This window comes from Podarcis bocagei (assembly GCF_964188305.1).
Source record: "Podarcis bocagei genome assembly, chromosome: 3".
NCBI lineage: Eukaryota > Metazoa > Chordata > Lepidosauria > Squamata > Lacertidae > Podarcis > Podarcis bocagei.
In genome coordinates, this window is record NC_138127.1 from 48,457,336 (window position 1) to 48,601,514 (window position 144,179).

General features: G+C 42.1%; 1 long non-coding RNA gene across 10 annotated transcripts; it reads left to right on the top strand.

The window, feature by feature from the left end:
* Positions 1-5,236: 5,236 nt before the first annotated feature.
* Positions 5,237-112,231, top strand: LOC308582827. 10 transcript variants are annotated; one of them, XR_014005868.1, is made up of 7 exons: positions 5,237-5,533; positions 45,286-45,396; positions 56,860-57,037; positions 69,576-69,664; positions 105,283-105,384; positions 108,956-109,122; positions 111,043-112,231. It is a non-coding gene; the product is annotated as an uncharacterized lncRNA (long non-coding RNA). The 10 variants fall into 10 exon arrangements; XR_014005869.1 differs by having other exon boundaries at positions 56,959-57,037; XR_014005874.1 differs by lacking the exon at positions 5,237-5,533 and adding an exon at positions 16,179-16,273.
* Positions 112,232-144,179: the final 31,948 nt, after the last annotated feature.

The window sequence follows — 144,179 nt, forward strand, 5'->3', positions numbered from 1 at the left end:
TCATGCACTTTTCCCAGAGCTCTTCTTGGGAGCCTTGTATTTTGAATAAAAAAAATTAAGAGACAGTAACAGTTATTATTTGTATGGACATACATATAATTAAAAAGATTCTTACTTTGAGGAATTTAGCTGAGGATTACATTTTCTTTCCTAAATTAATTGCGTGGCATGGATACATACGCTCCCTTCAGACCAGGAGTTGGCATACGATTACCCAACCCATGTTGTGCAATGTGAATGCTTACAATAAATATTTATTTAGCATATTTGGAATAAACTATTTTTCACAGCCGCTGAAACTGGTTCACCTCGGTGTATCCCATGCCTCCCTGCACCCCATGACCTTCTCCTTTTTGTCAATTGAAATTTGCCTCTTTAAGAGATGTGCTCTCAGGAATTAAGGAGTATGTCTTCTTTAGCATTTTGATGATAACACATAAACTACTGCAGTCCAAAATTGGTACCGTGCACCAACAGAAAAACTAGCAGAATGGTCAGATTTCTCGCACTCGAGGCTATAGGTTGGTCATAAAATCTTTAGAACAACACATAAAACAATAGAAATGCTTTATTTGGCTGTCAAGATTCTCCATCCAGCTTCTCCATCCTCAACAAAGCTGCTGCCCCATCATTTTTATAAGTATTGCTTGACTTGGCATCTCCAGAAGTGAGCCTGGGATTCAGATGAAACCAAAGACCAGCGAGGAGCCAGTCTAGGTTGGTGGCCACAGACTCTCAATTTTTATATAGTCTATGGTACAATACTTGCTTATGCTAGTGTGCCTGGGTAAATTGCTTTTTCTATGACCACCATAATGACATTGAATTCTTTTTTTGCTAGTTTTTTTTTACAATGGCTGTATCAGCTTTCTTCTTGTATCTACCTGAAGACAAGGGATTTTATCAAAAGAGCCTTTTAAAAAAAGTGCTTTGAAATAATCATTCCATATATGTTGGCACAATATTATGCTTATTAACCATAATGTTAAATAAGTGAGAAAAGAGACCAAAAAAGCATCAGGAAATCTTCAGCACTTTGGAAATTAATTTAAACAAAACATCCAGTTGAATGTTAACTTGAAATTTCAAATTCTAATAATTTATAAGCAAACTACACCTTCCAATAAATTTACTAACTGCTTCTCCTTCTTTACATTTTTTATAATATGTTAACTTATTCAAAAAGACTATCTTCCAGATTTTCAGTCACTATTGCACTATATTGGGTCAAATGGGAAATGACCACTGACCTACTGTTACAATTCTTGTCACTATTAATAATGCCATTGTAAGTTCTAAATTCATTTCATTAACTATTCCTTTAAGCAACAGAACCATCTGTGTCAGCCTGTGGGCCTAATTAGGCCTTGCTGGGGTCCTCATTTTCCCCAAGCTACACCCGCCCCACACCTGACATCATATGCTGTGTGCTTAAATGGTTCTCTCCATTGTTCCTTGGCAAACCAGGCTCACTGATAATGTTGGTCAGCTGATTGATGCTGCCTGGAAGCCCCACTGTGATTGTCTGCCCTGGGGAGTTCCTTATTCCAAAGATGTGATGAGTGAGATAAGGTTCTGGCCTGGTGGATGGATCCTTAAAATTACATTGCAAAGAGTATATATCATGGCAAATGATCAGCATTCACACTGAATTCACTCTCCATGGTGAATATTCTCCATGGTGCTACTTTATATCGCTGCAGTCTGTTTGTGTATACTGTAGTTACAACGGTGAGGATAAAGGGAGAAAATTTAGCCCCACCTCCATGGTTGAAATGCCACAATGTCCTGTGGTAGCACCATGGAGAAGTGGCTTCCATAGAATGGTAGGCATGCATGCAAGAAGGGGACCAGCACTGACCAATAAATAAGATTATTATTATTATTATTGCATTAAAAAGAAAGAAAACAAAACAAACAAAGCTTTAGCACCACATTTGAAAGAGATGGGGAAAGGGAAGGACTGCCCTTAAACTTGAAGTAAGAAATAAATATTTCAACAATTGCACAAGGAATTAAAGAGTCTAGTGATAGTGCTTGGTGCCTAAAAATAAACTGCCAGCTAAATGAACAGGGTGCCATTGCCGAATCCTATTCCAGCTGAAAAGTGCAGAGTGATCTGGGAGATTCTGCAGGAAATCTACATTACAGTAGGAGACTATTTCTATTCACACAATGGCCAGTAAGGAGGAGAAGCGGGGTGGGGAGGGTCTTACATTGCCTTTCTTAGCTTGTCATTTTAATGGGCAATTCTGCCAGCCTTAAATTTGGACAGAACCTCTTATTCCATGAACATTTTGAATTAAAATAATAGATGTACTGGAAAAGACGAGTGTGTTAACAATGTCCCCTGAATAACATAGCCATATAATAATGTTGATTTTTCTTTCTTTCTGGACATGTTTCCTTGCTGCAATGTAATATCCTTAAAATAAAAAACTCTGAGCTGTACAGACTTCGATCCCATTTCATATTTATTTACATATTTAGAAAAAAAAAATCATACATGGCTTAGTAAAAAAACCACACCACAGTTCTAAGAGTGTACATAAAATAGTATAACAATTCTCAATATAATACACCTGAAATCAGCAAGTGCTAAAAATATGGATAGAAAATTAAATCTTGTGTCTGGATAAGGTTTCTAAAGGGTTTTGGCATGTGCCAAACATGGTATAGCAAGGGTGTCTTCCAAATGTTAATCGATGTTTCAGATGTTGTGTGAATTTACATGTTTCAGGAGACAAGGTATCTTCCACCTTTTCAGATGCAGGAAGTACCTTTAACACAAACATGCATTTGGGGACCCACTTGCTAATCTTCTGTCATAGATTTGCATGGTGGCAGTGCTCTTGTTGTATTCTACCTTGGGGCAGGCCATGACACACCAGTGGGTCCCAATCCACCAGTTGAAGACCTGTCTATCTGGCAGCAGCTCTCCAGGGTTTCAGCTCTAACTGGTGATGCCATGACTTGAACCTGGAATATTCTGAATGCAAAGGACATGCTCTACTACAGAGCTACGCTGTGCCAATAATCTCATCAAGGTTTATTTTATTTTTTTTATGTGGGGAGGCATTTGCTGCTCGGCCATAGTGGTGAAAAGAAATTCCCCCACTATTTCAGCCCAGCCAACATAGCCAAAAATCAGGGATGACTGAAGCTGGCATACAAGACATGGAGAAGTCTTGAGGAAGGCTGAGGGTTTGAGGAAGGCTGTCCTGAAATTCAGGAATCTACATTTTTGAGGAACTATTATGATGAAAAAAATATAAATATAAAATGGAATTAAATGATAAATAATAATAATCTTGATGCTCTACCCCAGAACTATGGCTCCTTCCCACAAAAAGTCTCCTTCTTCTGAATTTTGGCTCAGTTTTCAAATAAACCTAGCTCATTCTGAGCAATGCCAGTATTAAAATGATGCCAGGAATCAGGTCTGTTCTTAGTATTCTGCTTGCATTGGAGCTTATCTGCATACACCAACCCTATTGTAATGCAACTGTGTTCAGAAGTGTGAAAATTCAGTGGTGAGTCTACTGAGGATTGCACTCATCTCAGTCACAACAAGATGTGAGGACTAGCTGGCCTGTGTGCCAATGACAAAGCAAATTCTCTCACTTCCTGAGCTGATTAGAAAATTCAAGGGGGAGAATTAATGAAAAAACATTTTTCTAAAATAAAGTCAGAAACTTTTAATTAGGTAGTCATGGGAAGAACTTGAGAAACAACTCCACCCATCTCAATATGAGGAGACCACTTTTTTCTCTAGCTTCCACTCTAGTGTCAGTACTAGGGACGGGCAAATCTGTCAATTTCAGTTTCAGTCAGTTTCTCATTTTTTCAGTCTCACATTCAGTCTACACCAGTTTGTATTTTTTTTTTTTTAAAGACCCTCATGAAAATTAATTAGCATTTTGGTGCAAATTTCTTCTAACATACACATGCTTGTATGAAATTTCGCTGAATTGAAACATTTTTTACACAGCAGTTTCCAGTAAAACAATGCATTTTTAATATTTTTTTTCATGAAGTGCATTTGTTTGGACACTTTACCCCAGCATATATATATACTTGTCTGAACTACTTTGCACCATTCAGAGAAGGATGGGTGTGTTTGGGTTTGTGCATTGTTTTGGAAAGTGCAAGTTATGTAGGTTCACCTTTAAGCATGAAGTGATTCAAATTCCACCACTATCCTTACAGTACAGAGGAGAAGAGGAGAAGCAGGGCTCACTTTGTAGACAATCTCCTGAACCCACTTTTGTTTCTATGAATGTCTATATACCACCTGCAAGTCTCTGAATATCCATGTGGGCTTTGGAGTTTCCTGAAGTTTTGTTCATGGTCAGTAAATCAGCTCTTCATTAAAAAAATAAAAATACTTCGGGGACAATCACTTTGGGAGTTTTTCTTTCTTTCTTAGAAGCTGGGGTGTCTTCATTTCAGATCTTGTTCCATATTAAACAGCAACCCTAGCTCCGAAATCCGATTTCAGTCAAACTAGTAACCGAATATAAACAAGAAAAACAAGTCTTTGCACTGGTTTATTTACTGCAGCTAACAAACCACATCTGATGAGCTGTATAATTTGCTCCAGCAACTGCTGCCAAAAATAAAAAGCTGGGTCCTGCAATGCAGCACGTTTCTGAGGAATACAGAACTCCGCCTTTTCCCATTGTGTAGCATCCTCGGTGTCTTTGACTCTGCGGGGTGGGAAATGATACAGTGGGACAGTTGATTGGTGCCGTAAGCCCTAAGGGGCAACCTGAAAGGATAGGTGCCACCCCAAATCCCCTTCTGTCATTAAACTAAATTTTAAGTTTTTTTAAAAAATGCTGTCGTTTAGGATGTTCTACCGAAAAGCTGACAACACAAGCAGCAGTAGAGCAATAAAAATATATTGGTCTGGGTGGCTCCACTGAGAGATAAACTGAGCACCCTCAAAATCCTCTCTTTTAATGAGTGATCTAGCTCTTCCAGTAAACTCTGCCTTTTCTGTTACCATTTGTTTGGCGGAGTTATTTGATACTTCTAAGAAACGGATCCCTTTTTAGTTCAGTGACCAGAACAGGAACTATTCTGTTGTGTGTGTTTATGTATTAGACTGCCCCCCTCCCCATGGAGAAAGACATTCCTGTGTAGCTGTTTCTTCTCCCCCGCCCTCCCCGCATGCTGGTTACAAAAGGCTTAGAAAACAAAACCACCCTCAAACAAGCTCAACAAGCAGAAATACAGGCAATAGAAAGTCCTGATATAATTCGCAGATTAAGTCCGAATGCTTGCAATAAGTTCTCCGGTGCTGATTTGGCTGGCGTCTCTCACAAACATGGGGTTGCTTTCTGCACTACTGACAGCAGGGCATTAGAGAGAGAGAGAGAGAGATGTGGGGTTTTTTTTTGTTATTAAAAGCAAAGTCTGTAGAAGGGAGTGGATTAGGGAAGAATGAAAGGTCAATGATTTTAATTCTACTTCGCTGAATTCAAATGTTTGAAAGGATATATTCGGCGGAAAGGTCATGTCATGGAAGGTAAGCAGCTTGTCCTAAGGTTTGCAGTGGGATAAACAAAACGGTAGCTTGCCTGGGATGTTTGTGTGTCAAAGGTAACAAAGAACCTGCTCTTTTTCTTAAAGCCTTTTAACCCTCTGCATACTCCCTGGGATCATAGCTGGAGTTTAATGGCAACAGGCTGGTGTTTGCTTTCGGTCCCTCCAAGATTCAGAGGCATTAGCTCTGACAGTCACCACAGGGCCTGGCCAATATTACATTTCTCACTCCAAAGCTTCAACCACCAGCTGTACATCTTTTGGAAATTCTTTGCTCTCTCAAGTCTTCTTACTCTGACAGAAAATGATATGTTTTTAAAAAATCAAAAATGTATGGAATGCAAAGAGAGAGGAAAACATGAACTCAGGGCAGGGGGGACCCAATGGGAGAACCATTTTGTTATTTGTTCATCTAGCCCAGTACAGTGGACGCTTGATCCGTGCGGGATGCATGTTTGCAACCCGCAGCGTCCACAACCCGCAGCAGCGTGTCTGCAAACGTGCGGGTTGTGATTCTGTGCTTCTGCACATGCGCAAAGCGTGATTTAGCACTTCTGCACATGCACGACCGCCGAAACCCAGAAGTAACCCATTCCAGTACTTCTGGGTTTCGGCGGTCCGTTACCTGAAAAAACGCAACCTGAAGCATCTGTAACCCAAGGTGTGACTGTATTGTCAACCTTGACTGGCAGCAGCTTTCCAGGGTATCATACAGAACTCCCTCCTAGATCTACCAGGAGATGCACAGGATTGAACCTGGGGCCTTTCTTTGCCTGCAAAGTTTGTGAGTGATCACTGAGCCATGGCCCTTCTCTCAGGTGGCACAAACTGACGACCAAGTTGGCACTCCTTTTGTGCCACCTACATTACTTTCTCTGTGCATGAGAACATAAGGACAACCCTGCTGGACAACAACAATAACAATAACAACTTATTACATATACCCCACCAATCTGGCTGGGCCTCCCCAGCCACTCTGGGCGGCTCCCCACAGAATATTAAAAACATGATAAAACAACAAACATTAAAAACTTCTCTAAACAGAGCTGCCTTCAGATGTCTTCTAAAAGTCAGATAGTTGTTTATTTCCTGGACATCTGGTGGGAGGGCGTTCCACGGGGTGGGTGCCACTACCGAGAAGGCCTTCTGCGTGGTTCCCTGTAACTTCACTTCTCACAGTGAAGGAACCACCAGAAGGCCCTCAGAGCTGGACCTCAGTGTCCGGGCTGAATGATGGGGGTGGAGACTCTCTTTTAGGTATACTGGGCCGAGGCTGTTTAGGGATCAGCGCAAAGACCTACCAAGCATTTTGTTTTGACAGTGGCCAACCAGTTGCCTACAGGAAGCCATCTCCTACTCTTCTGCCCTGAGAGCCCCAACATCACTAGAGTAACAGTGTGTACCACAGTTTTCAAAATATACACTATATGGAGATAAATCAAATTTTACAGAGCTGCTCAGTGCTTTCCCAAGTGGTTTAGCAACCAATCGCTCTTCCCAAGGAGCTCTGGAAACTGTAGCACTGCAAGGGGAATGCAGTTTTCCTAACTAACTGGAAGATGCTAAAGTGGCAAAACAGTGCTTTCCATGTATGGTATGAATATGGCCATACATTAACTTGCGAAAGCAGTGAACTCCATAGATGAGTGGGAATTTGAACCTGACTTTTATACATCCAGATTCAGGACATAGGATGCTTCTAGACAGAGCCTTAATTTGCAAACGGGCCTTTGACATATTGCAATGGGCCCTTCACAAAAATTAAATTTCCCAGATTTGCCCAAGAAAGGAAAAACAAAACAAAACACAGGCTGGCATTTTGAGGCTAACAACAACACGTGAATGTTGCAAAAACAAAAACGAAACCCCAGCAAAAACATTGCATGCCTGGGGAGCACTGATTCCACAATAAACAATTGTCTGGAAGCATCCCTAGCCAGAGCCTCTATTTTTATGAACTGTATTCTTATCAGATGAGTAAGCTGTACATTGTATGCACTTGGAAAGATTGTTGATAATTTTAATACATATTTAATGTAAACTGCTTACAGATATATATATATATTCAATTCAGGGGTTTACAAATTCTGTAAAATAAAAATAAATACTAAATTAGAAAAAACAACCCTACACTACAAGCCTGTCTATTCAGAAGTAAATCCCATATAAGGTCTGTGTACATGTTACCAGCTTAAAATGAAGCTACGTCATTCTTTTTCTCAGTGTGGATTGGAGCTGGTGGGGGGCAGGGAGGGATACATTGAAGTGCAGTATTTCCTAAGAAACGACAGAGTAAATGCAGGATATATATGGATTGTGCCTAATGTTGTGTCTATACATACAAAGACCGATTGATGCACGTCCAATTATGCGCAACTGCAGATGTGTGCATGGTGGTGACCCAGAAGTGGCTGGTAAAGGGGGTGGAACGGGGTGAGATCAGGGAGGAATGGGAGCATGGCAGGGCAGAGCAGGGCTGTGATGGGGCAAAACGGGGCATAGTGGATTTTGCACACTCTGTTTTTGCACATGATGACCTGGAATAAAACCCCCGCACCAATTGGAGATTGTCTGTACTGCTTCCCAAACCAGCCATGGGGGTGCACTTGAGTCAGAGGAAATAGGAGTGTGTACATAGCCTAAGACCGCTGCCTAACTCTAGACATGATATGAGCAAATAATTGTTATGAAGATGGACAAGAAAACGATTATTTAAACCACACCTGTCCCACACAATGAAAGTCAGATCTACAGAAAGCAGAATCAGTTTCCACAGTACATTTTACAGAAAGAATTACTCAATCGCTATGTTTTGGAAATACAGCTGTATGTTTTTTCTACAGTGTGCCAAAAAATGGGATTTTTTTTAAAAAAATAAAAAAATAAAAACTGCCAGCTAGGAAACATTATTCTGTTTGTTCAAGAAGGAAAAGCAGCAAGCGTAGCCAAGAATTTCTGAGTAAGTTACAGGATGGTTCATTCTCCTTAAGAATTGTTTTTCTCGATATCTAGTAAGGGTAGATAAAAATGAATCTGGCAGAGGTTTTGTTGTCCACCCCCCTGGAGGGCCATTTGACTCTATACACTTTTGGTTCCTAAATGTAATGTGTGTTTACCCAGGAAAGACAAAGGGAGACAAGTATCCCAACAAATGGTACAATAAAACTTCAAATTCCACTTCTGTCATGACTCAAGTGATGAAAATTTTAGCAAAAGCCTAGACATGCAATAAAGTATCATCAATCACACACCATTATTTCCCATCTGGGAACCCAGGATACAGACAAATCTTGGAAATCTCTCAACAAACATACAGATTACAGAAATGCTAAGTATTTCATCAGAACCTCTTATGCTTAATGTTTCTGGTAACTGCCTTGTATAGTAATGTGAGTAGAGACCCCCACTGTACTGAAAAGCACTGCGTGATTCTGTCTCTCTCCTCTCTCTAAGTTCCCATTCCACTTTTCCCTTCCCCCAGCTTGGCTGTTATGCAGCGTCAGTTTCTACATGCATGATCCGTTGTCTACAATCTTAAGCAAAACCACGCCTTGCTCCAACTCCCGAATCCTTGTGTAAAACCCTTCTTAGCCAATCCCTCCGTGTGAATTTCTCCTTGGATTATTCTATCTCTGATCATCAATGTTTCTATACCAAGGACCTTTCTCACAGTTATCATCAAACAAGGAAAGAAAACATGCTCTCAAATAGCCACAGGGTCTTTTAGAGCAGTCCCTAAGAGATAACCATTTTCTCTCTCTTTGTTAATATGACCCTGAAACATGCTGACTAAGACATGGTAAATGGGGAGTGTGTGTGATTAGATTTTAATGCTCTTGGGCTGAATCCAGCTAAGTCTACCAGGGATGGGGGTGTGTTTGAATTTGGTTCAGTTTGCATTTTAATATGAACCGATTTGATTCCTTTTTTCCTGAAACAATAAGTGAACTGAAGCACAGCTACCTTTGGAATTCACACTTCTCTGAATTTTGCAATGCAATTCTCCAAAAGATTAGTACAAAGGTGTGTATATATTAGGGGCACTATAGATAAAAATGCATACATTTGCAAGGACACCATACAAAGATTGCATTGTAAAAATTGTCTGTAAAAAATGTGTATATTGGCAAAAAGGAACACTAAAATGCTGAAGTTTTTCGAGGATGACTTAAAAAACAACAACAAATTGTTGTGGAAATGTGGCAAACTGAAATCAATAATGAAAATAAAAAAGAAACTAAGGGAAATTGAAATTGACAGATGTGTGCATTCTAGATGTGTGTCAATCCACCGAAATGAATGAATGTGATTACAAATGAATGAATGGACACGACAATAGATCTACTTTGAGTATGGTTTTGTTGGATACAACCCAATGCAACTTCATGCCATGTTATACTGCACGATATAATACTGTTCAAATGTAACTCACAATTTCCCATGTTAAACTTTGGAGGGGGGGGTGATACAGAGTGGGAATTAGAGTAAACTCATGACTGTTTCAGGATTCAAGTAAACCTACTGACATTCTGTGGTAGGCACAATTATATGCCCTAACATGAGTTCGGTTGGGTTTGGAATGAAATTTCTATCAGCTGTCCTCTATTTTTCATCCAGCCCACTGCATCAACTTCAGCTCATCAGAATACCAGAGAGTAATGCAATCTCCAGTGTTGGAGAAGACTATTGGGAGCAATTTTGTCAATAGTCCTACTCATCTTATTCTTCCACAGTGAAAAAAGAGCCTTGACCTGTCTTGCTCTATTCACTGGGAAGTTCACCAGGGCTATCTGAAATCCATCCCAGAAGATCAACCCATCAGAAATCCATCGCAGTCCATCAACTAAGATGAAAGTCTAACAGGCTTTTATTTTGAGCACGCTGCTTTATGGAAGGAGTAACAGGCACCTTACAACCATCAGAAGCAATGCCTAAACACCTTACACACGCACTGCATCATTAAGATTTTGGGCATGACATGGCAGGACAGAGTCTAAACAAAGATGTTCCCTCCCAAGCCCACAGTCCCAGCATGTTCACACTTCTGCCTCAACGACGTCTACACTGCCTCAGTCATGTACACAGGACAGAAGATGGCAGGATCCTCCAGGGCATGCTCTGTGGGGAGCTGACTTCAGGCACTAGGCCTGTTGTCAGACTAACTCTGCATTACAAATACAGTGGCACCTCTAGCTACAAACGTAATTCGTTCTGGAGGTCCGTTCTTAACCTGCAACTGTTCTTAACTAGAGGCGTGCTTTCGCTCATGGGGCCTCTTGCTGCCACCGCGCTGTTGGCACATGATTTCTGTTCTCATTCTGGAGCAAAGTTCTCAACTCGAGGTAACTCTTTCAGGTTAGCAGAGTTTGTAACCTGAAACGTTTGTAACCTGAGGCATTTGTAACTTGAGGTACCACTGCAAATGTGACATGAAGACTGGCAAACCATATGGGAATCCCTTGCAGATGGTCACAGTGCCTGGAGACAGACAGTTGCGTAGCCGCAGTAGTGACCAGAGGAGGAATGACCGCTGGTAGGAGCACAGAGAGAAGAAATACTATGGTGCACTTGTAGCAGCAAAACCAAACACCTTTATCTGCCCCAGCTGCAATAAAACATGTCTCTCCCCTATTTGTCTCTACTGCCACAGCGGACGCTGTAACTCTAAAATGGTTTGACTTTACCCCTGAAGGTGCACTCTTCCATTGTCTCTTGAAACAGAGTGGATCATTCAAATTGGTCTCCCACACCTGCAGGAGTGAATAGTTGCTGCAAGACTAGTTTAAGGGCCATAAACATTAATAACAGCACTTTGAATTGTGTCCAGAAGCACCCTGGTTGCCTGTTCAATCGGCACAGATATGGTCCCACATCTTCAGACCTTCTGATCCTTCTTGGCAGTTTGATGGTGAAGCACTGTATCTCCAATTTGCTGCAATGCAAGGTCATTTGCTAGTGATCTGCCACTTCTGTGCTGCAAAGATCCAGGTTCAGAAACACCAGAGTGCTACAACATCTATTGCTGTGGCTTTCCTTGTGGCGACCAATCTGAAATTTTGATCTTGAAGTCCTGACCCTTGTTGTTGTTTAGTCGTGTCCAACTCTTCGTGACCCCATGGACCAGAGCACGCCAGGCACTCCTGTCTTCCACTGCCTCCCGCAGTTTGGTCAGACTCATGTTTGTAGCTTCGAGAACACTGTCCAACCATCTCATCCTCTGTTGTCCGCTTCTCCTTGTGCCCTCAATCTTTCCCAACACCAGGGTCTTTTCCAGGGAGTCTTCTCTTCTCATGAGGTGGCCAAAGTATCGGAGCCTCAGCTTCACAATCTGTCCTTCCAGTGAGAACTCAGGGCTGATTTCCTTAAGAATGGATAGGTTTGATCTTCTTGCAGTCCATGGGACTCTCAAGAGTCTCCTCCAGCACCATAATTAAAAAGTGATCAGCTTTATGGTCCAGCTCTCACTTCCATACATCACTACAGTACTGGGAAAACCATAGCTTTAACTATACAGACCTTTGTCGGCAAGGTGATGTCTCTGCTTTTTAAGATGCTGTCTAGGTTTGTCATTGCTTTTCTCCCAAGAAGCAGGCGACTTTTAATTTCGTGACTGCTGTCACCATCTGCAATGATCATGGAGCCCAAGAAAGTAAAATCACTCACTGCCTCCATTTCTTCCCCTTCTATTTGCCAGGAGGTGATGGGACCAGTGGCCATGATCTTCGTTTTTTTGATATTGAGCTTCAGACCATATTTTGCGCTCTCCTCTTTCACCCTCATTAAAAGGTTCTTTAATTCCTCCTCACTTTCTGCCATCAAGGTTGTGTCATCTGCATATCTGAGGTTAGAATCATAGAATCATAGAATCATAGAGTTGGAAGAGACCACAAGGGCCATCAAGTCCAACCCCCTGCCAAGCAGGAAACACCATCAGAGCACTCCTGACATATGGTTGTCAAGCCTCTGCTTAAAGACCTCCAAAGAAGGAGACTCCACCACACTCCTTGGCAGCAAATTCCACTGTCGAACAGCTCTTACTGTCAGGAAGTTCTTCCTAATGTTTAGGTGGAATCTTCTTTCTTGTAGTTTGGATCCATTGCTCCGTGTCCGCTTCTCTGGAGCAGCAGAAAACAACCTTTCTCCCTCCTCTATGTGACATCCTTTTATATATTTGAACATGGCTATCATATCACCCCTTAACCTCCTCTTCTCCAGGTTGTTGATATATCTTCCAGCAATCTTAATTCTGGCTTGGGATTCATCCAGCCCAGCCTTTCTCATGATGAATTCTGCATATAAGTTAAATAAACAGGGAGACAATATACAACCTTGTTGTACTCCTTTCCCAATTTTGAACTAATCAGTTGTTCCATATCCAGTTCTAACTGTAGCTTCTTGTCCCATATAGAGATTTCTCAGGAGACAGATGAGGTGATCAGGCACTCCCATTTCTTTAAGAACTTGCCATACTTTGCTGTTGTCGACACAGTCAAAGGCTTTTGCATAGTCAATGAAGCAGAAGTAGATGTCTTTCTGGAACTTTGTAGCTTTCTCCATAATCCAGCACATGTTTGCAATTTGGTCTCTGGTTCCTCTGCCCCTTCGAAAACCAGCTTGCACTTCTGGGAGTTCTCGGTCCACATACTGCTGAAGCCTGCCTTGTAGAATTTTAAGCATAACCTTGCTAGCGTGTGAAATGAGTGCAATTGTGTGGTAGTTGGAGCATTATTTGGCACTTCCTTTCTTTGGGATTGGGATGTAGACTGATCTTCTCCAATCCTCTGGCCACTGCTGAGTTTTCCAAACTTGCTGGCATATTGAGTGTAGCACCTTAACAGCATCATCTTTTAAAATTTTAAATAGTTTAGCTGGAATATCATCACTGACCTCAATAATTGTGAATGTGAAGGCAGCATTTGACAAAATAGCCCCTGAGAAGTTATGTAGGCTCTTATTTTTTTGCTCTCACTAGCAACAACAAAAGAGTTTGTGTTTCTACCAAAACATGAAGAGAACCAGTGTGTGGTACATTTGCTAAATTGCTTCAGTTGGCTGTTGATGGGCTGGGCTGAAATTGCTGTTTAGCTATTAACTTGCTGGAGCACCTCTGGCAGTTACTGGTTTAAAGTCCCTCAAGTGTAAAATGTAAGAGTTGGTAGGATGACCGGCAGAAAGGCCATTGGAAGTAGGCATAAGTGTTGCAAGATCAGTGGGGCAGATCTTTTGTTTTTGTGTCTTGCAGCCACTTCTGCCTAAGGGGATATCAAGCTGAGAGCCCCAACAAGCCCTGAGGTTAATTCAATCACTCGGGAACAATAAGACATAACCTGATTATAATATAGGTTGGGTCCACAATGTTAGGCAAGCTCTGGGTCAGACTGGGAGAGCGTTGTGTGAAGTGACTTGAAGTTTCCTATGAAATTTGATCAAAACAATCACGAGATTCCAACAAGCCAAATTAGACATCACATGGAAAATGCATGTTTCAGTCCCCCAGTTTATTAAAGGCAACCTCAGGAGTAGAAGAGTAGCAAAGGGAGGGGGGCTGCATAACCCCTTCCCTTACAGTTATTTTTTCCCTATTCAAAATGATTACTCAAACTCATTTTCTTCCCCTGGGGTAAAGATAGGGGGTACCAACCAACCTTCTATCCATGAAAGGCAAGCGTTGACTGGACCTTTCTGAGAGTCTTGCCCTTATCCTCACGCCACAGCAAATGGAACCAGTTCCATACAACCCGACTCAACAAATTCACTGGATTTGTAACAATGCAACATCATGAATGCAAACAATATTGCATTTTAAATGTATTCAAATGTGTCATAGAATCCCTTGAGGACTCCTTTCTTGGGTCTGAATTCAACAGCACTTTCATCACCTGGAACAGCTCTGCTGATGGCTACTTGAGGATACAATTGTGGCAATACAGCCAGCTTTTGTTGTTGTTGCCATCACTGCCATGTAGTATGCATGATAACACACTCTTACTTATGTTTGGTTACAGTCGTTATGATTCTTGCATCACTTACATTCCAACTGCCATCCTGCCTGCTTTATTGCTCACAGATCACTGCAATACCAGGCAGCTGAATGGGATCCACACGGCGGGAGAGGGCACGTGGGAGCGATTGTGTCGATAGCCCTTGCCACTTCACCATTCATAATGAGACCAGGGTCTCACTATGGATACTCCCCAAACACATTCAGGATTCAAACTCCGTAGATGCGCGGGGAAACAATTGGTGGCAAATTAGGTACACACCTTTGACAAAAGGCTAAATGTCAGGCAATAGAGGCAGTTGCTTTGCCTTCACTTTATCATATGAGCATGTGCGAGTTAAAATAGCAGCACGACAGGGATGGGGAACGTCTGGTCCTACAGATGTTGGACTACAACTGCCATCATCTCTGAACACCAGCCAAGGTGGCTGAGGCTGATGGGAGTTGCAGCTAAACAACACGCAGAAGCATGTTCCAATATAAGTAGCATGTAGACATTCCACAGCTTGTAGAAAAAAATCAATGTAAGGGAATAGTGGATATGAGATGGAACAATGATAAATTAGGAATGGTGTTTGGGAGACACTGAGGGAGGTGAGAACAGATGTGGGGATAGAAGCTGGAAGTCTGAAAAACAAAGCAAAGGTTGTGGGAAGCTCCAAGGATGGAGTTTCAACCTTCAAGTTGACCAGCCAGTTATATAAGAGCCAATTTCCAGGCACCCAGGCTCACAACACAGAGAATGGCTTGAAGGCCAATGACACAGTTCTGGCACTGAAATTAAGAAACTCTGCATAGCCTGGATAGGAGACTATCTGAGAATCAAAGGAAAGCTGCACTGAGCTCTTTGGAGGATTGACAAAAATATATGATTGTAGTAAATATTATTGCTCTGGCAGGAAAGAGCACGGAGTACAGACTCAGGCCTGACACAAGCTTGAGTAGCCAAGAGTAGCAGGGGCCAATGATGGCTGGAGTATGGATGACAGCCGTGAATGCCTGAAAGCTGGAAAAGGGAATGAGATGTTCTGTCTGTCTGTCAGGTGCTGCAATTGCTATGATCCTCAGAGGAGTGAGGATGGGAAACTTCTTTAGGAATTCAGGAAGCTGATTTGAGAATGTGTTTTCTGGAATCCTCCTGCAGCCCAGAGACCTCTCCTTAACAGCTTCCAGAAAAGGGCTAGATAGCCTTCAGCACATTTAATGGGGGCTTTTCAGAATATCTTTCCCTGGACATCCTGTGATATTTATTTATTTTAGCTTTAAGCTGCTAAACAACAGCAGGATAATGGAAAACACTTCAAGGGGGAAAATTATTGTTCTTGTAGTGTATCAGTACAAACAATGGTGAGTCAATAGATAATATTTTAATGTTAAAAGTACTTGATGGCATTCTTTGAAGCGAGGCACATTCTGATAGTGAACAGTATGTGACTTGCGGTGTTTTGCACCAGGCTCTGTTGGATTGCTGCTGAGCACATCAAATGAGTTGTTAAGTGATTTGTGGAAATGTTGTTGGAAAGCAGTCTGTTGCCTAATAAACACATTAATAAGTGAAGGATGGCCTCTGTTTTTTCCAATACTTGTTATGCTTGCGGGTTGCTGGAGGGGACTGGCAAAACAAACAGGCATTTGGCTATGAAGGGATGACCTTCCTTGCAAAGAATTTCAATCTTCTATCTCTGCTGTGGAATGAGGAAGGAATGCTGTTGTATCAGAATGGTAAGATGGGGGAAGGGGGCAGTCTCTCTCTCTCTCTCTCTCTCTCTCTCTCTCTCTCTCTCACACACACACACACACACACACACACACACACACACACACACATCATTCTTGGGGCTTCCATTGCTTTCTGGAGAGCTTTTTTTCCTAGAAAGGAAACTCTAATTACTAACCCTAATTTTGATGACTGGGAGCAGCTATCAAGGAGGTGACATAGAACTGCTCCCAAATTCAGCACACTGCAGAATTACACAGTGATTTCAGGACTGCAGTCTAGGATTCAGGCTGCCAGATCCTGATTTTGGTGTGGGATATTAATACCCCTGGGAAGGAGTTCCTAAGTTCTCTTGCCCCTGCCTTTATGAGGTCAATCCTAAACCAAGGCTTTACAAGTAGGGATTGACAAATCAGCCCAGAGGTGCCAACTTGAATAAAATATGGGGGGGGGGCATGTAAGATCACAAGACCTGAGGCACACACACCATTTGAATGGCAATGCCCATCAACTTGAGGGAGGGCAGCCCCCTCAAATATTTTATGGGGGTCAAAGGGATCTCGGCTGCTAGGAGTTGGCTCCTATGGATCAGCCTAAGACTATTTTGTTTTATTTTTGCAGGCACTCAATCATAGGTCCATCTTGTCCTCTGTGGATTTTTTTTTAATTACACATATTAAGACACACACTGACACACATTACTGTACACATTTTCCTACGCATTTCCCTCAAAATATGTGCTTTTCAGTGCATTTTTCGATAAAACACAGATTTGGTACAAATTGTAACCATAAAATGCTTACTTTTGCACACCAAAACTGCATTGCAAAATCTGGGGGTATCATTTGACTGGGGGTTGTGATCAGATCTGCAAAGCAAGTTTTGGGGTGACAAATGGGGTTAGTTTGCTGAGAAAAGTGGACTGAATTCATTCCTGTTCCATCTCTACCTATATGTGGGCAAATATTGACACAGCCAAATGCTTAATTCAATACAAGTTACAATGTTAATTAAGTGCTGACTTGTATGATATAGGCACAATTTATGATTAATATTGTACTCCGTATGAAATAAATCTAACCGTGAACACAAAACACTACCACCAACAGATGTGTTGCTGAAAGAGATAGCCAAAACAGCCAGGCCAACTCCACTAAGAAATCAAGAGCTCTGTTGGATCTCCAAAGGTCCATCTAGTCTACTATCTGGTTCCTAATAGTGAACACCTGAATGCCTCCAAGGAGCCCTCACGCAGAACAGGATCACAACAGTTCTCACACATGTTGATTCCAAGAGACTTGTTTTCACAGGCATACTGATTCTGTAGAGCATGGATGGTAAAACTGGTAGCTATGCTGGTTGGAGATAAAAGGCCTCTCCTTCTGCTTGCTTCCTTTCATCCTTTGTCAACTGTTTATTTTTTTAAAATATAGAAATAGTGATTCAATAAAAAAGCAACTTTCCCAATGTCAAAAACGAGTCAACATATTGGGTAGGATCCAGTGAATAGTTCATTTTGTGCAATGCTTTAGATTTGTGCAACAGAACTTCCCTCCCTCTCCTCCCTCTGTGTGCCTTCCCTAAATTTGCTCAAGGGTTTGAGGAAGAGATTAAGGGGAGAGAGAGTAGAGGAGGGGGGGCAGGTTCTGTTGCTGTTTTGTGTCAGGCGGCAAAATGTCTTGGGCCCCATTTCCATCCTGCAACTCTGTGATTTATCTCTTCCTGGGAGAGCTCATGGTTCTAAAAGTCATATACATGTCTTCGACAGCATCCGATTCCTCTAAAGATCATGTACTTTATTGTCTCTTGTCTCCACCATCCACAAAGTGCACAAATGGCACACTGATACATAGCTGGCATGAATCCTTGCCGCTCACTGGCTGACGCATGGAAACAGGTTGTTCACAGGCTCTGAAGTTGATAATGGAGAAGATGTCACAGCCACACTATACATTTAAAGTGTATGACTTTCCCCAAAGAATTTTGGGCACTGTAATTTGCTTCTCACAGAACTGTAATTCCCAGCACACTGAACAAACCACAGCTCCTAGGACTTTTTGGGAGGAAGCTATGTGCTTTGGATGTATGGTGTGGATGTGATGAAGTCTTCCAGTGTCTCTGTAGCATTCTGAAATGCAGAGCACAGAGTGTAGCAAGCTCCCATGTAGCTGTGCCTTGAAATGAGCTCAGCCTACAATCCTTTATTGTGCAATTTTGAGGAATTCTGAGCTAAGCTGATCACAAGATTCCGTTTTCTCCCAACCCTTCTGCTCATAATGATGGGCAGTCTTGTTACCATGAACTTCTTCCTTTGTATCCCAGTCTTGCCTGCCAGGCAGCGCAATGTATGCCACATACATTTCCTTCTTGACCCTTCTTGTCCTTTCCTTAAGTACTTCTTATGTTGGCAAGATAAAAGGTAGCACTGTTCGAAAACCCAAGCGCTGCAGCTTTGCTATGTAAAAGGACATTCATTTGAAAGGGGAGTTAGAAAATAATGATCTCATTAGAAGAGAGTTTAGCTACATAGGGCTTCTCCTCTGTAGTGAAGATTAAACAGAAGCTAGGAACAAACAATAGTCATTGACACATAGAACTCACAGCAATATTATTCTCTCTTTTTCTGCCCTTTAAGAACACCGTCAGAAATTGATCCTCTCAACACTGAATGTGTTCAACAAAGAAACACCAGGAATGTTAACATTTGGGGGGAATTTTAAGCTTGAAAGATTAATTGTATCTTGATCTTCCAACACATTCCCCGGGCTGCTGTTTTTAGCTAATTATTCATGACAACATTTCTATAACATTTTCAGTGTCTAAAGTGCTTTGCGATCATCTCCTTTGTCCTTACAAGCCTGTAAGGTAGAGCACTAATAATCCCATTTTATCGGCCAGAGAATACAGAAGGCTGTATTAAAGTTTCTCTACATGATTTTATTTCTCGAAGCACTAAATCTGTACGACGTATTAGAGATTAATTCTGGAGCCCCTTGTTTCCTGTTTACATAGGGAGATCTAATCCACATTCAATGAAAACTTTAATACTGCTAGTGATACAGAGCATAGCTACTGTACCTTGACTTTCAATTACATTAAATCCCATTATAATCACTTTCTTTATAACAAATCCTCTTTTACACCTGAAATGCTCCTCTCCCATGAGAGCATTGCTATATTCTCCCCAATCAAAAACAGTATGATTCTAATGGAAATGCACTAACTGCACATAGGACTGGCATGAAAGGACTTCAGCATGTTCTCTACAATGAAATTCAATGATGTATGGAAAAAAAGAAAAATACTCTGGACACAGCTAGCTTCACGTTAGATGTCTTAACAGAGACCATCTACATCGCTCTGTATTATCTCTCAAAATCATCTTGCATGGATAATCATTGCTGTCCAAAGACAGGTCAAGTACAGGTTATCTAAGCACTGTTATTACAGAGTTGAATGTTTTTTGTGTGAAAACTGAGGTGGGAATTTGAAGACAGTTGTAAAGATGACCTGTGGCGTGAATAAACTGTCTGAAGTATGGGAAGAGATGATGTTATGGGAGAATGCAAACATGCCTGATGGATATTCAGATATAAGCCATCATAGATTCACACTCATACATAGAAATTTCAACTCACCTGAGGAAACAACTGGAACCAGTTCACATATTTACCTAAAAGTCACTCATTGTTGATTAATCAAGTGATTTTCATGCATGTGTGAGCTGATGCTTAGGAATCTTTACAGGGGCATTGTAATGCCAATATCATTATCCACATATCATAGATTGAGAAGAGCTGAGACGGTGAAAATAGTTGCTTGTCTAGTGGCTGAGGTGCTATGCCACTATTCTGTGCCTAAATCAGGGCTAGCCAAAATTGTGCTATCCAGATATTGTTGGATGCTGTTGAGTCGCAACTCTCACCAACAGTGACCATTGTCCATGCTGGCTCAGGCTGATGGGAGATGGAGTCCAATGACATTTGGAAGGCTACATGTTCTCTATCTCTGATGTAATGTGTTGTAGAATCACAAGGAGATTCTGGGTCTTATTACTTCTTTTTTTTTTGTCTTGAGTTAAGGAGAAAAATGTAGAGGGACTTCTACAAGGTTCCCCACCTGATTCCCCCCATTTTAGCCACATGGTGTCCTCCTCATAGCCTCCTAGAACTGGTGGCCTTCAACTGGTGGGTTGGGACCCACTTGTGGGTTGTGGTCTGATCCAAGATGGGTCACAACAGGTGCACTATCACAATAGTAAACAATTAATAAAGGAGTCCCCAAATGCATATTTGGGTTAAAAGTGGGTTCTGGGTCTGAAAAGACGGAAGATAACCATTCTATAACAGCAGCTATGGGGGACCTTCAGGAAAGGTAAGAGAAACACTAAGTGGTTACTCTATAAATAAATCATCTCACCTTGTAAAATCCAATTTCCTAATCTGCTATTTGGGTAATTAACAAGGAACAGAACCACAGGCAGGAAAAGAATATATGGCACTAGGGAGATAGTTCTAGTAAAAGGTTGAACAAACACATATACACATGCAATATGTCATCTGAATGGGTTCTTTAAAAATGCATTAATTTGGAAGATGTCCACTGGATGACCAATGTTAAACTGTTATAAGAGGACACATCTAAATTAGTGAAGACCTAGGTCGAATTGATGACATCAGGACTGTGACATTTCAACATTTTTTTTCTTTTTGCATGAAAATAATGGCTACATGAAACATCAAAGTTTTTAAACAAAATCTTAAAATTGCCCCGGTTCTGCAACACTCTACTCAACAATTGTGTGGTATCTCCCAGTTTGTAGGGCTAAATCTGTACCCATGCACCAAACATTTTAGAAAGGAAAATGAAAAGAGAAATGAAGCAGTGAATGTTCTGCTGGTGTCCCCTCAAAGCAAAGTCCTCCACAAATTTCAGTATCACTCATTTCTGACATTCTTTTCTGTCAAATTCCCACAGATAATGATCTTGGAATAAAAATAAAAAGGGCAAAGGAAGAAGGGATGTCCTGTAAAGAACCAAGTGTTCTCTTCACATAAAGTAAATAATTTGGGGACTATAAATAGAGATAAATTTAAAAGGCTTGTGTAAATAAGCTCAGCGTGCTTGGAAGAACATTAGTGAAAGCTGTTTGATAAATGTTTAATTTAAGTGGAGTCAAAGTTAAAATCCCAGAAACTACAGTTTTCTGGGTTCATTAAATACCTGGTCTGCAATTTTGTAGCCTGCATGGGCACAGCAGATCTCTTAGAGCTGGGTGGGAACCTGTGGCCCTTGAGACTCAAAACCATGGTTGGCCTCTTGTGCATCTGGAAGCTCAAGATGCATGGCCATGCCTTTACCCTAAGAACAGAGACTATTCTTTGGGGGTTGTATCCAATGCCATTCCTTGCTACTCCAATGCTCCTCTTGTAGGAGTAGCTCCTAAGCTAGTTGTGTACATTAACTTCAATGAGCCTACTCTGAGTAGGACTAGCATTAGTGACAACTCTGGGTGTCCACCTTTGGATGTTTGATGGGGGGGGGCTACGTGGTAAAGGGTCTTCTCTGTAGCGGTGCCCTGACTGTGGAGCCTGGCACCTACTGTGATGTTATTTTGGTGCCAAGTGGAGACTTTCCTCCCCCAGTTTTAAAATGTGACCTTTCTCAGTCTTGCAAAGGGTCCACCTCCAAATTGTGTCTGGGTACTGTTGCTCTCCATGGTGCTGCAACCACTGCACCCCAACACAACCTGGAGATGGACCCTTTCCAAGCCTCCCCGATTGCCTTCTACATGGAGAGCAACATTTCATTCAAACAGTGTGAGAATCTCAAGGCGCTTCCAGACTGCTGCTATTTTGGGGCGGGAGTCAATCACATACCAGCAAATTCAGGTTGTGCAATTACAGTTGACTGGGAGGTATTGAGCGACAAACCCGCTTTCTCTGAACATCTGACTTTTTGCAATAGGAAAAATGTTGGGGAAATGCAATGGAAATGTCACCTAACATCCTCCACAAAATGAATTACTCAGCAGATAGACAATGATGTCTAACACCCCTGGAACCAATGAGTGCTCAATAAACAGGTAATTTAAAGGCACCCCCTATGACTATGGAGAAATGTTTCCTTTTATAGAAGACGGTAGGATGTTACTGCATATGTGTTCCTTAGGTTGTGTGCCAAAGTTATAGCTTGCAACTGACAAATGGAGAATCAGAATTCTTCAAACATCATATTATATTTAAATATGAGAGGTGGGATATGGGAAACACAAACTTGTTCTTTTAGCATGGGCATCAGTTACATTTTAATTCCATGCTTTGGTTTGAGGTTGGTGACTTGTCACTGTGCTCCACTCTGCCCAAGAGAGATCATAGAATCATAGAATCATAGAATCATAGAGTTGGAAGAGACCACAAGGGCCATCGAGTCCAACCCCCTGCCAAGCAGGAAACACTATCAGAGCACTCCTGACATATGGTTGTCAAGCCTCTGCTTAAAGACCTCCAAAGAAGGAGACTCCACCACACTCCTTGGCAGCAAATTCCACTGTCGAACAGCTCTTACTGTCAGGAAGTTCTTCCTAATGTTTAGGTGGAATCTTCTTTCTTGTAGTTTGGCTCCATTGCTCCGTGTCCGCTTCTCTGGAGCAGCAGAAAACAACCTTTCTCCCTCCTCTATGTGACATCCTTTTATATATTTGAACATGGCTATCATATCACCCCTTAACCTCCTCTTCTCTAGGCTAAACGTGTCCAGCTCCCTTAGCCGTTCCTCATAAGGCATCGTTTCCAGGCCTTTGACCATTTTGGTTGCCCTCCTCTGGACACGTTCCAGTTTGTCAGTGTCCTTCTTGAATTGTGGTGCCCAGAACTGGACACAGTACTCCAGGTGAGGTCTGACCAGAGCAGAATACAGTGGCACTATTACTTCCCTTGATCTAGATGCTATACTCCTATTGATGAGGCCCAGAATTGCATTGGCTTTTTTAGCTGCCGTGTCACACTGTTGGCTCATGTCAAGTTTGTGGTCAACCAAGACTCCTAGATCCTTTTCACATGTACTGCTCTCAAGCCAGGTGTCACCCATCTTGTATTTGTGCCTCTCATTTTTTTTGCCCAAGTGCAATACTTTACATTTCTCCCTGTTAAAATTCATCTTGTTTGTTTTGGCCCAGTTTTCTAATCTGTCAAGGTCGTTTTGAAGTGTGATCCTGTCCTCTGGGGTGTTAGCCACCCCTCCCAGTTTGGTGTCATCTGCAAATTTGATCAGGATGCCCTTGAGTCCATCATCCAAGTCGTTGATAAAGATGTTGAATAAGACCGGGCCCAAGACAGAACCCTGTGGCACCCCACTAGTCACTCTTCTCCAGGATGAAGAGGAACCATTGATGAGCACCCTTTGGGTTTGGTCAGTCAGCCAGTTACAAATCCACTGAGTGGTAGCATAGTCAAGACCGCATTTTACCAGCTTCTTTACAAGAATATCATGGGGCACCTTGTCAAATGCCTTACTGAAATCAAGGTAGGCTATATCCACTGAGTTCCCTTCATCTACCAGGCTTGTAATTCTGTCAAAAAACGAGATCAGGTTAGTCTGACATGACTTATTTTTCAGAAATCCATGCTGACTATTGGTGATCACAGCATTCCTTTCTAGGTGCTCACAGACTGTTTTCTTAATGATCTGCTCCAGAATCTTCCCTGGTATTGATGTCAGACTGACTGGGCGGTAATTATTTGGGTCCTCTCTTTCCCCCTTTTTGAAAATAGGGACAACATTTGCCCTCCTCCAGTCTGCCGGGACTTCGCCTGTTCTCCAGGAATTCTCAAAGATGACTGCCAGTGGTTCTGAGATCACATCTGCCAGTTCTTTTAATACTCTTGAATGCAGTTCATCTGGCCCTGGAGACTTGAATACATCTAAACTAGCCAAGTATTCTTGTACTATCTCCTTAGTTATTCTGGGCTGTGTTTCCTTTGCTGAATCATTTGCTCCAAATTCTTCAGGTCGGGCATTGTTTTCTTTATCGGAGAAGACTGAGGCAAAGAAGGCATTGAGGAGTTCAGCCCTTTCTGTGTCCCCTGTTTGCATTTCACCATCTTCTCCTCTGAGTGACCCCACTGTTTCTTTGTTCTTCCTTTTGCTATGAACATACCCATAAAAGCCTTTTTTGTTGCTTTTAACCTCTCTAGCAAGCCTGAGTTCATTCTGTGCTTTAGCTTTTCTGACTTTGTGTCTACACGTGCTGGCTATTTGTTTGAATTCCTCTTTGGTGGTTTCCCCCCTTTTCCATTTTTTGTACACATCCTTTTTAAATCTTAACTCAGTTAAAAGTTCTTTAGATAGCCACCCTGGCTTCTTTAGGCCCCTTCCATGTTTCCGTCTCATTGGTATTGCCTGACGTTGTGCTTTTACTATCTCCCTCTTAACAAACTCCCAGCCATCATGAACTCCCTTTCCTTTTAGTATTACTGTCCATGGGATCTCACCCAGCACTTCCCTAAGTTTTATGAAGTCGGCTTTCTTAAAGTCAAGAAATTGAGTCCTAGTATGCTTGGCTGCTCCTTTCCGCTGTATAGTAAACTTCAGAAGAGCATGATCACTCGCGCCTAATGATCCTTCCACTTCTACCCCACTAACCAGCTCATCAACATTGGTTAGGACCAGATCTAAAATGGCTGTTCCTCTTGTTGCTTCTCCCACTTTCTGGACAATGAAGTTGTCTGCAAGGCCAGTGAGGAATCTGTTTGACCTTATGCTCTTGGCTGAGTTTGACATCCAACAAATATCCGGGTAATTGAAGTCCCCCATTACTACTATCTCCCTTCCTTTTGCATGCTTGGCCATCTGTTCCAGGAAGGCATCATCTATGTCCTCCGTTTGGCTTGGGGATCTATAGTAAACTCCCACAATGAGGTCTCTGTTATTCTTCTCTCCCTTAATTTTGACCCAAATGCTCTCACTTTGGCTTTGAGGTTCTAAATCTTGGATCTCTTCACAGGTATACACATCCCTGACATATAACGCCACTCCTCCTCCTTTCTTGTCTGGTCTGTTTCTCCGAAATAGATTGTATCCCCCCATTATTACATTCCAATCGTGGGACTTATCCCACCAGGTTTCAGTGATGCCTATTATGTCATATTTAGTTTGCTGTACCAAGAGCTCAAGCTCATCTTGTTTATTTCCCATGCTTTGCGCATTAGTGTACAGACATTGAAGTCCATTAATCATTCCCCCATGTCTCTTATTTAAGGTTTTTTTACTCCCACCACTAGGTCTGCGTGCTGTTTGCTCCATTTGGTCTATGACATTTGGATGATCATCTTCATCAATTGATAGACTCCTACCTTCAGGAGCACTGTCTCCCTCCCCCACATTAGTCAGTTTAAAGCCCTCCTGATGAGGTTTCTGAGATTTTTGGCAAAAACATTTCTCCCAACCGTTGTGAGGTGCAGCCCATCGCTTGCCAGAAGTCCATCTTCAAGAAACTGCAGTTCGTGATCTAAGAATCCAAACCGTTCCTGTTTACACCATTTGCGAAGCCAGCTGTTCACTTCCACTATTTTTCCCTCTCTCCCTGGGCCATGTCGTTCAACTGGGAGGACAGATGAGATGACAATTTGTGCATTTAATTGCTTCAATTTCCTGCCCAGAGCCTCGTAGTCTCTTTTGATCTTCTGGAGGCTATTGCTTGCAGTGTCATTGGTTCCCACATGAACCAAGAGGAAGGGGTATTTGTCAGTGGGTTTTATGATTCCTTGCAGTCGTTCAGTTACATCTTGGATCTTAGCCCCGGGGAGACAGCACACTTCCCGAGACATCTTGTCAGGCCCACAGATCACTGCTTCTGTTCCCCTCAGTAGGGAATCCCCTATCACCACTACACGCCTCCTCTTAGGTTTGGTTGGGGTTCTTCCATGAGCTGTCCGTTCAAGGCCGCCTGCACATTCCCTGAGGAATGACTTTGCTGCTCGTCTTCATATACCTGATCGACTGAAATGAGGGAGAGATCCTCAAATGGAGTCTGCTCTTCATCTTCCATGCTAGGGGAGAGGACCTCAAAGCGATTGTGTATTTCTAAACAATCAGAACGAACCCTGGGCCTCCTACTTCTTTGAGTCACGTTTCTCCATATATCTGGCTCCTGTGTTGATGAACTAGCCTCCTTCTCAGGGGAGTCCCCTGTCTCCTCCTTGGTGGAGATGGTGTGCTCTGTTGCTTCCAAGAAGAGCTCCAGATCTCTAATTCTTTGGAGCGTAGCTACATGTTCCTCCAGTTGCTGGACTTTGTCTTTTAAGAGGGCAATCAACATGCAATTGCTGCAGGTAAAGCTGCCTGCAACCTTTGGCAAGATGGCAAACATTGCGCAGGAACTGCAGGCGACTGCAGCTGTTCCCTCCCCCTCCATCTTGAGAACGTCGTTGGGGTGGCTACAGCGGTCCTCCATCATAAAAAGCGTGAAGACAGGACAAATAACTCCCCCCACAAAAAAACCTAGGTCTCCCCCAACAAACGTTTGAGACTAGCGCCCCTAAATCTAAAAGATGGATCAAACTGCGCGCGCCGCTGCCCTGCTACCTCTGATAAGCTCCTCCCACAGCTAATCACCTTCCTCAACAGAAACCCTGCCCCCTCTGACCTCTGCACAGGGAGAACAGCTAATCAGCCACAAAGAAACACACACACACAAGAAAACCCTTTTTGCTCCTTCTTCAACTGCTGCCCTGCTGAACCTAGAGGTAAACGGCTTGTTTTGCCTGAACCTAGAGGTAAACGGCTGAGACAAGAACCCATTGAAATGAATTATGTAGCCAATTCTTGTTAGACCTACATTCCTAGCAAATATAACTCTCTCTTTTTCCCTCCTCCTCTCCCCAAACTTAATTTAGTCTTCGAAGTATTGTAGTGTTCAGAAATTCTTCATTTTAAATTTCACCTGCTCTACAAATCCCAGCATTTTGTCTTTTTAGATGGTGCAGTCGGGATGAGTGCAAAAACAGCAGGATTCCCTCCCCCCCCCCCAATAAAAGAACTCATTCCATGGCCTACAGAAATTAAGGCACAATTGAATGAAAAATAAATGTTTGTTACTTAACTTTTATCACGCACAACTGAAAACCGCTGAAACAATAAGTAACAAGGCTAACTGCATCATTTTTGTAAGCAGATTGCTCATTAATGAAATTCATGTTCTAAATGGTTTCTAAGAATGAGGTTGCAACCATAAATATGCATATTTGGAACTAAGACTTAAATCTGGCTAGCACTGGGTAGCAAAGGTAGTTTATGTAGCTTTAGGTTTATTGCTTGACTGGTCTTTTAATCAGAAAACTTTCTCTTCTGATATGAGATCAAGAATTGCAATTAAAGCCAATCCTTCCCTGAGCCTCATGGGCCAACATATTTTTAAAAAACAAAAAACAAATAATGGTTGCATTTTGTAATATTCCTCATTCCTGTTATAGAGCCTTATAGCCTTTGCCAAGAGGTCAGTTGTATGACAAAATACACTTCCAGCCACCAGATCAGAATTGAATGGCAGCTCCCCCCCCCCCCACAGTGCACAGGTTGACAACCCCCAAGGTGACCTATAGAAACACTTTTCTTGATTGGTTGTGCAATATGTGATTCTGCACTGAGATGCAGAAGTGCATGTGGTACCATTCAATATTCAATATATTTTCCTTTAATGTATACTCTAGACCAATTTTCACTTGAATAACGATGTACAAGATTGTCGAATTGGAAGATTTTGGGTGTGTAACCAAGCTTGTAAGCAAAGTTCCTAAAGCCAAAGACTGACTTAAATATGGAGAAGGAGAAAAGGAGGCTTCTGGGAGGAGTCACAATTCTATACCTGTTTACTCAGCAAGATCTATGGAAATTAATGGAGCTTTCTCCCAGGTCAGTGGTCTGGAACTGCAGACAAAAGGAGCCACACCAGACAAGTGCATTCTCCTGAAAGACCCACAGTATCTACTTTATAGAATGATTACTAATATTGTAACAATGGCATTTGTAGAGCTCATGGTGTTTCTCTAACTGCCCTCTGGAGGTTCTGAAACATCCTGATGATTGGAATATATATATATATATATATATATATATATATATATATATATATATGCAGGTTTTGGTGTCTTCGGGTGTCTTCCCGTGTAAGAGTTGGGGTGTCTAGGCGACGTTTCGACGAGGTCTCACTCGTCATCTTCAGGCTGGTGCTTTCGGCTTGTTACTGGAACAGAGCAAGATCTCAGTGTTTGAGTTCCTATAAATACTGTTGAGGGGGTGTGGTGTATAGCCTCCAACGTTCTGGGCAGAGAGGAAGTTCCCAGGTTAGTGTGCCTTTTCTTCTTTTGTTCATTAATTACTTGAGGGATATCTTGAGTGATTTCTTGAGTGATAATCTGAGTACCACTTAGGAGGGTCATTAGGTGTGGATTAGTTGCTAAAGCTTTCGTGTCTTGACCTCTTGAGCTTGTGAAAAGTTTTTCTGAGAAGATGGCTGTACTGCACTTAGTTGTGCTTTGGCTTGGCTTCGTGTATAGGGGCGAGCTGTGGTTTTGTGCCCTGTGCCAGCCAGATCTGTGTAGGGATTGCAGGGGGGTGCAGCATCCGGAGGTGCCACTATGGTTTGGCTACTGGATGGTGTCTGTAATTTATCTGTGGAGAGGGTCTGGGTTTGGGTCTGGTGTGGTTGATTGGAGATGGCGTTCTGTGTGCTTCTGGTTCTGGTGTCGGTTTTTGTGGGGAGGGCTATTTTCCAGATGTCTGGCAGGCGGGACGTATCGTCACGCTTGTTCATGTTGTGAGGGTGTTTCTCTATCTCGATGGCTTCCATGATTATTCTCTTGTGGTGGTGTTCCATGTTAAAGAGCAATTTGGAATCTGAAAAATTAATTTCGTGTCCTGTTTCTTTCATGTGTTGGTAAAGAGAGGAAGTTTTTTCTTCTTTTTTGACGGCATTCTTGTGTTCTGCGATACGTGCATTTATTCGTCTGTTTGTTTGTCCAATGTACGTGGCTGGGCAGACTTTGCAGGGTATTTCATAGACCCCTTGGTTTTCTAACTGGATTTTATCTTTGGGGTTTCTGAGGATATTGCCTATTTTTTGGTTGGTGCAAAAGGCTGTTTTGATATTGTGTTTATGGAGGATTTTGCTAATTTTATCTGTAGTGCCCTTGATATAAGGAAGGAGGGCCATGCCATTGTTTTCTTCTGTGTCTTGGTTTTTGGGGGGTGTTTCTTTTTGGATTAGCTTCGTAACCCTGTTTTGCTGGTATCCGTTGGCGATTAACACATTTGAGAGATTCTGTAACTCAGTTGTCAAGCGGTCTTTGTCAGCCAGGCGTTTGGTTCTGGAGATGAGAGTCTTGGCTACGGAGTTTATTTGAGCAGGGTGGTGGTGTGATTGTGCATGTAAGTAGCGGTTGGTGTGTGTTTTTTTCCGGTAGATAGTGTGTCTATACACGAAGCCAAGCCAAAGCACAACTAAGTGCAGTACAGCCATCTTCTCAGAAAAACTTTTCACAAGCTCAAGAGGTCAAGACACGAAAGCTTTAGCAACTAATCCACACCTAATGACCCTCCTAAGTGGTACTCAGATTATCACTCAAGAAATCACTCAAGATATCCCTCAAGTAATTAATGAACAAAAGAAGAAAAGGCACACTAACCTGGGAACTTCCTCTCTGCCCAGAACGTTGGAGGCTATACACCACACCCCCTCAACAGTATTTATAGGAACTCAAACACTGAGATCTTGCTCTGTTCCAGTAACAAGAAGCCGAAAGCACCAGCCTGAAGATGACGAGTGAGACCTCGTCGAAACGTCGCCTAGACACCCCAACTCTTACACGGGAAGACACCCGAAGACACCAAAACCTGCATTCCTGTACCCGTGAAAATCTACGAAAGCAATATATATATATATATATATATATATATATATATATATATATATATGCGCATGCTGTTGACATAGTCCACTCCACCACTTGACAGAAGGTTGGATATGACAGATGATCATCAGTTGAAGGAAGGGGAGTATACTGGTTATGTTTAGCCTCTACCTCCAGACCATTAATCAGCAGTCAATAATTTTTTAAGGAGCAAATACAGGATGCAAAAGCATGGTGCATGCACTTTCTGCAGTAAGATAAAGCATCTGGTCACACCCACAACATACTTTTAAAGCCCTGTGGTTCCACCTTAAGAATCACGCCCGCCCACACAAAAAGAAAAGAATCGTGGAAACTGTAGTTTTTTAATGGAGCTGAGAGATGTTAGGTGACCCTTAACAGACTACAGTTCCCAGAATTATTTGGAGGGTTGGAGCCGTGACTCTTAAAGTGAAATAAGAGTGCTTTAAATGTATTATGTGGGTTTCCAGAACTCTCTCTTAAATACTCTGAGGCAAATCTCAAAAGGTGATACATAAATGGAAACCTGTTGCTACACACAGGTTGCCTTTGCTGTCTTGGAGCAATAAATGCAATCAACTCCTGTAGAAACACCATTAATATATACAGAATATGACAAAGAGGGAACCATTCATGTCATATTCCTTTCAGCCTACTGCCTACATTTCAGTGGATTGTCCCCACAGTGAAAGCTCATAAAGCTTGCAAATCTAAAGTTCAGACAACATTTTTTTTTTTACTAAATTCAGAAAGGCGAAAAAGAAGCAATTGGAGTAGATCTTGGAGAGTAAACTTTTTTTTCTTTTAAAAAATTATAAAATGAACTGATAAGTATAAAGGTAACAAACACAAACTCAGAGTGTATACAGTAGGATAGTTTGGTTTGATACATGATGAGGTAAGAGTTACTTAATTCCCCCCCGCCTCATGAACATACTCATTCAAGTTGCCACCTGTCTGTCTTGATAGACAGTGGAGTGCGCCTGCATTAGCGGCACTGAAGTGACTTCTTCAGAGCAGGTGCCCTGGTGCAGGTATATGAAGGTCCTGGACTGCCCAGATGTCAAGATCCATCTTTAACCTCACTGATGTGGTCCAAAGGAAATCAGAGCAATACGTTTGACTCCTGCTTGGCTGCAGGAGTTGCTGGAAGGTGCCATCCAACTGTCTTAGGGATTCCACTCCAAATTTGTGTGGAGTTTACTCCTTGGCATGTTTCTTCTTCTGAAGATATCCCGCAAGGCAGCGGAGGTTTAGAATCAGGGTTTCCCTTCCCTTAGAGAGGCAGTCTTCCCAGACTGATGAGCCCCATCTATCCTGACTCAGTCAAGTATGATTAGGGATTTAAAAGTAAGCAAATGTGAATCAAATCCTCCCCTCCTCTGGGTTTTTTGTTTTGTTTATATTATAAAGTGAGCTCTCCAAAGGCAATGATATGATATCAATGGGTTCTTTTCCCAATGGCCAATACTGACAATGACTTTTTATTATTTTTATTGGAGTTCTGCAGTGATTAAAAAGGTCATGTAAGGAAAAGACCAGGATCCCTTCTGAAATGATACATTACCTGAAATGTATCAGATAATTTAATGTAAAATTATCTGATACATTAAGAAACCCCTGTGTATTCAGAAATGGAACAGAAAATACATTTTATATTTTAAGTAATGTGACTTTGGAAATAAAATCTTAAGCATTTTCATAATTGTATATGTGCTACTGATTGAAATTTTATGGAAAGGACAATCTCCTCCAGAGAAGGGAACTAGATTACTGAGCTAACATTTTATGATTACTGTTTTTTTTGGTGTTAATACTATTAGGAAATACATAGCTTCAACCACTGTGGGCACTTCGAAGGTCAACAGACAGAATAAATAAATACATAATAGGCACAGAGTGAAACCATTTTATTTTTCCTTGCTCAACATCTAGGAACAACACTTTTAAGATCTTTATCATACAGATTTTATTCACATGAAAAAATCCATTTGCTGCCAGTGTGAACTACTAGATCAAATTAATAGCATTATTTACTTTAGCAAGGCTTGGAGAATCAGAGGTATACAGGGGAAAATTGATTTTCTTTCTTTCTTTCTTTTTTTGTACCGATTAGCCATGGAATCTCCATGTTCAAAAACAGATGTCTGAGAAAAACAACTAGCAAAGGCCATCATCTTCATGCCTACCTTGCGCGCTTCCAGAGGAAGCTGGCTGGTTGCCAATGAAAACAAAATGCTGGACAAAATAGACCTTTGGCCTGATCCAGCCAGGCAGTTATTCTGTTCTTAAAGCATTCAGTGAAAATCAAGCTCTAGAAATGTACTTGGGGTGCTTCCAGGTGAGCGCTTAATTTGCAAACAGGTTGTTGAGAGATTTCAAACAACAGACCCCCCCCCAAGTGCCACGATTTTCCAGGAACAGTCCTGGATTTACAGAAGCTGTCCTGGTATCTGATTTGATCCCAGAATGTCCTGCTTTTCCTTAGGACATCCCTATTTTCACCAGAGAAATGTTGGAAGGTATGCAGTTCTGTGACTCTGGAGCCAAGGAGATAAGTAACTATGTAGCCTTTAGAAGACATCCAAAAGCAGCCCTGCATGGGGAAGTTTTTAAATGTTTAAAGTTTTATTATGTTTGTATATATGTTGGAAGCTTCTCAGAGTAGCTGGGGCAACTCAGTCAGATGGGCAGGGTATAAATAATAAAATTATTATTATGTTGGGATAAGACACCCCTATTTTCATTGGAGAAATATTGGTATGAAACAACTTATTTTTTAAAAAGTATACGATTTCACATGGAACGGGTAAATCCAGATTAAGGAAGGTGATACAATATGGAATTTCATTTTGATACTAGTGGGGTCCTGTGGATGTTGCAAAAACACAGCCACCACCTTGACTGCATGAGAAACACCCATCACACAATGAACAGCCATATGGAAGCACTCCCAGTTAAAAACCTCATCTCAATCAACAGTCCAAAGATGAAAGAAAAGCTTCTGCGGAACACTCAGGTCTAGGCCTTACAGTGCCAATAGAGTATGAGTGGGAGACCTACTGCTTCAGGGCTGCATGTGGCCTTTCTTGAATTTCATCCAGACCTCAGCTTAATTTCATACGGGTGACCAGGAGGTTAAACATCAGGGGTGGGGGGAATGTCACACAGAGAGAAAGATATATATTTGACGTCTCCTTTTGGCTCTGGCCCTGACCACTAAAGCCCTTGACAATGTCTCCCAAAAGAATGAGGCCTTCAACAGGAAAATGGCTCCCTACCTTTGGACTATAGCTGCCTCTCAACGTACGATCCCTGCATTTGCCTTATGGATGCAATACTTAAGGCAGCATTCTATCATCCTCTCGTGCAAAGGCTGGCAAAGGAGCTCAGGCAGATGGTAAGCGGGCATGGAGGCAAGTATGGACGGGTGGGAAGTTCCTCAGAAACAAATTATTCAGGCAAAGCTCCATGGTGGAGCACGTGTTTTTGAATGCCAAAGTCCCAGCTTCGATCCCCGGCTCCTCCAGTTAAAAGGATCAGAAAGCAAGCCATGGACAAGACCTCTGACTGAGACCCTGGAGAACTGTTGCCAGTTAGAGAAAACAGTACTGGGCCAGTTTGACAAAGGCAGATTCCCATGGAATGACAATATAGCATTCAGGTTGTTTGTGTTGATATTTGTGACCAGTCAGGTTCGGTGTTCTCAGTCTGGATATCCCAGTTCATTAGAGCATGGTTCTGATAATGCCAGGGTTGCAGGTTCAGTCCCTGTATGGGACAGCTCTACATTCCTGTACTGCAGGAGTTTGGACTAGGCCCTCAGGAACCCTTCCAACTCTACAGTTCTATGATTCTATGAAAAGCCCCCTTGGCTTTTCATCTCTGGCAAATACTCTGTGCAAATGGTCTAAGGAATATTCTGACATGAGCACAGAGACATGCTTTATGAAGGGGGGGAAACAGTGCATTTGAAGAGTTAAAAGACATTAATGAATTAAATATCACACGCCTACATTCAAGCTCACTCTAGGGATATTGTCTTTAACATCAAAACACTTGGAGTTTTAGTCACGAATGAACATATTTCCAGGAGAGAGAGAGGTGAAATAATAGAATATAGGCAAAGATAGATTCCTGGCTGCTCTAGCAGGCTGTGACTGACCCTTTCAAAGCAGCTGCCTACATATAATTTTGGAACAACTCTGGGAATCTCATTAAGAGTTGAATTTCTGGGAGCAATACTATTCTGCCCCAGAAGGTAGAACAATACACACACACACACACACACACACACAAAGATATCACCAACTCTGTAAGTTGAGCACAGTCAGAAAATGTGTGGAAGCTGTTTTTCTTACCTCTATGTGACATGGCAACTTATTCTGCTCACCGTATAAAATAAATCACAATTGGGCTTCATTTTGCTGGTCTGCTAACAAATAAAAGCGGCAGTTGGCTACTGAAATGGATAGTCTTGGTTTGTTTGTTTGCTTTAAAAAGGCAACCTAAATGCTATTTCTCTGTTTCTGCTGAAAGGCTCAGCTAAGTCACATCAAGAAGGCATTCAAAGATGCATTAAAAACATAAAAAGAATAACCCAACAAACAATGCATCATGAAGTAGTATGAAACATATACATATCAAATAAAAATCAGCCAAAGTGTTACTATCATACTGGTGTTCAAAAAAGACAACAAAATAGCCTGGAGCCACACCATTTGTGGTCCTCATGGCACACCCCTTTAGAGGGGGTGGTCCATATAGTTAAAGCTATGATTTTCCAAGTAGTGATGTATGGAAGTGAGAGCTGGACCATAGAGAAGGCTGAGTGACAAAGAATTTATGCTTTTGAATTATGGTGCTAGAGGAGACTCTTGAGAGTCCCATGGACTGCAAAAGCTCAAACCTATCCATTCTGAAGGAAATCAGCCCTGAGTGCTCACTGGAAGGACAGATCCTGAAGCTGAGACTCCAGTATTTTGGCCACCTCATGAGAAGAGAAGACTCCCTGGAAAAGACCCTGATGTTGGGAAAGATAGAGGGCACAAGGAGAAGGGGACGACAGAGGACGAGATGGTTGGATAGTGTTCTCGAAGCTACCAGCATGCGGGAGGCAGTGGAAGACAGGAGTGCCTGGCATTCTCTGGTCCATGGGGTCACGACGAGTCGGACACGACTAAACAACTAAACAAGTGTGCAAGTGTATTGTGTACATTCTTTTGTAATTCATTGGATTACTTTGTAGATTTTTTTTACTTTTCTTCCCCCTTTTCCTGTATTCATTCTATGACAGTTTCTCTGGTTTGCAAATATATCCACAGGCCCCCAAAGCTTGGTGACACTTGTTGAATGCAATACTTGAGTCAAATAACCAACATCATCGTATTTCTCTGCATCATAATGCTTTTCCATGGTAAACTATGCTTCAAGTGGCTCACAACATTGAGAAGTATACACAAGATAATTCTCTAGCATAAGAGGTCTTGTAAAAAAATGACTAAGGAAAGCATTTCATATCAATAAATGTACAATAAATTTAAACAATCCAATAAGGTCTAACAAGAAAAATACAAGATTATGGTCCAGGACAACAACAGATGTCAAGAATGAAATATTGAGTTACTGCTAGGGTCAAGAATTAAATACTACTAGTCTCCAGTGTGCACAAGCAACCTTTGTAGCTGGAATCAGTGAATGCTGCAGCCTCCCAGGCCAGGTAGGAAAGGGGCCAGAAAACAGGCAGGGACTAGTACTTGCGGGACAAGTACTAGTGGTGCTAATAGTGAACTCATCCCTATGTAGCCAGAATGGCTCCATCTGCAAACAAGGGCAAGGTCTGAGCATTCTTGAGAAGACCTTTGCTGATGTTGAGAAGAGAGTTCCCCTCAAAGCAGAACCAACTTTAAAAAAGGGAATTTCCTTAGGACTACAGCAGAGGAGCAAAGGGTTAAATTCCCCCCGCTGTGCCTCCTGTGATCCCACTAATTGTCAGCCCTCCTCTTAGCTAAGGCAATTTGCATTTTAAGAAACCTGCATGTTCCATTGTTCCATGCAAAGGCCCATTTAGCTTCATTGTAGCGTGGCTTTTAAGGATACAGTGTTTGCCTGAGATTCAGATGTGACAACTGGGGATGGCGGAGAAATTAGACTCAGTTTTCATGTAAAGGCAAGCCTATCCAATCCTTTGAAATTTGCACTTCTCTGAAATTTGTGATACAGTTCTCCAGCCATATATTGAGGAAAAGTGTGCATGAAAATGAATATCTTACTGAAAATAACGTAAGAATGCATTATATATGGGGAAATTGCTTTGCCAAAATGTATTTGTGAGTCAAAAATGCATACAAAAATGCGTTTATTAGGAGAAATTAGCACTAAATTGCTGATGTATTTTTATGAGGTAATGGAACTACCCCCTCCCCCAGCTTCAAAGCCTGTGCCTGAATACCTTTGATAAGCCTCCCAAGACCTATCTCTTGTGAGCTGGCATTTCGGGCTCAGGAGTAGTTCAGAGAAAGGTGTAGGCATTTCAGTGAATTTAATGAAATTTTGTTCTGTTTTGCCTCCCCCGTCCTCTTTATTCGTTTCACTCACCTCATTCCTTCACTTTTGCATCTATCTATCCATCATCATTAGTCATAATCAGGCTTTACATGAGATTTGCGACTGAAACAGTTCTTAAGCAACTGAGGATAGTTCAAGAAGAACTTTAATTTGACATAGCCAAATTACAGAAGGGTTGTAAATTAGTTGTGGAGCAGGTACTTTGCATGCAGGACACCCCACTCCTTATCCACAGACTTCTGGAGAGCTGCTGTCAGTTGGTGTAGACAACACTGAACTGTATGGGGCACTTGCTTGACTTGGTATAAGCCAGCTTCCTATGTTCATTATGGGGGGGGGGGAAATCTCAGGGATGATAAATCTATCAATGCTTATTCATCATTAAATTGCATAGAAAATTAAAATTAAATTGAAAATTCTCTTGTTGGGGTTTTAAACAAGCACACTTTCCTGGCCTGGCAAATAAGATAACACACACACACACACACACACACACACACACACACACACACTGACAGACACATATGCACCATTTTACATCCACAAGAAAAATCAGCTTAGAATAGGAAATAAACAAACACACACACAGGTACTAAAAGGTTTATCAGCAAAAGCATATACCAACAAGAAGTACTGTTAGGGAAACAAGTAATTCGAGCTGGGTTTTCAGGTGATATGTTTTCCTTTGGAAGAATAGTTTGTTTTAAAATGACAGCTTCCTGCATATAAATTGGGGTCAAGTTATCAACCTTTATAAACTAATAGCTGTACGATTCAAAAACATTTGGTGCGTGGAAGAGGGAGGGAGGGGGATAGCGTGCATATTTTAAGCCTGAATTGCATCATATCAGATAATATTAGCTCCACGTCATCTAATGCAGTACATGCGGTCCCCATAAATCACTCAATGTGACACAAAGAACATTAACTCTTCTCTGTGAGTGGGATTCAGTCATACCATGGATACGGACTTAAAACCGGTGAGAAGTCAGATCCAATAACTGTCCCAATTATCTCCCAGCACAATGTTTTCCACCTGCGAGGAATGATTATGTGTCAGTTGAGATGATAAAAGTCCTTAAAGGGATGTTGATGCCTCACAAAACACACACACACACACACACACACACAAAAAAAACAACACCTGAGAGGCATGTTTAGTGAGCTATGTCAGCTTTATGTGCCTAATGTATTCCTGTTTCCAATTTTAGTATTAAACACACAACCAGGCGGGGAAAGGCAGAAGGGGTATGATGGAGGGAGGAAGGTTAATGTAAATATGCAGCCGAGGACTGGCACTTGTGAGATATGGGTTCATTTCTTGCTCTCTATTAGCCCCCCGCAGAGGTAAAGGATTAGCACTTGTAGCAGTTTATATAAACTTCCTTGGCATTACAGAAGTTGCTAATGCTGGTGGGCTGATTTTTCAAGTCCATGTCAAGGGAACCTTGACAGCAGCACAAGATGGAGGACGGCAACTCTGAGGGGTGTAGCAGCACCGGTGGTGATTATTCCATTTGCTTGTGGCAATGCATGCTCCCTGTGACAAATCTTTCAACTGCCACAGTGACTGTAAAGATAATGGGGTCTGTAAGCTCCCTGGGTTAAAGCTGAGAATTTTATGCCTAAAGGCTGTCTCCTGGCTGGCCTGACAGGTTCTTTTTGCAGCCTGGACATTTCTGTTCAGCAACAAAGGTGCAATCTGTATGCTTTTAAATAAAACCAGAATGAGCCATCTCTCTACCTTTCCTGACCTAACCTACCTCACAGGGTTGTTGAGGTGATTAAATAAGGATGGGGAGAACCATGTATGCCACATTGAGCCCCTTGGAGAAAAAAGGCAGCATAATAATGCAATTTTAAAAAGGGATTTGCTGCAGTTGTTGCTCATTTCCATAGGATCTCAATCAAAATCGGTTTTGAGGTTACTGTGGTACACAGCTTTTTTAAAAAAAAGTTTATTTATTTATTTATTCTATTGTTTTTATTTCATAACAATTATATCCTACTTGCTGGTGAGGAAAAAACCCCTCAAAGCAGTTTATAAGAAGAATAAAATAATAAAATTATCAATAAAAACAGTTATTTGGAATGTTAAAAAAAAATTAAATCAACGATGAGCTAAAAACAGATGAAAACACATGTTTAAGATGAAGATAGTATCAAAACATGTTGGGAACATAACAACCCCCTCCAATATATTTTTGATCTTCCTTTTTTGTTTGTTTTGGTAGCATCACCATAGTGACCATAATGTGAGATTCGGCACTAAGTATAACCTTGATTAGACATTCCAGCTGACCAGGAAAAAGAATAGCCTAGCCATTTTTGTTTGTTTGTTTTGGTTTTTGGCCAGTTTTTCAGGAAAGCAAACAGGCAAGGCTGCCTCAGATGTGTGTGTGTGTTTTAAAAAGCTGTATATCTTAGGAAAATAAAAACCTTTATTCTGGGCTTACCTGTAGATGCTATCCTTAGATCTACTCTGGGTTCTGTCCCAGTATCAGGCAGCAGAAGCAGTACCAGAATTTTTGGTGTCAAGAACTGGGAATGGTCATAATCCATTAGAGGAGAATGTTCCATTACTGTGTTGCTCCAGTCAACTACTACCTTTTATTGGGGCCAAATTATACATTAAATGCATTTAAGATCATTGGGTGGAATACAGCATAGCACTAAGGAGACTGGTCCATCACTGGTAACCCAATGAAACAATCTTCCCTATTCCCCCTTGTTTTGGAGGTTCTCTTGACTGCCTCTCCTCAGAGCAGATTTGGGAGAGGCATGCAAGGTGTGTGGGGGAAGGGGGGGAAACTGTGTTACGCTAGTGGGACTCCTTGTGCTGGCTTCCACTAGCAGAACAGGATACTTGAATAGGGCCTGATATCTATTTTTTCAAAATAACAGCTGCAGGATTGGGGCTGTGGTACTGATGATGGGGAATGTAGCCTCCCCCACCCACTGGAACAATTGTCATTGCACTAAAAACTCTGCCAAATTAGAAGCAGTTTATTGGCAGGATGCATTTAATGACACCGGCCTGGAAAAAAAATGTCTTCACTTGTCACTTATAGATTAAATTGCTTATAGAGCCAAGAGTTTTGGCTCACCTTTGGAATATTATACATCAAAATGGTTGCAGTTCAGCCTGCTGTTATCTACTTCGCAATAACCAGCCATATTGCTCCACAGACAAAACATTTCCCTGCTCTCCATCTTTGCCTGCCAGCATTAATATGCATGCTTTCCTACAAATATATGTATGCCTGAACTTAACTCTAGGGCGGGAAGAAATGCTCGAGTATTTAAAACACCCTATTTTAAAATAATGATGACTGCATGTTTTTCCCCCCACAGGAAAATAGTGTTATCTGGTTTCATGGCAGGAGTACAGCACACACACAAAATTAGTACGTTCGAAAATAGCAAAACACAACAGATTTACAGGTCATGTCTTAGTGTAGCAATTGAAGTTTATTTTAATTTTTAAGAAAATAAGTATTGCCAGCTAAATACACAGAAAAACAATGTCCAAACACGAAGATAACAGTATATGTTATGGGGCCCTGCAGCACATTGTTTCAGTGTATCACTGTGCTACCTGTGACTGTGGTTGACAGTGCTGAAAAAAACAAAACAAAGTTAGAATTGGCACTACTCAGAATAAATTATTTCCTGTCAAAAGGCACAACTGAAAGCCTTCAGTGATAAAAACAAAAGCATTGTTTTCTGCAAATATGCTACTGTACACTTTGTCCAGAACCTTTAACCCACGATTTCTAGTAGACTAAAGTAGGATGATTATGGACTAAGAGGTAAATCTTGTCCTATACTTTGGGAGCCGGTTCCCCTTGATAGTGCCCTATGGCATGCTGGCAAATCCTAACAAATTGGTCTCTTTAAATTTTATTCTGCCCAGCCATAAATAAAGCCTTTTAAAATAATTTTAACAACAACAACAACAACAACAGCAACATCTGATAGCCTGGCTTTTTATCAAAAAACCTAAATTATGTTCCTTAAGCATTTGGGGAACTTGGAGACACAATTTATGAAACAGGTCTAAGTTTGCAACAAAGTAAAAATTGAGCAGTTTGAAAGCTGGAATAGATTAGTATCTGGCTCGCAACATAAAGAGAGGAATAACAATTTATAAATGGGAAAGGAGCATGTAAAAGGCTTCTTTCAGATGGCAAGAATATTAAAAAGCTAGTTATTTAATGTATTACATTTATACCCCACCTTTCTTCTGTTGGGGAACCCAAGTTGATGTACATGTGGGTCACCCATCCAGACCTTCTTAGGTTCAGCAAGGCGATGGCGTCATGGGCCAGTTGGATTTCTGATCCTTTGAGCAGTGTGTCAATAAAATGACATATTCTTCTAAATGAGGGCAGGGCAGTTATGTTTCGAGTGCAAAGTGCTGTCAGTGGGGTCTAGTCTAGCATTTAGGTCACCTGCCAGAATCACAGATGAATGAGGATTTTTCATAGTGAGGTCAGCCACATCAAGTATCTCCTGCAGTGCTCTGATCTGGAACTTATGCCTCAATGCGGGGATGCAGGCGTCTATTATCACTATACAACAGAATTGGAATTGAGTTTTGATTGCCATTGCATGTGTCTTAAAAGAGGGGAGGGGAGTTATAGTAGCTTGTAAAGTTGAAGAAAGGGACGCGGGTGGTGCTGTGGGTTGTTGTCCACAGAGCCTAGGACTTGCCAATCAGAAGGTCGGCGGTTTGAATCCCCGTGACGGGGTGAGCTCCCATTGCTTGGTCCCTGCTCCTGCCAACCTAGCAGTTTGAAAGCCCGTCAAAGTGCATGAATGTTAGAATGATGTTAGAATGAAATTAAGTGGTTCTAGCAGCAATGTCATAAAGGTGTATGAAAAAATGGCCGGTTAATAGGTGAGAATCTAAAGCCATAAAATATTAGGTTAAAGGACTAAGACAAAAACAAAGAGGGAAAGGAATTGCTGAATTAACCAATTGAACTGGAATACAAAAAAGGGAGGTGAGAGGAGGTCAGGGAAGCAAGGAAATGAAATGTAAGATACGGAAGGATTAATCTGTTTTTAAGTGTTTTTTCTAACTTTTTTTTCTATATTTTGTATTTTGTATGTTTTTTTTCTTTCTTTTTTCTATATTTTCCCTTGTTTCTTTTATTTTTAACTATGTAATTTTTTGTTTCTGAAATTTTAATAAATATCATTAAAAAAAAAAGAAAGCCCGTCAAAGTGCAAATAGATAAATAGGTACCACTCTGGCGGGAAGGTAAACGGTGTTTCCGTACACTGCTCTGGTTCACCAGAAGTGGCTTAGTCATGCTGGCCACATGACCCGGAAGCTGTACGCTGGCTCCCTGGGCCAGTAAAGCGAGATGAGCGCCGAAACCCCAGAGTCGGCCACGACTGGACCTAATGGTCAGGGGTCCCTTTACCTTTACCTATAGTCGAAGAAACAAGAATTCCCAGTTCCTCCTCTTGCTTTTCCGAAGCTGCCCCTTTTTACTTCCCCTATGGAGAAGGTATGAAAACCATTGAAGGACGTCTCCCCAGTATACCAAGTTTCCTGGATAAGAAAAATATCAAAGCAAGTTAAAAAGACAATGAAGCTAGTGTCTCTTGTGGATGCAGCACAACCAACCACGTTCCAGGTTAGAAGGGCAATCTTATGCTGATCTTTTCATGGTCATGTAGGTACTTTGCCAGCCACAAATTGAGTACCTGAGGTACTTGGATCTTGTAGAAAGAGGACCTGGGTAACTGAGGCTGCTCCTACTCTGTTGCAGGCAAGTGTGCTATTGCATTCAAATCTGACTCCTCCGACTTCTGCCATGGCTCAACGAAAGTAGCTGGACAGATCAATGAAGCATGAGCAGCAAAGTGAGGGTCTCCAGCAAGCAGGAATCCTGCTGCCCTGTGCGGAGAGCCCTGCTCCCACTCTTTAAGCTCTCTCATTGAGCCAGGCAGATGTTGTAGCCATGGCTGCTTCACTGTAGCAGTTGTTGTTGTTGTTTAGTCGTTTAGTCGTGTCCGACTCTTCATGACCCCATGGACCAGAGCACGCCAGGCACTCCTGTCTTCCACTGCCTCCCGCAGTTTGGTCAAACTCAGGCTGGTAGCTTCGAGAACACTGTCCAACCATCTCATCCTCTGTCGTCCCCTTCTCCTTGTGCCCTCCATCTTTCCCAGCATCAGGATCTTTTCCAGGGAGTCTTCTCTTCTCATGAGGTGGCCAAAGTATTGGAGCCTCAGCTTCACAATCTGTCTTTCCAGTGAGTACTCAGGGCTGATTTCCTTCAGAATGGAGAGGTTTGATCTTCTTGCAGTCCATGGGGCTCTCAAGAGTCTCCTCCAGCACCATATTTCAAAAGCATCAATTCTTCGGCGATCAGCCTTCTTTATGGTCCAGCTGTAGCAGTTATTCCCCAACAAATCAGTTCAAGGAAGGGAGTTGTAATTCAACCACATTTGGAGTGCCAATGGTTCCCCACCCCAGCCCTAGTATATGGACCGTCTAGGGATACACAAAAATGCTGCATACTGCCCCAACGTTCTTTCACACTTTCACCTGGCATTTTCCATTCTACTGTGGTCGGTATATTTTGCACAACTGCCTTCTGTGTGCCTGGATGGAAGATAAAGAAGGGCATTGGAGTTTGTGTGTAGAAACTAGCCTACTGTACAAAGGTAAAAAATTATTCTTGTGCTCATAACTGGGCCCACCCACCACTCATTCGGACGATTTCCCATGTTGGCCATAGCTGGCATTTCAGAGGAAACAGGTTTGCAGTCCTGTGGATTAGTAGATTACTGATAAACGGCCTCAGCCCAGTATACCTGAAGGAGCGTCTCCACCCTTATCGTTCAGCCCGGACACTGAGATCCAGCGCCGAGGGCCTTCTGGCGGTTCCCTCACTGTGAGGTTACAGGGAACCAGGCAGAGGGCCTTCTTGGTAGTGGCGCCTGCCCTGAGGAACACCCTCCCATAAATTGTCAAGGAAATAAGCAACTATCCTACTTTTAAGACATCTGAAGGCAGCCTTGTTTAGGGAAGTTTTTAATGTTTGATGTTTTTTAAATATTCGATTGGGAGCCGCCCAGAGTGGCTGAGGAAACCCAGCCAGATGGGTGGGGTATATTAATAATAATAATAATAATAATAATAATAATAATAATAATAATAATAATAAACTGAAGGCAGGACCCTACAGCAGCAAGCACCGAGGAGTCCCTGCCCTGCATAGATTCAAGTGAATGCAGGAAATGTGAGAGAAGTAATAAAAAAGCAAATAATCCTGTAATTTGACTAGTGAGATTGATGTTGAGGAAGAAGATTTGTGTTTGGGTCCGGGACATCATAACAGGTTTCCTTGGGTTCTGTGAGCACTGGATGCTGCTGTGTTCCTGAGGTTAGCAAGATGTATATCTTTGTTAAGTCCCTGGATAGGAGACCACTGGGGGTATAACACACACACACACACACACACACACACACACACACACCCCACACCCTATGCCACACAAACACACACCCTACCACACTAATACACAAAACTAATTACTAACCAACATTGATGGATGCTGTGCTGATCACCTTGGATAATTAGCTTTTTCATGTTTCTGCTTGTTTCTGTTTTATTGCAAATTAAAATAAACTTCCCTTGAGATATTAAAAGTTGACCCGCAAGTCTGTTGTATTTTGCTATTTTTATATGTTCTAGCTTTGTGTATGCCGTTTCTCTGTGCCTTTGCCACAAAGCCAAATAATTAACACTATTTCCCCCTGAAAACATGTGCAGCCAGCGCTGTTTAAAAATATATGATTGTAACTTTATAGGCATGTGCTCCCCATCTATTGTGAATCAAAAACAGATTAAACAGTGTGCTCATATCTGTAGAGAACTATGAATACTAGCACTGAAAGATGAAGATCTGGGTGATAATAATAATAATAATAATAATAATAATAATAATAATAATAATTATAATAATTATAATAATAATAATTTATTTATACCCCGCCCATCTGGCTGGGCTTCCCCAGCCACTCTGGGCGGCTTCCAAAAGAATATTAAAATACTATAATACATCAAACATTAAAAGCTTCCCGAAACAGGGCTGCCTTCAGATGTCTTCTAAAAGCCTGGTAGTTGTTGTTCTCTTTGACATCTGGTGGGAGGGAGTTCCACATGGAAGGCGCCACTACTGAGAAGGCCCTCTGCCTGGTTCCCTGTAACTTGGCTTCTCGCAGTGAGGGAACCGCCAGAAGGCCCTCGGTGCTGGACCTCAGTGTCCGGGTAGAACGATGGGGGTGTTCTGCCCCAGAACCATTATTGCAATAGAGATTGTGTCACTCAGTATCTAATGGAGGAAATATTTATATGATAGTATGTAGTAGATGGTCCAAAACTTTGGGATCCATAACTATTTTAAAAACAAACAAAAATAATAATAAGGATTTATTGCGTATTATAGACAGCTTAGACTAGCTACAAAATGCTTCCGTTACTTCTTTCTTACAGACGTCCTGCTGGGGATGGTTCACAAAAAGAAAATCAACACCCAACAACATTGGTCCAGGAAGTAAGCTCCATAGAACTCAATGGGGCTTATATCTGCAAAGCAAAGCTACTGTAAGTGGTGTTTACTGTAAACAGCACCAAGGCGGTGGGCAAAATTGCAGTCACTGAGAGGGGTGATTTTGCGTAGGAAATTGGCACTTGGCCTGGATCCATACTGCCAGCGTATTGCCAGCGTATTACTTTATGTTCAAAGTAAAAATGGTCAGTTTCAGTAAAAAAAACCCATGAATAATGCAACAGGTACTTTGATCCTGAAACTGTTTTAAAAAATGAAAAAGCTTAACACAGGCTTCTGGGTAAGAACTTGCCTCATTTTGCAACGCCAAATTAAAGCACTGATATAATATATATTTATCTACTTACTTTACTTTTAAAAGTATATGGATTGGAGTTGATTACTTTCAGGTATTGTATAATAAATTAAATTAAATGTGTTGAATGAGCCAACTATGAAAAAAAATCACTTTTAGGTAGTTTGCGCAGCAAGCCTGGCCCTGTATGGAAGACCATGTAAAACACTGATGTTGTTGGTTTGTGGAGAGGAGGAGGGAACTTCAGTACCTCCACCTTTCACAGGCCCACAAAGAACACCAGAGGATTCAGGGTGCAATTTGCAAATAACAGTTTTTCATCTTTTCTTTTTCAACACGAAAGAGAGACCCACCTGGTGTTTTGTGGCAAAGACTGTGCATTGAAATATTTCAAATCACTGAACCCTGGTGTCCTGCTGAAGAGTATGAGGTTGCAAACTTTCCTCCAAAACCTTTGACTTCTGCAGTCCTTGCTTCTTTCTCAGTTAGTCTCCTGTTCCTGCGTTCTTGTCTTCCAAGGAGAATTTAACTCCACAGGCTTCAAGAGGTCCTAGTCTGTCCCCATTTCTCCAGGCCAGAAGCATTCTCATTTTCTTCTTTCTCAAGCTGTCAGTACTGGAGTCTGTTGGTCATCCTGGAAGGGTATTTGTGACATCGAAACCTGGTGGCACCCCTTGACCACCTATAATTTCAGGCATTTTTGAAGGATCAGCAAGAACATGGAAAATTGCTCATGCAAATAGACCTCAGATAATTTTTTTGCTAAGTGCGGGGGGGGGGGGAATCCTATCTCAGAGGAAGGCTGAGCAACAATTCATCAATATTTTACAGTTAATTTTATGAAGTGATCTGAAAGCAAGGTGGGCTGTTAATAAATAACGTTAGTGTTCTCGTGGCTACTACTGTTTAATCTTCATTTGAAAGCGTAATCCTGTTTTCATGATATATCAGTGCAAGCTGCTGTGAACAAGATCACAAAGAGAGGATTATGCATGTATACAAATGATATCAAATATCACATACATATAAGGCTAAATAAGCAATCATATTTCAAGAAGCCATTATCAAGACTAGTTTGTATGAGATTTTTTTTAAAAATCCCAGTATTTTATAGATTTAATATTTAATTTGGTTAACTAGGGATGGAGGACAAATTTGATTCAGTTCAGATTTAATGTTGAATTTACCTAATTTGCACTTTCTGAAACAGTTCAAGTTTAGGTTATTATAATGGTTTGATATGTTTTACTTGCTTTTATGATTGGACATTATATTGTTGAAAACCACCCTGTGACTCTTTGTTGAAGGGGAGTAAGAAATGTAAGAAACAAACAAACAAACAAACAAACAGCGATACTTTAAAATATTTAATACTCAGTCTCATACAAGGAGAGATTACACTGGGAAGGGCACTTATGGTTCAAGGATAGGGACCTCATGCATTGGCTGATCATATTTAGTTTGGCCCATTATTGCAAGTGATGTGCTGGGCAACAAGTGTGTGCAGGGAAACACATTTCCCTAATAATGAAACATAAATTAAAATTATTGCAGTTGGAGTACTGGGAGGATACAGTTGCCTTGAAACAGAAGCACTAATTGGAGGAAGCAATCTGGATTACCAACAATGGAGTAATTTATGTTCAATTATCTTGTGGGGGGGGGGAAAGCTCTAAGAATGGAAATCGAGGCGGATATGAAATTCAAACTTGACTGAAACTAGGTTAAAATGCAAGTCCATTTAAAAACGATATTTTCACTCACACAAAGGACTAGAGAATTGTTTATTTTTCATATTCATTCATTATTGATACTTCCTACTAAATTGAAGTATGGTTCACCCGCAGATCATATAGTGATAGAATCACTCTGTGGTTTATGTATAACCTCCTAAGAGTTTTCTGAAATTCTGGAAGAAACTGGCTACATGTTTCCCCAGTTTTGTCATTTGCTGTGAAGGCTAAAATCTCACTTGCATTTACTGTGAGGTTGTAATTTTTGTTTTATTTGGATTCTCAAAGGCCATCCCCTGTCAGCTGCTTCTTGCACTGCTGGTTGTGCGATTTAGTACTAAGCTGGACACACTGGAAGCAATAACCAGAACGAAGTTTCAGCACTGATGGCAGTGGTGGTTGGTGCTAAGTGGGACTGGGGGGGCAGAAGGCAAGGAGACCAACGGCAGGTGAAGCCAGACCCAAACGACAGGCAGAGCCAACTAATTTTCCCCCATTCTTTTCCATGCTGTCTTCCACAAGGGTAGGAAGACAGTGCCGCCTCCTAGACTGGTTGTTAGTAAGAAGACATGCAGGTGGGGGCAGGCTGAGACAAGCTGAGTTTAGTGGGGCAATGGCCCATTGACTGACAGCGTGCGACAAATAGTTGTACACCAATCCCTCCACTGTCTCATTCCCTTTCTATGCTCTTTAGGCAAGTGGCTTTGCATATGGATTTTGTATGCATATCTGCAGGAATATGGCAAACTATTCAGTCCCTTCCCTGGCCCCATTTACACACAGGTGTAGTAATGTACCATTGAGCAATCGCTTCTGATGGTGTTGTGTTATGGCTAGGATGCACTTGTGGTGTTTTCATTACTCATATTATGACCGGAGGTGGAATTACTGTTAAGAGTGTCATGCCTGCGTACAAGACTGGTATGAAATGGTTAAAGATGAATTTAATGGCTGACTGTTAAAGTGAAAAACAACTCCATATAAGGGACAAGGAGGGTTCTGAAACATACACATGGGGGGGAGAAATGAATTGAGGAAGTTGTCTTTCATGGATGAGAGATAGTGAAATTCTGGCAGAAGGATCCTAAATTGCTTCAGTTCCCACATTTAGCATCCTCGGGGACATGGTATTCTGAGGTACGAAGCAAAGAATTGCTCTATGGGCCGTGCTTGTGGCTATGTTGACTTCCGTATCTGAAACACATTTTCTTAGTATCACAACAGACAAGTTCATATTTTCATTCTCTCGTCATTCCCACCCCAAACTCCTTGTAGTTTATGGGTAGTAGATTAGTGCCCAGAAATTCGGCTAAAGTAGCAATTAATTTCAGGCGCTGGAAACACTTGCGCATGCCTCAGCTTTGAAGTAGTTCACTCAAGGGGATTCTGCAGATTAGCTGATGGATCCTGACAGGGTGTCACCAGAAAGAACTGGAGACATTGTTGTTCCAGCAAATTTCCCAGCTGGATGAATAGGTGTCTACCATAGATGCTTATTTTGTATTGGTTTTTAATTTATTTGCTATTCTCTCACCCCCTCCCTCCCTCCCTCCCTCCCTCCCTCTCTCTCTCTCTCTCTCTCTCTCTCTCTCTCTCTCTGTGTGTTTAAGCTTTTTTATTGCATTTTGTACATCACCTTGAGAAGTGTGTATGTAGATGGCTAATAATAATAATAATAATAATAATAATAATAATAATAATAATAATGCACATGAAGACAGCAGTAGAAAACCAAACCAAAACTCCAACTCAGGAGCATTAAAATTATTCCAATGACAGTTGAAAACCAATTCATTTTAAAAAGCTATTTATAATCCAAATAAAATATTGAAAAGGAAAGGCTTTATTACTTTCCAAAAGTTACCGCAGAGAGTGACTAGGACTCAGAGGACAAGAGGAAGCTCCAAAAACAAAAGTTGAACAAACTTACATACCAGTTCCCTTTTTCTCCCACAGTTCCACTTTCTCCCCCCCTCCCATTTTGGGCATTCTACCGTATCAATTCTACTGCAGGGATGTGGGTGGCGCTGTGGGTTAAACCACAGAGCCTAGGACTTGCTGATCAGAAGGTCAGCGGTTCAAATCCCCATGACGGGGTGAGCTCCTGTTGCTCGGTCCCTGCTCCTGCCAACCCAGCAGTTCGGAAGCCCGTCAAAGTGCAAGTAGATAAATAGGTACCACTCCAGCAGGAAGGTAAACGGCACTTCCATGCCGTGCTCTGCTTCACCAGAAATGGCTTAGTCATGCTGGCTACATGACCCGGAAGCTGTCTGCGGACAAACGCCGGCTCCTTCGGCCAATAAAGTGAGATGAGCACCGCAACCCCAGAGTCGTCCGTGACTGGACCTAACGGTCAGGGGTCCCTTTACCTTTACCGTATCAATTTAGAAAAAGCAGTCAAAGAAAGAAAGCTACTAATGTGAAATATTGAAAAAGGAGAAAATAGAAAAGACATTTGCTATGACCTGGACACACACACACACACACACACACACACACACACACACACACACACACTTTATGGGAATAGTAGTGTTACTGTTGGCATTTTAAAGTTAACAATAGATCTGCTTGATTGCTGATTGATTGCTTAGATAAATTGATTTAAAACCTTTTGCTTGACCAAAAAGTGCCCCTATTGAATGCGGCAGCAACTTTTCAAAATGTTGTTAGTTGTTATTATTGAAATAAAAGAAACTGCATTTAAAAAAATAATGCAGGGGCTACCTAAGAAGATCTGTCTTAGAGAAAACCCCTTGTCTACAATGGCACTTGCTACAAAGGAATGCATATTTAATTGACAAATCAATTAATCAGTTAAACCATCAGTCAACTGAGGGATTTTTAATGGGATGACAGTCCTAATTAAAAACAACCAGCCTGTTGTGGATATTAAATATGAACTACCTGTCTCAGTGCTGGAGACTAGAACCTGCAGTCAATTCATGCATCCATCCAGAGTGGAATGGTCCAAAGTGGGGGGGGGGGGAGCCAAGAACTCAGATTTCCTTAACATTCCTTAAATGGTTTGGGACCAAGTTACTTAAAGGACTGTCTATGTCCAAACAAACCTGCTTGGAATCTGAGATCAGCTGCAGAGGTCCTGTTTATGTGCATGCCAGGCTGGCAGATGCAATGGGCAGAGCCTTTTATGCAGTGGCCCATGCCTGTGGAGCTCCCTCTCCCCCAAAATATGACCAGCTGCCTCCTTGGTAGTGCTAGGTGGGCACTGAGAATATCTTTGTGCAGAATTGGTTTCAATATAGGCAGAATCCACCCTTTCCCCTTTCATTCTACTGTGGCTGGCTGTGATATATTGACTTGAAATGTTTTTACTGCCTTTTATTGTGATTCCTGTGATTATGTTTACATTTTATGTGGCTTCAATTTGCTCCAAATGTTGTTGGCCTAATAAATCTACTAAATAATAATATTTTGATTTAGTATGTTTTAATTTCTGACAGGTGTCCCCCCCCCCCCGGGGGAAGGGGCCAGATTTTATCAATGTCCAGAAGTTCCCCGTTTCTACTGAAGATGCCATTGGTTGCCAAGGGAAGAACATTTCTGTCTGTTGTTATTACAACTTTAAAGAAACAAATTAGAAATATTTATTTCACCTCAAATATTCTGTTCATTCAAACCTATTATGCATTCTTACTCATTTCCTTTCATTTTTAAAAAAATCTTAGTAATCAATTCTTGTCAATAAATTTGGATAGTTGCATGACATAGAATTTATCTTTTTTTTGCAGGCTTTATACTTGTACTTCATGGAACCATAGTTTGTTCTTGCTTTTACACCTTCTTCACTGACACGTCCCCTTGTTGTTTACAATGGCTAGAATTAAATTATATTTTTAATTGTATTTCAGCAAGAGCTAATATTTCTTTATCAACCTTCAGAGTGACTGATTGAAAAAGGCTGAGCATTCTGAAGTCTTGGATTTTCACAGACTATACAGCAGATGACTCCACGTCCTATGTCCTTGTCTCATTTAGAAAGAATAATTACTAATCAATAGTGAAGGGCTGTGTGACACAGTAGGTTAATTCACTAGCCTTTTGCCTCTGGAGAGTTGGATTCCAGCTTAGGTCATGTGCAAAGTGTTTCTTTCATGGTTTCAGTCTTGTCCCTGGTGGATATTGGGCCATATCACAAAAGAACAACATGTAATATGATACATGCCACATGGCTGGTAGTTTATTCCCAAGCCTGAAGAAGCAAGGATGCTGCAAGCAAGGTAACATGGGGATGTAGTAGCATCAAAGGAGAAAAAATGTCCAGAAAATCTGGATGTATGGCAGCCCTACGTAACACATTTTGTCATACGTTGCTTTTACAGAATCAGTTTTGTAAGTTGCTCTATTTGCTATTTTTGTAAGATACGCTGATGCTATTTAATCAGAAGCTTGTGATGGGGCATGTTCAACTGATCAGTCTAACAAAATAATGACATAGACGGCATTGTGGATCCAGATCACTGGTGACTGTAAGGTGTCTACATACTGGTACATAACTGGACTCATGGCAGGCAAGGGCTCTGTTTTATTGGGACTCTGTCTGCCAGTAGCCCATCTTCAGCCACCAGTGTCATAGACCAAGGCAGGTAGGGCAAAGTAATCCATCTTCGATAGTAAACCATGATCAGGAGATACTAGCCAGGGACTTGCATTTGTTTTATCAGTACAATTACTAGTATATGTTGAGTTTTTAAAAATGGTTATGGATTTGGCAGGCTTGTCTTTGATGCATAAAGAAACCCTAAAGAATCTGATAGGGAATTGGACAATTAAGATAATGAATGAAAGATAGTAGACATTGTGCACACATCCTTAGAATAGCTTCAGATCGTACTGGCCTCTATGAGAGCAAGTCTGTGATTAGATAGGCAGATAATAATTGATTGAACATTAGTACGCAAGAAAGGTATTTCCTTAACTTGATCCCTTTCAGATCTGTGAAATATTCCACAAGACAGCCTAGTGTGCTTTTTAAGATAGCTCTTTTCAGTTCTGCTAAACACATACGTTGCTCATCTGTTTTTATCTGCATATGTTACATGTTGGTGCAAGATCGTAGCCATATAGTGGGGCCTAATTATTTCGGTATGGATAACCAGCCTTTGCTTGGCTGACTTTGTATGTGTTTGTGGTGAGTGCTTTGACTAGCTTGTTACTAGGAGTAGCAGCATCAGAATTTTCAGACCATCTGGCAATCCTTAATCAGGGGTTGGCTGTCTTTGCCTAGCAACAGGAAAATACCAGGACAAACACCAGCTCTACCATTTGTTCTACCTCTATAGGGGAGCAGGACCATTGTCTATTGCTTGTGACACCAAGTTAAGAAACAAGCACACACAGAGACTAAGCCTTTAAACGGTTACAAACTGTAATTCAGTGTTCTTTGGTGGCAGATGAACAATTAAAATATAGATTTTAACTGTATTTTAATCAGAACCATTCTCTGTGAGGAAGGGGGGGCTGTACCTGACTCAGCGAAATAGAACCATAAGATTACTGTTCATTCAGCAGGACCAAAAAAAAAAAAAAATCTCCCACAGCATAAATGCATCAACTCCTATCACCTAACATCAAAACTACATTTTAAATTTCCTGGAATCTATAAGTGGTTTGGAGGGTTAAGTATATGAACAAAGAAAAGGTGTATAATGTGCAGCATTATTTACTGCTCTGGGCTCTACAAGCAATTTTATTCACCATAAAAATCTGAAACACAAAATTTGTATATCCAGATTATAGATATTTTACACTATCTACTTTGCAATATTATTTTTTTTTGCATGATGGTTCAGCTAATTACTTCAGTGCATTGTGAATCTCTCGCTGCTGAGGCTGGCACCCAGCTAGAAAACGATAGTAGATGTTAGGAACCAACGAGCCATGATGGTAAAATATGCACAGTTGAAATGGAATAAATAAAACAAGATAAGCAATATAAAGGGGACTAAGCTCAGCCATCCAGCAACACATTCCCTCAGAACCACAACACCACTGTGTTCAGTGAAGAACATTACACACAGTGGATCTGGAACAGTCTCAAGAACTGCTACAGGGGAAGAGAAGTAGAAAAAGGTGACTCTTCTGATGTGGCATTAATTTGAAAGAGAAGCTCAGGTGAATATGCCTTCTAGTTCTATCTGTATCCATCATCTACACACTTCTTTATGGCTCACCAGGATATGCTTTTTAATTTCTATCCGACTGGTTTAACGGTAGTTTGTAAAGCAAACTCAACATGTAGGTCATACGTTTGCAGCTAACGAATCCCTGGATATTTACCAAACACCGGAATTAAATTACATTCGTAATTGTTTTGCAAATACTTTGGCCTAACTAATTAAATAGGAATGACTTTGCACGTTGCTATAGTGCAAGGAATATTAAAGCCTTTAGGGCTTGTTTCAAATTAGCAACTTTATTTGTTTAATTTTGGGCTATGTGGTCAACTGACACTTCTGAAGAAAGGTGGGGGGAAATATTTCCACACCATGATACAATGAAGTCACAAGGGGAAAACACAGAGGACAACCAATATTTATTTATTTATTATTCATTTATTTATTTATTACAGTTATATATATCCAGCATTTACATCCTTCTAAGGCAGCTCACAAGTATGCACACACAACCCATATAAATGTTTAGCAAGTTGTAAGGATCCTCCTCACAGGACAGCAGATGTTAAATACCATTGTTGAGTCTTACAGAACCACAGGATGATCTGGCTAGAACAGGCTTCCTCAACCTCAGCCATCCAGATGTTTTTGGCCTACAACTCCCATGATCCCTAGCTAGCAGCACCAGTGGTCAAGGGTGCTGGGAATTGTAGTCTCAAAACACCTGGAGGGCAGAGGTTGAAGAAGCCTGGGCTAGAAGGCAGTAGCCAGACCATTAATGGCATTACAAAGAAGGTAAACTTGATGTCCAGGAGGACTGGTGAAGTATCCAGGCGCATAATGTTCCACATCTTTGTGAATGCATATGCACATCTGCCTGCCTTCTTCTTAATGGCTTTGCTGGCTCAGAAGGGAAAGGTACTATTGGGAAGCTCAGAGAAGAAGGTAAAGGGCTGGATTTGGATCCTTTGTGACTTTCTACCTCAGAGAAATCCTCTCAAACACCTGTGTCCCCTAGGAACTACAGAGGAGAAATCCACAGGAAGGCAGACTGGGGATTCAAGCCCTAATGCCATTGTGACCCACCAATTATGTCTCTTATGCTTATCAGAATGAGTTTAATTTCAAGCACTAACTGACAAGTCAGCTTGAAAATACACAATGCCCAATAACTGGCTGGTCGGCACTCTCCATTTAACTGACACACATCTGCTGAGACCAGTTTTGCAGCTCTACAGGGGACAGTTGCCAAACAATACCATTGTTGTGTGAAGTATTTTAAAGTGTTATTGCTAAACATCTTGGAACAGGAGTCTGTTTCAGCCAGAAAGCAAACACACACACACACACACACACACACACACACACACACACACGTATAGAAAGTACCTCAGTTAAGAGATGGGCTCTGAACTAGCTAGCGAAATCAAAGGGAAGCAAGGAGCAAGAGATGTGGGATGGAGGCGGATGGATCACGAAGAGAGAAACCTGAAAACAGATGAGGTAGTGCAAAGAACCCAGGTCAAAGGAAGGAGAGACAGAAGATGTTAAGAGACGGGACAGGAAAAGATAGGGGCTGACATACAACTCATGTTGGAGATAGAAAAATGGAGCTCACACTTTCCCACTCAGCTGGAGGTAAGAATGTGGGAAAATGGGATTCAGTCCACCTTTGAAGGTGAACGTGTCCAAACTGCGCTTTCTGAAACAATAGATCCTCCAAAATCCATACTTCTCTTAATTTTGCAATGCAGTTCTCCAGCAAAAACTGCATCTGTTAGGGTAAACCACTCAATGAAATGTGTGTGTGCTACTGAAAATAACAGACGGAAAGGGTTTCCCCGATTCCTAGTTGTGGCTGAATATTATTGCCATGTTTCCATAGACATTTCCACCATCTTGCTAGTTATTAACATGGTGAAACATACCAACAATATTTTCCTTAAATTAGTGTGTCCAGTTTTCTTTATCTATATTCAGGAACTCACTGCAAAGAAAAGGCACCAGAATGACAATAGCAATGGAGAGTTGTTCTTATCTATCTTATGAGAAAAGAGGGAAAGAGCTGGGTCTGCTTATTTGTTTGTTTTCCTTCCTCAGTAACATATGGCTGTGGCTTGGCTTGTGTCCTTGAACTATGTGGATGGTTTCATTAAACGAGTCTTTGCATTGTGCAGCCTCCCCCCCCCCTGCCCAGACTCAATGTGCTATGGCAAAAAGTCATGTGAATCTGCCTCCAGCTTTCTGCCAGAAGCACACAGACCTATGAAGCATGGCCAAGAATGCTTCCAATGCTACTTGGATCACCACCAGTCACACTAATGAACACATATCAACATCGATCTCAAGCTCACTCTTACTTTGTACAGAACTGGCTTCATCAATTTCATGCAGCAGGATGATCAAAACCAGTCAAAGGAGCTTCTCAGCGAATAGCTGCTGCATGCTGTGCACACTTTTGTGAGGCAAGCGGGAAACTCTTGTGTGAAGATGATATATGTGGAGCAGAAACACCTGCAGTGGAACCCCAAGACTTCACTTAGAAAGCTCAGGTGCCTTCCTTGGTGCACTAACCAGAGCATTCCTAAGTCTGAAGTGTGGGATGTAAGCCATTGGAGCAGTCAAATACAACATTCCTTGTTTGCCTAGAGTGGACACAGACCTAAACCACAGCCCTTCCCAGGCAACAACCTTCTCCAGTCCTGCTCCTTTGCCTCTTTGAATGTTTTTGCTTGGCTGGAATATCCTTCAACTTCAATCATGCCTCTTGCTTGCCTGGGTGGAGCTGCTTATGTAGAAACCTCTGGTTGTGGTGTGGCTAGAATGTAACCTACTGTACAGATCGCATGAGTTGAGCCATCCACTTTTACATCTGGTCCTAGCAAGACAGCAGTGTGCCCCATCCAGAAGGTTGCCCATGAAGGAATATGGGCCTCAGGTTAAAAAGGATTCTGCACCATTAGGGTAGGAAGAACTACTGCAGCTTATTAGGTGATCTAGGAAGCCAATAGGGACCTGTTTGGAATATACAAGCTACTGCTTCAGTAGCTTGATTCCTCAGTCTGAACTGCTGGTAGCCCAGACTCATTGCATTTTCATGCTTGCTCTGGTGTGTCATCTTTGGACCTCTGCCTATCCTTGACAACATGACTTCTTCTGGATGCTCTGATCTGTTTGCTGTTCTGGAGTTAACTATTCCCTGCCCTGAATAATTGGCTCAGCTCTGGCCCTTTCAGTTGACAACTTGTAGACCTGATCATGCAAGGCCATGGTTCTTTTTAATAAAACCACAATAAGGGCACAGTTCCTGCACTCTCTCTTTTAATCTTTTAGTAATAGCTGTGGGTGTGAAGGAAATAACCAGCCTTGGAGCAGAAATTATGTGACCTGAGATTGCCACCAAATTGATATTCTCCTATCTGGATGTAAAAGGTGCTGTCCTGCTGCCTTCACCCAGGTAGACGACCGGAGACCAGCATGACCTAGGAATGAATACTGTACAGTGAAGACTGTAAGAGTTGTGTGAATGCCGCAGTCACAGAACCTGGATAACAATGTGTTTTAAATAGGATCCAGTGAAGAATGCAGGCTCTCTTTTTTGAGTTCTGACTGAAAGTTGTGTCTGCTTGTTGTGAATTGTTCCATTATACAATGCGTTATGCACTTCTGCCTAAGTGAGAAGATGCTTGCTCTTACTTTTTCTTTTCAAGGCAAGGGAAGTGTGCTGTCAAATTGCTATTTGTGTTTAGGTACATAGTTAGCCTGGAGGAACTTGCTCAGTGTTCCTTTTCCTTCCCCCCTTTAGAACCTGTTTTATACACACTTCAGTTTATAGCATATTGGTGTGTGTTAGGGAACTGATTTAAATATAGCTCTTAATTTTATTGCCCAATGGTGAGCAGTAAAAGTCAATTATATGACAGAGCATCAAGGGGCTATATTTTATATTTCTAAAACATAATGTTCTGATTCCTGCACCATATATTTAATTTGTGCTCTGGCCTTGACTTGTTCTGCATTCACCAGATAGAGCAGAGCATGACCCTCTCTGAAATACAGAGATTTGCACCAAGAAAATGTGGGGTGTTTTTTTTTTAATGTAAGTATATTCCTTATTTCCAGGATGGAGTATTTGCTATTTATATTGTTTAAAGGCAACAATTGCCAAATGACTGAAATCAATCTGCTCTGATCTGCTGCTATTGTCAGGGCTATTCCAAGGGTGTGTGTGTGTGTGTGTGTGTGTGTGTGTGTGTGTGTGTGTGTGTGGTGCAGGGAGGGCCTTGAAGAGAATCATGCTGTATAGGCTGCCATCTTGTCTTCATCTCCTTACTGCCTCTACTGCCCTTCTCCTCTTCCCAGTGATAATAGCAGTTGCCTCCTTCTGTTTTTGTTTTTCAGCTGCTTTAGAGGTGGTGGCCCCTCCATCTTCTCTCTCCTCCCTAGCTTACATTATTTCTTTTGGATAGGGCCGCCATATGTCTTGAAAATCCCAGGCATGTTCCTGTTGGGGGGGGGGCTACAGAAACCATTGGCACTGCCGCTGCTTCTCCTTCCTGCTTGGAGCCCAAAGTTTCTGAGTAGCTGCAGTGCTGGGAGCATTAGATGTGGTGGAGGCAGGGCCTCCTGACGAGAGATCCAGACAGCATTTGGGAATCGCGGTATGACTGCAGCTGCCGGAGCCTGCCGAGTGTCTGGAGCTGCTCCTCTGTCGCCTCCTCCTCCTCCCTGTCATGTGATTGGCGTGGTGATCAGTAGATCAGTGTGATTGGCGGCTGCGGACAGGAGCTCTCCAAAAAAAGCTCTTTTTTATGACCCTCCCCCCAAAAAACTCAACAACTTTTTTGGCGATCTCTCAAAAAACTCTCCACAACTTTTGTTGAACTGCCCAATCGTCCGGATTTTAACTTCATGAAATATGGCAACCCTACTTTTGGAGCCAGAAGTAGCAGCGAAGCCCTCTCTCTGTCCCTCCTCATCTTACTCTAGGAAGCTGGAGAACCTAAGTGTGTGGGCAAAAGATGGCAGAGCACACTTTCTGGAGCCTGGGACACTTGCCCCTATTCATCCCCACTAAGTGTTGCTAATGAATTTATTTACAAGTTTATATGTAGTAGTAGCAGAGCTGCTACTACAGACCTGTAAGAGGATGTCTCCTGGCTTAAGGGATGAGGTGAGGTGAATCTGGACTCTTGGCTGTCTTTAAGAAGAGAGTGCAAAGATAATTTGCTGTACCTGAACACAATAAATCTGTCATACCTGATCTTGCCACTGAGGACCAAAACAGACATGACAATAATCATGGGTTTGTGTTTTTAAGTAATGGCAGCCATGGAGAGGCGTAATCTGGATTGAGAATACAGCCTGATTGGAACAAAAGGAGTGAAGTTTTGGGGGGGCTTGCTGCTGTCCTGATCTGAACCATTTCCCTGTATCTTTAACAGTTGCCAAGAGAAAGAAGAAATTGTGTCCAGTCAAAGATTTCTTTTGCCTGTGCAGTGCTAGAACTGTTCTGGTTCACCTGCCAAAATTCCCTCTTCTGCCCAGCCATTAAAGGTCAAGAGGGCTTGTGTTCTTTGCTTCATCTAGTCAGTGTAGGTGACTGTCATTTCCCTTTGTGGGTTTTGTTCCTTAGGAGAAGTGCTGTGAATGCACACTAGTTCAATCATAATTTAGTGCTGCAAATAGAAAAACCCATTCTAGTAATAACAACAACCCTCCGCTAATGAAAACCTTGTGCAAATTAAGTAAACACAGCACATAGTTTAGAAAAGATGTAGTAGTATTAGAATACCAGAAATGACTAATCATGTTAAATAGTATATTCTAATTGCACTAACCTCCTTTTCTTTCTTTCTTTCTTTCTTTCTTTCTTTCTTTCTTTCTTTCTTTCTTTCTTTCTGTAGCAGTCTTTGCTAAAAGATAATTGACCTCTTTCTCTGTTATAGCACTTTTGCATTTGGCTTAAATACATAACTTACATCTCAGCCAATTACAATGTGATATAGCCTACAAGGAAGATTTGGCTGTTGAAGTATTGTTACATGGTGGGATTTTTGTAAAATAACACATAGATATCTATTTTTTAAAAAAGTTAGTGAATTTAAATACCTTCATTTTCTTGTTATAATATCCTAGCTGGTTAGAAAGCTCATTTAGGCTGACAACTGAGATCTGATTTCTCTTCTTCCCTTCCCTTCCTCCACAAAAAAGGAGGGTGTGGGGAGAAACACACACATACCCAGAGGAATAAAAATCTCTTTTCAGTTTATGAAGGCAAATTGCAATTTAGAGAGCAGCAGACAATAGGACTCTGTTAAATATTGCTGCTAGTCGATCTTGTGTATAATGCCTTTGAATCTGGACAGCTCTTACGTATAATAGGGTGTTTCATAAAGAAGAGCCCATGTTGTACAGGATAAATAGCTATTATTATTTCAGTAAGGTTATTCCCCCCCCCCTTTTTTTTGCCAGGATGGATCTTTAACAATGAGTGATTCTTTCCTATTTTAATTAATTGATTTCAAGGTTGCTGCCATTATAGCTGGGAAAAGGAATTTATTTATTTATTTTCTTTGTTAAAATGTCTACAGCCTTGAGAACAGCTATCAATTAGAACCCTGTGCTCTGGCTTTTTTTTAAACACACACACACAAACACCACGCCATGCAAAGCTCATCAGACCTGGTTTTTGACAAACTGCCAGAGAAAGCAGGTTGCAAGAGAGGCCTGGTTCTTAGTCCTGCATAATCATACAAGGTATGCAAACCGCTTGGAGGTTTCTGTTGAAATGTGAATAAGTATACAAGGGAACTGATGAAAATCGATAAAAGGAGTTGGTAGTGAGGCTTGCCCATGGAGTCACACCCACAAGAAATGGACTGTGTATGCTGGTCGAGAGAGAACCGAATGCAGTAACGAATGAAGGCTGCTCAAGGGCCAGAACATTGGACTCACCCTCTGCTTTCAGCTACAGCAGGCATGGGGAGCCTCAGGCACAGGGGCCGGCACTTTGAGGCTCTCCATCAGGCTGTCAGGACTTTTCCCAGGCCACACCCCCTCCCTAGGTACACTCCCCTCTTCCTAGGCCATGCCCCTCACCACCCCTGCTTTGCATCCTCCTTTAGTATTTTTGATTGACTGGGATGGGCCTTCAAAGACTCTTGCTTGCCTGAATGGAGGCAAGATGGAAGGAGTGTCGGGGTGTGTGTGTGTGTGTGTGTGTGTGTGTGTGCAGAAGCTAGCCTACTGTACAGTTACATGTGGTGCTGGTCCACTTCTTGCCTCTGGCCTTGTCTACTGCTGGCATGTGGCTCCTGGAAGGTTGCCCGGAACCAGGAGGTGGCCCTCAGACTGGAGAAGATAGCTCATTCCTGAACTATGGCTTCTCCTACACAGTTTTCAACAGTTGTTGAAGGACATGCAAGCGCTTCTATTCCTATTGCTCCCTCTGCCTACATATTCTGAATGACTTGGATGCACCATCATCACCACCTTCACTGTTGCAGCAAAATATCTTAGTATACTACATTATGGAATGGATGTTTAGGAGATGAATCCCAAAATTGGCATGGCATTATGACAGGTTGTCAATGCAAGCCTTTGGGTAAGTTGCTATTGGCTTTTGACTACACTGATTTGACAACGTTGTGGACCAGCACCAAAAAATGGCCGTATGTGCCTATAGCCTTAGCCACTGTTGTATCAGGGGTGTGGGGTGGGGGGGAATCACCTTTTGAACTTTCCCCTTTCTGGTTTTTACTGTACAAAACCAGCAATTGCAGTTGTGGATTAAAACAGGTTGCTTGCTGTGAATCCCTTAAAGTTACATTGAAACATGTGCAAATATTTCTTGGCAAATACTCCTTGAGAGCAATCCAAATTCTCAGTGTTTCCTTAGCTAAGCAAATTTCCAGAGAACTCACTCTTCCCACATATATTGTCAAATGCAGATGCTTTTTTTTTATGAGCTGCTGTTCCAGAAGCAATGGGAAGAATTAGCCATGGATAGATATGAAATGTTAGGGGGAAAGTTCTTCTTCTTTTCTTTTTTAAATGTTTGTAGCCTCTATTTTAGAATACATCTGCTTCAAATCTGTGTCAATTCACTGCACGCTTTCAGTGCAATTTGTTTTTGCAGTATTGTGATGATAATGAAAATATTTTGTTCAATATAAAGCAATAAAAAGAAAGCTCTGTAACGTCAGACTTGAGGACCCGTGTACATGTTCACCCTCCCAAATTTTTGTTTTTGTGATACCCCATAATCGGATATCAAAGAGGGAAAAAAACACCTACCTGTTTTAGACATATGCTCTGTTCGAACAACACTTTAGGCCAGGGGTCAGCAAACCTTTTCAGCAGGGGGCCAGTCCACTGTCCCTCAGACCTTGTGGGGGCGGGCGGGCTATATTTTGAAAAATAAATAAATGAACAATTTCCTTTGCCCCACAAATAACCCAGAGATGCATTTTAAATAAAAGCACACATTCTACTCATGTAAAAACACGCTGATTCCTGGACCATCTGCGGGCCGGATTTAGAAGGCGATTGGGCCTTAGTTTGCCTACCTGGCCTTAGTTTGCCTACCCATGCTTTAGGCCCTGGTTCTCAAACTGTTTTCTGGGCCACATTTTCAGAATAAAACTTCGCTCGTGCCACACTGATCTTTTATTGATGAGAAATACATTGAAAAACACAACTAGGATTGTCCTCAGTATCACTTGGTGCTGTTGCTCTCATTTTGAAAAAGAATATCTATCAATATTCTGCAAATAAGGTTACATCGGAACTATACTACACCGAAATGTTTAAATGTTTCTTTGATTGCCCTCGAATCTTCCTGCCACACTTCCCACCCTCTCCTGCCACACCAACTTGCTGCTTAAGATGGGCTGTTGCTGCTTTGATTCACTTGTAGTTCTATCTCTTTTAAATGACTGTTGATGGTTTCTTGGCTTTTTATTATTTTCTTTTTAATTATTTGCAAGATGCCTAGAACAGCCTTCTCTAGTCTGATGACTTCCAGATGTTTTTGACTGCAACGCCCATCAGTCCCAGCCAGTATGGCCAATGGCTGAGGGATGGTGTGAGCTGGAGTCCCAAACATCTGGAGGGTGCCAGATCAGGCAGGCGTTTTAAGAGGATCTATCCATATAGTCCGTTCAGAACATTTCACTGCACTCCTGATGCTTTAGTGGGACCAAGAAATAGAACCCCAGTGGAGCTACTGCAGAGAAAGGGAAACATTTTTTAATTGCTGGAGTTATCAGGGTCAGAAAACAGGGCTAGTCTTCATTCCTGAGTGAATCCCATTGCTTTTTGCTACAAAGGTAGATGGCTGGCATTCCTTCCCATGAGAAAAAAAGGTAAACATTGCACTTAAGGACCTTGTTGCATTAGGGAAAAACATGCCCACTGGGTAGTCAAGCATCCATCATAGGGCATGAAATGTGCTGTGTGTGTGTGTGTGTGTGTGTGCACGCACGTGCGCGCGCACACACACACACTCACTCTCATAGCAGGAATCTCTGCAATATACTGGCCTTCCATTCACACACCCCTTGCCATTATAATGGGCAGTTGAGACTAGATTTGTAGAAATTTTATTTTGCGAAACATGGAATAGCTGTAATAAATTTACGTAAATGGCCTCAAAGCCACAACCGCAGAAGAGACCTCTTCATTCAAAACGGATTGTGATTTAAGAGGTAAAATGAAAACAGCAGGCACCTATAAAATAAATGAAAAAAAAGTGGGCAGATATAAATCTAATTCAAAAGTTAAGACAATAAGTAAACAACATCAATAGCTTCAGAGACCTCCATGGCCAAGGACAGCTCTTTCTAAGGACATATTTGCACAAGGCATTTAATAAAGAGGATTGGGCTGCCAGTTGCAATGTATGTGACCTTGCACAATATGTGCCAAGGCTGCTTCATCCATCACCTGTTCCAGCACCAGTTCTACACCAGTGTAAATAGATGAGAGTATGGCTATTAGTGGCCACTAGCCATGAAGGCGATATTCTGCCTCTGCCGTCAGAATGAACAGCAGCTGGGGAGACTGATGTTGCACTCGTGTCTTGCTTGGGGGCTTCCCATAGGGATCTGGATGGCCACTGCGAAAGCAGGATGTGGGACTAGATGGGTCAGTGGCCTGACCCATCAGGGTGCTTCTTACGCTGGGATGTGCTTATGATGGCAATGACCATGGGATGAATGTGAGATTTGTGGGTTGCATAGCAGGTCCCTGTAAAAGGTAAAGGTAAAGGACCCCTGGACAATTAAGTCCAGTCAAGTGTGACTATGGGGTTGCAGCGCTCATCTCGCTTTCAGGCCAAGGGAGCTGGCGTTTGTCCAAAGAGAGCTTTCCGGGTCATGTGGACAGCATGACTAAACCACTTCTGGTGCAATGGAACACTGTGACAGAAACCAGAGCGCATGGAGGCGCTGTTTACCTTCCTGCCGCAGCGGTACCTATTTATCTACTGGCACTTTGACATGCCTTTGAACTGCTAGGTTGGCAGGAGCTGTGACAGAGCGATGGGAACTCACCCTGTCGCGGGGATTTGAACCACCGACCTTCTGATCGACAAGCCCAAGGGGCTCATTGGTTTAGACCACAGCACCACTTGCGTCCCTGTATTGAATCTGAGGAACCCTGGAAGGCTGAGGGGATAGAAAATTGTAATATTGCACATGTTCACCATTGTGTGGTACATTGCCCACAATTAACATAGACCAACATAGTATGAGGAAATAGGATCTCATGTTGAGAATAATAGAGGCAAGAAACTTGGATGATGGCTCAAAATAGTACCTTTACATTATTATTTACCCTCCCTTCACCCTAAAGTCTCTGAGTGGGTTACTAAAATTTGAATACAACATTAAAAACAGTTCAAAAACTTACATGTACAAAAACATACATTCACAAAAAAGTATGATGTGATTCTTTTAGTTTGATTCTGAACCCTGAGATTAGAATTAGCCAAACAAATCCAGTTTTCCTGGCATTTGTCAGCCAGTTTCTGTGGAATACATCTGTATTCCAGCTGTTTCCTTATGAGTTGTCATTTCTTGAATACTCTAAAGAGCTTGCTTCAGTTAAAGGTCTAGAATCGTCTCCCTTCTTTGCACATGTATGTGCTTGCAGTTACACTGCACCATAGTTTGTTTACTTGTTGAGGTTGTGTGTAAAGCACTGTTCTTCAACATGTATATTTCCACACAGGCATGAAAATGGCTTAGGAGAAAAAAGTAAAGTATCTTGAGAAAACAGATGGTTGGCACAAAATGTCTGAAATCCTGATCATTAGAGTAGCTTATGAATAGGGTTATCAAAATATGGCAACTTTCAAAATGACTGGAAGAATTTTTTTATTAAGATTTGGAAGAGACAGAACCACAATTCAACCAAAATTGCTTGTTTTTTTTGTTTTTTTTTTTTTTAATACTTAGTTGGGACAGTGTCCTGTACCCACTTATCACACACAAGCAGAGGTTGGGAGGCAAGAAAGAGATCCCTATTCAGGCAAGTAATGGTAGATGCTTGGCAGCAGATAGAGTGCTCGGGAGTCACGAGTTTTGAGTTCGGGGACAAGGCAAAAAAATAAAATAAAATCAGAACTGGACTGAAGTGACGTTGATGTCCCAACAAGTTTCATGAACAAGTTTCAGCAAGCTTGAAAGGTGAGGTGTGATCACTTTGTGAGACTCACTCACTTTGCAAGAATATAGGGGTTGCAAATGCACACTGTTGGGGCAGGTGGGTCTGCCTTTATCTGCAAAGGTGGTGCCTGGTTCTAGGTAACAAGACTGCATCCTCCTTTCCAGGTTACTCCTGCCTGCCCCTCCAGCTGGTCAGAGCACTCCCCAGCCTCTATGGAGGCTTTGTCCTTTGCAGAGGGTCACTGGAGTAGGCAGAGCTGGAATCCTGGCTCCCCATTCTAAAGTAGTCATGGTGAAGGAGGGAGATCCACTTTCTCTGATTCTTCCTCCTTCTGCGTCACAGCTGGGCGATCCAAACCTGATCCCTTCAGCTCTTCAGGGTTCTCGAAACTGTGCTTTTGTTGTTGTTGTTGTTGTTGTTGTTGTTGTTGTTGTTGTTGTTGTTGTTGTTGTTGTTGTTGTTACGCCACATTTTCTCCTGGAGGGACTCAAGGCAGCTCAGGGGTAACAGCGCATGTTCCTGATATTCTTGATTTGTTCTGGCTGTTCCTGATATTTATTTCTGTTTCAATTTTACCACTCAGGGAAACAGCAACAGAATCAGGAAAAATGCATATCCTTCTATGTAACAAACCTCAGTATTAATTATAGCTATCGTTACTATTTTGGTCCAGTAGGCAGACAGGTGAGATACAACTTAAATAAAAGGTATGTTTAATACAGTGGTGCCTCGCAAGACGAAAAGAATTCGTTCCGCGAGTCTTTTTGTCTTGCGATGTTTTTCGTCTTGCGAAGCACGGTCCGTCGCAACTGCGCCTCTTCAAGCGGCTTTAAAAAAAAAGCGCAAGACGTTTTCGTCTTGCGAAGCAAGCCCATAGGGAAATTCGTCTAGCGAAGCAACGCAAAACCGAAAAACCCTTTCGTCTAGCGAGTTTTTCGTCTTGCGAGGCATTCGTCTTGCGGGGCACCACTGTAGCTACAATCACTGTCTGCCTCTCAGCAATCCCAGTTTTTAATTATACTCAGCAATGCTGGGGACATAACTAGCTAAATGTCCAGGTAAATTTTATGTGTGGCTAAACACAAGGCATTGTCTGAACTTGCTGGCATGAGATTATATAGGAACCATGGAGGTTTTTCTTCCTCTTCCTCATTTGAAATGTCCTCTGAACGTACATTTAAGTCACAGACAAGTAAAGTCCAGTGGATGGCATGCATGCTAAATTGTGCCTAAAGCTTCTTCATGAAATTCATGGTGTAGCCCACAATGATCTTGAAAGATCTTATGGCAATTTTGTCCTAGAGACCTTGGAAAATCTTCTCTGCATCTTTATTAGCCAAGTCATCTACAGCATGAGCATTCTTGAATGATACATGACCGTGAACCCGTGTTCTGTTACACTTTCCCTCCCTCTCTACCTTGTGGTTATCTGTGCATCAGCAAATGCTCTTTCATGATAACTCTCAAGGTTAATGTGCATAATGATTCAAGATGTTCAAACGCTGTGACAGTTTTAGCTTAGACACCGTGGACTAGCTCACTAAGTGACAGTTTTTCAAAAATGATCAAAGCTGAATCTTCATGACATCAGTACTCTAAACTATAGTCAGGCTCGCCCCTGGGGTTTAGCTCAGGGACAAATCTATGGCGAGCATGTTGAACTGCTTTGGCCCAATCATGCCTTTTGGTGCTCTGCACACATCAATAAAGGGTCAGCATTAATTTTCCTGCATGATTATTTGAAAGAGTATGGCATTCCATGTGAAAAGCTGTACTAGCTATCTCTGTGTCCATTGTAGCTAGTGGTGCAGCAATAAAAGTGCTACCACATCTGCAAAGCTAAGCAGGGGCTGGTATGGTTTCAAACTGGATGGGAGACTGTGTTGAGATTGCTAGATTGCAGGGGGTTGCACTAGATGACCTTGGCGTCCCTTCCAGCTCTACATTTCTATGATTCTATGTAGAGATAAAATAGCACCCTTTTGTGGAAACAGGCATGAGGGGAAGAATAAAGGCAGAGCTTTATGGAATCTCAGACTGAGGGTTCAGTCTCAGTAAGGATGAACACATTTGGCAGTTTAGGTTCTTCTCAGCTTCTCGTTTATCCTATCTGTAAATGCAGTTCTCCACATTTCCACAGTAGCTTGTCCTCACAACAATTCACCAGCATCTAGTGCACATTTTTCCTAATGTACATATTTAGGTATGCAATTTTGCCTAAGATAAACATTTTTGTCTTCTAGCTTCATCCTGAGCCTTGCACAACTCCTGACTCAGGGTTTCTGTCTCATTTTCAACCCCTACTCATATCTTTAGGCACCAGGTGAAAATGTTCCTCTTCAACCAGGCCTTTGGCTGATTAATATTATACAGTCTTTTAAATGTGTTTGTGGGAGTGGGATTTTTTGTCTTGTAGTTTTTGTTCTAACTATTTATCTGTGCTTTTATCTTTTATTTTTATATTGTGAACCACCCTGTGATCTTTTGATGAATGGTGGTATATAAAACTTAATAACAATAATAACAATAATGTACAAATCTAGAAGTGTGTACTTTCACACAAACACTTGTACATGTATAGGGATAGCTTGTACCTGTGTTCAGTGTAATGTGTGGAGAACACTCTCTCTCTCTCTCTCTCTGATTCTCTTCTCATTTATTGCAATATTTTCTTCAAATCAGATCATGTATCGGCAGATCGAATCAGATGTGACATAGCAAATTAGATGCCTTTACACGGTGATGTATGCCATAAAGACATCTCTGAACTTCAGTAAATAAAATCACATGGATCAACACAGCCCATCAGATTTACCTATTGACATTTGACCAAATGTTAATGCAGTGCCACACAATTCAAAAGCAGGTTAAAATTACAAAGCTAACAAACAGATCATCTTGAGGGGGCTTGCCAGTAATATCTATGGAAAAGCGAATCAGTTTTCACTGTAGGTGAAATTGGAAGTTAAAGTGTGGGGTCAGCCCTAATCAAAGTATTTCTCTTTTTTTAAAGACTCCCCTGCCCCTTTATGCTTAGACTTCCACCAGAGGCTTTCTGTTGTGCCAGAAAAACAAATGTTCTGGACAACATGAGTATTTTTCTTTCACACGGTATCAGGCAAAGTCTATAATGTGCCTATGGAACAACAGCATGCAGATGGAACTTTGATATACACCATTGAACACCCATCTGTTTATCTTGCACTTGCTGTTCTTTACCTTATATTTGCTCTTCTTTGCCCTCTGAACACCTGTGTACTCACTTTTCTAATACTACTTTCTAATACTTTAAAACTTGAGTGCTGCTGACATCTCACAGGGTCTTCTGATGAGGGCACTGCTCAAGGTAATAACAGTTGTGAATACTGCTTTTTTCCTAAAAAAAATGTTTGGGGAACTCTCATTTTATAGCTCAAATTGGGAAAAATAAATACAGTAAATGGACAAAAATACGATGATTCCAGAAAAAAGAGCACTGGTTGTGAACATCTAACATCTTGGTGTGCCAAGAGCCAGTGTGGTGTAGTGGTTAAGAGCAGTAGACTCGTAATCTGGTGAATCAGGTTCGATTCCCCGCTCCTCCACATGCAGCTGCTGGGTGACCTTGGGCTAGTCACACTTCTTTGAAGTCTCTCAGCCCCACTCACCTCACAGAGGGATTGTTGTGGGGGAGGAAGGGAAAGGAGAATGTTAGCCGTTTTGAGACTCCTTCGTGTAGTGATAAAGCGGGATATCAAATCCAAACTCTTCCTCCTCCTCCTCCTCCTCTTCTTCTTCTTCTAACACTGCAACCCTATGCAACTCTATGCAGATCTAAGTTCGAATTTAATGTTTGACTTTTTAAAAAAGCTGCTTGTTTTATAAATCAAAGGGGATCACCTTTTTAAAAAAGCATAAATGTATTTTACAATACTGAGTGTGTTTGTGTGTGCATGTGTGTGCGTGTGTATAGAGAAGGAGTCTATAAAAACCCCCCAATAAAAAAGCATTGACCTCTAAGTGTAAGGGGAAAATGTAACAGGAAAAAAATGAAGTGAGTCATGGGTGAGGAACACAAATGTGGAAAATACTAGTGAAAGCTACTTCCAGATAAAGTATTTTTTTTGGTGAGGGTATTGAGATAGGGGTCATTATTTAAATACATCATAAAGGTCCACCAAATATCCACATAATCTCTGCAGTACATAGAAATGTTAAGTACCGTATATCATTTCCCAGAATGCTTTTAGAACCTTACAGGTCCACCACATATGATAGAACGTGCCTTCCTTTTGCTTACATTTCCAGCAGATATTTGCACTTGTCTTATACATTTTTGCAAGCTTACTAGGAGTCAAATATCACCAGTACATCATTTTCATATAATTTTCTTTCAGCGTACAACATGCTGAGAATTTCACCACCGCCCAAGCCTCCCTTACCTTGTTTGTGCAGCGGTGCCTGGCAGCAACAATTGCAGATTCTGGTGAGATCTTGTGACAGGGGTTAAGGGCTGACCTGTTCCTTTGGAATCTTGGTACCTACAATTCCTAATAAAAGGCTTCTGGGTTTGTTTGTTTTCACAAAAGTTATTTTAAACATTTTTTCAATTCATTATACCGTATTTTTCGCTCCATAGGACGCACCTAACTGTAAGACGCACCTAGTTTTTAGAGGAGGAAAACAAGAAAAAAAATATTCTGAACGAAACAGTGGATGTATGATTTTTGTGGTTCATGCTGTGGCCACAGACATGATATTTGATTTGATGGTGAATTTGAGGTGAGCCAATGCAAAAATCCTGAGGATCCATGTGGATCCATGCTTTGTAACCATGTTTTTGTGCCATTGCGGCCCCACGAAATAGTGGATGCGTGACTTTTTTGGTGCAGGCTGTAGCCATGGACATACCATGTGATCTGATGGTGAATCTGGGGTGACCCAGTGCAAAAATCCTGAGGATACATGTGCTTTTACCTCTCCCCTCTCAGGCAGCCTCCTTTATCTCCAGCTTCCCTTATCTCCCTCCTGATCCCTTGCTGATCAGCTGATCAGCGGCTTTGTTTCAACACCCCCTTCCCTCTTTCTAAAAAAATGAGCACGATCTGCTTTTTGCCCCTGGGCAATTCGGCTCCAGGGACCACGCATTTGCTCCATTAAATGCACAGACATTTCCCCTTACTTTTTAGGAGGAAAAAAGTGTGTCTTATGGAGCAAAAAATATGGTAAGTTCAATCTAGTTTCATGGGGCTTACTGCAATGCAAATGCATATAGGATTGAACTTCCCCAAATATCCCTCTTCTTAAAAACTGGGGATACTTTATTAGAAGCAAAATATGGCAATTCTGGTATGGAAGGAAGTAACAGGAAGGGATGGAGCAGTGAAATAATGCGTTGAAAAAGAAAGAGCCAACACTTCTTTAAACCTGTTAAACTAGTTTTAAAATCCAGCGTGCAAATGAGTCACAATGAATCCTCCCTGCATCAGGTTGACCTTGGACATTTTTTAACAAACTGAAATGTAAAAATGAATTATTGTCATATGCACTGCAACTAATTAAGAAATCACACATATATACATCTGGTTCAGACCCAGATGATCATCTGCAGCATCTTGAAGGCCATGATGCAGCAGGGATCACATGGTGGTATGTGCCAATAGCATGAACTGGAGCCTTCCATCTGAATTACTGTGACTCAAGTAATGAAATCCTGGATGGCTGAAGTCACAGCAGCCATGTGTATAAGGTGCCAGTTTATGAATCAGAACCTCCAGGTGATCTCTGATGGATTGAGAAAGCACCATGGACTCTGCACACTCTCACTGGTGGGGCTGCCCAAGACCAGGCCGTTCTGTGGATTCAAGAACATCCCATTGCTTTCAGAAGAATTTTTAAAGACTCTCTCAAGCCACTCTATGAAGGAAAACTGTGAGAGACAGTGTCTTATAGTGGTTAGTGTGTGTGAATAGAACCATGAAGACCATGCTTGGCAGGGGGTTGGACTCGATGGCCCTTGTGGTCTCTTCCAACTCTATGATTCTATGATTCTATGGTTGAAATCCCTGCTTGGTCATTGGGGAGGTCATTCCCCCTGAGCCTAATCGACCTCCTAATGTTGTATGGGTTAACATGGAGGGACAAAGCATCACAAGTACCACCTTCAGCTCATTGGGGAAAGGAGGGGTATAAGTTCAGGAAATCACCCATGCACCTGCTCACCAACCAAACAAACAACCAACAGCAGAAAAGGGCATCATTTTATTTGGGTGGCAAAACCTTCTTGGTTACGTAGATACAAGATGAGAAAACAGGGAAATATTTAGGGTTGTCTTCAACGCAGGACGAAGTAAGTACTTCCGTCAGTGCAAGTATATCTAATTGTGTAATCAAACCTTCCCCCCTTTTCTCTCCACACACCACTAAATCTGTTGTAGGTGCTTCCTCAATCCTCTAGAGCAGATATGGGAGGGTGTGGGTTGAGCGCAAGGGTGTGTGTGTGTGTGTGTGTAAGCCCTGGAGGGGCCGTTGCACTGAGGGGATGGATTAGCAGAATACCCCACATGCCCCTCTTCTCTGTCTCTCTCTCTCTCTGTGTCTCTCTCATACACACATGCAAGACACTAAGGAAATGCTAAATGATTTGTCAGTTTTGAGGCAGTTCATTTTTTATAGTTCATTTCCTCGACCATGTAAAAATCTATAAAAAGCCTCCACAAGGAAGTTCTTGGGGAGAGTGTGGGGGTTTCATTACTGGAGATGAGTTGCCCTGTGGCCGTTCCTTGCTGTTAATCACAAGGCGACAGCATTGGCTAAAAATATAAAAGGGCAATTATTACCAACAGATTATTTATCTCTTTTCTGCACAAAACAAGGGAGTTAAAATGCGCAAACACACACAACAAACCACGAGAAACCCGGGCTGCTTTTTGTTACGTAGGCTTTAATTTGTATCTAACACTGTGTTCTTCGCACTTCATTAGCCATCGAATTTGTATCTGAGGCGCAGTGTTTTGGGCAGGCTGCTGCATAGTTGGCGATGTCAGAAGCAATTACTTTCATGGATTTAAGATTTTATCATACGAGCCTCTCTTTTCTGCTATCAGACTGGACAGCGCAAACAAGGCCATTAAACATTTCATCATATCTTATCAGCTCTCTGGAGCTTTCATCTCAGCAGAGATTATATCTCACTTTGCATGTGAACAAGGAGGGACGCTGGAGAGAACCTTGGCTAAACCATGTCAGTCAGGCACCCGAAACCTATTTTTCTTTTCTCTCCTGGCCTCTTTCCTGACGCACGGGAATATTTTCCTTGGGCAGCAGTGTCAAACGTAACAGTTGATGACGAACGAATGTTATGTCAAAAACCATGACAGAGAGCACAAGGGGATTAATTGGAACTGGTGCTTGCCAAGGTTTGGCACCAGGCCTCACACTCAATTCTGACGCTCAGCGGTTAGGGCCCTGGCCTGAAACTCGTTTCCAAAAGGGCCATAGGCCAGTTTGAGTTGTCTTCTTAAAAATCAGGGGATTATGCATGATTCTAAATTGTGTAGGTAGGTTCCACCCGTGCAGGAGAATCACTCCCACCCCCCACCATTTTACCCACAAAGCTTCTGGGCTGCTTTGCCCGCCAGCATTTAAAATAGCTCCAGAGTTTACAAGTGAATCTGAGGCAACAGTGATGCGTACTTAGCTTGTCTCCAGGTAAGTACTTTGGAATTCATTTCCACAGGAGGCAGTGATGACCACCAACTTGGATGGCTTTAAAAGAAGACTGCGCAAATTCATGGGGGATTAAGACTATCATTGACTACTAGTTATGATGGCTATATTCTGCCTCCATGGCCAGAAACAGCAGTGCCCCTGAATACCAGTCACTGGCAACCATGGAAGGGAAGAGTGTTCCTGAGCTCAGGTCCTACTTATGGGTTTACCACTGGCACATGGGTGGCCACTGGGAAAAGAGGTTGCTGGACTAAATGGACCATTAGTCCAGCAAGCCATTCTTATGCTTTTTAAATGACCTCTATGGACTATGGGGAAAGGGAAAACAGAAGTTTGTGTCAAGGATGAATTACAGAATTGTAGTGTTAGAAGGGACCCCAAGAGTCATATAATTCAACCCCCAGCAATGCAGGAATCACAGTTAAAGCATCCCTGATAGATGACCATCCAATCTCTTCATAAAAACCTCCAAGGAAGGAGAGTCTCCCACTGCTCAAGTCTCCCAGTGCCTATCATGTGTAGTTTAGCCCAGAATAATTAGGGAATAGGATGAAAGAGCCCTTTGCCTGTGTTTTAGAGTATGTGGATGAGGTGTACAACAAGAGAACCATGACAAGGGAGCAGTTGTTCTTCATGCTGAGGAGGAGGGAATTAAGCACATCAAAAAAAACGAAGATCATGGCCACTGGTCCCATCACCTCCTGGCAAATAGAAGGGGAAGAAATGGAGGCAGTGAGAGTTTTACTTTCTTGGGCTCCATGATCACTGTAGATGGTGACAGCAGCCATGAAATTAAAAGACGCCTGCTTCTTGGGAGAAAAGCGATGATAAACCTAGACAACATCTTAAAAAGCAGAGACATCACCTTGCCAACAAAGGTCCGTATAGTTAAAGCTATGGTTTTCCCAGTAGTGATGTATGGAAGTGAGAGCTGGACCATAAAGAAGGCTGATCGCTGAAGAATTGATGCTTTTGAATTATGGTGCTGGAGGAGACTCTTGAGAATCCCGTGGACTGCAAGAAGATCAAACGTATCCATTCTTAAGGAAATTAGCCCTGAGTGCTCACTGGAAGACAGGAGTGCCTGGCGTGCTCTGATCCATGGGGTCATGAAGAGTCAGACACAACTAAATGACTAAACAACAACAACAAAAAACTATGGATGGAAGAATATGCAGAGCGTGGATTTCAAAGGAGAATCACCTTATCCAATCTGGATGGGTTGTGGTTTGGATCAGGTCACAAGCCCACTATAGTCCACTTTTGAGTCTGAAGTCTTGTGGATCCCTTTACACGTGGTCTGAAGGCCCCAGTTGCCTCTATCCATTTTTAATTGGTTTTCTTTTCTTTTAAAAAAGTTGCACAAATCACTTAGCTGCTCACAGCCTGGAGAACACAGCATGTGGCTCTTCTTGCTGTCACAGGCTTTCAATAGCATGGAAGAAGTCCTCCCGGAAGCAATGGAAGTGTATGGTGCTCTGCTGCTCTCAGAGAAGCTTACATGGGGAAACCATGGCTTCACTCTGTTTTTACATGCCCTGATGTTTTATTTGTTGCTTCATGCATTGATCCTATTCTCACAGTTGTGGACAGGAAGCCATAAGAAATGAGGCAGAGTGTCCATACCAATCTCCTATCCCTCAAAAGGTATGTTTGTATGAGGTGAGGAAGAGGGAAGAAAGAATAATTCTGTGGGGAGAATCTCCTGGGTACTTAGTCTTCGTGTGATCACCATATTTACTTGCTATTTCCCTGCATGCTATTTCCCATGTTAAATCTTTTTAATGTATGAACCAGGCCTGCAAAGGGGTGAAAGGTTGGGGTGCATTAGGTCCTGAGGTACATATGTTGTATGGTGCTGGAGACCAGACTGAGCCAGGATGCCAGCTGCATATCCAGAGCATATCTAGAGCAGGCGAAGAATCAAGTTCCATGAACACTGATTTGATTTATTATATTTGATTTAATCTTTATCCTACCCTCCATCCAAGGAGTTAAGAGTGGCTGAGAGCTAGCTTGGACCGACAGACAGTAACTGACCAGAGGTCCATGAGTAAGCTTCATGACAGGGTGTGGATCTCTCTATCTGGAAGGGGAAATATTTCAAGGTCAGTGGATGTTGTATTCAGGCAAAAGCATCTCTCGCTCTTCAAAAAAACCGAACAATCTATTGACAACATATGCTACCTATTTAGACTTTCCCTTTGCCTCAGTGTTAGCTTTTAAACCTGTTTCATTTGAAGGATTTGAAGCGGGTAATATCTAAAACAAAATGACATAAAATCAATTGATCAAAACCAGTACTATACATTATAACATAAAAGAACCAGTACATTATTGAACTTCAGCCCCAAGGGACCAGATCACACAAACATGGATTTACTGCACTCCTCAGAAGTGCTCAGGTTCCGACTTTGAGCCACCAAGGGAATATGCAATTTAGTACTGGTTTTCAATTTGCTATTGTGTTTTGTAGTTTGAATAATTTTATATGTGTAAACTGCCCTGAGGTTATTCATTACAAAGGACAGTATGGAAATGGATTAAATATTTTTTTCTATCCGTCTGTCTATCTTTATATCACATACCAAACAATCATGCGTTAATTTTTATAAGCAAGACTTCATTGTTAATAGTTGTTATAAAAGCTGATGTATAGTAAGTCAAATCCTCTGTCCTAACTCTTTGGTCTTTTAATATGTCCACCTTTTGATCTCTCTATCTCTGAATTTTCCCATTTGCAGCTGGAACCTCTTTTCAGTTAAACTGTTTCACTCGCTAACCCCTTTCTCTTCCCCCATTGAACTAGTTTTTTCTCTCTCTCTCCAAGCAGTACATTTTCTGCCTCTAAGTTGTCTTTTTGCTCTTCTCCTGCAGTCCCTTACATCACTGCTCCTGTCTCTTTCCTCCATGAATTCTTATTTCAGCTCCTCTCTTGCCTCAATGTTGGACGCTTTGCTCCTGTCTCCTGCTGTTCTCTATACTTTCCCAAACCCTCCCATCTGCTGAGATACCACAAAGAAAGACTGGAAGAGAAAGCAAAAAGTAAGGCATAATTAGAGATAGTTGGAAATCCTTCATTCTCCCAATACAGAAAGGTTACAACAGGCTTGAATTTGACATCCAGTTGAGAGAAAGCTCTAGGGCAGACAGGTCAGCACCAGATTTCAGGGGTCTTTGTCATGCTCCAGCATTTGTGTTTATAGTGGAAGCACGAGTAGCTGGGCACTGGCAGATTTCTAGCTATATGTCATAGGTGCAGAATCCAGACCTTCTGCAGCAGATGGGCTCCCAAGTTACATATTTCTGTACATTGATAAGTGAGACCAGTGGTTTCCAACCAGTGTGCTGTGGGGTCAGAGGTGCCCTGGGCAACACTGGCCTCTGCCCCTCTTTCCTTCCCTCCCTCCTCTGATGCCCTCTCACATCTCAAAAGCTTGTACTGCCATTGTTGCAGCTGCCTGGAGGACCCCCAAAGAGAGGGAAAAGGAGAGGAGGCTGAGGGAACACTCCACAAGGGAGGTGTTTGAAAAAGGGTGAGGGGCTGCCAGCTCTGCAGGCAAGGGGTGACATAACTGGGCTGCTGAGCCCCACAAGGGTGCCTCAGACAGAATGTAGTTGGTCAAGTGATCTGTGGACTTGAAAAGGTTGAAAACTTCTGAGTTAGAGGATACCTTTGAAACATGACCACAAGCAATGAATTTCCATTGTTGAATTCTAACATTTTAGTTTGTTGTCTTGTTTCCACTCTTCATTTCCCTTGCACTCCCAGACTGCAGATTTCATGTCAGAAGGTACTGGATTTGCATGACAAAGAGATGCAGACATTCTTGTATAAATAAAAAAGAATGGTGCTTTCTGCATGCAGCTGGTTGGTCACTACTAGACCCTTCATCTGATCCAGAAGTCTTCTTCTTAAGTGAGGATGGTTGGACATATTTAATTTAATTTAAAAGTGAACCTGCCTGATTTGCACCTTCCAAAATGCTGCCATCCTTTAAATCCACACTTCTCTGAAATCTGCAATGCAGTTCTCCACCCAAGTAATGTGTGCAAAAATGCATATATTTTAGAATGCACGTATTAGAGCAGGGGTCAGCAACCATTTTCAGCCATGGGCCGCTTGACCATCCCTCAGACCATGTGGGGGGCTGGATTATGTTTTGGAAAAAAAAATGAACGAATTCCCATGCCCTACAAGTAGCCCTGAGATGCATTTTAAATAAAAGGACACATTCTACTCATGTAAAAACATGCTGATTCCCAGACCGTCTGAGGGCCGGATTGAGAAGACGATTGGGCCTTAGGATGCCCTTGGGCCTTAGGATGCCTACCCCTGTATTAAAGAAATGACACACAGAAATGTATTGTACCAGAGGAAATTGCTTTGTGAAAATGTATACATTAGGCAAAACTGTGCATGCAAATGTGTATATTAGGAGAAATTGCTGATGAATTTTCATGAGGACTTTAAAAATAGTAATAAAATGCCAAGTGATGTTGGGAAATGCAGAGAACAGAGCATAAGATTAGAAAAATAAGAAACTGAGAGAAGTCAACACTGATGAATTCACCCATAGCTATTCTTAAGGATAATATTTTATAATACACAGAATAATGATATACTGGTCAGAAAGATCTTTATTTCTGTGAGAAAGGGGTTCTGCCCAAGAGTGTATTTTGTTTTTGGATATTGGCATGGCAAATGGTTTTCTCTTCTTTGTTGTTGTTTTTTAAAGGTTGCTTGAGGCAAGAGTAACTGGATATATATTACATGAACATTCTTGGAAACCATACGATAACAGAAAGTCCTGGATAATAAAGAATTTTATTTAAAATAAAAAATAGGGAGTTTATTTGATTCTCCAGTTGTGCAAATGGATTTTATGTACTTTAAAATGAGCTAATTTTGATAGATGCAGGAGCGGTAATAGAGATATGGTTACTGGAGCCAGACGGTATGAGTTTTCTCTTTCCGATCCTTCTGCTGAGAATTGCTCTGCTACTTAAGGAAGCCAGCAACAAGAAAATAGACAGAAAACGCAGGAATCTAATTCGGTTAAAGATAAATCAAGAGATAATTCTGATGAAACAAAGCTTTGTAGCCCTTGGAAAGCAGCTGCAGAAGCATGATAGAGCATCCCAATATAAAGGAAAATTACTTTGCTCTTTATACAAGCCCAGAATTCATCTTTTCATAGTTATTAGTGTGCCTTTGATAACATTAGTGTGTAATATTTAATTTGGTTCTCCTTGAGAAATCATCATATGTGAGTTCAAAGGAGAGGTGGGTGGGGGGAAGCCATACGAGAGGGGTTCCCCCTCCTCAAGGCAGCTGATGGATCACACTCTCAGCATGCAACAATCCAATGTGAGAAAAGAACAGTATTCATGTACTTCATCACTTGATTAACTTAATACTGCCATTCATCACAAGTCTGCCAGTACCACACGGAGAGATGAGTGGCCTTTAGATCTGGAATCCTGTTTGCTCATGGCTCCTTTTCTGAATCGGTGGCAGGGAAGAGTGAAGTGGTGGGGTGTCAATGTCAAGTCTGGCAGGTGAGTTCTAGTCACTCTCTGCCAAAGCTATTGCCATCCTATGCCCATTAATTCTACCTCGGGTTAAAAAGCTTCTTGGATAAAAATCCTTGGATGGCTAGCCTGCCTTGGAATCTTGTATAGCAGGATGCCTTTGGTATCTAGGAACATCCAGGAAAAAGGCTACAAAGCAAGCAAGCCCTCATAGATCACCCTTGAGCTCTGCGTGGTAAAGCTCTCTTGACAGCAACCTATTCCTTGTTTGTTGTTGTTTAGTTGTTTAATCGTGTCTGACTCTTTGTGACCCCATGGACCAGAGCACGCCAGGCACTCCTGTCTTCCACTGCCTCCCGCAGTTTAGTCAAACTCATGCTGGTAGCTTCGAGAACACTATCCAACCATCTCGTCCTCTGTCGTTCCCTTCTCCTTGTGCCCTCCATCTTTCCCAACATCAGGGTCTATTCCAGGGAGTCTTCTCTTCTCATGAGGTGGCCAAAGTATTGGAGTCTCAGCTTGAGGATCTGTCCTTCCAGTGAGCACTCAGGGCTAATTTCCTTCAGAATGGATAGGTTTGATCTTCTTGCCGTTCATTGGACTCTCAAGAGTCTCCTCCAGCACCATAATTCAAAATCATCAATTCTTCGGCGATCAGCCTTCTTTATGGTCCAGCTCTCACTTCCATACATCACTACTGGGAAAACCATAGCTTTAGCTATATGGACCTTTGTTGGCAAGGTGATGTCTCTGCTTTTTAAGATGCTGTCTAGGTTTGTCATTGCTTTTCTCCCAAGAAGCAGGCGTCTTTTAATTTCATGGCTGCTGTCACCATCTGCAGTGATCATGGAGCCCAAGAAAGTAAAATATCTCACTGCCTCCATTCCTAGCCAGTCCCATTTTGGCTAGAAGCTTGGTGGCACATAACACTTGAGTTTGCTGTTAGAAGGAATGCTGCAAGATTTGCTCTTTTCTACTGACTAACAAGCCAGTCACTAAGCTACTTTACAACTAATCTGTTTGCCAAGAAAAAGCTTTTCCTCTGTGTAGCACATTGCAGTGGGATTCTGACATATATTCCTTTCTGTTGCTTGCCCTGGTAATGTAAATTTTAACATAATTATGTAGCAGTTTTCTTGGAACACAGCCTACATTCCATATGTTTGTCTCTTTGTGATGGTTTGTTTCCTAAATCTCTGTGTAATCAGCTGGTTGGAAAAGTTTAGCACCTAGTCTTTTTCTTCTAAGGATATGTTGTTTTTCTGCTAAAGACCTCACTGTGCACAATCATCAGGAACCCAACACATTCCTTTATTATTCACAGCACTGAAATATTTTGTTTATAATTGTTTGCCAAAGTGCCATCACAATTGATTTGTACCGGCAAAGGAACTGAGTGAATTTTGAAATTTTGTCCAGCAATTAGCTTGCATGTCATCAGCAGTCTCCTGCCCAGATACTGGCATCTGACAACTGGGAAGAGAATAACACCGCTTGTAATCATAGTAGCCTATCACTTAGTCATACGAGCTCCTTGGATGCTTCAATCTAGTAGCTCAGCCCAGCCTATGATACTGTGATCCTTGGAGGTTAGTTTGATGACTATAAGTAGTAGGTGTTTTGTTTGTTAAGGGGCTAAGGTTGTGGAACTTCATTTTTTTTTTAAAAGAGGAATATTGTAAATCCTTTCTATTATTTTAATGGCATTTGTAATCACGGTGTGGTCATATTTTTAAAATTGCATTGTGTTTTTTTTTTAAAGCATTTTGAGCTGCCTGGTGCACCAGTCTGGGACCAAAAGGCATTTTATATAGCAGTCTTTCTATTGATGTTGGGTCATAGGCAACATTGGTCATATGCAGAGTAGACCCACTGATATGTGAACCAGGCCAATATGGCGCCATGCCTGGCATGTGCAGATGGGTCTTAACATTATAAAATGGTTCCAAACTGTCTAGATGCTGAAAGTCAACCAATTATATATTACATTTCTGCTTTCTTCTTTTTTCTTTTTGTGTGTGTTTTTTTTTGGAGATTTTGAATACCAGCCTTTCGCCCTTGGTGCATTTCGTAATAGCACAAATTAATACCATAAATAAAAACATGCTTAGTCGGTTATCTGTGGACATTTTGCCTTATTCAACTATTTTTAATTTAAAAACTACAACAGAGTTAGATTCATCAAACGATGGAAAAGAGAGAAATGAAAAAAATATTTGTCCAGGCAAAGGAGCCAATTTGTGGAGTCCTCCTGCTCCTCTTCAGGGTAGCATTCTGTATCTAAAATATTGATACTAAGCTGTTAAACATTGACATAAAACTACTGACTCAATCCAGCAATGGGAAACGTGTCGGAGGAACAAGTAATTAGCAAATGGTATGAACAAAGAGAGAAATAACTCCTAGTTAAGTAGAATATTGTAAATAATGGATTTTATTCAAACAAGCAAGAGTGTGAATTGCTATAAAGTAAATATCAATTATTCATGCCGTTTAATATTTTATTACACCCCTCATAAACATTTACATTAGAACAGCAGTGAGCTGTACCCTGGAGATTCAGCCTAAGCAAACAAGCTCTCCTCTCCTTTTCTAAGCTCCCGAGCTCACTGTCCATCACCACTTAAGCCCAGGATGAAGTGAGCTGAAAATTGCACCACTTCTGGAGGCTCCAAATCATGTCTTGCTGCTCCGTAATGAGAGGCAGCTTTAGGAATTTCTGAAACAATCATGTCAGGCTTTGAATGAGGCCGGCGCTGGAATAATCACATTCTAAACAGTTGCCCTGATCTAGCAGCTCAATTTCTACCACACAGAGCTCTGTGAAAGCAGGGCGTCTATGATTTCAGTGCATCGGATTCATGTAGGGTAGTTCAGGCTGTGCTGATCACCTGGCTTGTCCTCTTATCCAGCAGGGACCAACACAGTACGGGTGTACAGCCTTCACAGAGCAAGTTCCCAACGTTGAGCATAAGAACATGGCCAAAGGTAACAAGCGCTTAGCTGTTCTGTGGCCACCTCACATGCTCCTGATTAGGGACCAAAACACTGAATTAGGGGTACAGAAATCAGGGGGTGCCTGGGCTTCCATACCAAGATTGCAGTTGTGTTAGTAAGATGCTACACCAATGTGGCATGTGTTCCACTGTGAACTGTGGCCAGTGAATGGGAATTTATTTAATTTTATCTCCCATCCATGTACTAACCAGGCCCGACCCTGCTTAACTTCCAACATCGGGCGGGATCGGGTGCTTTCAGGGTGGTGTGGCTGTAGGCTGAATTTATTAATTTCATCTAAAGCAGCCTTTCTCAACCTGTGGGACCCCAGATGTTGCTGAACTACAACTCCCATCACCCCTAGCTCAGGGATGATGGGAGTTGTAGTCCAACAACATCTGGGGACCCACAGGTTGAGAACCGCTGATCTAAAGAGTTTTATGCCACTCCCCACAAAATGTATCGAAGTGGTGAACAACAATGTAAAAACTACATAAGAAATATATACACTATATGGTACACCAAGAATGAAAAGTAAAAAGTGAGCTGGTTGAAGAAGAGTCTGGAAATGGTTGGGTGATCAAGAATGAGGGAAACACTTCACTGAAGATGCCCCCCGAATTCCAAAGACTGCTCCATAATAGGAGCTTTGCTGTTTATTCCAAGCCTGTCCCAGAAATTCTTCAGTTACAGAGCCACTCTGTTCACTCCTTCTCATTGCTATTCTGTGCCCCTGACCACAGTTTCTAATCTTGGTTGGCTTGTGGCCCAGTGGTATACATAGATGACGTCATACTCAGGTGCCCCAGGCCGTAACTCTCCTAGGTGTGCTCTATGAGGGAATGGGGTTGTATATTCTGCTATGTCAAACCTTGCCACCGATTTGAAAAATGTGTTGCATCACAACATTAGGAATTGCAGCAGGTTTATTTTCTAAGAGCTGGACACTCCATAACAGTCGGAGAAAACAAAACAAAATGTCACACAGTCTGACAGTAAGATGTATGAAATAATGAGTAAGGAATAGTGCAGTAGTTCAAAAAAGAAGGTATCAGGAAGATGTATATGCTATCTAACTTTTTCGGGGTGGGGGTGGGGGGAATGAATACTTTCAAGATGACTGACCATGTTTTCCTTTGATCTCAGTCACTGATTTCTTGACGATAAAAACTGTCTCCAAATATCCAGTAACTTGGTGACTAAGAGCATATAAACTGAAGCATAGATTTGTTACTCTGTGCTGGAGCTGCAAACTAATCCATATTAATGTCCCACTTGTGATAGCCAAGTGGGAAAGTTTCCAAGGCACATGCCAGTGAATGTGGCAGAGTCACATCTGTCCAAAGGAGAAGGATCCAAACTCTAGCCTGTGATTGATTTTGAAAAAATGATAATGGACGCCATGTGCACTGATCAAGACTGATAAATTGCTCTAATTGCTTTTGCTTGGGTAATGTTCACTGGCCAGCCATGTCAGGATTGTATATTTATATTCATATTTGCAACATATATCTCTTCCAAAGTGTGAAAACTGAAAGCAGGACCTGAATGCAACAGAACCATCTCCACTTGTGATTTCCAGCAACTGGTATTCAGAGACAGTGGAGGTGGAACATAGTCATTCTGGCTAGCAGCCACTGATAACCTTATCCTCCATGAATTTGCCTAATCTTTGAAACATAATCACCCACTGCTTTAATAAGACTCAATCTCCCCACTACACTTTGCAACAGCACCACAGCCAGAGGAATTAACCAATAGTGGTGGGTGCAGGTAGGACAATGTTGCTTACCTGCCTTCTGAACACTGAGTACCATAGCTGCCAGTTCCTGGCAGGAGGAGGGACAATGCTTAGGGAGCTCAGTGTCAGTCTGATGCACCTGCAGTTACACCTACAGTATGCTTGCAACATGCTGATCTCCTCATGGCCCCTCCTTCTCAGAAACAGGCAGCAACAATTGGTGTTTGGATTGGTGTTTGAAAGATGCTCTGCCTACTGGATTTAATATTGTTTTAGTTTTCATTTCCACAAATAAAGCTACTTGTGTTTTACCTAGCCTAAGAACTGCCTTCCTAGTTGTCATAAACTGGAAAGACAACAGAGAGGAGGATCCCGGTGAGGGGATTAGCCACAGCTGGTACACATTGGGGCAAGCTGGGGATGGAGAAGTAGAGGTTGAATGCATAGAAAGTACTCACAGGGCAACAGAGGACATTGAGGGGATAGGGATCAGTGCACAGGAACCAGAGAGCAGGACCCATCACCAGAGTCAGAGGGGCCCATGAACCCAGTGGGCTCTGAGGCATAGGGAGCAGTGGGAGGTACGCTCTAGGAGGCTGAGGCAGGCAAGGCACACAGCCCAGCTCACCTGCTGGCCAGGTGGGGCTCATTAGTTAAGGAAGGAGGTGTGTGATTTCTCAGCTGGATTGGGCTCAGGACAGGTAAGGATCACATGTCTTGTCAAGCCCAGATGCTGCAATCAAGATTCAAGGGATAAAAGGGAAGCAGAGCTGCAGTGCTTTTCTGCTCAACTTTCCCATGTTGATGGACCACGGCTTTTATGTCCTAGGAACTCCATGGGACTGTGCTTTTGGGGACTGAACTCCAGGTCCCCTAACCCTGGATCGGCAGCCGAGGCGGTAACCTGGCCTGACTGTTGGACTTTGGACTTGGCTTGCTGTATTGAACGTGGACCATGATTCTTGACCTGTTGGGTTGCCAACATTTGCCCTGGGGACTGTATATACCAGTGGGACTAGTCATGAGGTTCAGGACATTATTTAACTGGCCGATGTCAGGGATGACAAATCCGTTTGTCAGAATAGATTAGGTCAACTGGCACTGGGCTGGTGCTCAGCAGCCATATCCAATGAATTATTATGAATTTGTATTGAACTAATTATTGAATAGTTTGTTTTTTCTTAATATGCCATTGCTTTTGTAAGGATGATATTAATAGAAATTTTGTAAAAGTGGCATAAAATATTACAATCTACCCCAGCCAGCATGGCCAACAGTCAGGGATGATGGAAATTGGAGTCCAAAAACATCTGGAGGGCATTGTATTGGCTATCCCTGCTCTAGCTTGGTGAGATCTACCAAGAAAGGCAATTATTCCTTTGGAAGGGGCCATAGCTCAATGACTGAATACATACCTCCGTGTCCCATGTTCAATCCCTGGTATCACCAAGTAAAAGGGTCAGGTAGCAGTCGATGTGACAGATCTGTTTCAGACCATGGAGAACCACTTCCAGGAAGGGTCATCAGAGCAGATAGCAGTGGATTGGATAGACCAGAGTGTAACCAGTTAGAATGGTAAGGAATCTTCCTTTTCTCCTATTCCTTCTATGCGCCAATTGAAATATATGTCTAAAAACGCTTATCCATTTTACAGAACTGGAGACAGTCAACATAAATTAGTCATACAGCTCATGTAGATCTTATAATGAAAGGGGTTACTTAAAGATAGTTTATTTTTAAAAACCAAAATTATTATATTTGTACAATTTACCTCTTTGTCCTATTGATTTTATTTGTCTTGGCAATATACAGTTGAAAGGGAGAAATGAAAATGGATTGCAGTTTAATTGTCCTGGAGAGATTTTTTTTTTTAAAAAATTGCTCTGGAATTTGGTTTGGAGTTTCAGCAAGTGTGGTTTTTCAGCCATTTGCTTTTCAGCACCAATAATTCTAAAGCAAACGGTGTAATTCTGAGACAATTTTACAGTTTCTTTCTGACTTGGCATATTTTTTTATGAGCCAGGGGGAGGCAATATGTTTTAACAAACCTTACTGCATCCCTACCCCTCTTCTAAAAACAAACAAACTGAATCAAATTAGAACAAAAGCCAGCCACCCTTGACCAAGGGCAAATCTTTAATAGCTTGGTAGCTATCCAGGAATCCACCCCCCCCCAAGTCATATAACAGTCTTATGTCTGTGAAACAGATTATTACTAGAGTTGAGCTGAATATTCTCCAATAAATCCTTTCAGTCAGAAAAATGGGCTTTTGAGGGAGTGAACGACTTACTGAAAGATGCTGAAAAGCCTGGCATTTTCTCTCACCAGCACGCTGCTGGTGTATAGAGAGCCCCAGTTGACTGTTGCCAATTTGGTCCTTGTTAGGAAGTGTCATTATCACACAAAGTCTCTTCACACACCTTGCCAAGTGTTAAGTGAGGCCCATGGATTAAGGAATTATGACCCATTGTTGGAATGGAGATTTTTTTACTTTGAAATTGGAATCTGAGAGCATTGTTTAAGAGGCTGTATTCCTGAAACTGGTACTAGAAACTGTTCACAAATGCTTTGTTTATTTAGTCTATGCTGCATTTCAGAGAGAAGCATCGCAAATGAAGAAAAAAGGACTTCACATTTGATGTGCGGCCTTCGTTTGTAAGGTTTTGTAGGCTTGGAAATCATGGTGTCCACTTAATACTGGTGGCAGCACAATCATATCCATGCCCACTGAGTGGTAAATACCCCTGGGTTCAATGGGGGTTAATCTCAGGTTTATGTTTGTAGCCTGGGGTCAAAGACTGCCTAGCATTGCCATCTCATGTGTGGCATCTATATGAAAGAGAATCTTAAACAAGTAAAAAAGGCAAATGGGATGTTTTTTTCTGGAGACCTTTGATTGCAACAGTATTGGTCCCAAGCAGCACTTTTGTTAATCTAGTATTCTAGCTCACTGGATGGCCAGCTGACACTAAAAAATATTCTCAGAAAAAGACAACCAAAATGATCAAGGGGACGGAGGAACTCCCTTATAAGGAATCCTAGAATATTAAAGCTGGAAGGAACCCAAGAGTCATCTAGTCCAACCCCTGCAATTCAGGTAAAGCATCCATGACAGATGACCACCCAAACTCTGCTTTAAAACCTCCAAGGAAGGAGAGTCCACCACCTCTTGTGGGAGTCTGTTCCACTGCCGAACGGCTCTTATTGTTGCAGCATTTGGGACTTTTTAGTGAAAAGATTACTGAGGTGACATGCTAGAAGTTTATAAAATTGTGCATGGCATGGAGAAAATGGACAAAGAAACATTTTTCTCCCTGTGGACTCAGCTATACAGCTGCAAATAAAAAGTTTAAAATGTGTTGTAAAGTGCAATATACAAATGCGACACTAGATAGCGACAGTGAGCTATGCCAAATTCAATGTATTTTTCAAAACGTTTTTTTTTTTTTTACAAAAAGCATTTTCACCGCTTTTTTTTACATGCGTGTAGATTCCACCCCTTTCTCATAACACTAGAACTCATGTGCATCCAATGAAATGGAAAGTCTGAAGATACAGGACAGATAAATGAAAATAGTTCTTCACTCAGCACATATATGGAACTCGCTCTCACAGGAGGCAGTGATGACCACCAACTTGAAGGGCTTCAAAACAGCCAAACTCATGGAGGATAAGGCTATCAATGGCTTCTAGCCAGGATGGCTCTGCACTCCCTCTACTGTTGGAGACCGTAATACTTCTGTATACCAGTTGCTGGAAACTCCAGGAGACTGTTCTTGTGTTTGGGTCCTGCTTGCCGGTTTCCCATAGGCACCTGGGTGGCCACTGTGACAACAGGATGTTAGACTAGATGGGCTATTGGCCTGATTTCCTTTGTTCTTACGTACTCACCACCCCATCCTTCCCACCTTTGTTTCTCTGATAACAAAAAATTAGCTCTGTGGAGTGTTTGAATATATTATCACTGCCATCTTAGAACAATTTGTAAGGTATGTACAGTGGTACCTTGTTTCTCAAACGGCTTGGCTCCCGAACAAATCAGCTCCCGAATGCCGCAAACCTGGAAGTAAGTGTTCCGGTTTGCAAACGTTTTTCGGAAGCCAAATGTCTGCGCCTTGGTTTTTAAATGGTTTCAGGAATCGAATGGACTCCCAGAACGGATTAAGTTCGAGAGCCAAGGTACCACTGTATTCACATTTTTTCACTCATGGAATTAGGAGTTCACGGCCTCTGTTTCTGACTCTAAACTAGCCCCTCGCCCTTTCATCTCACTCTGTACTTTTTTCTTTCTGTCATCGACTGTGTCATTGTTTAGTTACTTAAAATATTTTAAAGGTCCTGTCCTTGTGCACCACCAGGCCCACATATCTGTTCCTCTGGAAGGAGGGATGCCAGTGGGGATGAGAGGTTGATGGCAGGAAGCTTTTGTGCTAGAAAGAGACTGAGAGGATTCATGGGCAAAAGGCTGTGCCCTGGACGTCTGCTTTAATACCTGCAAAATGTTGTTGATGTAAAAGCAGCGGATAAAGCTTCAAATTTCTCTTGGCAGATAAACATCTCTTATCCACACTTCCATGATTCTAGACATGAGGAAATGTCTACTCTCCATTTCAATATTTTTCCTCTTTTCTTCACATATGACTGACAGATAAGTGTGTCAATGACAATGCTGGTGGCAGTTAGGGAACAGCCACCACTGTCACTTTCAATCAGACAGACAGCGGATTTAACAGACTGTAATGGAGATATACCAAGAGCACCCGACTGCCCATTTGTTTTGCTACGATGGCCTGTACTTTTGCAGTTTCCATAACTTTGAAATTCTGAAACCTCAAACATAATTTCAATCAGAGTCTTCCATGACACATGACATCCATGCTTGTGTTGTTGACAAGTAGATTACTTATAGGCTTTTTTTTTTTGCTTTAATCTCCTGAAAATTGCTGGATGTTAATCATTATGTTCCTCCCATAAGTAATAACAAGGATACAATAAACCAGATCAACTCATTGTCTCCTGCCTGTTGCATCTACCTATTTTACTAAAAAGACCAAGGGGTTTTAGTGAATGCCAATAATTACTAGTAATGGTCAATTGCCCCTCAGCTTTGAAGTCTGATATTGCCTTTTGCTGGCCTGGATGGAAGACAGAAAGGATTGTGGGTAAAAACTAACCTCCTGCACAAAGGTAAAACCTACATTTGTTGCTTCATAGCCTACTTTTGCCTCTGGCCCTGCCCACCACTAGCATGTGACCTGGAAAGTTGCCCAGAAGGGAATGGGTCCATCAGCCTGAAAAATAGTTCCCCATCCATGGCTCAAATCATGTCTTGAATTTTCTAATGTCTACCTTAATTACATCTGATCTGACCCCTCACGTTGCATAAACTTTACTTGAAAAAGAAAAGTATGGACCCATCAACAATTTAAGGCGAATGGTGGCCTTACTTGACTCCGGAAATGTAAAGGTGTACCAAGGAGGGTGCAAGGAGTCTAGCAAGATATAATGGTATATGAGAGACCTATGAAAAGGGGATATTAATTAGGAAAAGTGGTATTAGAACCCTTTTGGGCCAGTACATATTAAATATGAGAAAAGGTGTGTGTGTGTGTGTAATATTAAGGCATAAGTACTATGATACCATCCCTTATGTGCTGTCTTTTTTAAAGAAAAAAAATTAATTCTGTGGTCGTCACAAGAGATGAAATAGAAGAACTTAATCCCATAGCAGGAGAACTGTAGCTTTATTGAAAATTAATGTGGAATCTTACTTGACATCAGAAATGCAAGTCAGATCACATATTAATTTTTTAAGATTTGCAAAATTACTGGCTGCAATTTGAAATATTTAAGTTGAAGCCTGATTGGGGGGCCCTTACTTTACCACTACTTTAATGAACATTTTTCAAAAGGGTTTTAAACCTCTCTGCCCAACCCAGTGTCATGATGGGAAGGCAGATTGCTTTGTCTTTCCTGGACTCTGTACACATTCTAAAACTTATTTGATTTAAATATAAATATTTGTATATTGCTTAATGTTTAAAAACTCTAAACACTTGACATAAAATAATACAAAGTCCAGTGGTACCTTCCTGCCAACCTAGCAGTTCAAAAGCACGTCAAAGTGCAAGTAGATAAATAGGTACCACTCTGGTGGGAAGGTAAATGGCGTTTCTGTGCACTGCTCTGGTTCACCAGAAGCGGCTTGGTCATGCTGGCCACATGACCCATAAGCTGTATGCCGGCTCCTTCGGCCAATAAACTGAGATGAGCGCCATAGAGTCCCCCAGAGTCGGCCATGACTGGACCTAACGGTCAGGGGTCCCTTTACCTTTAGTGGCACCTTGGAAGTCACACGGAATCCTTTCCGGAAGTCTGTTCGACTTACAAAATGTTCAGAAACCAAGGCACGGTTTCTTATTGGCTGCAGGAGCTTCTTGCAGCCAATCAGAAGCCGCGGAGGCCCTGTCGGACATCCGGCTTTCAACGAATGTTTGCAAACCGGAACACTCACTTCAGGGTTTGCAGCATTCGGGAGCCAAGACGTTGGACTTGCAAGGTGTTTGGGATTCAAGGTGTGACTGTATTCATTTAAAAACAGCAATAAAAAGAGACATCAGAAGTAGTAGACACAATACAATTTTCAACATTATTCATAAAAACCAGCAGGTTTTTTTTTTAAAGTACATAATAAAATTACATGGCTGGGTAAGTTTGACTAAATGCTCTCAGTGGCTGTGCTGCCACCACCATTGGACTATTGAGCTGGGGGGAGGTTCTTGTGGGTCACTGGGAGAGGATTGGCAGGTCAAAACACGCCCATGAGTCAACACTTTGTCACTCCTGTTGTCAAGGTGATTGTTGCACAGTGTCACATTCAACCAGGAAACACAAAATGAAAATGCCAGTTGCTGGATAGTTCACTTCTGAAACTTCTGTTCACTTTTGATCGAGAAACAGTTGAGTTGAGCCTCAGGACAAAGTTTAGCAGACGGCAACACAGATACAAATCTTCTAAAAAGGACAGTGAATGATTGCTTTCATTCATCAGCTAGCGTTTGTCATGCAGTGATAAGGGCTCTTTCAAAAGGTTTGTTTTACGAGATGAAGAATTTAATATGGCTGTCTGCTAATTTCAGCTGTTCTTTTTTAAAAAAAATATTGCGCAATATTATCTTGCTCAACAACTCCTGTTCCCTGAGAGTTTTACAAGTTGGACTGATTTTTGAGGAGCTCTATGCCAGTTTTGAGATTTCATGACATTATGTGTCAAATCTGTTTTATTATTAAAATGTATCATTTTCAAAGTTTGCTGATTTATCATGGTCTTTAAGCAGTTTTAAATGGTGCTTTAACCCACCCACTTTGTTCTGCTAGCCTCTCCCCATACAGTTACTACCTCACTGTTCCCATTCCCTTGATCAGGTACTACCTGCCAGAGGCAACGTTCCTTGGCATCAAATGCCAGTGGTGGACAGGGCAAGAGGCAAAAAATGGTGGATCAATAGATGTGATTCTTATTCTTGAACAGTAGGTTACATCCCAGCCATGTAAAAGCCAGAGGTTCCTGCACACCTCACCTATCGCTCTTCATTCTGCATCCAAAAGAATAAAAGGCATTATTCTGTTTCAAAGACACATTCCAGCTAGGCAAAAGAACTCAGATAGGGTGTGGAGCAGGGATGGTGAGAAGTGTTGTATGGGGCGACTCCCAAGGAACAAACGGAGAGGGCTGGAGCAGGGGCGTAGGAAGGGGAGGCGGGGGGTGGTCCACTCAGGTTCCATCATGGAGGGGGGTGTCAAAAAGGAACAATTACTGCCCTACTAGGGCAGTTCATAAAAAACTTTTTTTTAAAAAAACACACGCCTGCTCCAAAGGTCTTATCTTACTACACTATGGATTATATAGCTATATCTGAAATTTCATGCATATCAGTTAATATCTTGACCCTCCTCCATGAAAATAACTGTTTACTTGGCCGTTTTCATATGTCGGGAAGACTGAAATTTCAATTCAGTGGAGCCAAAACACAACCCACCCTATAGATTTAAATACCTGTCCACAGTCGCCTCCTTGTTATCAGAGGCCCATAATCCACATTCCTTTGTAAGAAAATATGAAATAACGTAAAACTACTTTTGCAGGCAATTTTTTTTTAAAAAATAAAAAAAATCAGTGTGTGTGTGGGGGGGTGACGGGTGACAATATTTTTTCCGCACCGGGTACCAACTGACCTTCCTACGCTTCTAGGCTGGAAGGCCTTAGGCCTCGATTTCCTCCTCTTACTATACCTTATTTGACCATCTAAATCAGCGATGGGGAACCTGCTGCCCTCCAGCTGTTGTCCTGCTCTCATCCTCCACAGCTAGCATGGCCAATGGTCAGGGATGCTGTTAGTAGTAGTTCAGCACTATCTAGTGGGTTACAGTTCTCCTCCCCTTCATCTAAACAATATTTACAAAGTAAATACAGCAAAACTTTGCTATGAGAATTAAATGACCAATATAGAATGTTTTGGTGCTTAAAAAAATCACCTGGGTGCATTACAAAATATATATATATATGAATGAATTGGCCTCTCTACCACAAAAGCAAACATCAAAGCAAAATATATTTCAGTCAGGTAGAGAGAATCACAAATTCTACATGTACAGTGGTAGCTAGGGTTACAGATGCTTCAGGTTATAGATGCTTCAGGTTACAGACTCTGCTAACCCAGAAATAGTACCTCAGGTTAAGAACTTTGCTTCAGGATGAGAACAGAATTCATGTGGTGGAGGCGCGGTAGCAGCGGGAGACCCCATTAGCTAAAGTGGTACCTCAGGTTAAGAACAGTTTCAGGTTAAGAACGGACCTCTGGTACGAATTAAGTTCTTAACCCGAGGTACCACTGTACTAAAAAAAAAGCCAGGTCTTTAATTGGAAGTAGTGGTGGGGTGACATTTGTAGCAAAGTTTGCAATCCTAACCCCACTTACTTGTGAGTAAGACTGGTTGAATTCTGTAGGAGTTACCGTATTTTCTGCTCTATAAGACTCACCTTTTCCCTCCTAAAAAGTAAGGGGAAATGTGTGTGCGTCTTATGGAGCGAATGCAGGCTGCGCAGCTATCCCAGAAGCCAGAACAGCAAGAGGCATCGCTGCTTTCGCTGCGCAGCGATCCCTCTTGCTGTTCTGGCTTCTGGGATTCAGAATATTTTTTTTCTTGTTTTCCTCCTCCAAAAGCTAGGTGCGTCTTGTGGTCTGGTGCATCTTATAGAGCGAAAACTACGGTACTTCTGAGTTGAGATGGTTGTCTGTAAGCAGACCAATATTAGGTGAGCGGGGAGGATTGTAATAGTGAATGTTCCACCACTTCCAAACTCTTGCCAGTTCATGCTGGCCAATCCAGGAAGTTGGGGGCAGTTTTATTTTGCCTTTGTTCCAGCATGTTTTAATGATGAAAAAGTTATTATGCAAGTGATGTGGACAAGTCTGGGATCTCTCAGAGAAACAGAGGGGGCTTTGAAGCCAGTGGATCGTATGGCTCTTTCACTTTGCCCCGCCCCCCCCAAATAATGCTTGCCTTTCACAGCCTACTGGTGATCAGCAGAGGTGGGTTTTCTCCATAGCCCAGCACTGAGATGGGGAAGAAAACATTCCACTTACTGTGGAAAAGCACCCCTTTCACCTCTAGCATGGCTGCATTACAAGAAGGTTATATAGCTCAGGAAAGAGAAAGGAGGGCTCCATGTTTTCTGAGTCTTTAAGACCCTTTTGCAATGGTGTCATACAATAGTATCTTTTAAGAAGAAGTGACTGATTGCAGCAATGGGCTGGATCTGGCCTGTGGCTCTGAGAAGTGGCGCTGTGGGCAAGATCTGGCCTGAAGGCCACAGCTTCACCGCCTCTCCCCTAGATAGATGTTGTTTCCCTAGGATTCCGGTTCATACCAGTATCCCAAGGCTTAAGCGTAAAGAGTGTGTGAATTAAGTGTTTGTTTTTGAGGTTCTGTGGAGGCTTTTTTGTTCCTTCAAACCAAAGCAAGTCCGGTAATTATCATGTGTTTTTGTTTTAGTCTAGATACTGAGAAGAGACGGGTGAGGCTAAGGAAGTGTGATTGGCAGTGGGGAAACCACAGTAAAAATAAACACTGCTTACTTTTTCAATATGCTGGTTCCCCCCCCCCCTTTTTGCAGAGTCATTCTGAAGGAAACTGTCGGGCATGAGGGAAATGCAATTGTGCTTTTAGTGCCTTCTGCAATGCTCTTGCTTACTACACAATGCACATGATGGCTAATGATTTGTACGTTCAATATGATATTCAGAACTTGCTTATGAACTTTGAACAGCATTGATTTGCTCTTGGGTGATGTGCATCTTTGTGTTGAGGTTGCATTGCAAGCATTGCAAAGGGGTTCATCACACTGCTCTGGTTGCCTGAAGCATGACTGACAACCCTGTTGTTTTCCGCACTGGCAACAAGGTCAGTGGGCTACGTGACCAAATTAAATATACCGTGTGGGAATTTGCAGCACACCCACATGGCTGTGAGCAGAAGTGGGTTACACCCAGATTGTGCAGACTAAAATTCAAACTTTGCCCTCAAGAACTGGTAGCTGTCTCTTCTTCGTCTCCTGTCACTGAAAATGAAAAATTGCAAATATACTCTTTCTGTGTTTTGTTTTCTTCAGTACACAATGTAACCAAATGGATAACGGACAGAAAGCACCATCTCTTTGCTATTATAAGTCTAATAGTGTTTATTCTTTATATTTTTTGCTCATCTGTTCCATTCCATCTGGCAGCTGTAGAAGGAAAGCTGGGAAGCAGGACTCATTCTACCAGCACTGCTAAAAGACCAGCTCCTTTGGGGTCCCTTCTCTCTCTGAATTGTTCCCTGGCAGCAGCCATTCCATCAGGCTGCGAGGAGAGAAGAGAAAGTAGGAGGTCCACTCTCTTGGGAGATCAAGCTTAGTTTGACTCCTCCTCTCCCTGAACTGTTTCTGTTCCAGCTGGTCAGTATATGTTATTATGAAACTTTAAAAGAATGGGTACCTGAATTTGCTTGTTTTCCTCTTCCCTCATCTCCCCCCTCCTTTTGTGCCATGCTTCTTAGATTATAAGCCTGTAGGAAATGATTGTTATAGTTTTATTAATCTTACGTAAACTTCTCTGAGAGCCTTTTTGGCTAAAGAGAGGGATTAAGAAATGCTTTAGATAAATAAATAATATCATTCATGAATATTGTTAATCTGAACATTCACTTATTGATTGAATTCTAAATATTCTTTTGGCAGGATTCTGAGTGGCTTTTACTGATACATTTTCTATAAAGTCAGTCCCTTAGCACAGGAACCATGAAGATATAGAAATTGTTCCAAGTTATACCTCCATTCTAAAACCAAGAATAATCGTTACCAAGCACCAAAGTCCCAAAGGAGCAGAAAAGACTTTTTATGTATGTGACCATGGCTGCACGGATGTTATTGGCCCAGAGAAGGGAAGAAGATAAAGTCCCTACCAGAGAAGAATGGCAGATGAAGTTGATGGACTATGCTGAAATAGCTAAAATGGCTAGAAGAATCAGAAATCAGGAAGACCAAAATTTTAATAAAGAATGGGGAAAATTGTAAAGACCATTGTAAATTGTTAAAATCATTAGTAGGATTGGAATATCCCTTATAGTTTAACGGTGAATTTTTGGCTATAATGGAGATGTAAAAGATTTGGATAATCATAAAAGATGCAGGAGGAAATGATTAATAATAGGACCCACAAAGGGGAGGATGGAAGTCCAGGAGATTACATGGACTCTTCTTTTTATGATCTATGTCTGAAATATGACTGTAAAATTATAATCTGAAAAACCAAATAAATAAATTTACAACAACAAAAAAGTTACCAGTATTAGTGATCCATTACCCATTGGAGAAGAAGAAAACTTTCTCTCTGGACTTTCCAAGGGGTCTTGGGAAAATGAATACTTTATGCCTACCTGAGAGCACAACAGATGGCTGGGTCCTTGTAGTTCCAGGGTTCAACCTGGGCTGGGGAGCTGAAGTCCCTTTCAACCCATTTAGACAACCTAAGGCAGGGCAGCAGTAACAGGCAACAAGCACTTGGACTTAGCATTTGTGTGAGAGTGTATGCACAAACTAACCTTTCCTCTCATAATATACCAGCACTGGGATGAGGTTCTGAGTGAAGACTCCAAGGCTCTGATCACTTGGGAGGCTGAGGGACTGAGAAATGCAATAACCATATTGAGGGCCAAATGAACAATTGCTTGAATGGCTTTAAAAAAAACAAATAGCAGGTATCAGATTTGGGAACTTGGAGCGGATCAGGAGGGCTTCAACCCTTTGTCCCTGCTGCTGTCTTGATCTGAGTCAAGACCCCCAACCTGCTATTTGTACAGGAAGGAAGCTTCCATTTGCACCAATGGAAACTTTTCTTTCCATGCAAGTTGCAGATTTGGGGTGCACACCTGGATAGGGATTGCAGTGAGGGACAAAGGGTTAAAGCACCCTCCCTGACCTTACAGTTCAGATCCCACACTTGCTGTTTCCTTTTTAAATGTCATTCAAGTAATTGCTAATTGGGTAAATGAGGTCTTGTGCAGCCTGGCTCTGAGTCGAAACGTTCTCTTCCTCTTGACTACCCTAACATCTGATCAGCTCATCCCCACTGTGAGTTTCATTTTCTGATTCATAAATAATTCCAACTGGATACATATTTGCCCATTTTATAGCTCATACTAACAGACCACAAAGCACATTCACAAACTCCTTGGTTCCTTGCACAATACCGAGGCGGGTCTCTTGATGCATAACATTGTAAACTACGTGCATTAGCTGTGACACACAGACCTATAAACAGACAATATTAGCAGGATAAATGAACTTTTAGAAGCCCTTGATACCACCAAACTGATACAGGGATCATAAGGCTATGTTCTCTACAATTGTTTTAAGGCATAGATGTTGGCAGATTCTGCCCCCACCCCCAAATCATAGTGCAGCAGCTTGCAGATCATGCTGGAGACCTGATTCCACAAACAGATCTCTCTCTTTGGTTCAGGCTGATTATGGATTTTAAAGCACTTTGGAAATTAAAATGCTATCAAGGTGTCAAGTTATAGCAATTTACTGCCGTCAGGGACTGCTCAAATCAACTGAAGTCAAACCAGAGAATCCTATTTATTACATTGGTTTCCTCAGGGGAATGATTCAGTGACTCTATTTTTTGTTCCTCTGTCCATTTCAGAGCACCCTCTACACTGCATTTGCACCTGAGGGTGACCTTCAGTTATGCACTTTGCCAGTGCATGGAAATGTCAGAGGCACAAATCAAATTCCATGATCTTCCCTGAAGCGGGATTTCAAGACTCAAATCAATTCACTGCTACACTGAATGAACACTTGCAGCCCAATCCTATGCCCATTTAGTTAGAAGTTAAGTCCCATTGGGTAGAGGTAAGCATGGATAAGGCTGCTGTCTTGTATGAATGCAGCCATTTAAATACAAGAGATGTAACAGTGAAGTGATGGGGAATCTTATCACAGAACTCCCTTGTTTTGTAACGTTAACTAATGCCGGTGTAGTGTTATCTAGGGCTGCAATCATAAACACACTTACTAGAGGTGCATTGAAGCTAGAGGAACTTATTTTTTTAATTTCAGGTAGGTAGCCGTGTTGGTCTGATGCAGTAGATAGATAGATAGATAGATAGATAGATAGATAGATAGATAGTCCAGTAGTCCTTAAAAAGTAAAGGGTAAAGGGACCCCTGACTGTTAGGTCCAGACGCGGACGACTCTGGGGTTGCGGCGCTCATCTCACTTTATTGGCTGAGGGAGCCGGTGTACAGCTTCTGGGTCATGTGGCCAGCATGACTAAGCCGCTTCTGGTGAACCAGAGCAGCGCACAGAAATGTCGTTTACCTTCCCGCTGGAGCGGTACCTATTTATCTACTTGCACTTTGACGTGCTTTTGAACTGCTAGGTTGGCAGGAGCAGGGACCGAGCAACGGGAGCTCACCCTGTCGCAGGGATTTGAACCGCCAACCTTCTGATCGGCAAGCCCTAAGCTGAATGAACACTTGCAGCCCAATCCTATGCCCATTTAGTTAGAAGTTAAGTCCCATTGGGTAGAGGTAAGCATGGATAAGGCTGCTGTCTTGTATGAATGCAGCCATTTAAATACAAGAGATGTAACAGTGAAGTGATGGGGAATCTTATCACAGAACTCCCTTGTTTTGTAACGTTAACTAATGCCGGTGTAGGTTGGCAGGAGCAGGGACCGAGCAACGGGAGCTCACCCTGTCGCAGGGATTTGAACCGCCAACCTTCTGATCGGCAAGCCCTAAGCTGAATGACCACAGTGCCACCCGACCAACTAAGTTTGTTCTTGGTATGAGCTTTTGTGTATCTGAAGAAGTGTGCATGCACACGAAAGCTCATACCAAGAACAAACTTGGTTGGTCCTAAGGTGCTACTGGACAACTATATATATATATATATATGCTTTCGTAGATTTTCACGGGTACAGGAATGTAGGTTTTGGTGTCTTCGGGTGTCTTCCCATGTAAGAGTTGGGGTGTCTAGGCGACGTTTCGACGAGGTCTCACTCGTCATCTTCAGGCTGGTGCTTTCGGCTTCTTGTTACTAGAACAGAGCAGGATCTCAGTGTTTGAGTTCCTATAAATACTGTTGAGGGGGTGTGGTGTATAGCCTCCAACGTTCTGGGCAGAGAGGAAGTTCCTAGGTTAATGTGCCTTTTCTTCTTTTGTTCATTAATTACTTGAGGGATATCTTGAGTGATTACTTGAGTGATATTCTGAGTACCACTTAGGAGGGTCATTAGGTGTGGATTAGTTGCTAAAGCTTTCGTGTCTTGACCTCTTGACCTTGTAAAGAGTTTTTCTGAGAAGATGGCTGTACTGCACTTAGTTGTGCTCTGGCTTGGCTTCGTGTATAGGGGCGAGCTGTGGTTTTGTGCCCTGTGCCAGCCAGATCTGTGTAGGGATTGCAGGGGGGTGCAGCATCCGGAGGTGCCACTATGGTTTGGCTACTGGATGGTGTCTGTAATTTATCTGTGGAGAGGGTCTGGGTTTGGGTCTGGTGTGGTTGATTGGAGATGGCGTTCTGTGTGCCTCTGGTTCTGGTGTCGGTTTTTGTGGGGAGGGCTAATTTCCAGATGTCTGGCAGGCGGGACGTGTCGTCACGCTTGTTCATGTTGTGAGGGTGTTTCTCTATCTCGATGGCTTCCATGATTATTCTCTTGTGGTGATGTTCCATGTTAAAGAGCAATTTGGAATCTGCAAAATTAATTTCGTGTCCTGTTTCTTTCATGTGTTGGTAAAGAGAGGAAGTTTTTTCTTCTTTTTTGACGGCATTCTTGTGTTCTGCGATACGTGCATTTATTCGTCTGTTTGTTTGTCCAATGTACGTGGCTGGGCAGACTTTGCAGGGTATTTCATAGACCCCTTGGTTTTCTAACTGGATTTTATCTTTTGGGTTTCTGAGGATATTGGCTATTTTTTGGTTGGTGCAAAAGGCTGTTTTGATATTGTGTTTATGGAGGATTTTGCTAATTTTATCTGTAGTGCCCTTGATATAAGGAAGGAGGGCCATGCCATTGTTTTCTTCTGTGTCTTGGTTTTTGGGGGGTGTTTCTTTTTGGATTAGCTTCGTAACCCTGTTTTGCTGGTATCCGTTGGCGATTAACACATTTGAGAGATTCTGTAACTCAGTTGTCAAGTGGTCTTTGTCAGCCAGGCGTTTGGTTCTGGAGATGAGAGTCTTGGCTACGGAGTTTATTTGTGCAGGGTGGTGGTGTGATTGTGCATGTAAGTAGCGGTTGGTGTGTGTTTTTTTCCGGTAGATAGTGTGTCCTAGGGAGCCATCAGGTTTTTTGTAGATTAGGACGTCAAGGAAGGGAAGTTGGTTGTTGGCTTCTATTTCCATAGTGAATTGTATTTTGGGGTGTAGGCTGTTGAGATGTGTGAGGAAGCTATCTAGTTTTTCCTTCCCGTGTGGCCAAATTACAAAGGTGTCGTCAACATATCTGAGCCAAAGTTTGGGTTTGTGTTCTGACTTGTCTAAAGCATTGGTTTCAAAGTGTTCCATGTACAGATTTGCGATGACCGGTGAGAGGGGTGATCCCATAGGTGCTCCTTCTATCTGTTTGTATCTTTGTCCATTGTGGATGAAGTACGTGTTGGTTAGGCAGTGGTTGGTCAGGTCCAGGATGTATTCGGGGGGATTGTATTTGTTTTGAATGGCTGTCAAGGCTTCATTAATGGGCACTTGTGTGAAGAGAGATACAACATCGAAGCTCACAAGTAGGTCATCGGGATGTAGGTTTTGCTTCTTTATTGTTTCTATGAACTGGAAGGAGTTTGTAACGTGTGAAGCGATAGATTCTGCATAGGGCTGAAGTTGCTTAGCGAGAAATTTAGCGAGATTTTGTAGAGGTGAGCCTATGGAGCTGACTATTGGTCTGAGTGGTGTTCCTTCTTTGTGTATCTTGGGGAGACCGTAGAGTTTGGGGCATCTGGATGATTTTTCTCTGGGGATGATTCTTAGCTGGATTTCTTCACTGATAGGAGAGGCTTTTATTTTGGATTTGGTGGTTTTTTCCAGATAGGTGGTGGGATCTGTTTTTATAGGTTGGTAGGTAGGGTCTTGGAGTAGATTTGATAGTTTTGCTTGGTAGTCCGATGTGTTCATCACAACAGTGGCATTACCTTTGTCTGCTGGGAGAATGATTATGTTGTTGTCTTTCCTCAGGTTGGTGAGTGCTTTCTGTTCTTCTTTGTGTAAATTGCTTCTGGGTGGTTTGCTGGAGCAGAGGATGTTGGTGACTTCAAGTCTGATTTTATTGGCTTCATCTGGGTTGATTTTGGTTAGGCTAGCTTCGACTCCGCATATGATGTTTTCCGTGGGGATGCGTCTCGGGGCGACTGCAAAGTTGAAACCTTTGGAGAGTACTTTGGTTTCAGTTGAGGTGAGGATCCTGTCTGATATGTTATGTACTGTTTGTTTCATGGGTTGTTGTGGAGGGTGGCTGGGCTTCTGGCGTTTCTCTAGTTTGTGGAGTTTGTTGGTGTGTATGTCTGTCTTATGTGAGGACTCTGTTTCAGCTCTCCAAACGGCTAGTTGTTTGCATTTGTCCCAGAGTGCAGGGTGGATTTTGTTACAGAGTTTGAGGTGAAGAGTGAGCAGATCTTTGTTGGTTTGGTTTAGTAGGTATCTTTTCTTATGTAGTTCGTTTCTGATTAGGGATAGTTCAGTTCGTTTCAGGATCCTTTCGGTAGCTGGGGTTTTAGAGTGGAATTTAAGTTGGAAGCATGTGGGAATTAAGTTGTTGTCTCGGCAGTTGCGTAGGAACAAGAGATCACATAAGATGGTGGCTCTTCGGATTTCTAGTTTCTCGTAGGTTCTTGTCAGCTGGAAGGTTTCCTCCCCGTAGAGGTGAGATATTTGCTTTCGTAGATTTTCACGGGTACAGGAATGTAGGTTTTGGTGTCTTCGGGTGTCTTCCCGTGTAAGACAAACAACTAGCCGTTTGGAGAGCTGAAACAGAGTCCTCACATAAGACAGACATACACACCAACAAACTCCACAAACTAGAGAAACGCCAGAAGCCCAGCCACCCTCCACAACAACCCATGAAACAAACAGTACATAACATATCAGACAGGATCCTCACCTCAACTGAAACCAAAGTACTCTCCAAAGGTTTCAACTTTGCAGTCGCCCCGAGACGCATCCCCACGGAAAACATCATATGCGGAGTCGAAGCTAGCCTAACCAAAATCAACCCAGATGAAGCCAATAAAATCAGACTTGAAGTCACCAACATCCTCTGCTCCAGCAAACCACCCAGAAGCAATTTACACAAAGAAGAACAGAAAGCACTCACCAACCTGAGGAAAGACAACAACATAATCATTCTCCCAGCAGACAAAGGTAATGCCACTGTTGTGATGAACACATCGGACTACCAAGCAAAACTATCAAATCTACTCCAAGACCCTACCTACCAACCTATAAAAACAGATCCCACCACCTATCTGGAAAAAACCACCAAATCCAAAATAAAAGCCTCTCCTATCAGTGAAGAAATCCAGCTAAGAATCATCCCCAGAGAAAAATCATCCAGATGCCCCAAACTCTACGGTCTCCCCAAGATACACAAAGAAGGAACACCACTCAGACCAATAGTCAGCTCCATAGGCTCACCTCTACAAAATCTCGCTAAATTTCTCGCTAAGCAACTTCAGCCCTATGCAGAATCTATCGCTTCACACGTTACAAACTCCTTCCAGTTCATAGAAACAATAAAGAAGCAAAACCTACATCCCGATGACCTACTTGTGAGCTTCGATGTTGTATCTCTCTTCACACAAGTGCCCATTAATGAAGCCTTGACAGCCATTCAAAACAAATACAATCCCCCCGAATACATCCTGGACCTGACCAACCACTGCCTAACCAACACGTACTTCATCCACAATGGACAAAGATACAAACAGATAGAAGGAGCACCTATGGGATCACCCCTCTCACCGGTCATCGCAAATCTGTACATGGAACACTTTGAAACCAATGCTTTAGACAAGTCAGAACACAAACCCAAACTTTGGCTCAGATATGTTGACGACACCTTTGTAATTTGGCCACACGGGAAGGAAAAACTAGATAGCTTCCTCACACATCTCAACAGCCTACACCCCAAAATACAATTCACTATGGAAATAGAAGCCAACAACCAACTTCCCTTCCTTGACGTCCTAATCTACAAAAAACCTGATGGCTCCCTAGGACACACTATCTACCGGAAAAAAACACACACCAACCGCTACTTACATGCACAATCACACCACCACCCTGCACAAATAAACTCCGTAGCCAAGACTCTCATCTCCAGAACCAAACGCCTGGCTGACAAAGACCACTTGACAACTGAGTTACAGAATCTCTCAAATGTGTTAATCGCCAACGGATACCAGCAAAACAGGGTTACGAAGCTAATCCAAAAAGAAACACCCCCCAAAAACCAAGACACAGAAGAAAACAATGGCATGGCCCTCCTTCCTTATATCAAGGGCACTACAGATAAAATTAGCAAAATCCTCCATAAACACAATATCAAAACAGCCTTTTGCACCAACCAAAAAATAGCCAATATCCTCAGAAACCCAAAAGATAAAATCCAGTTAGAAAACCAAGGGGTCTATGAAATACCCTGCAAAGTCTGCCCAGCCACGTACATTGGACAAACAAACAGACGAATAAATGCACGTATCGCAGAACACAAGAATGCCGTCAAAAAAGAAGAAAAAACTTCCTCTCTTTACCAACACATGAAAGAAACAGGACACGAAATTAATTTTGCAGATTCCAAATTGCTCTTTAACATGGAACATCACCACAAGAGAATAATCATGGAAGCCATCGAGATAGAGAAACACCCTCACAACATGAACAAGCGTGACGACACGTCCCGCCTGCCAGACATCTGGAAATTAGCCCTCCCCACAAAAACCGACACCAGAACCAGAGGCACACAGAACGCCATCTCCAATCAACCACACCAGACCCAAACCCAGACCCTCTCCACAGATAAATTACAGACACCATCCAGTAGCCAAACCATAGTGGCACCTCCGGATGCTGCACCCCCCTGCAATCCCTACACAGATCTGGCTGGCACAGGGCACAAAACCACAGCTCGCCCCTATACACGAAGCCAAGCCAGAGCACAACTAAGTGCAGTACAGCCATCTTCTCAGAAAAACTCTTTACAAGGTCAAGAGGTCAAGACACGAAAGCTTTAGCAACTAATCCACACCTAATGACCCTCCTAAGTGGTACTCAGAATATCACTCAAGTAATCACTCAAGATATCCCTCAAGTAATTAATGAACAAAAGAAGAAAAGGCACATTAACCTAGGAACTTCCTCTCTGCCCAGAACGTTGGAGGCTATACACCACACCCCCTCAACAGTATTTATAGGAACTCAAACACTGAGATCCTGCTCTGTTCTAGTAACAAGAAGCCGAAAGCACCAGCCTGAAGATGACGAGTGAGACCTCGTCGAAACGTCGCCTAGACACCCCAACTCTTACACGGGAAGACACCCGAAGACACCAAAACCTACATATATATATATATATATATATATATTTGCTTTCGTAGATTTTCACGGGTACAGGAATGTAGGTTTTGGTGTCTTCGGGTGTCTTCCCGTGTAAGAGTTGGGGTGTCTAGGCGACGTTTCGACGAGGTCTCACTCGTCATCTTCAGGCTGGTGCTTTCGGCTTCTTGTTACTAGAACACTGAGATCCTGCTCTGTTCTAGTAACAAGAAGCCGAAAGCACCAGCCTGAAGATGACGAGTGAGACCTCGTCGAAACGTCGCCTAGACACCCCAACTCTTACACGGGAAGACACCCGAAGACACCAAAACCTATATATATATATATATATATATATACACATATATATAATTTTTTAGTGTTAGATGCCTTCTGTCTTCTCCAGCTGGTTTACCAAAACCAACATCTGATGTATGAATCTTAGGCTGGTATAGTTTATATTAGCCTTTGGCCTTCCAAACTGGATATGCTGAATCAGAAGTTAAATTTTAATTGGATAGTAGGGAAGGGCACTCGGGCTATCTGTTGGGTTGTACTTGAAAAATATCTCTGTTGCTTTTCTATATCTTGCGTTACCCTGGCCTTTTGCGCTTTCAAAGATATCAGAAGGCTCACAGGGAAAGCCAGCATCAGGAGAGAACCCCGCCACTGTTGCTGCTGTATCTTTCCCTGCATCAGCCTCTCCCCCTCTGTACAACTTCCCATGTGGCTTCGCTTAAATATTTTCCATGAAATTGCATATGTTCCACAGAAACAAATTGACACAAAATGGGGACTGGGGGTGGGTTATGCAGTTATTGATTACTTGATGAATATTCAGCAATGTGCGCATTCAGCTGGAAATAATGTTGTCATTTATGAGGTGTGAAAAGATGATAACGGATACAGCAAATGAGAATGTGGTTGTCTTGGCCAACACTATATGAAGCGTAAAAGTCTTTGTTCCAATTTACTATTCATTTATTCTGAGTTAATAATAATAATAATAATAATAATAATAATAATAATAATAATGCATTTTGGATTTTATGACTCTTCCCTTTTGCCCATTCTCCACCTCACACAGTCAAACCAGGAAAGTTCTGGTTACTGTTAATCAAAGTTCATTTCTATGTGAGTAGACACCTTCCTACTGAATCCTACCTGCCAGCAAGAGGCTGGTGATTTTCCTTCTTGTTATGTGAGGCTTTTGGCCTAACCACTGAGTATCATTATGTCAAGCAAGCGCAAATCTTGCCTACTAGAGGTATCAGTGGTACCAGACAGGTGAGCAATGGAGAGAAGGGTGATGGCACATTTAGAGTGTAGAGGCTAAATTCTGTCTGACCCAATTGGCTCAGATCAAATGAAACACGGGGTCTCTTTAAACCCCAATCTTCATTTATTTTATTCATTCATTTAAAGTATATCTTGCCCACTCTTCATTGCTCAAGTAGTCCCATAATGAGTTATATTAAAATTCAAAAACATTACACATTAATGGCAGGAAAGTGACCAGTGAAATAAAGCAACAATGCAGCAAAAGCCTGGCCAAAAAGGAGATCTTCTGTGGGCACCAAAAGCTTTTAAGACTCAGTAGCAGCTGCACCTGGGAAGGGAGGGAATTCTATAATCAAGATGCCATTACAGAGAAACCTCTCTCTTGCATTGCCATGCATCATATTTCAATTAACCACAGCCCAGTTATGAGGCTCTCCCCCATGGTTCTTAATACACAAGCAGGTCTTTATAAGAGAAGATGCTTTGCTGGGTATCTAGGTCTCAAGCAATATTTTGGAAGATTAAACAAATTGAGTTTGGGTTGGAGTGAATGACCCTAGCCAGGCCTATTCATGGACCCCAGGGCTGACAAGTGATGGCAGTCATTGTTAGATTAACTATCTTCAATGTTCTCAAGCAGATGTGCTGGGAATGTAACAATCTGAATGAGTATTTTCATTCTTCCTACAGGTGATGGAATGACTTAGCACAATTCCAATTATTTCAGAGGATGATGAAGGAAACAAAGAAATAGGAGTTGGTGGAGATGCTCTTCATGGAGAAAAGGACAAGGTGGAGGTTTTGCTTGTATGCTTTCATTATTATCCTATTAAGGTAGGATGAAAAATACTCAAGGTTGGAGTCAGGTTTTATGACAGGATACCATATAAAATTCTGTGTGTGTTTATATGCTGGCTAAGAACCCACTTACAGTTATGGGGCAGATTGTGAGGGAGAAGATTAGGAAGCAAAAGAAAGGTTTGCAGTGGGTTCTTTAAATGCTTGTTCTGGACACATGAAATTGTTTCATCCTGAGCTGGACTGACGGAAGCTCTCCAAGGTGTGTTGCAGAAGACCCACCATGAGAATTATGCTCGAAAGCCAACAATTCCAGTCTGAAGATTTTGGGGTGGTGCATAGAAAACTCTCATTCACCATCTATCTTAGCCAAACAGGAGCATCCATTAATGATATGATTGATCCAGAGCTATGTTCTCTAAAATATGTTCTGAGGGCAATAGCTATGGTATGGAACAATCCTATGAAATAAAAGGCCCAAAGTGCCAGTTTATCCAGATAACTTTGACCTTCTGGGTTTTACAATAAAATATGTACAATGTTTTGGCAAAAGGCTCTTAAATGGCTGTTCAATTCATGTCTGCCTTTCAGAAATTTAATGTGTTCTTAGAATAATGTTGAAGGTATAGTGGTGGAGACCATAGAGTGTTGAGACTCCCCAAAAGTGTTTCAAACTTTTGCTCAAAAGAAGGCAGCAGGTCCTCTAATGAAATTGATCTTTCTTGGTATTGAGCTGGACTTTAGAGGCGGGGGTAGGGGATGACGACATATTTCTAGGTTGCTTCAGGAGAAGCTTTATAATTTAAGGCAGAAGATCAAGAAGATGAGTAGCTGGGTGCAAGATGTATTAAAGGATTTTCACATCTTTACTGAGTATCTTAATTTTGTTTACTGGGTTGTTCTGGCAAGAGCTTTTTGTGGTCACTCTTGCACCTCTACGGTAGAACTTACATCAGGGTGTCTGAAGCCATAGGAGACATGGCAGTTTGGGAGATTCTCCTGCCTGGTCAGTTTCAGAGTCTCCTTTTAAAGGGGTCTGCTATTATTATAGCCTCAGTTGTACTCTGATAGTAAAAGGGGTTTGGAGTATGTTTAGTTTGAAGCAAATCAAGTGCTAAGCAACGATCCCTAGGCTGGCCAAAGCTCAGTTTAACTTGAATTCTTACATTTCTTGCAATTTCCCCTATTTTGGTAGCTATAGTCTTTTGGATCAAGCAGCTCTGTAATAACACTGTGCTCTTTTGATGTGACGGTAAACCTGAAGTGCACATTATTAACTCCCAGTCATCCAATTCTGTACTGGTTTAACTTGTTAAGAATTTACTGTTCTGTTTACAACCAGACATGTTGTGTTCCTGAGGCAGATAATGAGCTTGTGGGTGTCCTGCCTCTATTTCAGATCATAGAGTGCTCGTCTTTGGCACCAGAAGCACACTAAGCCTCAGGACCTTTAGAGCTTTGGAGATAAGGAGTTGTTGTTCTCAGGCACTTTTCACCAGCTGATAGGGGTGTTGAGAGGATGATGGTTAGGCAGCATGGAGTGGTAATAGAGCAGCTAGGATTGTTTTCTGTAAATTTCAGAAATTCATAGGCAGCAACTATCAAATGAGGGTTGTTATATTTATGTATAAAATATGGCTGAGGGATTTGTGGAAACTGTGTGTGTGTTAGTAGTTAAAGTTAGCAAAGTCACCCCCATGGGAAAATGAACTAACAATGGAACAATTAAGAGAGTCTATTAAAGGGTAAGTCATCTTCAGTTTGCGCCAATTAGGATATAATATAATAGGCTGAACCTGCAAACAGGAAGTGTATAATTGAAGGTACAAGAGCCCATAAACGCCAATAGCACTTTGCCTATCCTTACCAGACAGGTTGCTGCTGCAATTGTGTTTTATTAATATTTAAAATAGACACATCAAGTCTGAAAAACAACAAAGGGGAGGAACACACAGATTTTCCAGTGTATAGTTTCAGGTTTGTGTAAAAAGAAATACAATCTATCTTCTCTCTCCCATTTGACTTGAGTGAGCGTTTGCTTTGTTAAACATTGTTCCGTTTGCTTAATCTGCTTTGTAACCAATGCAGTCTCATAGTATGTACACTCCTAGCGTTTTAATATAATCATTGCTTTTCATGCTTATCCTGTACTTTGCTCCCCCGCATATTTACTCTAGAGTTTTGGTTCCTTTGTATGCAAGGAACTGCTAGTCATATTACATTCTTCCGGTGCTGCCTCTTTTATGTTGTAATCTTGCAATTACAAGATCCATAGTCTTTATATTCTGTCACTAGTAAATGGGCAGGGTGATCCCTTTTGTGCTGGGTGGTTGCTGAGACCAGCATCATGTAGTCATGGTTCCTATGCTCAGCCAGCAGCACAGAAGCAATACCATGACCGTAGCAGAAGTGACTTGACTGGTGGGGTGGAGATGTGGGAGGAATGAGGCAACAGGGGCCTTGGTGTGGTGCAGGCGTGTTAATGGAGTCAATGTGGTGCTCCTGCCAGTGCACACACACTACACCAGCCTCCCTGCCACCTACCCTTCCCCCTTCTCTGTCTCAACCACTACTGAACAATAGTAGTAACTTAACCGCCACGCCCAATCATGAGGTTCCTTTGTGATAACAACAACATGCGCTCCATGGCAATGTATTGTGCAGGGAAAGTACCAATCAATGCACAGGGATGGACAAACAATTCTGTAAGATGAGCCAACATGGTACACACAACATGGTACACACAAATACATAGCACAGAACTGGACAGCCAGGACCCTCTTCAGTGTAGACAGTGGCAGAGCTTCATGCTCCGGCACTGGGGGGCGGACAGCAGGTGGGGGCGGGGCTGGCGTGCATCCTGGGGGTGTGATGTGCTGTCCGCAGGGTTGTGGCATGCACCCCGGGGGTGTGGCATGCTGCCTGCAGAGGCGTGGCGCCCAGCGCAGGCGGGCGGGAGCAGCCACGATGGCACGCCACCGGGATTGTGCTGCTGGGGGCAGTGCGCTCCCCCCACACTCCTCTTCCTTCACCAGTGAATGTAGACCATCATAATGAGCAAGAAGGTATCTGCTGACAGCTTAAGCATGAGCTATGAGACTTTGCAAGTGGGTCCTTGTGGGACAGTTTTATAATAGTATATAGCGGTGTTATTTTTAGTATGTATTCCATACTTATTTTTGGTTTTGTGTATATCACTCTGATATTTGTAATACTGGAGATTTGAAAGGTTTATAAATCTGTTTAAATGATGATGATGATAAGTTAATCATTGCCATTCACCACTTTGATGATGATGTTTCAACTCATTGTTTGTGTGCTGATAGCAAAATGATGCTTCAGTCAAGATCTCTTTCCATAGTCAGATTTTGTTTTTCTTAATGACAGTTCACCTGAAGGGCACTGAGATTATGTACCCTCCTTTCCCTCAACACATTTATATGTCATAATTAAATTGCATTGAATTTTACCTCACCCTTTTCTCATTCATGTAACTGCAAAGTGAAGTTGAATATACAATAGTAAAGTGTCTTCTAAGAACAAAATATACATGGTTGTCTTTCAGACCTTTCTGCTGTACATTCTTCCATCAGTCCCGGTCAAGATGGCCAGGGGTGATGGGAGTTGTAGTTCAGCAATGACTGTAAGGCCACAGGCTCCCAGCCCTGTAAAAGAAGAGCCTTTGTCCACAAGATACAGATACAAGAAACCGACAGGATGAGATACCATGAGGTGAGAGTTAGCTGAGAACTATAATGTGCCTGGAATAAATTCAGTTGTAATAATAACAAAATTGGTAGGCCATCAGCAAAAACCAGCAGCTCCTTAAAATGCATTTAATTTCATTTTTATTCACCTAAATACTTCAAAAAGGCTACTTTCTTGTTTCTAATCCCCAAAGGATTAAACATTCAAAGGTTTTTGTAGAACACATAGCAAAATATTTTATTTCAGCACACCAGGTTGACAGCTACCACAGTCATCATACTTTAGCTGTGGTTGTAAGGGATTGCATTTGGAAAGCCAGTTAATAACAGGTAAGCTCTATCCAGCCGCGTTAGTGCTGAGGAAGCTGTCAAATGTTTGCCATGGTTTTCCCCCTTCCCCTCACATTCTCTTTTATCCTTCTTTTACATGCCCACACTCCTTTTCTCCATCTTTTCCTTCCTTCCTTCCTTCCTTCCTTCCTTCCTTCCTTCCTTCCTTCCTTCCTTCCTTCCGAAGTGTAGATGGGTTCAGGCATGACCCTAGACCGAGATTCAGCTCAAAACTGATTTATTGGAACATCAGGAACAAGAAGAACAAGAATGAAAAACAGGGGCATTTAGCCGGTATATACACCTTAAGCCGGCCCAGGCAACACACACACACACACCACCTGTGATAGGTCACTTTAATACTGCAATTAGCAAATAACAACACTGCCCCTATCTCAGCAGGGATTGGCAACCTGCCAGCTACTAACAATGTCACTGGAGGAATTTAGAATCCTCTCTGTCTTTTGTTATGCAGATGAAACTCCTGAGCTCAGGCTGCATGCATACAGCTTGGCTTTGGCCTACAATGCCTGCATATATAACTCCCTCCTTCCTTCCTTCCTTCCTTCCTTCCTTCCTTCCTTCCTTCCTTCCTTCCTTCCTTCCTTCCTTGTGCCGCTATCACCTTTTTCTCTATGCTATTGGTCTTCTTCTGCTTCTTACACCCTGAATTTCTCAACCAAACACCTTCTCTATTGCTACTCTCTACTACTGGAATTCTCTCTCTCAATGGAGCGAGCCAGTAGGATTTGGAAACTCTTTCCCAGGGTTACCTGTTGTAGTAGACAGTGCTGAGAGCTTAGAACTCTCTATTTCTGCTAGGGTGGTGGTGGCACCTAGAATTTCCATGGTTCCTAGTTAATCTGTTAGCTAATTCTATTTCCCAGCACCAGTTCGCTCAAGTTTTCCATGAGATCACACTGGAATCTGCTGTCACTACTTCACCACCAGCAACAGTGACAGGGCAGGTGGGATGCTCTCAGGGGTGTTGCTTATTGGAGTCCCACCACCCGAGGCAGCTGCCCTGTTCCTAGATAAAGGGGTGGAATTGGTGGTGGAGAGGTCTGTCTGGGTAGGTAATGCTGGCAATATGGGATGAGCCATGTCTAGCTATTATTGAACTCCTAGGTTAGAGGTGGGAAACTGTATCTGATTGATGGACTCCCCCACCCTGTAAGCCAAGTTTGATGTCAGGTGGGCTTTTATTTTGAAATCAAACTGTGGACAAAGTTACAAGCTGCAAAGCACAAACAGTAAGCTGATTGTCAAGTCTTGTGGAGCCCCTTGCAAAGTGCCCCACAAGACTCAACAATCTACTAATAACTGGATCCAGTGGATTACTTTGCAAGGAGTCACCTAGGTAGACATGGCTCATTACAAGGCTCCAATGTTTCTTACCCAGACAGCTTTTGGAAGGTTAGAAATTCATGAAACTGATTGCTTTTTGGAACTGTTGGGGAGGGGGATTAATTTCTGAATGTTTCCAAGTTTTGATTCCATCACAAGCTGTGAAGCATACATTGGATGCACCTTTGCTGAACGGATATTGCTCATTGAAACATTTGAAAGCAGCAATAATATTCAAAGCTTTCTTCTGTTTTTTTTTTTGTTCCAGCTACATATTTGGTGCTGCTGCAAATGTTGCTATTGACTTCTGAGGAAGACTAAATGATATGAATATTGAACAAATGGCATTCCTAAAGGTGATGCTTGGAGACATTTCAACTACATTCCCCTGCGCTCACCATTCTGTCAGTTGAGAAATGTGGTACCAGGCCAGACAACCGCAGTGATGGAATGGAGTAGTTATTGACAGCAAACGATGCAGAGCGGAAGCAAGGGAACATTTGAAACTATTTGATCCACTACTTTTGATTGTATTACTAGCAGGCACCACTTGATAAACTATAAAAATGCATTATTAGGAGAATGAAAAACTGGCAACTAGTAAGTTGGGTTGGAGGCGGTGACTCTCTTAAACACAAGGGATTCTCTACATTTAAACATGCAAGGAGGTACACAAGCCAATTTAAAATGCCACGAAGCAAAAACTCCTGCATCTCAAATGTCACAATGGATTGAAATGACCACAAACCAGGCTTCCTCCTGGATTGAATCTTCACTTGGGGAACTGTCATCTGAACAATCCACACTGAGCTTCGTTCAGTGACAATTCTGATATGAACTGTATGAAAAACAGATCTTGAAAGAGAAAAACTCAATAGAATCGTAGAATTGTGGTTTTGCAGATGTATCCTTGCAACTAGTACATTACTATGCTTGAAGGACATCTCAATATGCAGTAGATAAGCAGTTTAGAATGTCTATGCTTAACCATTAAGTTAGTTGGTGAATAAGGAAGTTCGGAGGGCCATGAAGAAAAATGGGCTCATCCCCCCTGCCTTGTCTTCACTCTCCATCCCTGAACATCTTCATAAGTGAGCTGCTTTCAGAAGAACCCTGAGGGGACTTTCTGGACTTTGGGGTTCATACATTAAGTGATTGGGGCTGGTGTGTGTGCCTGCGTGGATGCTAGGTATTAATGTCACCTGCTTTGGGACTACTTTTGGATGTGAAATCAGGATATTTTAACTGGATCTATTTCTGAGCTTTATGCTCACTTAAATTTTGATGCATGTTAAACGAACTGCTAATTGCTGGTTTTCTTCAGTGCTATATTGTAGTGTTGTTGTGCTTTTTATTACTTGTTATTAATGTACTTAGATTATGTATTTGGTTTTTTATGTGAACCACCATGAGCACAGATGTATTTGAGGAAAAATGTGGTCTAGAAATAAATTGACTATGACTGTTATTATAAATTCTCCACTGATGATTAGGCGTGGTTTGTCCAGTTATGTTTTAAAAGTTGCCTCAGGGAAAAGCATACATACCATGGATGGAGGTAACCATCTTTCTGTTGAGGTCTGCATTTCAGGACATGTCCACATCATATGCCTCAAAGAGGCACTCTCAGCATTACATTACCAATAGAAATGGGGCAATCTGCCAACTTTGGTTTGTTTCAGCTTTTTGTTTTTTAAAATGCAATCTCCACAACTAAGCAAGCCCCCTAAAAAATATCATTTTAAAAATATAATAAAACAGGGAATTGCTGGACACCAAGGGGGTGTCTAATGTGCCATGGTGCCCACGAATGCCATTTGGGGGGCCCCAGGTTTATGGGATGGCGACCCCAAGTTACAAGGTGCATTTTGGAGGAATCTCAGCAGGTATGTATAATATACCCTGTTTTACCAAGAATAAGATATTGTTTGAAAGTCTGACCTGTTCATTGTACCTGTTTAACCAGATAAAATGGACTGCTATCCAGTGAATTTCATCTTTATGATTTTTTTTATGATGTAGTATAAGTTTTGACAGCTTGTGCTGCTTTACTGGTAGAATTTTGTGCAATAAAATGACCTTTGTGAGAGGGTTGCTAATCATGCAATGGAGATTAGTGGCAATGTGGCCTACAGAGCCAGAGCCGTAGCTAGATGATCTTGCGCCCCTGGCAGAACCTCCCAGATTGTGCGCCCTGGCCATGGACAAATTAGCTCTTCCTTCCGCCTCTCCTCCAACCTGCCTCCTCTACCCATTCAATTCACCTTCTATTTAAAACCATTTCTTATGAGGCAATAATCAATATTTATATTTATGGACATATTTTTTAGCCAATTTTGTGCCCCCCAATCACCTGCACCCCTGGCAGGGGCCCACCTCACCACCCCCAAGCTACGGCCCTGTACAGAGCTAATGAATTGGTGATACAATACTGGTTACCAAAGGGCTATATGCATACAGTGGTACCTCTGGATACAAACGGGATCCATTCCGGAGCCCTGTTCACACCCAGAAGCAAACATAACTAGCGACGGCACGTCTGCGCAAGCACGCGTTGCTTTTTGCTGCTTCTGCGCACACGCGTGACCTCATTTTGAGTGTCTGCGCATGCGTGAGCGGCGAAACCCGGAAGTAATGTGCTCCATTACTTCTGGGTTGCCACGGAGCGCAACTCGAATGTGCTCAGCATGAAGCATATTCAACCTGAGATATGACTGTATTCAGCATCATAAGTGTATGTGCACCCAAGATGCATTTGTGCATGAGAGTCTAGCCACACACTGTGAATTTGACATGCAATATTGGCTCTGTAGTGAAGTGGTAGCTGATTACTGCAATGGGCAGCCAGGATGATTTTAAACACATGCTACTATAGCAAGTTGATCATGTCAGTTGACAATGGCCAAGGGAAAACTTTAAGACAAAACATATACTGAGCAATGCTCCTGATTTCTTTTTACCAAATTTTGCATGGTGATCAAGTGCTTTTTATCCATCACTTCCTACTTCAGTTTCTCATCAGTTTTCTTTTCAGTTCCATCTTGTGTATGGGCAGTAGAACGGTTGTCAATGAACACTATTTTGCCGCCATGGTTTATATTAACATACCCACTTTCTCTGTGGTATGTGGCTGTGTGGTTATATGAAGGTGCACTCCAAATGTGGGAAGATCGGTGAAAAAGTATGACAATCTAGAAGCGGGCACTGTCAAAACAAGAACTGGAAGTTAATCTGAATGGCTGCCCCAATGTGGAATCTATCAGGAAGGCTGTTGCTCTGGAAGTCAATTCATTTAAAGTATGTCCCAGTCCATTTCATAGAACTGTTGTGGTATGAGTAAGGAACAACAGTACATTAACAAAACTTGAACTTGAACTGTATTCAAGTTGTAGAATGTTAAATGACTTTACCAGAATATCTGGAATATGCCAGACATTATGAACTTTATGCTTGTCTTAGCTGTTTGAGTAATAGAAAATGTACAACATTTAAAGCTAAAACTCTGGGTTAGTATCCTGTTCCTGAGGTTCTGTTTTGTTGTGGGTATTTTTAATTATTTTATATTTCCCTTAATTGTGAATTTTCAAGGATGATATATTCACATGCCAGTCATTGTTCAGGAAGAGCGTGTACTCATTTTTTGATGTTTGTTTTTCCTGTTCTTAAATTTTTGGGAACGCTTGCCAAGAAAACTTTTCTAAACAGGACAGAATAAAATTGGCATCTCCCCCATGTACACGACTTTTTAGAATGCTGTGTGCTTAATAGAATAAACTGTTCCAATGTGGCAAAAATCAGTCAAAGCTTCTGGGAGCTTGAGTTTGCAATGAGTTGCTTGCAGCGCTGATGTGAAAGGATAGAAGCACATTCACAGAACTCTCCTTTTTTCTCCAGTGCTGGGGTCAGAAAATAAACATTGCCATGACTCTTCATATCATGTGCAGTTCTTTGCATCGCAAAGGGCTAATTTCAGGTCCTCGTTGGAAAAAGGACCTGGTTTTGAAAACATGTGGAAAAATGTAATATCCCTTTTTCCAAAATAGCTTAACTCCCTTTAACTCACTGCAGACAGAGTGGAAGCTCTCATGTGCATCTCAAAATCTGAGCATAGTTTTAGTGCTTGTGGAAGAAGATGACTTTTATCTGGATAGAGAATTTGAGTGTGTGCACCTGCAGAAAGTGTCTCTGCTGAGAGACAGATTGACACAGCTAAAAAAAAAAGGCAAGGTATTTCCTCTCTCTTCCACCTTGCTGAAAGGGCAGCGTATCTCTTAATGTCTCCTCTTCAACAAGCAATGGAAAGTTCAGGATGAGTTTCCTCTGCAGGAAAGAGGACCACAGATTGCTAGTGTTCCTGTAATAAGGCATTTATTTATTGAAAATCATTGACTTCCAGTTAACATTATGATAGTTTACTGCAAACACATGGTGCTAGTCCCACAGCAACATAACTCCTGAAACCCAAGCAGCAGTGTTTGTAATAATACAAATCAAATTGCTCCTGTCATTGGTTTTGATTCAGAGTTCCATAAGAACAAAGGAATCTGGCTTTTGCAGAGTCAGATCACTGTTCCATGTAGCTCAGGACTGTCAACCCTGATTGGAAGCAGTTTTCCAGGGTTTCAGGCAGGATTCCTTCCCAGCCCTACCTGGAGATGCCAGGGATTGAACCTCGGATCTCCCTCCATGATTCCAGAGTCCACCCATTTGGCAATAGTATCCAGGAAATGGGAAGTACAACTCAAAATATCTAATTAAAGAGGAAGTGCAATGCAAAGCACCTAATTAAAGAGGTACTTTCTGTTTTGGGACTTAAAATTAATAGTATGTTTTGATGGATGCCATGTCCTCCTGTGTTAATTCAGCCAGTCCTTGTACACTGTTAGGAATGGGAATGTCTGTGAATGATTGGAACTGATTTAAAGCCTTCAAAGGCATTTGTGTAGAAGCTCTTCATGTCTCTAGCTAAAGTTCAGTTAAAACATCCTTCCCCTTCCTGGTGCCTTGCATGGTCAATAGCTAAGGATGATAGGAGCTGCAGACCAAAACATCTGGAGGGGAGCAGGTTGGGAAAACTGAGTTAGAACCAAGCAGATATTTCCAGCCTCAACCTACAGGAGGATGTGATTTCTGGAGGAGCCCTGTGGGTTCTGGGGGCACTGTTGGTGGCTAGTCATCCAAATGTAATTCAGAAGCTTCCTCTGGCAACTAATTGGCCACAAATAGCTAGACAACTGCCAGGTAAGAAAGCCGTTCTTTCCACTCTGCATGATAACATGGTCATTACAATATCCTGTTTAGTGTTAATCATATGGTAATCGTATGCTGGGAACAGTACAAAGCAAAATAATCACACGGGCCCTCTGCAGACAGTTTCTTATTTCAGATAGGACAGAAACAGAAACTAGGAAGAAGTGACGAAAAGAGCTCGATAAAGCAGATGTGAAGCCATGAGAGATAAGAGTCCACTAGTGCCAGTCATAACATCCAGAAAAGAGCAGTCTCTGGTAGTCCAGAACAGACAGCCTTGAAAACGGAGCTGCTACATCTCTCATTGTGTGAATTATACACTGGAGCGAAGATCCATTATGGTCTGGTGATAAAGAACTGAATGTGGACCAAGGAGATTTCAGTTTTAACTCGCGCTTCTCCTATGACTTCCTTGAGCAAGTTATGATTAGCAGGAGGTGAACACTCAGTCCCAGTTAAAACTCATAATCAGGTCTGATCAGATTATTTCCCCATGTGTCCACTGTACATCTGGTTTTTAATCTGGAGGTTAATTTGGTCCTGATGAAGGTTAATTTGGTCTTGCTTAGGCCCTGATGAACATTGATGGCATTTTACCCAGGAGCATGTGGGGGCTCTGAACCTCTTGCATTTTGCATAGCACATATTGGTCTGGCAGTCTCCTCAGTTGTACTTATTTATAAAACCTATACATCTCTGTAATGGATGTAGGGAGAGCATAAGAGATCTCTGGCAGGCCTAGTACTCTCTCTCTCTCTCTCTCTCTCTCTCTCTCTCTCTCTCTCTCTGTGTGTGTGTGTGTGTGTGTTTGAGAGAGAGAGTCATCCTAGACCAGCCTTCCCCAACCTGATGTCTTCCTGATGATTTGGACTTTCAACCTGTGGGAAATTGTTGTCAAATATAACTAGCAAGCATAGGGCTAGTTAATGCGTGAAGGGGTTAAGACCAATTGTATTCCTAGATCACACTCCTCACCTGGAAGAAAGGAAGTTGTTTCTTCCTTTGTTCATTCTCTATCACCATGTGAACTCACCAAGATAAGATGTGCCTGAGCTTTCTTGCTACAAGCTCAGACCACATGCTTAGAACTATTTCACTATGTTTTGTATCCCAAGATTTCTGCCTATGTTTAATTGTTGCTGCATGGGATAACACATGGATCTGACCTTTGGAGTTTTGTAAGTAAAGCATTTAAACTTACTACGGTAAATGATGTGATTTGTTCGTTGCAAGAGGGACAGAGAGGAGAAGTGGTGTAAGTGACCTAAACAGGATATTTAAAGGGTCTAACAGCCTATATTCCTCACATTTCACTGTGCTGCATGATTCTGTGATTTTAATACTCTGCTGTGGGCTTTCTCTTGTTGATGTGTGTGTTTAGCCCCACACTTTGGATCTAGAGATCCAGCCACTTCTTTCATCAATCAATCAATCAATCAATCAATCAATCAATCAATCAATCCACATGGATGATTCATCCATCTACCCCCTACATCTTCTATCAGCCCATGCCAGCATAGCAAATAGCTGGATATAATGGGTGCTGTGGTCCAAAATATTTGGGGGCCACAAAGTTGGGGGAGGCTGTGCTGGATCTTGATGGGGCACAAATCAGTGAGTTAAATGATCCAGAGTAAGAGGAGGTGTTGTCTGTGGAAAAGCCATGAAAAGGCTAAGGAAATGAGGATTATCACGGAAAACCTTGAAGCCCTCATAGATATTGTTGGAGCAGTTGGGAACGTTGGATGAAGGGGAGTCAGTCGTCAAAGACATCAAGAGTAGGAGTAGAACAGGTTGGCAGAATGCCCTGCAAAAAAGCAACACAGGGAAATGAAACTGTTCGCGAAAAGCCCTCTTTACTTTCTGCTTCCACAGTTTCTGCCTCCTCCTGTCCACCATCTTTTCCGAATGTTGCAGCAGAAGTGCAGCAGAGAAAGGGTGCCAAACATGCTCCGAGCCAACTGTAACTCCTGAGGCCTAGTTCATACTCATTTACACATGCAGGCCAACTTTTTCATACCCTCCTTAATTTATCAGCCTTTTAAACACCATTATCAATAGTTCTTTTGTGAAGCTGGTGGATTGCCTTCATTCTTTGTGTTCTTACAACAGACCTTTGTTTGGGTTTCCCCCTCCCCCCCTCCAAATTGGTTGGCGTGATACTTTCTCCAGTTCATTTCTTTTACCTTAATGGCATCTTAGGTGAATTATGAGGAGGCTTTTGAAAATCTCACCGACGAATGTACAGCCACAACCCGCCTTCCTGGGGTTCCTTTGTTTAACCACTGTGTAGTTGTTCAACTTTTCTCTTTTGAACCTGAATGAAACGCAGTGTACTTTATTTAATTTCTACAGCTTTTGTTAGCATAGCAGAGTCAAGGGGGATGGCTGCTTTGTATGACCTCTCCTCCATGGGAATTGTAACTATAATGGGTTTAATTAGCTATGTGGTATTGATGTGATTAGTTATCCTAGCGATTATACTTCTTTAATAAAAGCGCTTCATTTGGGATGCTTTTCTATTCGGCATTTGTGGAGTTCTTCCGCCTGTATTTCACAACTGTCTATACATCAGAACTGTGCACATATTTTAACAGCACTGACAGAGAGAGGTTATCTTCTGTGGCTAAAGATAATTGGGAAGTAATGATTTTGCCCCCTGGATTCAGCAGCGCTCGCCTTTAAAAAGCAAAGGAGCTGTGGGGAAGGGGAAGGATAAGGAGATCATTTAATAGGGTTAAAAGCTGTCTTTTGAAAATGATCTTCTCCTAGATAGTCTCTTTTTGCAAGATACCACACACTGGGGCAGCAAAACTATCACAGGGCATATGATTTATTTAACAGTATTGTTGAAATAGCATATTATATATAATACACCTATCTAGGATTCCAGAGACTTTTCCATACTGCTAGGGAATAACTTGCTCTATGAGTGCCATGTCGTATTTTAACAGCATATGCAGGAAGTCTTCAAATTATACCAACACAAACGTAATGGGAAGAATTCAACATTGCAATATTGCAAATGTTCTCTTTGTGGCTGGGAAACCCAGCCAGATGGGTGGGGTGTAAATCATCACCATCATCATCATCATCATCATCATCATCATTTGTGCAAGCATATCATTTTCCCCAACAGAACAATCTCCCTGCCCTAGAGCTGCTCTGGGGGGTTCTTCTGACTCCTCCGAGTGAATTTCGGGGAGTAGGGGGGGAGGAGAGGGGAGAGAGCCCTGTAGCACAAAGAGAAGCCCTTGTGCACAGTTTCCGTTGACAGGGTACATTAGGTGAACTCCACCTAACAGGTGTAGATGCAGACAGTATGAGGGGTGGCTGTTCACGTTGGGGAGTTTATTAGCCTCATGTAGGAAGATGGCTGCTGGTTCCCTATGTGGACAGTACCGAATGTGATCATATTAAGCATCCTCCAGGTTTATTCCTATGTGTCCTCAGATATTCTTATGGAGAAAATTAGTAGTGAAATTCAATCTAGCGAATTTTAAAATGCATCCTGATAGAAGGACAAATGACCATTTCTTAATAAGATACTTTCTGGTCATGGTGGGTACAAAGGGAACCAAGATGACTTCTGTTACTTAATTGTTAATGGCACATATTATGTTATTATTATGAAAAAATATGAGGTGTATCGTATTAAATATGAAGGGTAGTGGAAGGGAGAACCCACAAATGGTTAGAGAGATCCATGGGAGGAGATTAATTTACCAAACTCTGTCTGGATGACCCCGAGCTTCATCAACATGCATGAAGCATTACAACTTATTTTGCTGCTCAGAGCTTGTGTCATGTGTGGGTGAGGCAGGGGATTCTTTGCTAATGAAATTGCTTAGGAAAATAATGAAGTCCGCCCACCGTTATTTTGTAGGCATGAGGTGTTATTTCTTTGCCTTCTGCCCTGCTTTGTCTCGATTATTAAGGATTGCTAACTTGAGTGTGAAGGAACGTGTAGCATCCCTGTATCTCTTGATTTTGCCTCCCCTCTTCCTCCCACACTGAAAGAGAAAATTGGAGACCAAGGCATGCCCTTATTTGCCTGCTGCACACGATACTGAACAACATGGAATGTTGAGGGTCATTCTATTTCAGCCAAATACATAAATAAAGCTGAGCATGGAAGATTGGGAAAGACATCCCTGAGAGATGGTACCTGTGAGCACCCTGTATTCTTCTCCTTTATTCACTAGGGAAGCTTCCCCCCCTTCTTCCCCCATAGCTCATTAAATCAATAAACTCAAGTGTCCTTTATTTTAATCCTCTAATCCAGTAGCAAGGAGAGTGGAGGTTAGGCTTTTCAGATCACTGTTTCAAACAATGGGATAACATTGACAAAAAAAGGTTGATTCTTATACCTTGGTGTTCATGAAAATGCTAAGTAGCAGGCTGGCGCTGGGCTTCTCGCCACTTCCCTTTATTTCATTTTCCTGTGATGCAAAAAAAGAATTTAGAATCTGTGACTTGCCAAGCAGCAAAGACAGCAGCTTTCTGAGACATTTTGTTTAGCTGGATGTTGTACAGCTGTGATGAGATAGTTAAGGAGGCTTCTGTGTGTGCATCCTGCATGCATTTCTGGATTGACAGTTTACAGTGGCAGGCTCCTCTTTTCTTCCCCATAAATGAGGTACAAATAAAAACAGCTCATACGTTCTGAAACTGAGCAATACATAAAGTTCACAACTGTGATAAGGGTTGAAAGTAAGCATTTTATGGGTGTTGAGATAGGGATCTTTTCCCTTATATTCTGGGTACAGCATGGTTATCAACTCAGTCAAGTATACACATACACAAGAGAGGCTTTTTCTACCCAAATAATTTTTGTCACTTGCTATATCTGGAACTGTTTCAGTCCCTAAGCCACACCCACGTTGCAACTGCTCCGAGACAGGCACATGAAAGTTACATACTCTTTCATCCTCTGCATTGGTAATAAAAAGTTGCAAATGGGTGATAAGTAAGTTGTCAGAATTCCTGCTCCATGATTGCTGTCATGGGATTGTTGTCTTTCACATGACGGTATATGTTTTGACTCCACAGAGTGGGAAGTGACGAAGACAGGATGTTTGTGTTACTGTGTTCCGTGAAGTGGGACTTTCGTCCTTTGTTCTTTCTCTCTTTGCTGTCTGATGCTAGAGAGAGAGAGGGATCCATGTTGCAGTGCTCCGTGTGTGTTTATATGTAAATAAAGTAGATTAGCCAAAATGCTGAGTTGCTGAGGTCTGTTACGCATGTTGTGCAAACTCTGCGGATCCCTAAGTGTGCCAGTGTCAGTTGGCATCGGTCGCTGTGATGTTTGGGCAGAAGAAAGCTTTTGAAGCTCCCGAATGATCGACCTGGAGGGAGAGAACATGCCATTCGGACATGTGTCTCTGCCAGGGTCCCACTCGAGTGTAGGCTGAGCTCCTGGCATTCATTATTTTACTTAAAAATAATGTGAGATGCCTTCTTGAGCATGGGAGCAAATCTGTTCACTTTATCTGCACAATTTCATTATGACACCTACCTTTATTTCTGAAGCAATGCAAACAGGATTTCCTTTTGTGTGCAGAAGGGACGGTTTCTCTGTTCAGTTACCTCCTCTGTTTGGGTGGTGGGGGCCCTCCTGGAACTGCACCTAACTATCAGTACATAAATGGAATCTTTTTTGTGGACCTCAGTTTATTGGTGTGCACACAAGAGAGAGATGACATCTACTGGAATGCCTCCATCAAGTAGCTAAGCAAGTATTATTCCATGGCACCAGTATGGGATCATGGTATTGATGCTCAGTTTAAAGTGCTGGTTTTGACATTTAAAACCCTAAATGGCTTGGGATTAGACAAGAGGATTAGACAAATTAATAGTGGTTTCTCTAGACAGCTGCTTGAAGACAGTCACTTTCAAGGCAACAGCTCCTCAGACCTGCGGTCTCCTTTGGGTTGCTCTGCACATCAATGATAGTAGTTCTTCCTGACCACATGTGCCCTTGTAGAAAGTTGTGTTGACACCTGAGCGAGAAAATCCTGCAAGTGCCTCTCCCCGAGAGTAAAATAAAGGTAAAGGGACCCCTGACTGTTAGGTCCAGTTGCGGATGACTCTGGGGTTGCAGCGCTCATCTTGCTTTACTGGCCGAGGGAGCCGGCGTACAGCTTCCGGGTCATGTGGCCAGCATGACGAAGCCACTTCTGGCGAACCAGAGAAGCACAGAAACACCACTTACCTTCCTGCCGGAGGTGGTACCTATTTATCTATTTGCACTTTGATGTGCTTTCGAGTTGCTAGCTGGGCAGGAGCTAGGACCGAGCAACGGGAGCTCACCTCATTGAGGGGATTTGAACTGCCAACCTTCTGATTGGCAAGCCTTAGGCTCTGTGGTTTAGACCACAGCGCCATGCGCGTCCCCTTGAGAGTAAATATACAACCATGTTAAAATAACTAACTAAAAATTTGCTGCACTTTCATGACATCTACAATCTGCTGCCTGGAGTGGCTGCCTCGCTTTGCGTAATGGTTTGGCCGTTCCCGTCTCCATGCTTACAGAATTCTGAATCTGGCTATGGAGGTCCAAAGCTGCAAAAAGATTTGACCAAATGTCTTTGAAGACCTACGGACTACTCTAGATCAAGTGTGTATAATAACTCATTGACACTGGTGAAGGAGTCATCAACCGTGGTACAAAATATACACTGTTCCTTTCTCCTTGACAATAGATGAGAAAAGTGATTACCATAACTCCTAGGATTCTTTGCAGAAAGCCATGTGCTTTCAGTGCACTTTAATTGATGTGGATATGTTGTTTTAATGATGCAATATTTGTTAATTTTATTTTTCAGGTTGTACTTAGGTGTTTTGAGTGCCTCTCTGGAGGAGAAAGGCGGGGTATAAATTTTAAAATAATACAATATGCATTTTTTCACTGCTTCCTTTGTCTCTTATATTCCCAAGGGACAGGTGGGATTCCCTTGCCTGCTTGTCAATGTCTCTTACCTTTTCTCTTTCAAATGCAGGTATATTCCTCCTCCACTGCTACTACCTTTCTCATATTTTGCTCAGGATTAGTCCTGGAGAAGCAATGGAAACCTCAGGAATTTTTTTTACTGCAATGTGAGTGCAGAGCAGTCAGGTGATCTTATGCTGGCATTCCCTGGGGTCTTTGAGTACCTATGCTGCCCCCCCACCTTTCCCTCCTTTTGCAGAATTTACTGGAGCAATAAATCTAGTGCAATCATGGAGAAAAATTAAGGCAGAGGATCTCTGGAGAGGGGTGGAGAGAGAGGGAGAGGGAATAAGAGCACAAAGAGTGCAAAAGCAGACACAGAATGGTTGTGCTACTTTCCCTTTCCCTTATTGTCCCTTTGGCACGCTTTGCAGAAACACTTCTCCATAGTGGAAAAGGGAGGGGAGAGGATGGAGGGAGAGAACAATTTGGATGCTAAAATGAGCGCTGTGGAGCATGACACAGCCCTGCAATGTCCATATTTCTCAGGAGCTGGATGCTAAGCATTTAAGTAGGTTATCCAGTACTGGGGAAGTCACGAGGGTGGCACAGTAAATGATACCTTTGCCCAAGGCTAACAATAAGGCAAAGATAATCGTGGTGTATCAAGACACAATACGTGTCATGCTGAGGAACAAAGAAATACAAACCCCACACACCTCAGAGTCTGTCAAGGAAGAGAGACCTTTTCAGTGCCTCTCTGACAGGTTTTGCATGCTTGATCCAACAAAAGGTTGCACACCTTTGTTATTGATGTGGCAACCTCCTCCCATTCACAGTTTCCTCTCTTATGGTGCAAAAAGCCCTAGGTGACATTTTGGGTTTTGTCTTTATGAACTTTGAAAAAGAACAGGAACAATAAATATATACTTTTGTTGAAAGCTTCAAAATCTAACTAGGTCTTAAAGATAGTTAGGGACAAAGGCCCTACCTTTTCTGAAATGTCAGGACAAACTAGCTCTTTCCAGTTCTGTTCTAATTTTTGTATTGGTTTCTGTTGGGTTTTATGTTCATTTCATTTGGGACAAATTTTCAGGGCTAATCTTGAAGCTTAACAGCGCTGATATTTTAATATTGACCCAGTCAACCTTAGGCCTAATTCTCAGAGATGGTAAACCTGTTGTGACACTATTACTTCAGATGGCTTGTGTGGACTCTCGTAACTGAATGATATACATTACACTCAGACATATGTAATTAGTTTGTCAGAGGAAAGTTCTCCCTGATATCCCTTCTACAATGCAGAGATTTATTTTTTAGGAAGGAATATTTGGTCCTGTGATCTTCAGCATGAAGTGGTACAGACCAGGCATAGGTCTGCTTCTGCTGGGAGAACAAAACTCATAATCTTCATCTTGTGCCATTAGTACAGGGATGGGGAATATGTGGCTTTCCCTGTGTTACTGGATCACAAATCCCATCATCCATGACCATGGCTGTGTGGTTAGGGCTAATGAAAGCTGGAGCTCAATGATATCTGGAGAGCAACAGGTTCCCCATTTCAGGATTAGCAGATATTCATATAGCAGGGATGGAAACCTGTGCCCCCGATATGTTGTTGGGCTGTAACTCCCTTCATTAGCCATGTTGGCTGGGTCTGGTGGGAGTTGGATGTCTCCATCCTCAACATGCAGTGAGGCAGCTCTCTCCAGTGGCAGATCATAAAAGATTTTAAAGATCTGAGCCATGGGTGCTCTTGTGCAATTCTTGCTCATCTGAATTTGGCTTCTGCTAGAGAACTTTCCAGTGGTTTGTGACCCGGGTTGAAATACATGCCATTTGAATTTTTCACCAAAATGCCTAGGGCCAGATTTATGCACATGAAATGAAAATGACCCTATATCAGTCCAGCCTGAGCCGATCTAGGTCCAATATATATGGAGCTGTCGAAAGTTACAGGAAAAGTTTGATTCTGCATTTCTTATCCACCCCTTGCTTCTCACTATCAGCTTCATTCTGAAAGGCATGCAAGATCAGCCTGGGAATGTTTATTTGGTAACAGATATTCCTCTCATTGTCATCTGGCCTTTCAGATTGAAATCACGGCTGAATTTCAGCAAAACAGCCATGGAAGTTCTTTGTTCTCTGGGCTTATGAAATGAATGTTGGTTTCTGCAGATTCATTTGGTCAATATAACTAGGAAGATTTACACACACACACGCATGTGCATACCGCTGAGTATTTATTTCCATTTTCTGCCAAAAAGAAGCCGCTTTTGGTGGATCACTGCCTGGATGGTATCATATCATCCAGCTCTCTCTGCCTGCTGCACTGCACAGGATAATAATGTTGAAGAAACCTTGTAGCATGTGGGGGGAAGGGTTTAAAAACATCATACTGAGACTGGGCAGCCAGCCAGGGGAAGGGACAGAAGTGAAGTGCTCCTGGAGGTTTTCTTTTTTTAGACAATGATTACTGAAGGGGAAAAGAAGGCCAGTTATCATAGCAGTCCTTTAGAAATGAATAAAGTATTTACTGTAGACTATTGGAAAATCCTTAAATCTCTTTTAAAGCAAGACTTCTTATGTATGCGTAATGAATAGCATAAACCTGCTAGGCTGTGGGGGGAATAGCCAATTTCCCTCTGTCTTTGCACAATTATTCTCAATTGGTGTTATACATTTCTGCACACAGACACGCAGACACACACACACATCCAGGCCTCCTCTGGTGTATAATCTTCCATGGGAGCACTGTCAAAATCATTCTCATGGAGGCCAGCCCATGGAAAATGTTATGTTGGAATGAAAAAAAAAAGAATCCACACGTATTTTTCAAGAAAGATCCGTTAGCGAGAGCTGGCAAGATTCTATGGCTTCTTGAGACAATTGCTTTGTTGTGCAATAAATGCTTGGTTGTTGCTCAGCTGTTGCTGGGTGCCCAAGTGTCTTTCCTCAAGCTAATGCAGGGAATGCAATTCCCCAGTGCTCAAATGGTACTATTTGTTGTTGCTGGGGAAATGTGACTTGCTGCACTACTCACCTAACTCCCCAACTTCACGGATTGTGGTAATAAATGCTGTGCAGAAGGCGCTTCACATGCATGTATGCGTGTGCCTTTATTCCTGTGTGAGGGGTTTCTGCTTTTCCTTACCAGTGCTGGAAATAATGTCTCCTAATATATGTCTCTAACCCGTCCATCACCAAAGAACCCCCAAACAAACAAAAAAGACCAAGGGATGGCTGTTTATCCAAAGCGATAATTTGTTTATCCCTTGTGTACTACATTGGAACACGGTGTCACTGACAATGCATCCCAGCTAACACGAAGGGATCACATTTTATTTTGAAAAGGTATCCTGTAGTATTTTACAGATGGATCTTTACTGAGGCAGCCTTGGGGATTTTCAGTTCTGATGTAGGCCAGATCCACGTTATGCATTTAAAGCACCTGGCTCCCTTTCCAAAGAATCATGGGAACTGTAGTTTGTTAAGGGTGCTGGGAAATTATAGCTCTATGAGGGTAAACTGCAGCTTCCAGAATGCTTTGGATGTGACCAAAGTATTATCCATGTATGTGTCTCCTTCAGAATGATTCCCAGTAGGATAAAATAGACAATATATCAGAATCTACCTTGTGCAACTTTCTTTTCCAGACTCCATATTCCCATTCCTAAGTAACAATAGCCTTCATTCATCTCAGGAATCCATGGAGCTTCTTATTTGGGCCCATGTATTTTCCCTCCTCTCCCCTTCTTTTGTGAATGAAGAGAGGACATTTCAAGAGCTAGTGTTTTATATAAAGACAGAAAACTGGGTATTGTTTTTGTTTGTTACTTTGTTATGTGTTTTGGTATTTTTCTATTGTAAACCACTCCATGGTCCTGGGATGAAGGATGGTATAGAATTATTATTATTATTATTATTATTATTATTATTATTATTATTATTATTATTATTATTAGCTATAGTTTGTTCAAGCCAGAGGTCAGTGAAAATGCTCCTACCCACCATGATTCAATTCACAGTTCATCAAAAGGAGATATTTTGGCAGGGTGATGGGCTTGACAGCAAATTTGAGGAGGATGGGAAAGGAAACTTGCTATTTAAGCTGTTTGTGTGGCTGCCTGTCATACTTGATTTCTTTGTTGTTGTTTAGTCGCTTAGTCGTGTCCGACTCTTCGTGACCCCATGGACCAGAGCACGCCAGGCACTCCTGTCTTCCACTGCCTCCTGCAGTTTGGTCAAACTCAAACTTGATTTCTTAGAATGCTCTATTCCAAAGGTCTATTCAAACCATTTGAAGGGTCTATGCTCTATTCAAACCATTTGAAATGGTTTAAGCAGGGGCACTCACTTGCCCCCCACATTGAGGGGGCCTGGTGCCACGTCACGTCATACATGCAAGCACTGGCCGGCAGCATCAGGCTGAGGGGGGTGGCGACCCCTTCAATATGGGGGGGGGCTAAGCCCCCTACTAACAAATATTCAAGGGACTGAAGCCCCTTCTGCCCCTGGTTTTAAACCACTAGTTCATAAGGTGAACTTCCTCCAAAACTCATAGATTTTTTGCCCTTTGAGTAACAACATACATGTCGGAAAATGCACAATAGGAAACTATGACAGACAGTAATGAGCATCCTCGAAAGGGTTTCTATGGTAGTGCTGACTGCTGTAGATGCCTGGGATACTGAAAAAGCCATGGTCTAGCTAAGGGCACTGTATTTTTAGCTTCTAAAAATAAAGCCAAGGGTAGCCATTAATGGTATGAATTCTTGACTCGGTAGGGACTCAAACCAGCAGTACAGTTCCATGGGAAAATGTCACAAAAAAGTTGTATTTCATTTAAAATTTAGAAGTATTTCAATGCACATACACTGAATAAAAATAAAACATATAACATTTTGATGACTGCATGTTTGTATAATCCAGGATCTTAAGAGCCAGCCCTAAAGGGAAGACCTTATTCCACAGCGCCCAGCAATATGTGCAGAGCACAGACTCAGGCCTAAATGTCACTCTAGAATGTGCCCCACCCACTAAGATGGTTTACAGATTTACAGAGGGCCCCTCCAAGATTAAGTCCTGTATATCCACTGCTGTGCACAGCATGGACCCTTGATCTTTTATTTTTTCCAATAAACCATTGTGCGTTTATATACCCGTGTGGAACATAGATCAAATTTTCCTAAGCTACTGGTTAAGTCTTGGGAAGCCTTTTGCTAACCTAATGTGAGCAAGCTCTTTTGAGTCAGGTCTGCATTTTGTCAGGTAGAATGCAATACTGTAATTACTGTGTTGGTCTCTCCCTGATATGCGGGTATCACTGTGACCTCTTTGCTATATGCCAGGCATGTAAAAGCACTATGTGTTACCAGCCGATTTCTCTGTCACTGTTAAAAGCTCTTAGATCTATAGAAAACCAGCAACGTTCCAAATCATCACTAATAACATTATGGGCTGTGCTTTTGTGTACCATTTCTACAGAATTCTGTAGTGCTGCAAAAGCACCCGATATATGCTGCTCACTAGCAGTTAACTTGATGCAAAGCCTTGGACATTTGTTCATGACATGGTTTTTGAATCTGGGTTACTGCTGATGAATGCAGCACAATTTCATAAAGTAAGTCTTTATTCAAAGGCAGTGTTTCTATATAAGCTGCCCAGGCCGGGAAGAGAAAAACGCTGAACCTGATAAACTGCAGACTTTATTACCACTTCTTATATTCCAGGGCTGATCCTGACACTGTAAATAGGCTTCAAAGCTTAGCAGCCTTGGTGAAAATGTTTTCATTGCAGAATAACAAAGGTTCTTGTCATTTACAGTTTAGGTTACCAGTCATAATTATGAGACAAGTGTGGTTGCAGTCCTATACACGCTTATCTAATTGACCACAAATAGATTTACTTCTGAGTAGACATTGCACCATAAGGACTTTAAAAGCTGGCACACAAGGTTTTGTTTATCTTTTGCAGGGTCTATATGATGACATTGGCCACTTCATTTCTTTTTTCTTTTTTCTAAATTCCAGTTTATCCTTTCTGGTGAAAACCTGATAAGTAAAGAAGAAAGAAACCTGTTGCCAATGCCCTGATTGTAAACAAGGGCTTGTTGTTAACATATAAAGCCTTGAGCAATGCAGTGCCAGGCTACCTGAAAGACTGCCTCCACCTTTATAGACTGTAAGATCACTAAGATCAGATTATATTCAACCTTTTCAGATTCACGGCCCACTTTTCATCGACACATGTGTTTGGGGACCTATTTATTAATCTTTTTACTATATTGACAGTGCTTCTGTTGTGACCCACTTTGGATCAGGCCTTGCCCCTCTCCCTCTGCCATACTATAAGGTCATAATAACAAAATACATTACTGTATGTTGACACCCAGGAATATATTTTCCCCACAAGCGGAACTCAGTGGAACTCAGTTCTGGCACTTCTCAGGTGGGTGCCGCTGCCATTCTAAGAAAACGAGGGAGGCATTCATGGTGAGTTTCAGCCCCTCTTTTTCTAGAAAAATAGCACTGTTAATACCAAAGGCAGCTGAATAGATACTGTAGTTATTTATCCCTTAGACCGGAAATGATCGATTGTGTGTGTTGGCAGGACCCTCAGCTTCTAGCTGCTTGATGCCCCTTCTAGGCCAACATTTATTCCACCTGTGCAGGAAATGGACCAGCAGAGCTGCTCTTCTCAAAGAGATGGCATTTATTCACATGAAGTCAAAGCACAATGATTTGAATCCAGTGGGCATATGTTCATTGATCTCTGAGCTAGACCCGAGTTGGCAGAACAGATTTTTAAGATATTCAGATTTTTAAGATATTCAGTGTACCTTGATAGGTTTATGCATTGCAAAGAGGGCAGTAATGGAATGTCAGAAGCACAAGTGCATCTGATAAGATATTTTGTGGTTTTATATCTTGATTTTATTCTGTGAACCGCCCTGAGAGCCCTGGATATAGGGCGGTATATAAATTCATTAAATAATCTTCTTCTTCTTCTTCTTCTTCTTCTTCTTCTTCTTCTTCTTCTTCTTCTTCTTCTTCTTCTTCTTCCTCCTCCTCCTCCTCCTCCTCCTCCTCCTCCTCCTCCTCTGAAAAATGGTTATTGTGCTCACAGTGATTATAGGGTGAGTAATGGAGAGCTGGGAGAATGAAACAGGCACAACTTCATTAAACATATGGATTTGGCATATGCAGAAACCTGGGAGGGATAATGGTAGTGGAAAGAGGTCCGATGCCTGAGGTGAACAGTTCCCTGGGAGTTCAGGAGCTCATTCAAGTTGTGGATCAGTCTAGTACCCCCTAAACTCCTGATCTCTCAAGAAGCCCCTCCCTCCCAAGTGTTATTACAGGGCTCCTGGTCCACCACAGATTTCCACCCTTTGATGTTCTGCTCTATATGACAGCGACATCAAGGAATGTCTTGTCTGTGTAAACAGGGCATAGCAGACATAATGCCATGGAGAGAATTTTCATACCACGTCACATAACTCCATATTCTGTGCTCTTCAATGTGTTCAGCTGCCTGTTGCCAATTGTACAGTAATCAAGTGTAGTGAATCAAGGGGATGTGTGCACACATGCATGAACCAGACCTGAATTGGCCACTAACAGAGCAAACTGATAAAAAGGGAGAGCTGGATAAGTTTGTGCAGGAAATTGGAGAAGACGACTCAGGAGGATAATAAGTGGGAGTTTACTGCAAAGTTAATTTAGGTATAAAGGTTTGTGATGCTAAGCTGAAGGAGGGTACAGAACCCTAGACCTGAGGGCCAGATGTGCCCTCCAGGCCTTCTGGCTGGTCTTTGGGACTCTTCCTAATCTGTTCCTCCTCCACAGACCACCCCTTTCTCTGGCCTGTTCCATACCCTCCTCCTTTCCTTTTGCCTGGCTGGAATATCTTCTCAGACTGTGATTTGTCTTGCTTGTCTTGATAGAGGGATGGGCATGTTTAGCAATGTCAGGCTTCATGGAATCCAATCCCCCGCCCTCACGGCTGGCTGCCAGTAATGGAAAGACAAGAAACTCTTACCAATGTCTTTTGTTCAATATTCACAGAGAGAGGCATAGAAATGCAGCCTCTTTGGTAATGGCATTGTTCCGAGTAATCTCCTCCCCCCTTCCCTTCTCAGTCTTCAACAGCACCATCACCCCTTATGGTGCCTCTTTGCTTTCTGCTCTCCTACTTTCATTGCTTGCCGGGTTCTGGGAGAAGGGGGGGTCTGGAATGCTCTCTAGTGATAATGTGTCAGCCAACTGCTTCTGCTCTGCTTCTCTCATTCCCAGCTTTGCCCCTCTTCTATATCTGAGATGCAAACCACTGTTGTAAATCTATACTGTCCTCCTCTTCTCTGGAAGGTTCAGGAGAAGGGAGAGGCGGTCTCCACCATTCCTCCTCCAATGTCCAGTCCCTGACAAGCAAGCTCTCTTTTTCTATGTCTGGAATGCACAAGGGCAAAAGTTAAATCTATTATTCATTTGGGGGTTTTTTTTTGCCTCTGAACCCATCTGGCATCAGCACAGACCCCACCTGAAGGTTGCCCACAAGGGAATGTGGCCTGAAAAAAGTCCTCCACCCCTCTGCTGAATTGCCATACCATGCCTCTGTGCAGCCTGGCCTTGTCCTGAATAAGTTGTGCATAGAGGAGATTTGGAAGAGCCTTCTTGGGATCTGTTGATGCTGCAGAGCCAATACATGGTCAGCATAAAGGGATGGGTTGTTACTGTTCTTGAGAAGGTAAAGGTAAAGGGACCCCTGACAGTTAAGTCCAGTCGTGAAAGACTCTGGGGCTGCGGTGCTCATATTGCTTTACAGGCTGAGGGAGCTGGCGTCTGCCCGCTTCCACAGACAGTTTTTCCAGGTCATGTGGCCAGCATGACTAAGCCACTTCTTAGTCTGAAACCAGAGCATCGCACAGAAATGCCGTTTACCTTCCCACCGGAGGGGTACCTATTTATCTACCTCCACTGCATGTTTCAAACTGCTAGGTTGGCAGGAGCAGGGACCGAGCAACGGGAGCTCACCCCGTCGCGGGGATTTGAAGCACCGACCTTCTGATCTGCAAGTCCAAGTGGCACAGTGGTTTAAACCACAGCGCCACCCGCATCCCCGTTCTTGAGAAAGAAGAAAGCAATTTTGCATGTGTGCAACTTTTGCCTTTCTTTGGCTTCGAGAAACTTTTGAAATCAAGTTAATTAAAAACATCTTATTTAACACCTTGCATTTGATTAATCATCATCTTAAGAATGTGTGAATGAGATTCTGAAGTGTAACAGAAAACGATGAGGCACACACAACCCTAACGCATCTCCATTTCATTAGCAATTCTTTAGTTAATTATATAGAGCATTTTTAATTTACTTTAGCAAATTTCTTCCTTGGTGGAACTTTTGGAAGAGGTTCACCGAAGAAAATGAGCGAAGGTGAACTGAGTGTATTTTATTCAAGTGTTTTATTGGGTAGCAGTAGAAATACGGCTGCAGATAATAGCTTCAGTTCAAGGTTCTAAAGAATTTCAAAACATAAACCATTGCATGAAAGAAAATTGTCAGTTTATGCACTGCTAAATCTCTTCTGCAAAACAACATAATTTGCCCTTGCCAAGGGAAACACGAACACATTTCTACCAAAAAGATCCCACGAGGATTTACGTCTCATGAGAACCAAGCATTGAATAAAGCATAAGTGCTAAAATTTAGAGAAAATATATTCATTTTTATTTTAACCACAATCTTATGTAAGAATATTAGATGAACCTTAAAGTTAGCGGGAGGGAAGAGTCAGGAATGCACACAATTTTTGATCCCAAGTTTGATTATTAAATGAGAAATTATATTTGACATATGTAAACAGCTAATCTCATGGCAAGACAAGTCATATTTTAGGCAATCTGCAGAGAATGTCCAATATACTGGAAGAAACTTAAAATGGAAATGGAGAATATGCATGTAAAGTAGGAAGAAAAACCGATAGCTCGATCCTGTACAGAACTACTTTGAAGTACAGTCGTAGCTTGAATCTCAAACACCTTGGCTCCCGAACAAATTGGCTCCCAAACAATCGAAACCCAGAAGTGAGTGTTCCAGTTTTAGAATGTTCATTTGGAAGCTGAACGTCCGACGGTCTTTGAGGGATTTTTTTTTTGTCAGCTGCACTTTGGTTTCCGAACATTTTGGAAGTCAAATGGACTTCGGGAACAGATTCCGTTTGACTTCCAAGGTACGACTGTAGTAACATTGAGTTCAGGAGGACTTATGCTCAGTAAGCGGTAGGCTGCAATCCATTGTAAGTCAAATTGAACAGACTTACATCTGAGTAAACATGTATAGGATTTTGCTAAAAGAATACCGTTATCACCCTGTTCAGTACTGATAAAGAAGATAAATGATTTGGAATGTATGTCACATAAGAAAAGAAACCAGGTGTATTTAGGAACATGGGAAGCCTCTTTGTGCTGAGTCATAGAATCACAGAATTACAGAGATGGAAGGGAACCCAAGGCTCATCTGGAGCCCTGGAGTCCAGAAGTCAGACCTTTGCTTCATCCAGCTCAGTATTGACTACACTGACTGGCAGCAACTCTAATAATAATAATAATAATAATAATAATAATAATAATAATAATAATAATAATAATTTATACCCCACCCATCTGGCTGGGTTTCCCCAGCCACTCTGGGCAGCTTCCAACAGAATATTAAAATATAATAGTCTATTAAACATTAAAAGCTTCCCTAAACAGGGCTGCCTCTCATAGGTTTTGGACAGAGGTCATTCTCTGTCCCTAGAGATGCTAGGAACTGAACTGGGGTGTTCTGCATGCCAGGCGGACACTGTACCACTGAAGTATAGCCCTTCCCTCAAAGTATGAAAAGAATAAGAGGAGATGTGATGATAAGAGGAGATGTGAGATGTGTTTTCTCCCATCACAAAAGTTGCTAGAAAGGAAACTTGGTACATCTGTTTCCTGGGACACTGAAGGAAGGTCAGAATGCAATGGGTTTTGCTAGCAGCAAGGCAAATTTTGAGTGGATTTAAGGAATCTCTCCTAACTTTAGGTATAGTTGTGCAGGAAAAAAGCAGGAGGCCCAGGTCAATGGAGAAAACTTCCGGAGCTCTAAGATGGGACTGAATGAGAATAAATTGGAAATTTTATGCTACAATTATGCTTCAGATTTGAAACTATATACAGTGGCATCTTGGTTCCCGAATGGCTTAATTGCCGAACAATTTGGGTCCCAAACACCACAAACACGGAAGTAGGCGTTCCAATTTGTGAACTTTTTTCGGAAGCCGAACGTCTGTCGCAGCTTCAGCTTGAGTGCAGGAAGCTCCTGCAGCCAATCAGAAGCCGCTCCTTGGTTTTTGAACGGTTTTGGGAGTCGAACATACTCCCGGAACAGATTAAGTTCGAGAACCAAGGTACCCCTGTATATATATTCCTATATGCATTTTGTCTCTGGGAACCTAACCTTGAAATAAGTTCTCTATATGAGCAATGCACCAATTCCAAACCATGAATGGTTGGGTTATCATCGTTACTGAAACATTCTCAGGCTACAGTTGTTTTGCTTTGTGTGAAATGATAATCAGGAAAGAGACCCTTCTGGGCTAGCCAGTCTCAAAGTGTGCAAAAAACTACCAAGAACAAACCACAACATGGGCAGAATTTTTTAGATGCCAGAATGTGTGACATATGTGAAGAATCAGATAAAGATGGGTGAAGGGAAAGGCACAGAAGGGGGTGGCAATTTATGTTAGAGGATAGGAAGAAAGGCCTGTAACTAACCAAGCAACCAGCAGAAATTTGATGAATCTCAACATGGGGTGGGGGTGGGGAAGGCCTAGAAACTGCTGATACAGTCAATAGGCAGATTGTTCATCACATATTGACAGCAGATTAACTGAGCAAACCTCCAGACAATACAGATTAAAGACATGAAAAGAAAAGCAGGGTGGAGCCTAGAGGCAAGAAGTCACTGCAACCTCACCAAATGGCATTGCTTTTGCCACACTTAACAGTATCTCTTTATTTGTGCTGTTAGACGTTCTGACAAAAAAAAAAAAAAAAAACCCCTCAAAGACGTGATGGATTTTCTTTGCTGTTCAGACCCTTTATTCCAAGCTTCCTGTGTTAAAAGAAAAAACACACACACACACACACACACACACACACACACACACAGGTTTAATGCTAAAGAACTCTGAAAACCTGCCAAAATGCAAAGAAAAAGGGGGAAGGGGAAACATACTATGGAAGCCATGAGGATTCACACATCATGCTTCCTCTAGATTTAGAGAGATTAAACCAGAGGTTTTCAATTTTTTTGAGTCCACGGCTCCCTTGACCAACTACATTCTTTCTGCGGCACCCCTGTGGGGCTCAGGAGCCCAGTTATGTCACCCCTTGCCTGCACAGCTGGCAGCCTCTCACCCTTTTTCAAACACCTTCCCTTGTGGAGTGTTCCCTCAGCCTCCTCTCCCCTCTTCTTGGGAATCCTCCGGGCAGCTGTTGTCACCACCCCTGATTTCTGAGCTGCCCCCCCACCCCAGAGGCACCATTCACCTGCAGAGCCAGGGCTGCTTTAATAAACAGCTGTGCAAGCTTTGGGGAGGCAGAGACGTGACAGGGCATCAGAGGAGGGAGGGAAGGAAAGAAAGAGAAACAGAGGCCCGGGTTGGCTGCGGCACCCCTGACCATCATTTAAGGCACACCAGGGTGCCACGGCATGCTAGTTGAAAACCACTGGATTAAACACTTTCAGTCTTCCTAGATTTAGAGAGGTTAAGAGCAAGTGTTGGTTTTAACCTATAAAGCGTTATGGCTTGGGACCCCACAACTCTCCCAACATTAATTTACTTGGACCTTAAGATAGTCACAGACCCTCCAAATGTTCCTATTTTCCAGGGACAGTTCCAGATTTACAGAAGCCGCCCTGGTTTCTGATTTGATCCCAGAATGTCCCGCTTTTACTTAGGACGTCCCTATTTCAATCAAAGAAACAACTGGAGGGCATGGTAGGTTGTCCTTATTTTCCTTGGAGAAACGTTGGACAGTGTGGAATAGGACATCCTTTTTTTCCATCAGAGAAATGTAAGCGGGGACGGCTCTATTTTCATTGGAGAAATGTTGGGGGTATGGAGTTAGCCAACCCCCAAGCTGTCTGAAGGCAATCCTGTATAGGGAAGGTTTTTTGTTTTTGTTTTTTAAAAAAGTTTAATGTTTTATTAGGTTTTTAGATATGTTGGAAGCTGCCCAGAGTGGCTGGAGCAACCCAATCAGATGTGTGGAGTATAAATGGTAAAATTATCAACATGGAATGGGACATCGCTATTTTCACTGGAGAAATGTTGGAGGATATTCTTTCTGGGTGCCCCTTCCAAAAGTGTGTTGGAAGGTGGCAACAAGGGTACCCACCTTTTTTTGGGGGGGGAGTCCCCTGACTATGGAATGCTCTTCCTACCTACATGTATATATTTTCAGTGCCAGGCATTTGATTGAATATAACAAACTGGTTGTTATGGTCAGTAGGCCTACCTGCTGCTGCTGTTTGTGACAATTTCTGAGGTGGGTTTTTTTTTTTTTTTTGTTTGCGCTGTGTTGATGGTTTCAAGGTTTTTTGTTTTTTTTTAAAGGGTTGTAAGTCACCCAGAGACTACTTTGTGTAAAGCAAATAAATAAGAACAGAAATCTTATCTGGGGAAAAAATATTATTTCCAGGATGGATTGCTGTGTAAATTAAATCAAAAGCAGAGATAATGGCATATCCTTTGGAAACAATTTCACGGGCAACGTATGCTAGCAAGGCTTTTGAGTTTCACAGAGCTGTTATGCAGGCAGGAAGAAGTCAAAAGCTGAACTGCTTATAAATATCAGCAAGAAGGTTTACAACGTAGTCTGCAGAAAAACAATTTACATGTTGAAAATCAGTTACCATCATGAATTATGATTTGACTTCAACCTCAGTAGCTTTTCCAAATCCAATGGTGAACAGGTTTTAGTGATCTAGTTTGATTAAGATTTCCAGCGGTATGAAAACCATGACTTTCCCACAACCTGAGAAATCAACCAGTCAAAGGAAGAAGAGGAAGCTAATTTGCATCACTTATAGGCCACAGAATTCTGCTTCTCTTGACACAGATTTTGGGTTTCCTCCAGGCAGAATTTGGATTTCTTAAAGTGCAGAGCCTGCGAAGCCATGCTAATAATGCTCTCTTCGGAATCTTTTTCCTGATTCATAATGCACTCTCACTCCTTTCCTGCTCTGAAGTGATTTAATTTGTTTTTATCATCACAGTTGCTTTTAACAGCAGATGCCTAAAATACTCGACTCCCCAGGAAGCTATAATAATGGACTTTGGATTCTGTTTTTCAAGGCAACTGTGAGAGAGCACTACATTGTGGCTCCAAGAGACCCAACTAAACCTCCTGTTTACACCAAAGAAGGAAAGGAAGGAAATGAGTGTCACATTTTACATCACATTGGACAGTTTTGTTCAAGTCTCATCTTTTCATCTCCCTGGATTTCTGGGGGAAAGTATGAGGTGTATGTCCCACTCAGCATTGCAGCAGGCCTGGCTCCCAGATTTAGCTCTCCAAGTCTTCTCTTGGGACTCGCTCCAGCCACACCCTTCACTGGCCTTGCTTCATATGGTCCTTGAGTGTCTTTGCTTGGTGGGAATGTATCCTTGAACTCAACTCAAGCAATGGCTCTTGTTTGCTTGGATGAAACAGAGAGAAGGCTGAGTGAGTCTAGAAACTATCCTAACCTTACAAAGGTTATATTTACATTGGCCCACCCACTTTTGCTTCTAGCTGAGCCCAGCACTGACATTGAGCTGCTGGATAGTTACCCAGAAGGCCCATGGGCTGGAAAAAAAGCCTTCTCCCCAACCTGCTTTACAGAATGATAGCATTATTTACTAGGATATTTTAAGGGCTCACTGATAGGATTATCACATAGCTAAGGCAAATAAAGCTACATTTGATGCATATGAAGTGCTTTTTTCCTAAAAAAGATGTTTAGGGGTACTCTCATTTTTCTACATTGAAATACTGCCCCTCAATGAGGCCAAACTTAGATTCACAGATTGTTTAGGGATATGTGTACCTCTGCCTCCCCCCAGAAAAAAGCACTGTGTATATGTATGTCAGTCTCCCTTGCTTACTAGAAACATTGGAAAACCAAAAATATGGCATCTTCTTCCTTGAAATGTGGGATATGGAGTCATCTTCCTAATATTAGCCAGCACTCTGGCACAGAGTAAAGCCATATGGATAGATATTCCCAAAAGCTGCCTCAGATTGGGTTAGGTCAATTTGCTGTGGTAACAAGTAAAATAAGTTAAACCTGCCTGGGACTTCCCTTTTCAATACAATTCCCAGTTTTGTGAAAAGGGGTGAGGGGTTTTTCAGTAGTGCCAAGAACCAATCTGTACTTGCAGAATGCAAGCTGTATTTACTTGTTTCATCATAAACATGTTTATTTTTATTTCAGAAAGTATGCATTTAAATATGGAGCATCACTCCTCCCCCCACTTTATGATAAAATGACAGAAATCACTAATGCTGTTGAGAACACTTGTTGCCCCAAGGCTGTTAACTAACATATCAATAGTTTACCAATATGATATTTGATTTTTTTTTAGCTTAATGTTTTGAATTTATTAATATGCACCAAGGCTCCCGAACTCCCCCCAGGTTTCTGGGAGAGTTGCTTTAGTGTTTGTACTTAGATAGCAGTTTCACTGCCAAAACCTTTTTCTGCCTCTATGCAGCATCCATCCTCTGAGAGGCCTGCAGATCTTTGCTTGGACAAGTCCAACAGGTATGTCCAGGATGCAGGTGTCCAAGATGAAGCAATGCACAGTTACTGAGACCATATTTCACCTGAGAGAATATAGCAGGCTGAAGCAAAATATGAGTGTTTTGGGGCAGGGGACTAGCTGGACAAATGTCTGGCAAAGATCCAAGCTTGATCTACAGGATGAAATAAGTGGGGTGTTCCACAAAAATATTGCAGTGTGAGCTGTTCCAGCCTGCCGTGTCCTGTTTCAGAATACTCCACCCCACCACCCAACACTCAGTCAGCATTACACGGTCACTGAATATGCTCAGTCATCATTGGGCTATTTTGTGAATTTTCAGCCATCTACTTTGGGCAAAATGATATGTGTGCATGTGTGGTCTTTGAAATGGTTATGGGGGGGGGGTTATTGCTTTTGTTTTGTTTTGTTGTGTATTTTTTTGTGTATTTTTGTATCTTTATATTGTAAACTGCCCTGTGCTCCTCAGATGAAGTGTAGTATAGAAATTTAATAAATAAAAAAAGAAATAATTAAAGAAAGAAAGAAAAAAGAGGCACAGTTGTAATTGATGCCTCATATTGCCAGACTGTTGTTGCTCCAGCTGAATGACTCACAGGCCTAGGGAGGGTAGCATGAAACCCCATTTAAATATTAGTATTCAGATGGATACACTTTACCTAATGTGAGGGGTGGTGGTGGTTTGTTGTATTTTACTTATTTATTTCATGTAAAAATAAAGTTACTTTTCAAGACTGTAGCTTTCCTAAAGTGGGTTATATTAATACCAAATATACAGTTCCATTGAAAATGACCATTAGAACATATAATCCAAACCACAATAAAACAGCCACTTTTAAAAAAATCAATAAATACCAACAGAAACCTAGCAACAAGTTGTAGAATAAAACCTCTCCAATTCAAAGCCGAGTAAAACAGATTGCTTTTTGAAACTTCCTTAAAAACCCGATTGTAGGAACCAGCTGCATGTCTCTCAGGAGGCTGTAGGAAGCTACGATGAAGGTGGCCCAAACTCTGATTCCTGCCAATCTAATTGTTATCGAAGGTGGGCAGATTCACAGAGCCTTTGATGTGATCTTAGAACAGGTTCATACAGGTGTAGGCAGCCCTTCAAAAACCTGGACACAAACCATGCAGGGTAAGGATCGGGAACCGGTGGTTCTCCAGTGTTGTTTCGTTGTAGCTCCCATCATCCCCGACCATTCACAATAAAACTGAGACTTATGCTGACACCCTGTGTATGTGAGAGAATCATGCCTATTGGCTTAATTCTTCCATTGAATTAAATGGGGCTTTAAAGTGCTTAACTCTGACTCTATGATGTCCTAGATTTATACATTCTATCCTTGAGCCGCAAAGCAGGCAGTTCTTTAAACCCCCCCGCAACTAATCACTTTTGCCTTTGAAGCCTAAATGCCCTTGTAAAATGAAGTAGCGAATCTGTCAACAAGTCTGTAACTACCTGCTAGTTGCAGACACTATCAAGATTTATTTTCCCTGAAGTTAAATATGGACTTTGGGTTTGTCTTGGTCAATATTTGTCAGATCAATAAATCTTAGTATTGACTTCCTCTGGTGCCAGTGTCGTTTGTAGTGTTTTTCTTAATGATGGATGCTGTTGCTGTATTCACTTTTCTTAATATATTGTTTGTACTCATTTTCACAGATGAACATTATTTGCACTTCCAACAAAGCCTTAAACCCATTTTATTTTGATCTTTTTACAGGGCACAACCTAGCCAGTGTTACACACTTTTGGTTTCAGTAAAGCACTTGCACAATTCTCTGTTACTGAAATCAAGAGCACCTAAAAACGTACCATTAACTTCAATGATGAAGTGTTAAGCAAGCGCTCTGACTGAAATCAATGGAATATGAAAGACAACATTGGCTGGATCATTCACTGAATAATCATGCTTTAAGCCATTATCTCAATTTTTATTTTAACAAACAGATATGACACCCAGCACATTTCGTGAATGATTCATATATCCATCAGGTTCTCACAAACGGAATTGAACAAAGTATACCTTAACTTTTAAAGGGTGGTGTTTACCATTATTCTTTGGTTTGCATACTCAGGCCTTTTTGATAGTGTTCAACACCTTCAGAGTTTTCTGTGATTTGAGGGTTGTGGGTAGCACTGCGTGGCTTCAGGGGAGAGGGGGAAGGACAATGTAGTGGGGAACTCAACACCCGCATCCTAATACAAGGGAAGCCTTGTATTAGGATGCGGGTGGCACTGTGGATTAAACCACTGAGTCTCTTGCCAATCAGAAGGTCAGTGGTTCGAATCCCCATGACGGGGTGAGCTCCTGTTGCTCTGCCCTAGCTTCTGCAAACCTAGCAGTTTGAAAGCACGCCAATGCAAGTAGATAAATAGGTACCACTGCAGCGGGAAGGTAAACGGCATTTCCGTGTGCTCTGGCTTCCACCACAGTGTTCCATTGCACCAGAAGCGGTTTAGTCCTGCTGGCCCCATGACCTGGAAAGCTGTCTGTGGACATACACTGACTCCCTCAGCCTGAAAGCGAGATGAGCACCACACCCCATAGACGCCTTTGACTGGACTTAACCATCCAGGGGTCCTTTACCTTTTACCTTTTATTAGCTATGACATCGTGCTAAGCCCCCTGCTGCCTTGCAGCTCCCACCACCACCAGTAAGCGGCAAACATGTGCAGTGTTGAGAACCCAGAAGAGCAAGGCAGATCCAGCCCCACTGCTCTGCTGGTTGAGATAGAATGGTCTTGGAAGAAGGCAAGGAGACTTTTAAAACCAAAAAGAGTAAAATGACTGTTATATTTATGCAGAATAGCATGAAAATGGCAAACTTTGAAGTCTAGTTAACAGATGTTCAAGGGTTGGAACCAGTGCCAGAATGTTTGATATAATACTGGGCAATCCAATAAGCATGAAATAAATAAATTGAGATGAGATCACGAGGCGAACTTGAATTTTAGCCAAAGAGGGTGCAGTCTTCTCCATCTCAAGAACCCATTTTCCAGAGAAAATGGCCAAAGGATCGAGAAGTTCCACCTTAACAGTATTTCCCCAGGAAGTGGTGAGGTTTTCACCTGCTCCCTTTAAAAGAAGCAAGTTTAAATGGGAACATTATGCAATGACAGTGGCAGATTCTGATAACTAACATCAATACAGTGAAAAATTGCTGCAACAGCACTCGTGGTGCTCTCTCTGCTTTTCATGTCCCTGCGGTTCTGAAATGCTGACTTGCCTTTGTGCGTGTTTGTGTTACTGAACATGTGCACACTGACACAGTTTCAAAACTAGCTGTCACATAGAAACAAAATGGTTTGAAGGTCTGTTGTGTCTTACTGTATTTGAATCTGTAACTCTGAAAACTTAAATATAAATATTTTTGAAAAATGTGTTTTACATTATAAATAAATGTTAAACTTTTTTAAAAAAACATGGACTGGATATACTTTCCTATGAAATTTCAGCTAGATTGAATATGGTTTGGGTGACCATCATTATCATTGTATAATTATCACTCTATTGAAATCAACCACATGCATAGAAGTCTGCTTATATGCACAATTTTTTTTTGCTAGATTGCTTTCTAAATTTAAACAATGAATGCAAAATATAGAATTTGGTGAATAAAACACTAAGCTCATCTTCATTTTTAAATGTAAGGGACGAATTGGGCAAAAAGATTATCAACACTTCTTCTTTGATGTATTCTTCTGAGACACCATTTCTCTGGACCCAGGTACAAATTTGTGAGCCAACTGTTTGCTGCCCTTCCTTTTTTTAGTTCTATGTAATATCTTTAGATTTCTGGCTGCCTGATCTGTATTTATAACCAGACTTGGCAAGATGGCTTACCATTTTTAATGAGGGAAGTGCAGACTGTGGTGTTTTTATGATACCGTGGTACCTCGGGTTACATATGTTTCAGGTTACAGACTCTGCTAACCCAGAAATAGTACCTTGGGTTAAGAACTTTGCTTCAGGATGAGAACAGAAATTGTGCAGCGGCAGCAGGAGGCCCCATTAGCTAAAGTGGTACCTTAGGTTAAGAACAGTTTCAGGTTAAGAACGGACCTCCAGAAAGAATTAAGTTCTTAACCAGAGGTACCACTGTATACGGCTTAGTTACACACATATGCAACCTGAAACTACCAGGGAAGGGTTGCCCAGGTAAGGGAGGGGACCCACCTATTTGCCCTCTGGCACAGAGCAACAGAGGTAATTATGGGAATTGTGCTGAAAAGCAAACCACACTCCCATCCCATTCTCCCTTGGCCGTCATTTGGTAACTTCATATTTCAGCATAACTGATGATCAGGAAAGATCTTTTGTTTTTAAAGTATGCTTTAAAATTATGATTCTTCATGGTATGAGAAAGTGAAATAAAATGGCTTCTGATGACCTTCCCCTTTATGGGGCTAGTTCAGCTAATTAGGGATGCAGGGAAAACCCTTTGTGGCTTGGCCTGGGTGATCTTTCTCAACTAACATAGTTCTGTATTTTATATTTTAAGCGCATTAGCAAAGGACAGATTGTTTGCTTCCATCCAGGAGAATAAAAGTATTGGTTCTCCACTTTCACAAAGTTTTTGCCTATAAAGTCAAACCAGGGAAGGGACTCAGAGTTTAATGAAATGCAAAGGTTACTAATTCATTCTTTTGTGTTCTGTGATCAGGAGTTTTCAGTAGAGATGGGGAAGAAATTTATTTACGTTCACACTTTATTATGAACTTACCTAATTTGCAGTGCAGGGATGTGGGTGGCGCTGTGGTCTAAACCACTGAGCCTAGGGCTCGCCGATCAGAAGGTCGGCGGTTCGAATCCCTGCGACGGGGTGAGCTCCCGTTGCTCGGTCCCTGCTCCTGCCAACCTAGCAGTTCGAAAGCATGCCAGTGCAAGTAGGTAAATAGGTACTGCTCCGGCGGGAAGGTAAACAGCGTTTCTGTGTGCTGCTCTGGTTCGCCAGAAGCGGCTTAGTCATGCTGGCGACATGACCCAAAAGCTGTACGCCGGCTCCCTCGGCCAGTAAAGCAAGATGAGTGCCGCAACCCCAGAGTCCTCCATGACTGTATCTAACAGTCAGGGGTCCCTTTACCTTTAATTTGCAGTGCCTGTAGCACTATTTATTTCTTATCATATATTTTATATCCCACCTGTACCTCCACTGAGCTCAAGGCAATATGTATGGTTTTCCTCCTTCCCATTTTATTTTATCCACAGAATAACTCTGTGAGGTTGGTTAGGCTGAGAGATGGTGACTGGCCAAGATCACCCAGCATGCTTCATGGCTCAGTGGAGATTTGAACCCTGGTCTCTCATGTCCTAGCTCAGTACCCAAGCTACTACACCACAAACAGAAACACGGCCACCCTTCAAAATCCACACTTCTCT